This window comes from Heloderma suspectum, chromosome 1, assembly GCF_057233095.1.
Source record: "Heloderma suspectum isolate Gila_16-S chromosome 1, 16-S_ref, whole genome shotgun sequence".
Classification (NCBI taxonomy): domain Eukaryota; kingdom Metazoa; phylum Chordata; class Lepidosauria; order Squamata; family Helodermatidae; genus Heloderma; species Heloderma suspectum.
Window position 1 is genome coordinate 177324561 of NC_139458.1, and position 144179 is coordinate 177468739.

General features: G+C 43.1%; 2 protein-coding genes across 2 annotated transcripts in view; one reads left to right on the top strand and one right to left on the bottom strand.

Annotated features, from left to right (window-relative positions):
* The first annotated feature begins 63951 nt into the window (after nt 1–63951).
* GALNT5 (polypeptide N-acetylgalactosaminyltransferase 5) lies at nt 63952–120612 on the top strand. The gene is made up of 10 exons (XM_084811121.1): nt 63952–66113; nt 88143–88309; nt 90352–90471; nt 94847–94982; nt 95382–95501; nt 98709–98826; nt 99774–100097; nt 107137–107217; nt 109417–109578; nt 118650–120612. Exons 1-10 carry the CDS (start codon nt 64615–64617, stop codon nt 118788–118790), a joined length of 2868 nt encoding a protein of 955 aa, XP_084667247.1. The 5' UTR covers nt 63952–64614; the 3' UTR covers nt 118791–120612.
* Nucleotides 120613–133575: 12963 nt separating this feature from the next.
* ERMN (ermin) overlaps nt 133576–144179 on the bottom strand; it is a 12241-nt gene continuing 1637 nt past the window's right edge. Inside the window, exon 3 of the mRNA XM_084829656.1 lies at nt 133576–134051. Coding sequence (XP_084685782.1) covers nt 133576–134051 — 476 coding nt within the window. The remainder of the gene's footprint in view (nt 134052–144179) is intronic.

Here is a 144179-nt window from a genome sequence, read left to right on the forward strand (position 1 = left end):
TTTCCTGCTGACCACTAACCCCCAATGAAGAAAAGTATATAGAGTTTGAGTGAAGATGTGAATATCTCAGAAAAATTTCCATTTGGTTAACATAAGTAAGCGGAAACCTTTCTAAATGTGATCAGCAGAGATACAATACCACAGAGCTGTCTACCAAATGCCTATGGATAGCTTGACTCCCCTAGAGTACTATTGCTACTGCTGTTGTAGCATATTAACTGTCCAGGATAAATGAAGGATGCATGCATGGAGCTGCCTTGAGTGCCATTTCTTGATAGAAAGGCAGGGTAGAAATCAAATGCTAACTAAATCAATAATGCATGCTCATTTGAAGTGAAACGCAGATATGTAGGACCTCTCTTTACATTGCAGTGCATATGCAAAAAGATGAATGACTCCACTCCCCAAAATACTCTGGAGACCAGAATTTAGGGTTGGGTGAATTGGTTGGCTTTGCTTTCTCCCGCATTCAGATTTTCAAAATCTCAAGTTCTTTCTCTCCTGGATATGAAAAACTTTGCAACTTTTGGTAAATTGTTATCAAAAACTGAAATGAAATTCTCACCAAATTCAACAGGTGCAGATAACATGGTTGAATATACCTGGATTCAAACGCAGACTTTAAGAGCTCTTAGACCTGTGCCTAGATGGATGAATCTGTCAGTTTCTCCCACATTCAATTTTTTTTTTTAATTTCTTTTGTCCTGAGTTTGGAGAACTTTGTGAATTCAGGTTAATTCTGATCAAAACCGAAATGAAATTCTCACCTGGAGTAGTTCTATAAAAGTCAGTAGAATTACTCAAAAGAATATGGTTTCAGGATTGTACTTTGGCTTCAGGGACCTAGGTTTGAACATTTGGACCATCTGTTACAGATGCTACCTATCTGCTCAATTAAGCTGTGGATAAAGACAGCACATATACAAAATGGTTGGTGAAATGTGAGCATGCCGCCCATGAAACCAACAGGATAGAAGAAATTAAAGGGAGTAACTTCCTGATTAGGAATGGGACCAACTGGGGGATCCTGAACAATGATAGAATTCTTGTTTTTTGTTTTAAGTGTGTGTGTATGAGTGAGAGAAAGAGAGAGAGAGAGAGAGAGATCATATAAAATACCAATTATCCTCATGATCTGCATCTGAATTTATTGTGTCTTTTATGTAGGCATTGCTCTCACAACCCTTTATAAATAGACCTCCAATTTATCTTAAATTCTGTTATCCATTATCCATCCTTATGTCTCCAAGGTATGTGGATAGTGGATGGAACTGCAGCCGTCAAAACATCTTACGTTGATGTAAAATAGGCAATGGCAGAGATGACAACTGAAGTTTAAATATTATCATATGGAATATAGTTTGCCACTGTGTGATTTATATTAAACAGGAGTGGTTCAATGCTGCTTCAAATGTTATGAAAGAATGTCTGTCTACAACAAAGCATGAAACCCACATGTAGATCACCGTATGTGAGAATCACACATATATCTCTTTCTACGAGTTCACATGTGATGTGCAAGGTCAGAGATGCTGCAGCCGATGACAGGTTCCCCACAGATACGCTCAAACAGAAACATGTGCAATCAATCCATATGGCATGTGGGTATTGTGTTTTGTCCTCTCCAGAAATGCCTCCTATGTACAAAATATTTAATATTTGAGCCAGCCCACATTCTTTAGCTGTATCTCTGACAAAAGATGTAAATGTTTGGATTTAAACTGTATTAGTCCCATTAGAGCCAATGGAAGCAAGTGGGAGGGGCTGTAGCTCAGTGGAAAGAATCATGCCTGAAACAATGCAGAGCTGCTGCTAGTCAGTGTCAACAATACTGGGATAGATGGACTCATGTTCTGACCCAATATAAGGCAGCTTCCCATGTTCCTAAGCAAAAGAGTTTAAATTACTAGGCTGAGATTGTAGTTGTAGGCAACTAGTTGTTGAAGGCTTTTTAAACAAGAAGGTGGCCAGTTACAATTTTTTTCAGGAAATAAAGTAACAAATAGGCTAGTATCTCTGAACAGGGATACATACCCCAGTGTACACCAAAAGATACATTCAGTCCGTTCAATGAGTCCTGGATAAGCATTGTGATATGAATGGGACATATTCATGTCTTCCGATGCACATCTCATCTGTTTCCACTGTAACTATGTATGTGAGTGTGTGTAAGACCGCTTCTGCATGTAGTTTCGCTACAGTTTGACACAGGGGTAGGCAACCTTTTTGGGCCATGGGCACATTTGTCAATTTGAAAGACTGTCCAGAGCACCACCATAAAATGGCTGCCATTTGCATGGGAAAGGACAAGTAACCCGCCCCAAAGACGTGGGGTCTGAGCCCCAGCATACTAAACAGCCCTTTGAACCTTCAGTTTTCAGTTTTACAGCAATCCCAGCTGCCAGTAAAAAAAAAAAAATGTGGTTTTTTTTAAAAAGTGAGAGAGGCAAGGCATCTTGGTGGGGACCAAGAAAGGTGTCCAGGGTGTGCATTGGTGCCTGTGGTGACCACATTGCCTACCCCTTGTTTAACAGCATAGTTGCTTTCCCTGAGCTTGAGTCTCGAAGATACAAACATCCTGACACTTTTGACAGAAAAGTAATCCAGGTACTTTACTTGGTGAAAACCAGGACTTTTACCTGAGATAAGCTAAAACTGATTTCCAAATTTTCTACTTTTAACTCCGTTTTCCATTAATTGTCTCCATTTTCAACAATACATGTAATATTCCCCCCCCCCTTTTAGTGTTCTGGAGTGTGATTTACTTTACCCTGAATAATGAAATTATTATTTTATTATATTTTAATATTTTGTCCTGTTGGTTTCCCACATTCAGTGATGCCTCCCCCCCTCCTTCCCAGGAAAGCCAGGGGGAGGGGGAGTGCCCCTTCTTATTACAATATACTGATCTCCTGCTTGGATTAATTTACTTCTCCAAAACAGTGACCATTGTCGAGATGCCTCATTATCGCCATGGAAACAGTTGCCTTGGCCATACACAAAGGTCTGCCTGTACTGCAAGGCTCTGAGAGTTTTGGAGGAGGAAGAGGCCTTGTTTAAAATCACAGCAAAAAGGTTTAAGAGTAGGTGCCTTATATATTATTTCAGTCTGGCTGCAGCAGATTGGCCTTTTGACATGCGCACACAGAGAGAGAGAGAGAGAGAGAGAGAGAGAGAGAGAGAGAAAAAACCAAGGGCAATCTATTGCAGCAGACTGAGATAATATATAAGAGACCTAGTCTCTTTTCACTGTGAGATATATACAACGGGAGGGGGGGTAGGCTTTTAGGAACAGCTTTACATGCTTCCACCACTCCACACCTTGTGTTACAGCTCCAAGCACACCAAATCACAAATGCCTGTGCTGCTGCCGTTACCTGACTCAATCAAGTGGAGTGCATTGGATACCCACAGGCTACAAGTGCTGCGGAGAGAGGGAGAGAGATGGCGAGAGGAGGAAAAAAAGAGCTGACTTGTATTTTAATTAATAATGCGATACAGTATCTCAGCAGCCGCTAGGCCGTTGGCAAACTGATTTGCTTTGTTCATTACTTGCTGTATACAGTTTTCAAACAACATGCGGCCAATTCTGTCTCAGAATTTCTCCTGCTAATTCATAGCATTAACAAAAAATGCAGGGGGTACCTTCCCCCACTCCCTAACCCAGGAAAAAAAAACAACCAACAAAGCAAGTGTTTAAATGAGCTTACACAATGCAGGGATATTAGAGGCTTATAAGCAAATGTAAATGGGAGTCTGGACTCACAATAAAGCAGAAGAGGAATGGGTTGGTTTAGCTGCCCGTTCAAAGCCTAGCAGTTACGGAATTGGGGGCTGGTTTATGCTTGATTATTCCACACTTGATAAGTTGTAGTCGAACGTACAAACTCCCCTGAAAATAATCGGGGGGGGGGGGAACCATAGCTCAGTGGTAGACCAGAGCACCTGCTTTGCATGCAGAAGGTCCCAGTTTCACTCCCCGGCATCTCCAATTAAAAGGAACAAGTAGTGTGTGATGGGAAAGACCTCACCTGAGACCCTGGAAAGCTACTGTGAGAGTCCGTGTGACAACACTGGGCTAGATGGAAAGAATGGATTCGCACCACATGCTAACCCACACTCAGTGGCTGAGTGTGGATTGTTGTTGAACCGTGGGTTGTTCGAGGAACTGTGAGTTAGTGTGTTGTCTGAACCTAGGACATTTTCCACAGAGTGGCTTGTTAACCATGTAATCTGGCTTATTTTTCTCAAACAGGCCACCTTGAGAACCCATGGTTTGTTGTTGGGTTGTTCAGGTTGGTTAACAAGCCATACTGCATGGTTAACAAGACACTCCCCAGAAAATTTCCTGGGTTCAGGCAACATGCTAACCCACGGTTCAACAAACAACCCACAGTTCAACAACAACCCACACTCAACCACTGAACGTGGGTTAGCATGTTGTGTGAATAGCTCTTGATTGACCTTGTAGAAGGCAGCTTCCTATGTTCTATTGATGGTGATCATGTTATACATGAAATGTTGATATCTGCAGCATAGTTGGTTTCTTTTTCTGGATTAAGACTAATGTCACTCTTATACAAAAAAAAAAAGACATATAGGCCTGGCTCTGGAGTTCGTGTTAGGGAAACTCTGCTCAGAGGATATCCCACTTTCTGTTGCTTCCCATTTCACCTGTGCGCTCTGAAAATCTGCTCCAGAGGGTCGGAGGACCCTCCAGAACATTGCAGGAAATGGTGGGGGGGCTGCAGGGTGAAGGGAGAATCCACTAAAATCACCTCCCCGCTTCCTCAAGCACAGAGGTGGGCAACACTCAGCCTGCAGGTCAAATGTGGCCCCTACCATGCCTCCGCTGCCGTGTTGAATTTTTTCTGCTGCAGCAGCAGCAAAAAAAAAAAAAAAAAAAATGGCAGAAAACTACTACGAAGGGGTAAAATGGATACAATTAGCTTGGAAATAAGGTGAATTTATCTGGTTTACCCTCCATAGCAGTTTGCTGCCAAAGTTTGGCAGGATTTTGTGTTTTTTTTGCCCCTGCCAAATTCAGCAGTGCAGCAGCGGCGGCAGCAGGAGTAAAGCCTGCACGGGTCAGAAACCGCCATTGGATTGCAGTCCTTTCCACAAACAGAAGGAGCCCTTCTGTTTGGAGAAGGGCAACACTGGATCAAACCTATACATATTTTTCTTGATCAGCTCCCAAAGCTGTAGATAAGCATCCCCTCTTGTAGCTGGGGGATAGGGATGGACAGGCTCACCTCTGTCCACAACGCTGGGTGCTCGCCGAACCCCTGTCAGCTGCCTGCCCCTGTTCGGCTCCCTGGGTGAGCCGCCACGGGGTCCAGGGGCACTTGGAGAGCACCTGACCCCTCACTGAGCCTCCATTTTGATTTTAAAAAGTGGCTCAGGTTTTTCCGTAAAAGTAAGGGTTTGTAAATGATGGCTGTAAAGCGGCCATTTATTCAGCATTACAGGCATAAATGGACCATTTACGCCTGTAATGCTGCGTAAATGGACTCTTTACGTCTGCCATTTATGCAACATTACTTTTACAGAAAAAACTGAGCCGCTATTTTTTTTCACAAAATGGCAATTCAGTGAAGGAATGAGTGGCTGACAGGTGGTCGTGGACCACATAGAGACTCGGCAAATGGGTCTGGTAGGTGCAGTGGCTCAGTGAATGGGGTCTGGGAGGCTGGGGGGGGGAGTCTTCCAGTCCCTACCCCCTTCTTGGATTCCCACAACATGCCTACTGTGGGATAACATTGTCTCCTCTTGTCCTTCCACTGTTCTTTGCCCAATCCATCATGGCTCAAGGATGGCATGGCACACAGTACTTTCTAGGCAGCAGTGTTGCTTCTGGGACTCCCATGCACATGTCAGGGAAACTTGATTTATCCTAATTAGGGAGAGGGACGTCAAAGAAATCCACAATGGGTTCAGTCTTCTATGAATCCAACCTGTGGATTCCTCAGCGGACCAACTTTTTCCAAGTCATGTCAATTCCATGGACTGGCAGACCAGTTTTTCACTTTGCGGGGTGGGGATGGATTGTGCTAATTTGCACTAGCACAAATGTGCATTAGCTCTGATTTGTATTAACTAATGTGCATTTGCTTAAGTGCGCATTGGTGCTAACGCACATTAGCACTAGTGACAATTAGCGTTAAATGTGCATAGGAACGCACCGAAAGACATCCAACTAGGTAGTCAAATATTATCCTTTAGTCTATTATTTTGTCTATTATTATTGTTATATATATCCACACACACACAAACTCACACTCACACGCTTTCTCCTGTTAAGCATCCTATTTTAAAGTCCCTGGGGGAGAGATAGAAATGCAGGGGAAACTGTTTTGCTTCCCTGAATATCCTTAAGTTATGTGATCTTTTAGGATTGTTGTGCATTTAAAAAGACAAAATAACCCCTCACATCACAAATTAACAATGATAATTTATGCCCTAAGAAACCGTGTCACCCGGCAGTGCTGTCAAAAGGTCAACCATTGCCTCAAACAGCGTGGAGCAGACAATGACCTGGAAGTACCATTGATAATGACCCTGTGGTTATGAGTCTTGAAGACTTAGTCATTTGACACACAAGCAGCCCCAAGGCAGCCCCAGTTGGCATTTTGGTGGCTGGAAAATACACAGACAATATGCATTTTAAACATTTGTTTTCTAAAGTGTGCTTGGAATAGCCACTGGCCCACACAATGTCCTTTATTACAACTGACTTCTCACTGCCACCGTTCTCTGAGTGTAAGAATAGATCTGCTTATAATACTAATAATAGTCCTTAGTGTTTGTATAGATTTTTCATTATAGCTCAGAGCACTTCACATATATTAACTCAGTAATCCTAAAAAGACCCTGTAGTCGGGCCCTACTTATTATCCCCATGTTACAGTTGAAAGGACTGAGAGTGAGGCCTCCTTGTGAGTTCATAACTGAGGTGTGATTTGAACCGAAGACTTCCAGCTCATGGCATATGCTCTGACCTTCTGAACCATGTCACTCCACCATTCCTTAACTCCCACATAATACTATATATTTCTCTAGCAAAACATATGTGGAAAATGTAATTCATCTGTAATCCCAAATCAATGGCTACTTCTGTTTTAGACTGTGGGTTGGAGCATGACTAACTTAAGTCCCATTGATTTCAGTGTGTCTGCTCCAATATGACTGAGCCTGGATCCAACCCCTCATTTGTTAAAAAAAAAAGGCTATCATCATCATCTTCATTTCTATACCACCCAGAGAGCTTTGGTTCACAAACACTAAAAAGCAATCTCATTTCAAAAGCTAGTAGTGAATACTGTGAGAGAGCGGACTGCAAGTTGAAGCCTTTGCACCATTGCCATTATTAATGCACGCTGCATATTCATATGGGCTAACCCTTCGTTTCTCTAGAAATCCTCCTGGAGGTAATTGTTGACTGACACTTATTTGCCAAGATGTCCACAACATGCTGCCCCCATAATATGCCCTGTGACAAAAGCATCCTCTAATTATGAGTCTCGATTTTATCACCTAGGGCTTTCAACACTGTTTTGCGCACAGTACAATCTCGATTCAAATATAAATATATGGTTTTAGATTCATTGTGAACAACAACAACAACATGATCAATTTACCACACATCCAGCCCTAGTATAGACTAGAGCACATTCACATGTCACTATGCTAGTTTGGTCTTGAGAACTGGCACTCAAAAGCAGATCTTTCCTTTGCACCCCTTCGTCTGTTCTGGCGCAATGGGGCCTGTCACAGTGTGGGCATAGGCAGTGCTATAGTAGAACCTGGGCTAGCCGTGTCAAAGTGCTGGGATGTTTTGATATCATCTGCCACCTGCTCAGTGGCCCTCTTCCCCCTGAATTTAGCTGCAAATCCAAAAGCCACGGGCAGGCAATACCTTTTATTAGGACCAACCAAAGTGTCCCCTAATAATGAGCAAGCTTCAAGTTCTCCAGAACTCTTCAGGCTACATGTTGAACACAGTAGGGCAGAGGGGGTGGGGGAGTCTGGATTAATGGCTTCAACAACCAACCATGATCTTTCCTTCACCACCCATCTGATTTGCTCCAGCCTGATGAAGAGCTCTGGAGAACCTGAAAGCTTGCTTACTATATTTTTGGACATTTTGATTGGTACTAATAAGAGTATTGCCTGACCATGGACTATAGGTTATGAAGGACTGCAGTATTATTTATTTTCATATTGTCTCATGCTTATTTCTCTCTCTGATGCCCTTTTCCCCTTCAGTTTAATAAAGCCTTTCTATATTGAACCCTGGAGTTGGCTGCCTACTATCAGAACTCATCTCCCACTTCCCTAGTTGTATGGTCTCATGCTACATGCACTACTTTAACAGGAGGTAAGGGAAATACTACAAGTTGAAATTCACACTGTAGTGTCTGTAAAGGTTAGCTGGCAGCAGACCTCTCCTCCCAATTAAACCTCACAGCTTCTGTGTGGTTCCCTCCTTCTCAGAGGTAAGAAAGGTAAGGAAGGTGGTGGCAGAAAGTCAAGAAAGGAAGCTGTGTGGCAAGCATCCCGTCTGGCAGGGTTGGTGTGGGCAATAGTTCCTCCACAATTTAGTTTGTCATCCTCCTTGGTTGTGCTCCTGACCCTTTAAAAACAATGTAGTGGAAAGGAAACTGTACAATTGTAACTATGATGAAGTTTGATGTTAAACATGTGCTTTGCATCAGCGCTTTCCTCTCTTGAGAACTGACAATTTTTATACAGTTTCAAAATGTAAGACAATGAGCCATTACCATATTTTGATGGAATCATGACAGCTACATTTGGAACATTTATTCCATGGTGTGTTATTTTTTTTATTAAAAGGTTTTTAAAAAATGGTTTCCCTGATTCCTTAATGCACTGAGTCACCAGCTGCAGTTTATCAAACTTGGTTTTATCAGAATTCTGTCTCCATTTAAACAATTGTAAATTATTTTAACATGGTGTTTTTATTCTTTATCCTGTCTGCTGTTCATTGTTCCGAGCTCTTTGTATGTGGAGTGGTATACAAATACTGTAAATAAATAAATAAATAAATAAATGTAACACTACATATATACACACATAGAATGATGCTGTTAAGAAAAAGGGATCTCTACCATTATAGATTTCACATTGCTGGGAAAACAAAACCATCTACTTGCCATATTATGTTCCATTTTAATAAACTATATGTTTGTTTCATTCAGCTACTTCAGCCTCTGGGTATCCATTGCCCTGTATATTAGTTTTAAATACGCATTGCTTGCAATAACACTGCTCTGCCTCAAGTTAAGAAGTGGTTAGATTTGCTTTGTATTTGCGGTCCCATTGAAAACATTTATTCAATCCAAGGGAAAAATAAATGTGCTCCCTCAGCTCTGTCAAATATAAACTGTTATTGATCCCCTAAATGAAATTTGTCCATGCTGATCAATCAAACACATTATCCCTTTTCCCCCCCAGTCCATTACCAGCCATTGGAAACTCTGAAGCATCAATAGTAGTTTGATCACACGTGACTATATATTTAGCCTATAAGCTTCCAATATCTGAGTTACTCTGCTTTGTTCTCCCTGTGCCAAACAATTCAAGGTCTGCATATTTTTCCCCTCTGGGAAGGAGGTTAAACAAAATTAAATTCAATAAAACACTGATGATATTTTTGTGTCATATAAAATTCAAACGGCGTAACAATGGCCATGGGTCTAGGAGGCAGGAATCATTGAAAGAGACCATAGCCCTCTTCAGTTCACATAATAATGCTGCATAAAATCAACATGTGAAAGTGAGAGCATGATCAGGCTTGCTAACCCTGCTCCCCAAAGTCCACCTGTTGATTGCTTCTTCTGAAGAGAGATGAGACACACCATGGGTTATATGTGATGTGAGTCGTACTGAATGGAAATGAATGGAAATGAAGTTGGACTACCATTGGATACAAACCATGCTAACTCTTTGTCTCTAGAACTGTCCCTCGCAAAAATGCACAGTACAGACTGAGTGAACAAAGTCTGTATACATACAACATATACATGCATAGGCTCTGTTCAGAAGGACAAGGAAGCTGCCTTATATTGAGTCAGACCCTTGGTCCATCTAACCCAGTATTGCTGACAGTGATGGGCAGTGGCTCTCCAGGGTTTTAGGCATGATCCTTTCCTAGCCCTATCTAGAGACTGTGGCATTTAACCTGGCATGCAAGGCAAGTGCTCTCTACCCCTGAGCTACAGCCCTCCCAAGACATGATCAATGTTCAGAGGTTTGGGAAAAGGCCATTTGGTGCAATTCCGCTTCCACATCCACACATTGATGGGATATGGAACTGTTGTATTAATGGGATTGCTGTCGCATAGAACAAAGGCCCTAAAAAGCCTTGCAGTAAGTTGTGTACATGATGAATTGATTTGATGGGCTTGTTCAACCTCTTTTTTATCATTTTGGTGGCTGCTGTCCCTTTCCTGGTAAAATGGTAAGAACCTATGGTTATGTGCCATAGGCAGTATCCAATCAGACATTGATGTAAGGGGTCTTTAGTGCAATGACAATAGCATTAGCCGACATGATAGGATTCCCTAGAAAACCGATCACACCAGCTAAGACTACTGACATCGCGCTATAAGTCCCTTATGCTAGCACGACATCATTTACGTTACCGCTAGTGTCCGATTGGATACTGCCCCATAAAACTGACTGACTGACATATTTGTTGGTGATAGCACAAACTATCCAAAATATAGGCACATCTGCCAAGGTCAGTTTTATTTATAACTCTCCACCTGCAGCAGTACATGTGGCCAGTGAGATGGTAGGCAGTTCTCAGCCCATGTCCATGCTGGATGACACTGGACTTTCAGCAGTTGTGCACCAGTAAGTTGCTGAGTCCATCCACACCCTACCTCTGCCACCTGGCAATGCCTGCCAGTTAGGGTTTGAGTGGCCTCTCTCCCTCAGTCTCAACTCAGCAAGAGTGGCCAGGTACCACCTCCTCTTTCCATCTCACCAGGTACATCTGCTGCTGCAGCAGGAGAATCAAAGGTAAAACAAATTACCAGTCTGGTAATACTACAGATAACAATGCATTTGTTTTTGAACTGGATTGCCTCTATTTTCTACAGAATAGCTCTGTTTAGATGAGCACAAATATAACTTCTATGATCTTCAGCAGCCTTCCCCAACCTGGTGCCCTCCAGATGTTTTGGACTTTAACTCCCATCAGCCCCAGCTAGCACATCCAATGATCAGGAATGCTAGGAGTTGTAGTCCAGAATATCTGGAGGGCACCAGGTTGGGGATGGTCAATCCATAGTTAACTGATCTATTGCCTGTTACTACACAACCAAGTTTGTTTCCCCCTGTTATTGCAATGTTTGTTGATCATATACAAAATTTTAAAAGGGATTGAGTTGAATGTAGGAAATTACAGGCCAGTTAGCTTAATGCCTGCTCTGGGTAGATTGGTGGAAAGCATTACTAAAGATAAAATTATCAAGCATATAGAAGTAAAGTCCTGGTGAAAAAGACTTAATATGGCTTCTGCAAAGTTAAGTCCTTTCTTGCTAACTTTTTAGAGTTCTTTGAGAGTGTTGTCAAACATGTGGATAGCGGTGATCCAGCAGACATTATTTACTTGGATTTGCAAGAGACTTTTGACCAAGTCCCGCCACCAAAGACTCCTAAGCAAAGTTAGCAGTCATGGGATAAGAGGAGAGCTCCTTTTATAGATCAGTAACTTGAGACATCACCTTGCCGACAAAGGTCCGTCCGTCTAATCAAAGCTATGGTTTTCCCAGTAGTAACGTATGGCTGTGAGAGCTGGACTATAAGGGAGGCTGAGCGACGAAGAATTGATGCTTTCGAACTGTGGTGCTGGAGAAGACTCTTACGAGTCCCCTGGACTGCAAGGAGGTCAAATCAGTCAATCCTAAAGGAAATCAACCCTGAGTGCTCATTGGAAGGACAGATCCTGAAGCTGAAGCTCCAATATTTTGGCCACCTAATGCGAAGAGAAAACTCTCTGGAAAAGACCCTGATGCTGGGAAAGACTGAAGGCCAAAGGAGAAGGGGACGGCAGAGGATGAGATGGCTAGATAGCATCACCGATGCAATGAATATGAACTTGAGCACACTCCGGGAGAGAGCGGAGGACAGGAAGGCCTGGCGTGCTATGGTCCATGGGGTCACGAAGAGTCGGACACGACTGAACAACTGAACAACAACAAAACTTGTTAAAGACCAGAAAGCAGAGAGTAAATAAATAGCCAGTTCTTTTATTTATTTTTTTATTTTATTGCATTTATACCCCGCCTTTTTTTTCCTCTTGCAAGGAACCCAAGGCGGCTTACATTATCCACCTCCTCTCCATTTTATCCTCACAACAACAACCCTGTGAGGTGGGTTGGGCTGAGAGTCTGTGACTGGCCCAAAGTCACCCAGTGAGCTTCCATGGCCGAGTGGGGACTAGAACCCGGATCTCCCAGCTCCTAGTCCAACACTCTTGCCACTACACCACACACTGGTCTACACACAGTTCTTGCAATGGGTTCTTGCACAGTTCTTGCACAGTTCTTGCACAGTTGTTGCAATACACACACACAGTTCTTGCAATGGGGAGATGTAAACAGTGAGGTCCCCAAGGTTCTGTGTTGAGTCTGGTGCTTTTTAACTTCTTCATGAATGATCTGGAGTTAGGGGTGAGCAGCGGCCATGTTTGCTGATGACATCAACATATTTGGGGTGGTTAAAACAAAAAGGGACAGCAAAATGCTCCTAAAGAATCTGTGCAAATGAGAATCAGCATCAAAATACCAAATGCAGTACAATGTAAGCAAGTGTAAAGTGATGCACCTTAGGGCAAAAAAACCCCATCTTCATGTTTATGCTGATCATAGAATAGTAGGGTTGGAAGGGGCCTACAAGGCCATCTGAGTTGATGAAATCTGAGTTGGTGGTGACTGACCAAAAAAGGAGTCTTGAGTCATGGTGGATAGCTCGATGAAAATGTCAACCCAGTGTGCAGCGGCTGTGAAAAGGGTGAATTTCATTTTGGAGGTCATTATGGAATGAATAGAAAATAAAACTGCCAGTATCAGAATGCCTTTATATGAATCTATGGTGTGACCAGGCTTGGAATACTATGTACAGTTCTGGTCACTGCACCTCGAGAGGGATATTGTAGAGCTGGAAAGGGCAACCAAAGTGTTCAAGGGGTTGGAACAACTCCCCTATGAGTAAAGGTTATAAAGTTTGGGGCTCTTTAGCGTAGAGCTTTTCTACATGAGGCATTTGTTATGCGCCCCATGATTCCTTACAGTTGTTTATGGGTTCTTTAGATGATGTTGTGATTCTTTAGTTTCACTTCAATGTCCCATTTTTGTTTTAGAGCCAAGAAAATGGAGTATAATTTCTGAAAGCAAAAGAAAGGTATTTTTCCTACCATATTTTCCTACCAATTGCAATAGTCCACTATAACACAGCACCACCTAGAGGTTATGTAGTGGAAAAGCAGGAAAGGAAAAGCTCTTGTGTAGAGCACAGATCTCAATTCTGTGACAAAACCAAAAGTAGATACAGTGATTAACAGCCTCATGTAGAAAACCTTTTAGAAAAGAAGTGAGTAAACACATGGTGTGGAGGTAGTGGATATAATCTAATATCTTTCATAATAAAAGAACCAGGGTCATCCCATGAAACTAAATGGTGGGAGATTCAGGACAGATTAAAGGATGTACTTCTTCACATTGTGTATAGTTAAACTATGGAATTCACTACCATAAGATGTAGTGATGGCCACCAACATGGACAGCTTTAAAAAGGAATAAGACAAATACATGGATGATAAGGGTATCAATCACTACCAGTCAGGCTATATATTATCTCCAGATTCAGCAGCAGTCTTCCTCTGAATACCAGTTACTGGGGAACATAAGCTATTGTACTCATCATGTCCTATTTGTAGGTTTTGCATCCCATTGGGGAATCTGCCTGGCCACTGTGGGAACTGAATGCTGGACTAGAGAGGCCTTTGGTCTGATCCAGCACAGCTCTTCCTACGTATGTTCATAATGGCCATCTGCAACATGACTAAGCTTTGAGAAAGTGCACAACTCTCCTTGAAAGAGTAATTCCGTGACTTTCCCTTCTTCTGGCGATTTCAAAGTGCAGCTTTAGAGACCCAACTTTTCTTCTGAAGCCCGGTCACCCAAGTAGCACTGCACATACTTGCTCTGTAGCCTCCATATTTCTGTGAAAAAGCCAGGAGATACTTACAGTATGTCTCTCCCCACTATAATGTTTGCTTGCTAAAGAGATCAGCAGTTATTCGCTGAATGGCCCAGCAGCATTACATGATGTGATTGTGGCACATGGCGATGCGGTACCTGCGGTAGAGCTGCTGTGTTTGTGTGGGATGGGACGACAGCTCAGTGATACGGCACGTGTGTAGGGCAGAAGGTGCCAGGTTCAGCCAGGTTCAGCCCCAGATTCTAACACCTCCAGCTAAAAGGATATAAGATAGCAAGGTTGGGAAAGGCTTTTCTCTATCTGGTACCTGTGGGTCAGAACAGACTGTACAACAAGGCTAGGTTAACCTGTGGTCTCACACATTAGAAGGCAGCTCCATATGACCTTTTCTTGTAGCAAGGGTTAACTTCATAATCTTTTGGACTCCAATTCTGTGGGCCACTTCATACCCTAGAATCCTTATATGGGTTCCGGGGGTGGGGGAGAGCCTGATTATTTAGTATGACTCCCCAATTATTGGCGGACACATGCGTTTTACATCCTTGAGACTGCAGTCCATGACTACTATTGTGCTTTATGGGAGAACGAATAATAGTACCTATGAAAATCAACCATGTATTTGGAATTTGGGAGAAGTGGAAGACTTGGTCCACTATTTACTGGGTTGGATCCAGATTTAGTCATACTTAGTGCAGACCTATTAAAATCACAACTAACTTAAATCCCATTGATTTCAATGGTTCTACTGTAAGTATGCCTAAATCTGGATCCAGCCCAATGTTTTGTAAATTATACAAAGTTTAGAAGGGAAGCTATGTTCAAGAAATGTCAGCTTGCTATGGACGAGCCTATTGGCATGTTGATGAGGGTTGTGGCTTTTTTTTAATTAAAAGATTATAAAATATATACGTATATGAGAAGGGGTGTTGCCAATTATGCTCTTCAATTTTGCTGCATGGATACAGAAAAGTGGTGTAAATCAAAAAGTTATTGACTGTGCATGTGGCCATCTTGTCTGATACCTTTTCTTTTTGTTGCTTTTTAACCAGATGAAATATATGATTCTTTAATGAGCCTCCACCATGCATTGAAAAGTTGATTGTTCAGGCAGGCCTTTGGGGTGGGTTAGGGTATTTTTAGGCAATGTTTTAATGAATAATTTTACTGTTTTAAATTGTACTGCTGTACATTGCCCAGCCAGGTAACCAAGCAGATGGGCGATTAAGAAATTTAATTAATAAATGAATAAGTGGTATGCATAATCTTTGACCTCCTTGTACACTGCTGTTTTATATTTTACCCTGAAATTGCAATGGCCCTGGAAACAAGTCAATAAAAACCATTCGTTCCATGCAGATTTTAGCTTGCCAAATGAATACTGGATTGTTGTTGTTTTTTTAAAGGGGGGATTTGTGTAGAAATGCACAATAAGGACCAAACTAGGTGGTAGTAGACCACACTAGATGGTACTAGATGATTGGCCCTTTGTCTGCACAATTGGCTGAATCTAGATTTAGTCATGCTTAGAGTAGAGCCCCCTTGAAATCAATGGGAGTTGTTAGTTGTGCCTAACGGATGTCCCATTGATTTCAGTGGGTCACCTCCAAGTATGACTAAATCTAGATCCAATCCAATAATAATTCAGATCACACACACACACCTGCTATTAGCCACACACAAAATGAGGGTGCCTGCATATTCACCCATCTGTGACTAATAGCAGCTTGGGGAGTTGTGATTTGAGTCAGGGATGTGGTACAGGTGAAATGGTTAGAAACATATGCTGCCACCCCACCTCTCAAGCTGCAGCCTCAGTCCTCTCCCCTGGTGGTGGCTTTTAGGAAAAGAAAATTAGGGAAATTTTCTTTTAGGAAAAGAAATTCTCTGGGGAGAATCAATCATAGATCTCCAACATAATGTCTAATTTGGTCCTTAAGGGTGCAATTCTATGCATGTTTAGACAGCATGTCTGGCTGGGGGATGCTGGGAGTTGTAGGACTACTTTCTGTCTAAACATGCAAAGGATTGCGTCCTAAGAGAGCTCTCACAAATCCTTGGATCAGAACGATCTGCAGAAAAATCCTAATGTCATGATAGGGCTCAGATTTCTTTCCAAGAAAGAAAGAAAGAAAGAAAGAAAGAAAGAAAGAAAGAAAATTCAATTTCAGTTACGCTGCAAAAAAAAGAAAATGTGTTCTCTTGTCTCAATAGCTATCATGAAGAACTTATCCGCTGTTGCTGTCAATAGCTCATGTGTTGGTCTTCCGTCTTGCTGATAGGTAATAATTTTCAAAGCAAGCTTAGGGAGCCGTGACTCTAGATTAAAACTAATAAGGGAGGGAGACACGGGTTTTTAAAAATCTCTCAAGAAATTATTACTGACAACTCTCCCTTGAATTCCTATGCAGAAGAAAAGCAGTGAGACCTTAAAACACTCAGTCTGAAGAAATTAGAGATTTTTCTGCATTCATGCAGGAGGTAGTTGAACTAAAACTATGTATATAATTCAGCAGTGCCTTTGCTACAAATATTATATAGTAGCAGTAATCTATATGATATATTTACAGTATACTCATTAAAATCAGCCTCTCAAACCCCAATATAGGGCATAATCCAGCCACATTTATGTACTGTAACAGTGCAATCTGATGCATGTCTACTCATATGTAAGCCCTATTGAGTTCAAGGTAGGTGTGCATAGGATTGCGGCCTAACGCTGCATTGTGCTGAATGGGCCTACCTTCTGAGGCAGTCCTGCACTGCCCATGCATTACAGTGACAAATGTTGAGGCTCGTGCGTAATTTTTCCATTGAAATCACAAGTGTGTAACTTTGGCTGGATTGTGCCCATTTTTATTTAGAAGCAGGTCCAGGGGGCTTCAGTGGAACTTACCTCTGAGTAAGTGCTGCACCCAAAAGTGCTTATTGCCAAGGGCCAAACTCGATGCGACATTGGTGTGTGTTCGCTTTAAAACTTTACTTCAGCCTCAGAGGGCTATAAACATGATGAGAACAGCAGCACAATTGGGAGGGCAAAGTGGCACACTAGGTAACAGGAATACCTGCTGTGATTTCTGATCCCAGGTCACACCCGGGATTCCAGTCCTGCCTCCTCCTCCACGTCCCCCAGTAGCCAAGGGCAGGGCTTCCAGCAGCAGAGGCTGGTGGCTCCAATTTTGGTGGGGCCGTCAATCCATTCTGGGCTCCAGCCAGAACTCTAAAGGAGCTATCCAAGGTGCTAAAACTGTTTTGGGGGTAGGGTTCAGCCCCTTGGGTACCTCCTGTAGAGTTCTGACTGGTTCTGACTGAAACTCGGGATGCATTTCTAGCCCCTCCAAGAGTCGAGCCACCAGCCGCCACTGGCTTTCAGTAGGAGTGGGGTTAGGCCCTATGGGCTGGGTGAGCCACAGGTTCCCTATCCCTGCCCTAAAGCTAGCCAAGTTTCCTACACCACTGATGCCGCTATGGGCCGCTTCCTACATTACCATTATCCTCATCTTCATCATCAGGTTTGCTTGCTTATATGCTGCATTTCCAAATTATTTTCATAGTGGCTCACAAGAACAGTAAACCAGCCAATAATAGGCACAACAAAAATGTACAGAGTCACAAATATATCAAACCCATGTCAGAATGTAATATTTATATCCACATTAGCAGCTAACAAAAACATTACAATTGACAATTCCTCTAAACGTATGGAAAGCATTCCTTTCAAAAAACTAAGGACACTTATCACAAAAAATCCCATGTTTAGTTAACAAACCTCTCACTAACTAATCCAAATCAATAAGGCATCAGTAGCAGAAAATACATCAATATCAAAATGTTACAATTCAAAATAACTAAATTCAAAGTCGATTTGAAAAGTCTTACAATAATACAGCAGAATATGTTCAGTGGATACTATCAATCCCCATAAGAAAACATGCTCACATTTTCAAGCCCTTCAACTACCCACAAGGCCCATGCAAAGGACATTCAGCAATGCTCACAAACAATGGCTGGGCAGCCTATCTCTCACCTGGGCCACATTTTTGTATGCAGCTTTCCCTAATATACCCATTTTTGTACATTACTTCGCACTTTGGGATGCAGTTTCTGAAAACTGCATCATAAAATTCGGAGAAATGTGCAGTCTGAAGCATAACTGTGTTCTGATCCGTATATTAGTCCGGTAAGTGTGAATTAAGTCAGTTCCCTTGAAAATGCAGACCAAACAAAATTCTCCCATCCCTATTGAGGCAGCAGGATCTGCCTTTGTAGCTGGAGTCAGCCAAGGCCAGGTAGATGTGGGCCAGACACAGAAGGAGGGACCAGGTCTTGCAGGACTTACAGCAGATGTTCTCTACCAAAGTGGCATGGAAGCCATTTGTCCATGGTATGGCACCATATCGCTCCAGTAACTTCAGCAGGAAGCAAAACATGGGTTTGCTATATGATATGGTTCCTCTCCACAGGTGTTACCAGAGCACTGTGGAGCTGGACTACAGGGAAACCAGCGCCCATGATGTTGTAGAATCTATTAATTAGGCCAAATTCAGAGATACATGAGGGTGTCACGCTCACCTGTGTGAATAAGTGTGATATTGTTAGTGAAGGCCTCCTAAGCAGTTGATGTCAAATAAAGGGAGAGATGCAGAAGGGGACAAATCTGCATTTAATCCCCTAAAGCAGGGTGTTGAACGTCTTTAAGCCCAAGGGCCAAATTCAATTTTGGAGATGCTCTTGGGGTCCCTATTCCAGTGGATGACAAGGCTGAAGGCAAAGGGACAGGGCCAAAATACCAAAAATATTGGTACCAAAATACTAGCATATTTTAGCCTAAAGCTCGTGCTGCCAGTAATTAAGCCTGCATCAGGAATCCCAACCTTCTGGGCTCAGTGGGCACATTTGGCATATTGAGAGAGCATCATGGGCACTCTCAGAAAATGACTGTCATGAATGGGGGGTGGCTTGCCCATTCATGAAATGGCTGCAATGGTTGGCATGGCTGGTTGCAAAACACTAATTTTCCAGAAGACAAACTGGTGAGACTAAAAAAAAAATAACTTGCCCAAGAACCTAAATACAAGGCAGAGACGGTGGGTCTGAACTCCAAAACATAAAACCACTCTTTTGAAATACCTTAAGAAAAAAAATAAAAATGAGGAGCAGCAGGGAACTTTTATCTCTTGTTGTTCACCACTCCAGAATCTGTTTAGATGTGGAGTGGTATACAAATGTTGTAAATAAATTAATTAATAAAACTTGGTGGATGCCAAGAGAGGTGCCTGTGGGCCCATCGGTGTTGGAGATCCCAGAATGCTTTGACTGGGCAGGAAACTAAGTCGTCATTTGTTTTTGATGTAGGAAATGGTGCATGTGCGTGGAGGTGGGGGGTGACTTTTTCATTAAGAAACCAGTATGGAGTTGCTGCTCACTTGTTACAAAAGCTGCACATGCCTCCCCTGAAAGTGTTTCACCACATTTAATCAGTGCTCAAGCTGCAGTATATTCCTACTATGGGAAATGGAGTTCTTTTACTAGGAAGTGGGGCGAATATCTGTCATGACCAATACCCCAGACCATGATCCTCAGAGGATTCTGATCCCTCATCCTCAGAAGAGCTCTGGAGTCAGTAGGAGAATAGTCCTCCATGGAAAGGCATCATGAAGCTTCTATCTCCCCAGTACCCAATTCTCCAGAGGAACCCCAGGGGGTGGCTCCCCTGAACCAGAGGAGGCTCCATTACTGTCCTCAAGCTCTGAGGACCTGGTCCATGAAGACACTAGGATGCCACAACCACTCCCATGTCACCACAGCTTGAGGCTGCTAAAACAGAACAGGCCCTTTTAAGGGTCAAAGCTTCACCAGCTCTAAGCTAACCAGCTCAGAGGCCAGTAATTTCCCATTTTGAAATAATGAATGAATGAATGAATGAATGAATGAATGAAACCGCAGTCTTACTCTGACCTTTGTTGGAGCAACATACAGATAACCCTGTCTGGCATCTGGCTCCAGCACCACTTGGAGTTTTCCATGATGCTGATTGCTTTCTGCTTTGCTTTCTCACCCAACCTGAGGCCTGCTCCAGATGATCCAGATCCAGATCCATAGCCAGTCCCTGCAACCCAATAGAGCATCATCAGAGCTAATGGCCTGAACGGTGCAATATCACTGGCAGTGCTGTCTTGATTGTGGATGCTGAAGCATCATGAGCACTTTTGCGACAGGTATGGGGGACATGGGAAAGGCATGATTTGAGGGCATGTGATGCAGGATAATCATAATCATAATAATCATAATTGCTTGTGTGCCTGACAATGCTTTTGTGCCTCTGTGTCTCAACAATCTTCAGACAAACTTGTGCAGCAGAAAACCAGCAGCCAACCAAATGCCACATAAACCCTGCTTGTATATAGAATGTCTAATTGTTTCCCCTACATTCTCTCTCTCTCTCTTTCTCTCTCTCGTACTTTGGACTTCTAAGCAGATAAATGTAGGACTTCAGCTTAAGGAAAATAAGATACTTTTCAAGATAAAAAGGGATATGTGGGTAGTTTGTAAAGTTCCTTTATGGGAAAAATTATCTTCCGATAAACTGGAAGTTCAGGAGTGTCATGTTTGGTTTACCTGACCAAACATCCTCCCACCCATTTTCCCCAGCAACTGGTGTACATAAGCATACGCTTCTGATACTGGAGGAAGCACGTAGCCATCAGGACTAGTAGTATTGACTGATGATAATAAAGAAAAAGCACTCTGTGTGTATGAAAAGTGTCTTTGCTTTAAATAACCACAGGAGGAGGAGGTCGAAGTACTTGTCTGGTGGGGCGATCCTCACCCCCCTGCCCCCAGTACCACCAATTGCACCTGTGAATCTTGCCCTCCTGCTAGCAAAACCTATGTGACAATTTTTGACTTTATGACCTTCCTCGATGGTTCCGGTGCTTCTTGCTGTAAGCAGCTAAATGGATTGAACATTATGCATACCATAAGCACAGATTTCACATTTCTATTTGGCGACTACCAACATTCAGCACCGTAACAGCACTGAAAAGCAGCTTTTCAACCACCCCATAAACTTTTATTGCTTTCAAAGTTCAAGTAACAACATTCCAATTTTTCTAAGAAAAATCTGTCTCCCCACCAGATCCAATATCATCTGAATATCCCACATATAATTTCAGTTCATTGCTCAATGTCTATTTAAACCCTTTATGAAACTGTAATTATATAAACAGAGAACCTCCCACACGCTGACTAGTGGAAAAATACATATTAACTCCTGGCATGCTGTGGGTGGATGTCTTACAAGAAAAAGAGAGGAAGCTTCCAATCAGAATTTTGGCGGCAGCCCCATGTCAGATATAACACACAGTTCTGCCGGAGGAGGAAGATAGCAAATGCATCGTGCTCAGTTAATATGGGATAAGTGAATGTCGTGGCAGAACAGTGGATTGACAGCTTGGATTGTTAGTTTTCAGCATACAGATGCAAAACAAAAAAAGGGAACACATGCAAGTTCATGATAGGTTAGGTTTTTTTAAAAAACATGTTCATTTTATAATGTATCCCCGGGGTGTGGGTGTGGGTGTGCATGCATGTGCGCACACACATACACAGACCCCATTTACACACCACTTATCCTCCCCACACACATTTATATTTTTATTTATACATCCCTCACACAGACATATTTATTTATTCACCACCCCCCTCTCCCATTCCATCTGTCTCATACACTTCAGTCATTCCATTTATTCCACTCATTCTCTGTCACCGACATGTTCTGGTCACCAGTCTCTCTCTCTCCCCCCCCCTCCCTCCCTCTCCCCCCCTCCCTCCCTCCCTCCCTCCCTCTCTCTCTCTCTCTCTCTCTCTCTCTCTCGGTGGTCAGGTGTCTTACTTTAAATAGGACAGCTCTCTATTTGAAGGCGTCTTCTATTTGATGAGCTTTCCAGTTCCAGTTTTGTTCACAGTCAAAGAGCCATAAGGAGGGCACACAGGGGCCTTGAAGGCACCCATCCAGAGTTGTCACTTGGACAGCAGTCTGAGACGGCACACAGATCTCCTGGTCACAGTCTTTCCCATTATGGTGAATGATACTGTATTTCTATTTAAATTATAGTAATTATTTCTCAATTTGCATCTGTACATGTAAATTAGCATATGCAAATATTATGCAAAGCAGTGTCCTCTTTTGTCCTTTTTTGGGGAGTGAGGAGGGGGGATGATGCATTTCCTACTTTTGGGTGACGTGTAAGCAGCCATCCCTACTCTCTTGCCCTTTCTCTTGCCAGGCACATCCCCTAGGCTGAAGTGACTGAGACTGATGGCAGGGCAGGGTTAGGATTTTGTCAGAGGAGCCACGGTGGCATTGAGTGATGTTGCTCCTGCATGCGGATCTTAAAACAACAACAACATTCTCTTAAATTAAATATGATAGTGGCAGACTCTACATGTTTAAATACCAAACTGCCTTAATCATGTTAAAAGCAGGATGTGGCGGGGTTCTTATTTTAATAACAAAAGGAGCACACTGGGGAAGAATACAGAGCCCTCCCCATGACTGTGGCATACAGCTCTCTCCCTGATGGCTTTTTTCTTCAGCCAGGCTCTGATACTGGAAAGGATCCTTGGGCAAGTGGATACTGAAGCAGTGGGTGTGGAAGGGTTCAGTGCCCCTCACCCAGTGGAGGCTGATGGCTCCAATTTCGGGGGGGGGGGATCCATTCTGGTTTTCAGTCAGAACCAGACAGAACTCTAAAGGAGTTATCCAAGGTGCTGAACCCTATCTCCATAATAGGTTCAGCACTGTGGATATCTCATTTAGAGTTCTGGCTAGTTCTGACTGAAAACCAGAATGGATTCACAGACCCACTGAAACTGGACCGCCAGCCTCCACCGCCCTCCCCCATACACCCCATTGCTGATAAAATCAGACCCTACCCCCTCTTTCTATATGATGGATGCAGTTCTTTGAACGCAGTGAACTGGCATCATCACATTTACTCCTATGTAAGAGGGAAGCTCGTACAGTATCCAGTCCCTCTGACAGCAGCTGATAGGAGGAGTACAATATTTTCAGTGGATACTATCAAGCTGTCAACTATGACATTTTTGTTGATGGCTGCTTTATCTAGTACCTGTCATGGCTGGTGATCTGGAGCCACACAGGTGGCCAAGCAGGGATGGCCCATTCCAAGAGCAGCTCAGTCTGTGCTTGAGCAACAAGTTGCTCTAAGTCAGGGGTGGGCAACACGTAGCCCATGAGATGCCTGTGTCCTCCACTAACACGCCCCCCTGCTGCTGCCAAATTTACTGCAATGGCAGCAGTTTGCTGCTGAAACACGTTAGTGCGGCAGTGGCAGCAAAAGGGGCCTATATAGCTTTAAAGCACAGCTAACTATGTAGGTCCTTTTTTGCTGCAGCAGTGCTGAATTTCAGTGGCGAATTTCAGTGGCAAAGTGATTTTTTCTGCTCTGCTGCCATGCTACTGAATTATGTCAGCAAACTTGGTGGCGTGGCAGGGGCCTAGTGTGTCACCTGCAATAGTGGTGCTACAGTGCAACAGAGAGGAAGCCAGCAGCTTCCTCTTCCTATGATGTGCTACTGTGTCCTAGAGAGTAAGGCACCTGGATCTTGCTGCTCGAGGTCCCAGTTCAAGACCCCAAGCAGCACCTATATCACTCCTTCTAATGGTGAACTCAGATAGTGAGTGACGACTGGATTGTAGCCAAAACAGGGCTGCTGGGATACAAGAGGGAGCTATCTGCATGCTTAGGGGAACCCTGAGGTTTCTAGAAGTGCAAACGATTTTTATAAACCCTAAAGGGGCACCTTCCCAAGACAGTCCAATGAGAGCTGAGTGTGCTTGGTAGCCCTAGAATGCTGACTGTTGGGAAAGAAAAATAGAAAGGGGTGGAAAGGTTTGCTGGAGCAAGGCACAGCTGGCTGGCTGGCTGGCTGGCATGCAGGCCGGCGAGAACCTGAACAAGAGTACTCCTATTTGGAAGTGCAGGAACACTACATTTTGTTGAAGGCCCCACTTGTAAAATACTATTATCATACTATTTATTTTTTATCTCATCCTTCTCCAAGGACTGCATGGTGGCATACACAGTCCCTCCCTTTTTTATTCACACAACAATCCTGGCATGTAGGTAAGGCTGAGAGACAGAGAGTGGCTGGAGATCACCAGTAAGGATTGTGGGGATTTAAACCTGCATCACCCTAGTCAAAGTCCCACCCTAGGTGCTGCACCAGTAGTAATCTTTACAACTCGTCATGGTCCTTACAAATATATTGTTCTCCAGTTTCTAACTATTATAAAACAACAACAACATTGGAATGATTTGAAGAGCATACAAAGTGATTAATGAAATCACGGGAAAACCTAGATGATATTTAGGCAATAAAATGAATAATGGGTGTGTCATTTAGACAGGGTTAAACCATTATGGAGTTACAGGAGATGCCCTAGCAGTTCTGAAGTGATTATGGAGATTCTGGTAATGGATTTCTATTGCATAACAAAAGTCCTTTGGAAGTACTAAATGTTTTCTATGTGATGATACAGTTCAGCTCTTACATTGGCTGGAGAAGACCAAACAAACATTTTTTAATAATAGTACATGAATCCTATGCACTAGGTCTATAAAAACTAAAAGAAAAAGCTAACAGGAAGTTTCCAGTGCTCACCCTCATCCAGACAAACAATACATAATTAAAGGTCCCAATCTGTTGTTTTCTTACTAATTATGAAGTTACTTTTAAATATAAAAATAAGTAGGGAAGTCAGGTTCTCTGTGTGATATTCATTCATAGATAATTCAATTATTGTGGGGAAATTATTTTAAAACGTTAAGATGCTCAAAGTTCAGTTTTTCTCTGTTTCTGCTCCTATCACATGAGCTATTGATAAGATGTCTAAATTTATTGCAGAATAATTCTGCAGGAAAAGAGATAAAAGGTTCCTGAATAAAATATGAGGCGAGAGCAGTAAATTGTAGCAATGCATATCATTTCATTCAAATGTAGGAAGCAATTACCATCTGCTATACTCATCAGTTCCCTCCTTTATGACTTAATTATATGTTTAATGCTATCAGATCAAGGAAAGGGCACAATAGATGAATGAGTGAGAGAAATAGAAAAGATTCTGCAACAAGACAAAAGGCAGATGAAAAGTAACCCAAGAACAGAATTGATTTCATTTGTTGGGAGGGAAGTTAATTTAAACAGTATATTCTATCATCTACCGTGCTGGGCTGAGATAATATAAATCATGTGTTTGTGAATTTGCTTCATACAATTTTAACAAAAGCATTCAAGTTTCTGAAAACCCAGGTCTGCAGGTTTTGATTTATTTATGAAATGAGTAACATTTACAAAGAAAGAGCAGAGACTGACAACCAAAGCGTTTAAATGATTATTAACAGTGCGTTGCCGTACAAGTAGAAGATGACAGGAGAAAAGTTGACAAGTTCTCTTTGCTGCTTCCCCCCCCCCCCCCAATCTGGTCTTAAACATCTCTAGAAGATCACGCGGGGCTCTCCTCTAAATAGCCAATCCTGGCTCTGCACAACACTGACAAGCTTTCCCAGGCCAGCTCTTTGGGCTTATTTATGCTGAAAACATATAGTCAGATGGGGCAGAGGAAAAGGTCCCACCATAAAATAGAAGATAGGCTCTCTCTTTGGAAATGAGTGGGAGGATGCCTTTGACTATGGAAAAGAGGTGAACTGACAGGTCTGAAAATAGGCACATGGCTATTATTGCTTCCCTCACAGTGTCCATACCACCCTTCCAATACAGGCCTCTGTCTTGTCCTAAAAAGTCCCATTTCTAATACTGCGGTGTCCCTTCGATAGCAATGCTTCCCAAACTTCCGATGCTACACTAACGAGGCAGTTCTATGTGTGTTCACTTGGCAGTAAGCACCACTGTGTTCAATGGGGCTTGCTCCCAGGAAAGTGTGCATAGGATTGCAGCCTAAGGAATACTCTTCTTGAATTAAACAGGGAGACACATTTCATTCTTAAAACCCCCAAAAGAAGTTGTTTCTTTAATTTTATTGTTTATAAATAAGAACATAAGAAGAGTCATGCTAGACCAAAGGCTGACCTCCGGATTTGTTGGACTGAAACACTCTTCAGTCCTGGCCAGCATAGCCAATGGTGAGGGATCATGGGAGTTGCAGTGCAACAGCATCTGAAGTGCTGCAAGTCACCCACCCCTCCCCTACTTGCTCCAGCCTCCAGCACACTGTTTCTAGCAGTGGTCAACCAGTTGCTTAAATGGGAAGCCCACAAGCAGCAGAGGAGGGTAACAGCCACCTCCCACTGTGTTTTCTCCAGAAACTCATGTCCTGCTTGTGGGTTTCCCATAGGCAGAGGGTTGGCCACTGTGTGAACCACATGCTGGACTAGATGGACCCTTGGTCTGATCCAGCAGGGCTCTTCTTATGTTCTTAACTGGTATTCAGAGCCATGAGTCCTTTGATACAGAGGGAATGTAAAGCCATCCTGATTAGTAGCCACTGATAGTCTTATCCTCCATGAATTTGCCTAAGCCCCTTTTAAAGCCTTCCAAATTGGCAGCCATCATTATATCTGGTAGGAGCGCAGGTGTTATAACAAGTTCTTTTAAAAGTAAATAAATAAAATCCTTTAAATCAGGAATGCACAACTTTTTCATCCCTGAGGGCCACATATGTTAGTGGCTCAGGGCCTGCATGCACACACGTACGCATGCGCACGATGTCTGTGGGAGGGAATATCCCCCCCATACAGATCTAGCTGGATTGGGAAATGAGCGATCTGTATGAGGATCCCTAGGGGAGGGAGTGGAGAGTACAGATGGCAAGGAATTTGGTGGCAGTGGAGGGGTCGGGGCTGCCTTGAGAGGACTGCAGTAAATGCCTTGGGGGCGTGTGTGTGTGATGCTGGGCCGCAGCTTGTGCACCTCTGCTTTAAACTGTTTTCCTTCTCCCCTTTTTAATCCATTTGGAGGAAATATGAATTGCTGTGCCTTATATATCCAAGAGGCAAGTAGAAAAGGAAGATGAAAGAAAAGGGAGGGGAAGAGACCTACAAGAAGAGTGATTTATGTCATAATAAATGTGTTAATCATTAAGATGCTACAACACAATTTTGTTGTTTTTCCTGCAACAGATGAAAATGGTGCCAAATATCCCATGCTGAGTGCATCAGTGGTGATGGATTGGTATGGTAAGGATGGAGCTAGGCAGCAGTGATTGGTGTGCATAGAGAACTAGGAAGTTCCACCAAGTTTTTAAAAACTTTTTAGGGTTTCTCCTTTTGCTAAAGCCATCAGTGAGCAAAGTCTAACAGGTTCTTTACCCACGGATCAATATTCAGTGTGTGTATGTGTGTGTGTATTCCACTATTGCAGTATTATGCATTTTGTGACTATTGTAGTTCTTAGAAATACAATACTGTAGTTTTGTCTACTGACGTCTAGGGATATCTGAGGAATTTGACCTTTCCAAATTCTGATTCAAAATTACATGATCCGCACCTCTGAAGACTAATGTGGAGATCTCAGCTTGGCTATTGACTGGATTTTGCACTCTCTGAATGCTGTGACAGTTCTTGGCAGTTGAGTATCAGTCAGAATATGCATCTAAATACTTTGGGATGAGGGAATACAACTTCTAATACGTATTTTTGGTCTGGCCAGCAAGGAGCAGCACAAGCAAGGGCTACCTGCATGGCTGGACTTCAGGATCTGAAAAATGGAAACAACGTTTCCAATTTCTGCAGTCATAATGACATGGGGAGTGATCCAGTGTTGATCCAGTGTTTGCCGTGCATGGGGCTTCTTTCAGAATAGATACATGTATAGTTATTTTCACATTTTGGGGGAGTCACATGTCTCCAGAGTAACAAGGGTATGGGGCAAACTACACATCACTTTAATAGCGTAATGTGAAGCTGATCCCTCTCTTGCCTTCCTACTCATGAGTAAGTGTGCATGGCCCCTATTCAGATTGGGACCACTGCACACGAGGCAGGAAGGATTAAACCTCTCCCCCATTTGTGTCCTGAAACCCCCCTCCCCGCATTGGAATTTTTAAAAGCAAAAAGTCTCCATTGACTTTTTTCTTTTTTTTACCCCCCCCCCCGGGGGGGGGATTTTTTAACTCCCGGGGGAGTTGGGGATTCCAGAAAACTGCTGCAATGGGGAAGATTTCCTCCTTCTCTCCTAATGCACATAAGTCCTCACCCAAAGCAGGGTTGCACACACTTATTCACGAGTATGAAGGAAGCTACACATTACGTAATAAAAGAAATGTGTAGTTTGACCTTTTATCTGTCTTTTCCAAGTAATACGAGAAGCTGCTTAATTTTCTTTCTGTTGTTGCCATATTTTCGTTGAATCATTCTTCAGCAATGTTTTAAAAGATTTAGAGCTTGTGTGGGCTGTTTCAGCTTTATGCCTCTAGATCCGTCTTCCTCTTGTTTCTCCTGTTTGACACCTTGCACTCTGACTCCTCTTTACTGAATGACTGTATCTGGCCTCTTCTCCCCCCTTCAGGCAGACATTGTGATAACTATTTCGCATGACACCTATTTATGGTCCTGGCTATAGCAGGCATCCTTTATTTATAGGGAGCGGAGGAAGGAGCTTGAGCAAATATTGAGAAATAAAGCATAGTGATAAGTACTGTTTTTTAATTAGCAATAACTTCAGAGGTTTAGAATGTACAAACATGGATTCTCCTTTAACACTTTCCAGGGTGGCAGCTGTGTTAGTCTGTAGCAGGAAAAAAAAGAGAGTCTTGTGGCTCCTTAAAGACTAACAGAAGCTTATGCCACAATCAACTTGTTTGTCTTTAAGGTGCGACAGGACCCTTTGCTCTTTATGAATTCCCCTATAAATCTGGGGAATATCCTAACCAACATTTTCAGTGCTCTCTATTATAACAACCCCACAAGCCAGCAGATGAGAAGGGGAGCCACATATCAAACAATGTAAATCGCATAAGACTTTCCTCTTTTCTCAGCGAGGCAGTACTTTATTGACATTTAGAAAGGATAAATGTTCGATTTAAATTAATCCAGCAGAGCTAGGTCCAGTTTGCAGAACGTTGTTTTGACAAAACGGCATAACACTCTCAAAAAGTCTTGTTGGAAAGACAACGTTGTATTCTCATCTTCCAGGTACACCTGTTTAACAAATGTTGTTCAGTTCAGAGTTTATTGCCAAGAGACCACAAGACATCACAACAACTAAAAATAAAATAACCGTTGTTAATCACATAGCTCCATAAAACCAGACACTGTCTGCAAAAAGCTACCATCCACAGTGTTTAATGGAACCAGGTAAGTTACACTCAGCCCTTAGTATGTTTGTTTAATCTTAGCAGATTATTTAATTTTACTGCCTATTTAGCCTAGCTGTATGACTATTTACATTTTGTTATGAATTGTAATTGTTAGTGACTTTTCTGAAAATGTTGCTGTATTTTATTATGCATTTTTCTGATATTGCTAAAAGCCACTTTGAGCATGGTTTTACCTTGGAAAAATGGCATACAAATAAACTGATGATGATGATAAGTGTGCGAAGCATTACAGCCTCAGTCATCATTATGTCATTCTATTTTCGAGATATTTTGACACAACTTTATTTATTTAACACATTTTTATACTGCCCTTACCAGGGCGGAATACAAAGTGTAACTTAAGAATTCTAGTATGATATACAATAAAGACAATAATATTTAATTTTTAAAAAGGACTTCTGCTGCACCAGAACCTAAAGAAATGGCCTTCATTGTTACATCCGTTTCTAATGGCAAGTAAATCCTTGATCTCATATTGAATAGACAACAACTAGTATCTGGACTAAGTATTTGGTCCTTGCTAGTTGTAGTTAAAGCAGATTGTGGGGGAGATTTTCCATCACTCTATCCTCAGAAAAGCAGTATAATTAATATCAACAGCATGAGATAAGAATTGGGACTTGAATGTCTAAAGGAACAATCCTATGCCTGTTTAGACAGAAAAAAGTCTTACAGTTCCCAGCATGGCTGGCTGGGGCATGCTGGGAATTGTAGGCCTTTTTTCTGTCTAACTGTACAGAGGATTGCACTCTAAAATGCATATCAAAATAGATTAGAGGTGCAATCTTATGCATGTTTAGACAGGAAAAAAGCCCTACAAGTCCCAGCATGCCCCAGCCAGCCATGCTGGCTATGAGATGCTGGGACTTGTAGGACTTTTTTCTGTAACAATCATAACTATCTTATTTTCTGTTTAGAACTTTCCTGAATTAGAGAGCCAGCGTGGTGTAGTGGTGAGGTGCTGGACTGGGAGCCAGGAGATCCAGGTTTTAGTCCCCACTCGGCCATGGAAGCTCACTGGGTGACTTTGGGCCAGTCACAGACTCTCAGCCCAACCTACCTCACAGGGTTGTTGTTGTGAGGATAAAATGGAGAGGAGGAGGAGGAGGAGGAGAATGTAAGCCACCTTGGGTTCCTTGCAAGAGGAAAAAAGGCGGGATATAAATGCAATAAATAAATAACAGGAAAGTGACAGATGCTTTTTAGATTCTGCACAGTTCATCCTAAACCACCATCACAGATGCTCCAGCTGCCCTATTTACTGAGGACAGTTCCTGTCTTCTCATGCCTGTCCTTGGTATGTCAGCATTTCTGATTTTGCCTGTTTAGCTTTAGGGGAGATTTGTAGGATACCTTTATAAACATTTTTGATCCTAGTACACATCCATGCAAAGTGCATGGATTAATATATTCCATACCACCACTGATGCCAAGCTATTCATTTAATAGATTGACTAGATTTTTATTTTTCCATTTAACAAATGGTTTACAAAACTACAAATACACTGCAGACCTGATCCTTTGTGGGAGTGCAACCATATCCAGAACAGGTTGAACATCCACCACAGAACATCCATCTATCATGGTCTAGGGGTCAGACCCTGTGCAATCAGCAGAATGATCTGAGAACACTGAGGAGGAAAACTGGATGTAAGAATTAACCCCAAAACAAACTCTGGAAGACACCACTGTGTCAGAACTCCTCATGTGAGGGAAACTCCAGGAACCTGCCAGCTGATGGCCATACAGCTTGAGATGGTTGCTCTTCCCTTCTCAGATTGGAAGACTCAGCTCCCAAACTCTCAATCAAGCTGAAGGCTCTGTAGCTCCATCAGAGCCAGTGAATCAGGGCCTCTTTAAGAAATGATAACTTCCTCAGTGGAGAGTGGAGCTAGGAACCTTGAGTTGCCTTCAGTGTATTGAAGCAAGACATCAGTTGGCTTCAAAATGTTGCAGTTCTGCTTTTGTGTCTGAACTCTTGCTTTGCCTCCCTGTGGAGTCCACTTGGAACAGGACCCTATTTTGTCAGATATGAGCTTCAGTTTGTTGGCCCTCATACAGCCTGTTACAGATTCTAGGCACTAGTTTAGTACTTCCACTGGCTCACCTGATTCAAATGTCAAGAAGTAATAAGCCCTCTCCAGGTGTTCACCAAAATGGGGTTAAATGCAAGTGTTAGGGAGGCCATGTGTCTTCTTTAACAGAGGACAGTCCTCTATTTTGAAGGTGTCCTCTGTTTGAAAGGCTGTCCAGTCCACATCCAGTATAAAGATAAAGAACCATAAAAAGGGAGAGTTGAGCCAGTTACCCATCAACAGTAACTGGACAGCAGACTGAGCAAGGCACACAGGTCACAGTCTTCCCCACGCTGGTGAGATGTGTTGCATTTCTATTTCAATTATAACAATTATTTCTAAATTTGAACCTATACATCTAAATTAGCATGCGTAAATTCTATGCAAACCTGTGCCCTCTTTCATCCCCTTCTTAGAACATAAGAACGTAAGATGAGCCATGCTGGATCAGACCAAGGGTCCATCTAGTCCAGCATTCTGTTCACACAGTGGCCAACCAACTGTCGAACAGGAACCCACAAGCAGGACATGAGCACAATCACACCCTCCCACCCATGTTCCCCAGCAACTGGTGTACATAGGCTCCTGTGTCTGATACTGGAGGTAGCACATGGCCATCAGGACTAGTAGCCACTGATAGCCTTTTCCTCCAGGAATTTGTCTTGAACTTTTGCATGCCTATTTTTCAAATGAATGTATTTAAGAATGCATTTTTCTTTGGGCCACACAAATCACATACTCAGGAATGTATGGACTTTGACAGCAGATTGCATTCGAGTCCAAAAGGTATGAACTGGGGAAATTCTGGTCTAAAATGAACTGAGATGAATTTCTCATACATCCCTAATCCCAAGTTGTGGACCTTCTTCTCTTGAGAGGTTCAGCTGGCCCCCTCTCTTAAGCTTCAGGAAAGCCAATAATACTTTTTTTATATTGTGGAGCTTTTAGGGTGGCTTAAAGTTCTGTCTCCCTCCTTTTATATTGAATGGTTTTGTCCTGCTCTTAGTTTTAATGTATGAATTTTTAAAAATTGCAGTTTTAACTTTAATTTTGTTTTATGTATTCATATTTTTTGTATGTCGCTTTGAGTATTTTATAAAGAAAGCAGAAGTATTAATTTCTGAAGAAATAAATATTAATAAATATTAATTATACATCAAATGCTTCACTGTAGTTCATGATACATTTACTGTGATACATCACTTGATTCTAAGTTTCAAAATGTACTACAAGTTTAGTACAATCTTAGTACAATTTCAAAATTTCGTATACAAAGTTTCTTGACTCAATTCCCAAACAAAGCAGATAGTATGGATCAAGCAGGTACAGTAGGTGGTAAATTCCAGTGTGAGGTATACCAACACTCTCTACACAGACTGAGAAAATAAGTGTTTATATAGGTAGAGTGTGTTGTATATATAGGTTGATACTGTTCCTAAGATCAACTTTTCTTTGATTAACAGCCACATTTCTGTGGATTCTGTTGCAATTATCTTGCGAATCAAATAGCATTAGATAAGGATGCGTGAGGATGCATTTTTAAGCGAACAAACCTGATTCGCACTTCTTGGACTAATACACAAATCTGAGTGCAGTTATCCTTCAGTTTTCTCCCTTCTCTAGATTTTGCAATACAGTTCCAGAAAAAGTACGAAAATTCACCTTTTAGGTTAAAATGGACACAAAAATGCATGTTGTAAGATAAAATTCATAGGAAAAATGCATTAAAATTCTTATTTTTGTATAAAGTATGTACAAAAATGCATATTTTGTATAAAATGCATACAAGATGCATATTTTTCAATTTTTGTGAACCGCCCAGAGAGCTTCGGCTATTGGGCAGTATAGAAATAAATAAATAATATAAAATTTTTGGTATTAAATGTATACAAAAATGCATATTTTATGAACAAATAGTTCACAAATAATTTGCAATTTTAAATCTGCAAATTGAGGTGGAAACAGGACAGAACATATGAATGAACACATGTGAAACCAATATGTATCTGAAATAGACTCTTCTGACCATCCCTAGCACTAGAGCATGTGGTTTTGTGCAATGGCATGCAAAGCTTTGCACAATATTATGAAACTATAACCAGTATCCAACACTGCCACTCTGCTAACACAATTAATGTAGTGCTAGTGTAAGTGACCTCTAGCGCTACACCAACAGCATAAGTGGCTGTGATGTGTTTCCCCAGTAAACCCATAATGCTAGCTTATGCTACTGCCACAGTGCTAGAGGTCCCTTATGTTAGCACTACAGAAATTGCATAAGCAGAGCAGCAGCATTGGATGCTGCCCATTATTTCTAGATCCATCATTTCTCTCTTTACTGGTGTTTTAGTTTGTTTGTTTGTTTGTTAGATTATGCCATTACCAACCATAGCATATCAATATGTGCCCTTCAGTCCTGTGCACACTGAAGTGTAAGTAGCTCCTTCCATAATCAGTGGGATCTGCCCATGCAGTGGTGTAGCAGAGGCAGGGCTCACAGGGACGCAGCCCCGGCACTTTTTCATCAGCAGGGGCTCTGATGTCATCTGCCACCCCCCTCAGAATTCCCTGTTCTCTCTGAGCTGAGCTGCGAGCCTCAGTGTAGCTGTGGGAGGAATGAATTTTCCAAGCAACAATATATTGTTCCATGTTGAATTGCAAAGTATGTGGGATGACTTGGTCTGGAATGGGCAATGAAGACCTATCCGCTTTACCAAAGATGTGCTCCTGGTGGAGATGAAAACTCCTGGAACTGGTTTGTTGATATGGACTGACACAGCTGCCTGAAATGTTTGGACTGCCCTTGGAGACTGTCACAATTATTTATTTATTTATTTATTTAAAATATTTCTTGGCCGCCTTTCAGAGCAGAAGCCCTCCCAAGGCGGCTTACAACAATAACATACATAAAAATAATTAAAATATTAAAAGTGATCAAAATGTAAAAACAATAAAAAACAATAAAATCCAACAATAAACAATTAAAACCAACAATAAAACCAACAATGATGTTAACAGAAACAACAGTAGCAGTCATACCAGTAGAAGGCCAAGGTAAAATAATATGTTTTCAAGGGCTTCTTAAAAGACTGCAATGAGGGAGCATGGCGGACCTCCAATGGCAGCTTATTCCAAAGATGTGTGGCCACTGCAGAGAAGGCCTTCTCATGTGTGTTCACCCACCTGACTGCTCTCACAGGTGGGCAAATGAGAAGGGCCTCTCTTTCTGATCTTAAAGTGCGGGCGGGCTGATATGGGTGTAGACAGTCCTTCAAGTAACTTGGTCCCAAACCATTTAAAGTTTTAAAGGTCAAAACCAGCGCTTTGAACTGGGCTCGGAAACGCTCTGGTAACCAGTGCAGCTGGCACAGTATAGGCATTATATGATCGAATCAGCTCACCTCCACCAATACTCGGGTGGCCGCATTCTGCACAAGCTGGAGTTTCTGAATCGTCTTTCAAAGGCAGCCCCATGCATAGCACATTACAGTAGTCCAGTCTGGATGAGACTAGTGCATGGATGACTGAGGCAAGGTCCATGCTCTCCAGATAGGGCCGCAGTTGGCGTACCAGCCTAAGCTGGTCAAAAGCACTCCTGGACACTTCAGCCACCTGGGCTTCCCCAGTTAGCTCAGAGTCCAGGAGGACTCCCAGACTGCGCACTTCATCTTTCAGGGGGAGTGCAACCCCATCTAAGACCAGTTGTAAACCTCCATCCAAAGTAGTTGGTTTCCCAACCCACAGTACCTCCATCTTGTCTGGATTAAGTTTGAGCTTGTTTACCCTCATCCATCCCAAAACAGCCTCCAGACACTGGTTCAAGAGTTCCACAGCCTCCCTGAGATGTGCAGCTGGAAACGAGAGGTAGAGCTGAGTATCATCCGCATACTGATGACATTTCAGCCCAAACCCCCTGATGACTTCCCCCAGCGGTTTCATGTAGATGTTAAAAAGCAGACAAGATAGAACCTTGCGGCACCCCACAGGCTAATGACCATGGGGTGGAACCGAAGTCCCCCTGCACCACCTTCTGAGACCACTCCTCCAGAAAGGACCGGAACCACTTTAAAACTGTGCGTCCCAAGCCCAGTCCAGATAAACGATCCAGAAGGATACCATGGTCGATGGTATCGAAAGCTGCTGAGAGGTCCAGAAGAACCAACAGGGTAGCACTCCTCCCATCCATTCCCCGGTGTAAGTCATCAACCAGGGTGACCAAGGCTGTTTCCGTCCCATAACCAGGCCTGAAACCTGAAATTGCAGGTCACAATGAGCTCCTGCATTTCCAAATTTACCACTACACCACTGTAGTGGCACTGAGTGCAAAAATAAAAAACATCCTACCTCAACCTCAACATTGGGCAATGGTGTGTGTGTGTGACATTTGGAAACATTTGGTGGAATTACCATGTCGAAAATACTAAAGAAGGGAAGGAGGAAGACAAACTTTCCTCTGAGGCGAGTGTTACTCACCTGTCCCTAGGCTTTTGAAGAATGTATGTGTGAATTAACATTATCTGGTTTGCAAGCCATCTTGCATCCAGATGGGCATCTTTTCTGGGAGGAAAGAAAAAGAGTTGATAAGTCCCATTGTTCAGTGGTGGTGGAGATGAATGTGTGCTATAATATCTCTCAATAATAGTTTGGTATTCACCATGTTTGAACTTACTGCCAAAGGTGAAACCTTTTCAATCCTTTTGTGTCATCGTGATTGTAATCTGTACATTCAATATGGCAAATACTCACACAATCCTAATTTTGCTCTTGGCATTCAAAAAACTGGCCTTTTATTTTCAGACTTCACCTTGCTTGGGAATCCTTACAACTGACAAAATAATGACCTTAAAAACAAAAGTATTGTTTACTGTGGATAACGAACTCAGAAATAAGAAAATCACAGATAATCCTATCAGCAAATACCCATCACTCTCAGGTTCATTCGTTCACTCTGCCTTCATTTGCTTTGTTTTCACTTCCATTTTTGCACTCTACCTCTCTGTCCATCCAGGAGTGTGAGTTTTTCCAATAATAACTTTATTCTTATGTTATATGACCACTAGTAGTCTCGCCCTCTTTTCCTCAAGTAAAGTCTGCAAAATTTCATAAAATAGTCATGATACTGCATTCACATATGTTCTTATTTTCTTCAGTTTAGTGTATAGACTAGTGTCCAGTGGTACGTTCACTTCCTAGTACATTATTCATAGCCAGGGCCGGTGTCAAAGCTAAGCATGGTTAGGCCCCTGAAAAAGCCCACAGCCCGGCAGGGGCCCACTCTCAAGAGCCCCCTGGACTTGCTCCTCTTCTTGACCATTGCAGCCTGCTTGTTCACCTGCCTCTCCCTCTGGCCCAGACAACAGAGAAGGAAAGCAGTAGATGTCACTTCCTACTTGGTCACTGGCTCTATACCTGTCAAGGAAGCAAGAGGTAGCTATGATGAGAAAGAGGATGAGGAGTAATAGCAGCTGACAGCAATCAGTGGTGAGCCAGGGCTGGAGCACAGGTCCAGAGGACCCCCCAAACAGCCCCCTGAACTCCCTCTCCTTCTAGCTCAGCCCAGCCCCAGTGCTAGCAAAGGAACACCAGAGCAGCCAGCCAGGTGAGCTCGAAGAGCCCAGGGTGTGCCAGTTTAAAAGTAATTTTTTTAACCTAAGTTTTGAGTAGCAGTGATCTGAACCAATCAGATACTGCCTTTTGGAGGCACAGCCAATGAGGACAGAGGAGCAGCATAATGACTGCCTCTTTGCTGCTCCTGTGCCCTCATTGGCTGTGGCATCCCAAAGGCAGCATCTGATTGGTTCGGATTGCTGCTACACAAAATGTAAGGGTGGTTTTTTTGTTGTTTTTTTAGACACTTTACTTTTAAAATGGCAGGCCAGGCTAGGAGGAGGAGGGGGAGGAGGAGTTGCTGCTGTCACCACCAGGTTTTGTTTTGTTTAAAAGGAGGCATAGACGGACGGAAGGAAAGACGGAGGGATGGGTGGCGGCAGCAGCGGTGGGGGGATTCGCAGTGGCAGCAGCAGTGGTGGGGTGGCTGGTGGCAGCAGCAGCAGCCTCCCCCCTGAAAAGCAACTTGCTCAGGCCTGTTAAAGCTAGCTGTGCCCCTGGTAGCAATGGCAGCGAGAAGGTAGACTGGATGAGGGCCAATAAACTGAAACTCAATCCAGACAAGACGGAGGTACTGTTAGTGGGTGGTTCGTCTGCCCGGCTAGGTGATAGTCAACCTCTTCTGGAGGGGGTTGCACTCCCCCTAAAGGATCAGGTTCGTAGTTTGGGGGTGCTCTTGGACCCAGAACTGTCACTTGAGGCACAGGTGAACTCAGTGGCACGGAGCACTTTTTATCAGCTTAGGCTGGTATACCAACTACGCCCTTATCTGGACAGAGATAGCCTAGCTACAGTTATCCATGCTCTGATAACTTCTCATCTGGATTATTGCAATGCATTATATGTGGGGCTGCCTTTGAAAACCGTCCGGAAATTTCAGCTGGTCCAAAATAGGGCAGCAAGAGCTCATATTACGCCAGTACTTTTCCAGCTGCACTGGCTGCCAGTCCATTTCCGGACCCGATTCAAAGTGCTGGTGTTAACATTCAAAGCCCTTAACGGCTTGGGGCCAGGTTACCTGAAGGATCGCCTCCTCCCATATGTGCCTCCCCAGACCTTAAGATCATCCTCAGCGGCCCTTCTCCGTGAGCCCCTGCCAAAGCAAGTGAGGCGGGTGGCTACTAGGAGGAGGGCTTTTTCTGCTGTGGCACCCCGGCTGTGGAATGAGCTCCCTAGTGAGGTTCGCCTGGCACCTACATTGTATTCCTTTCGGCGCCAGGTGAAGACCTTTTTATTTTCCCAGGCATTTTAGCATTTTAGCTTTCTAAATTTTTATCTTTGCTGTTTTAAATCTGTATTTTAAACTCCTGCACTGCTGCTAGGTTTTATTGTGCTTGTATTGTTATATTGTGGTTTTAATGTTCTATATATTTTAAATTGTTTTATTGTGTGCCATTTGGTTTTAATTTTTGTGAACCGCTCAGAGAACTTCGGCTATTGGGCGGTATAGAAATGAAATGAATGTATAAATAGACTCACTGAACAAGGGGGCCCGTTGAGGATGTCTTGCCCAAGGGCCCTCAGAAACCTGGAGCCAACCCTGTTCATAGCATAACAACTCTTACCACTTCATAGGCTCAATGTGTAAAAATGACACCATTACATTGCAATTCCATATGTGTCTATTCAGAAGTAAACCCCTCTGAGCTCAATGGGACTTACTGCCAGGTAACTGGGTATAGGATTGCAGTCCCACAACATATTCCTATGTGTATTTACTCAAAAGTAAGTCCCACTAGTCCCAGGTAAGTGACTATAGTTACAGACTTAGTTACAATGGGCTGGATCAGGGATCTGCTTTCCGGGAGAGGAAGAGACCTTCCGTGAGAAGAAGGGATCTGCTTGAAAAAGGCCCCCCACACCACAGCTTACCCCATTGAGCAGGGTTTCTTGATTCTCTGTGTAGTATTTCTAGGGGGCTGGAGAGGCTGCCATGGGAAGGAGGGAGTGGAGAAGTCCACTTCAATACACGCAGTTGATTGGGATCCAATCCCACATGATGGCTGTACAACGGGATTATTAATCTGCTCTTGATCCTTCCAGGCAGAGTAGAAACTGGGGCATGCAACAATATTCTCTCATTTCTGTATTCACTTCCAGAGTAGTCCATGTGACACAGCCAAACAAATGACAAAGCTGTCCAAGTTGGTGGCCATCAGTACAACTTGTGTTAGTGAATTCAATAGTTTAACTATTGAAATGGTATGAAGAAGTATTTCCTTTTGTCTGCCTTGAATCTCCCACTATTCAGTTTCATGGGATGACCCCCGGATTCTATATTGTATCTGTTATTGCTTTCTCCATGTCATGCATAATTTTATACACCTCTGTCATGCCTCCCCATTTTCACCCGTTTTCTACACCAAACAGCCAGAAACCTTGTAACCTTTTCTCATAGGGGAGTTGCTCCAGCCCATTGAACAGAACTGCACACAGTATTGTGGTCAAACCAGAGATCTGTGTGAATGGTTTTAAAAAAGTAAATTGCAGGCACTGGGTTCCCAGTACAGATAGGGATTCTGGTATGGGGTGAGGTGGGGGCAGTATCTTTGACCTTTTGAGTCCTGCTGCGGTCCTGATCCACATGGAGCCTGCAATTTATTTCCCTAAAGATATTCATTCAGTTGCTCATTGCATGATGGTGTCATGTCTAGTTTGGCCCTAAGGAGAAGGCTTTCTCAGTTGTGATGTCCTGCCTCTGGAACAACTGACTGAAGAAAGCCCACATAACTCCTATTGTTATATCCTTTGGGGACCAGGCAAAGACCTTTTTTCCCCCTCCCCAGGCTTTAAAACCTTTGTTTTTTTGTCTGTTTTTGCTGCTTCTACTTTTTAACTTTGTTGTTTTTATGCTGCTTGATATTTTGCCATTGTATTAATTTTTGACATTATGGTTTTATTGTAATTTGTTGGGTTTCTTCATGTTCTATTTATTCATTTTCCATCTACACAATATAGCCGTTAAGCCCAAATCCTGAAATCTACATTGTATGTTGCCATATTAGTGCAGCCACACAAGCGTAGCACAAACTGGTGGAACATAGTATAAAGCTGGTCCCTTTTTCATCTTTCAGCCAGTTCATTCACACCAAATGTCAGCGTGATGTCACATCGTAATCTGTAATGATTTAAAAACAAATGGCCCCTTGGGCAGGAAAAGAGATGCTGCATCATTTAAAAAATTAATTAAATTTACCTGCAATATAAATAAAAATGAGGCTGTTCCATTGCATTTGTATTACAAAACATATTAGGCAATATGTAAGGGCTCTTTTCAACGCACATCAAAAACAATCACTTAGATCTTCACTCTGAAAAGCAGGAAAGAGGCCATTGGTAGAAGCAAGTGTGTTTCAATTTTCCTGTCTGAACTGACTTCATCTGGACCAGGAATCACTAATGGGATGGGAAATGTTGTTGGACTACAACTTCCATCAGCTCCTCCCAGTATAGCCAATGGAAAGGAATGCTGGGATTTGTAGTCCAAAACACATGGAGGGCACTAGGTTGGGAAGGCTGAGGTGGGGTATCCCCCACACACACACACACACACTCCACTGAGGCCACAGAATGCATTCTGTGCTGGAGAAACCCAGCAAAGAAGGAGGTGAAGCCCGGAGGACCAAGTTGGGGGGACCACAAAGAAAACAGCAGTCTAGCCACGAAAGCAGAGGATGGCTGTAGTTTTCTAGTGGCTGATCCAAGTGGGGATTTCTGTTTGAATTATTTTTTTTATAATGAAAGTAAGATAATGACAACCCTAGTAATATCAGAAATCCTTACATATAAAAATAGTTGAACTGAGGATCACAGTCCTCTAATCACTTACTCCAAAGTAGTCCCTCTGAAAGCAAGAGGAGCCCTGCAAGGATAGTGAAATGGGCAAGGCTAATTCTCTGTCAACAATGAAAACTGGAAAGGAAGAGTTGCTATTCAAAGAGCCCAAGGAATATAGGAGCAAGCGACCCTATGACTTTCCCTTGAAGAAGAACACTTCTTATGCACAGAAGATCTCCAAACAGAAAAGACTTCTGTCAGATTCAACGTCAGCTAGATTTGAATAAAGCAAAATAGGCATGAGTGTTTTCATGTTGTTATAACTCGCTTCTCCAAGCTGATCAAGTTACACAAGGCAAGACACTTCAACCCCAAAGCCCCATCTCCTTAAATTGATACTATCATCAGTGTCAAAGCAATTAATCACACAATGCCATGTCAAAAGCAATGCTTTCAAGGGTGGGGGGGTCTAACCTCCAGTTAACCACTATCTTTAGCTTGGGGGGTGCATATGAAATGGACAGTCATTCTGCTCACACTGGATGATAATGCTGTGCAAATCAGATTGTCCAGTCCTCCATCTCAGTACCACCAACAGTGTTCATTTCAGATCTCTTTTTTACTGTAGTATGGCTCTTTTCTCAAATTTATACTCAAAGGAGTTAACTCTAGTTAAAAAAAAAAAAACCATCATAAAACACAGGCTTCCAAAACAAACCACTAATAAAATCACACAGTTACATTTATGGGGCATGATTGCAATCCTATGCACAGTTACCTGGGAGTGAGATCCATTGAACTTGCTGGTACTTACTTCTGACTACATGGGTTCAATTTGTAAAACAAATTGAGCTTTAACAAGATTTTCATCCAGCTGAAATGAGCCTTTAGCTTTTAATTAGAAATGCAAACAATCTTGCAAAGGAGGGTTACCATTTAAACAGCTAACATGAAGTAGGAACCTGATTAAAGAAAAGGAAAAATGTATCCAGCCTCTGCTTGATTATTTTCCTCTTTGACTTCTTCTATGCTAAAACAACAGTAAAACTACAAAGCCTTGTTATCACTTTGTTCACTTGGCAGAGCAAGGAGAATCACTCAAGTCCCATAGGCACTCTAGCAGATGACATCATTGCTCTGAAAAATGTCCTGGAGCTGAGCTCCTGTGCATTCTGCACTACTGCACATCAGTAATGCAGAGACACAACTGAACTGAAGGAACTAAAAGCTGCAACAAACTGCGTATACACACAGTGCTCTGTACATAACGGAACGGAGGACACCTAAGTCATAATGCATTGGTTCCAATGGCAAACCACCCCGCTATAGTCTGCCATGAAAACGCCACCGTAAGCAGGCATCCCTCTAGGGGTCAGTAATGACCCAGTGCTTGCACAGGAGGAACCTTTCCTTTTCCACTTCAGAAACCAGGCCAGTTAATTCACAACTACAAAATCTATGGAGAAACTGAGATGAGAATTTTGGAAGGATCCCTAGTTCCTAGCTGCTTTATTGGGGTTGCACAAACTACTCAATTTTCAGGTCAACACTAGTCATTTCGGTGGTGTGGAAATCTCTTCTGCAAACTACTGCGATCACATATACAGTAATCTTTTCTGATCCTGTTCATTGCCATTGCAATTCCCTGGTTGCTTCTTCCTCCTCACTGAGTTAAACACACGAGAGTTCACATCTCATCAGGAATATTATAATGCAGCCTTCCTCAAACTAGTGCTTTCTAGATGTTTTGAACTGACCATTGGCCATGCTTGCAGGGGCTGATGTGAGTTGAAGTCCAAAACATCTGGAGGGCACAAGGTTGGTGAATGCTGATCGTTGTGAATGGGATGGCATTACAATGCTATGTGACCTGATTTGGTTGAGGTGGAGAATAAGGCAAATGCTGGAGGATAAGGCAAGTGATGACAATTTAAACGAAAAAACTTGTTCAGTAAGCAGACATGCTTGTAAAGAGTGCTGAATATTTGCAAAAAGAAGAGTAGTTCAGGCTCAGCTCTATTTCAAGTACTACTCTGTTCAAGTACGCTGGCTGGGAACTTTGCTACACCTTTCCTCCCCAATTTGAATGGGAAGCCATGTGTCAGGCAGACATCCAGTCAACTTGCATCCATAGTGAGAAAAGAGACTCCTTTAGAAGGCGTGTTACGAAACCACAGTTCAACTCTCAAGCAGACCTTTTGTTGCTTCCATAAATAATAGTCTTATTTCTATGAAGATGTCCATTAAGAATGATCAGGGCCCGAGGAAACAAAGCAGCTCTATCAACAGTGATATACAAGAGGAGTGTACAAGCTCACAGAGCCTTATCTTGACAAAGAAACCAGGCCTTTTGCTAATACAACATGGCTCCCCAGGGAGAGCATTTCCACAGTGAGAATGCCATTTTGAACACTGACCTTCATGATCCCTTTCTGAAGCCAACCAAATCTGAGGAGGAGAAGAACTAATTTGCTCCATCCTCTCATACTAATACTTTTTTCCAGAGAGCAAACACAGGAGTGTTTTCTTTATGCCTTGACGCAAATATGGTGTTTCATTTATACCGTTTGTGAACAACACTTCCCATTTTTGATGGGGCTGGGAGCAGAACTGTTTTTACAGATTTCCATTTAAAGCATTTTATAGACATTAGATATGGACACAGTTTATGTTCTCACAAGAAATGACTGAGAAATGTACAGTACTGATATAACTCCTTAGTATTTAATATCAATGATAATATCAATACATCTTGAGTATACTGGACAGACCACAAACTATTTAGCAGAAGTGCATGATTTTCTGCCAATGTATTTTTCATTTCATCCTACTTATGGAATGCTTAAGTGATTAGTGGGCTACTACTTTATTTTAATCCTTGTTTATTCTACTTCCTTTTGGGCGCAATCCTATGCATGTTTAGACAGAGAAAAGGCCTACAACACCCAGCATGCCCCAGCCAGCATTGCTGGGCATGCTTGGAGTTGTAGGCCTTTTCTCTGTCTAAACATGCATAGGATTGCGCCCTTAATGAACAGAATGCACCATATTATACAATGCACCTGTGTGTGTACGTATGCACGAGTGTATGCATATATACCTGTGTGTATATATGCACCATATAATACAATGTGTGTATATATACGATGTGTGTATTATATACACGTGTATTATATACATACATATATACCGTGTATATATGCACCATATAATATAATGTGTGTATATATACGATGTGTGTATTATATACACGTGTATTTTATACACACATAATATATACCGTGTATATATGCACCATATAATACAATGCACGTGTGTGTGTGTACATGCATGCATGAGTGTGTGGATATATACCTGTGTGTATATATGCACCATACAATATAATGTGTGTATTATATACACAATGTGTGTGGATATTATTATATATACAATGTGTGTATTATATACACACATATATTTGTTGTTGTTCAGTCGTTAAGTCATGTCCGACTAACCTGTGTGTATATATGCACCATATAATACAATGCACCTGTGTGTGTGTGTGTATGTACGTGTACGCATGCACGAGTGTGTGCATATATATACACACACACTGGTTGGTTGGTTGGTTGTTTCTAACTGAATGGCCCCTGCTCTTCTTCCCTCTATCTGTAAAAAAGGGAGTGCTTACTAGGCAAGGGAAAGGGAATTTGAAACAAAGCCTCCTCTAGCTGATAGTGGCTTAGCCAGCCATTGCCCAACATTCCTGTTACAAATTGCTGGCAGCAATTCAGGTAAAACCAAGGAAAAGAGGTGGGATTAAATGGAAGGATGATCAATATTATGGAGGCTTCCTTCAGAAGGGGTGGAGAATCCTGAGATGGATATGAAGCTGCTGTTGTCAGGCAAGGAGTTTCACCAGAAATCTGTTAGGCATCAAGGCCAGCATGGTGTTGGTGTTTGCCTGTTAACTGGCTGAGAATCAAGACATTCAGAGCTGCCACTGTGGTCGGTATGCGCTACCTCCACCTCAGGTCTGGAGTATGCTCACTCACAGGAAGAAGCGCTCAGGACAACAGTGTGAATAGTTACTCTAAAAGTAATTCTGTTTGTTTTGTTGTATTACCCATAGAGGAAATCTTTGTGTTTACTGCCTGCCTAGTGATGTAACTAGGAAATGTCAAGAAAACCTTTAATTCCTGTAATTCCTTTGTAAATCAGGGGACATTTAAGTTGTCAGCTAGGCCTCAGTGAAGCCATTTAATAAAATTTAGTCTCACTCACCTCTGGTAGTGAGGACTGGGTGAAAAGGACCCTGAGACAACCCTGCCTACAATACCATACACACACAGACACACAAAGTAGTAAATAATAGCACAATTCAATACATGTCTACTCAGAAGTATTCAATAGGACTTATTCTCAGGTAAGTGTGTACAAGATTGCACAGTAAAACTCTCATAACTCATATAGTCCAGAGTAAGCCCTAAACAAAGTCAGTGGGTCTACTACAGAACAACATGATGAACAGTCTGAACAGTTTGATTTTGCATTTTAAGAGAAGTATATATAAACTGAAAATTATAAAAGTATCTGTCCTTATGGTTGCAAACCTGGATATTTTTTCTTGGAAATAGTCTGATTCTAATTGATGGGACTTAGTTCTAAGCAAACAGATTTGGGATTGTTTGGGATTAGAATATGGATTTAGTTTCAACAGCAACATGTTTACTCGAAGCCAACATGGATTGTCAGGAACAAATCCTGTCAGACTAATCTGATCTCATTTTTTGATCAGGTAACCTCCCTTGTGGACTGTGGGAATGCTGTGGACATAATATACCTTGACTTCAGCAAAGCTTTCAACAAAGTGCCCCATGATATCTTAATTAGCAAACTAGCTAAAAGAAGGCTAGATGAAACAATGATCAGGTGGATCCATAGTTGGATACAGAATCGGACTCAAAGAGTGCTTATCAATGGGAACTTCTCAAACTGGGGAGAGGTAATGAGCAGGCTACCGCAGGGCTCAGTCCTGGGCCCAGTGCTCTTCAACATTTTTATTAATGATTTAGATGGGGAGGTGCAGGGAATGCTTATCAGATTTGCAGATCACACAAAATTGGGTGGGATAGCTAATATTCTGGAAGACAGAAACAGAATTCAAAGTGATCTTGATAGGCTGGAGCGCTGGGCAGAAAACAACAGAATGACATTTAATAGGGACAAATGCCAAGTTCTGCACCTAGGAAAAAGAAACCAAATGCACAGTTACAAGATGGGGTAGACTTGGCTCAACAATACTACAAGTGAGAAGGATCTTGGAATTGTTGTTGATCACAAGCTGAATATGAGCCAACAATGTGATGTGGCTGCAAAAAGGCAAATGCTATTTTGGGCTGCATTAATAGAAGTATAGCTTCCAAATCCCGTGAAGTACTAGTTTTCCCTATACTCAACATTGGTTAGGCCTCATCTGGAGTACTGTGTCCAGTTCTGGGCACCACACTTTAAGAAGGATGCAGACAAACTGGAGAGGGTTCAAAAGAGGGCAACAAAGATGATCAGGGGACTCGAAACAAAGCCCTATGAGGACAGACTGAAAGAACTGGGCATGTTTAGCCTTGAGAAAAGAAGACTGAGGGGAGATATGATAGTGCTCTTCAAGTACTTGAAAGGTTGTCACAGAGAGGAAGGCCGGGATCTCTTCTTGATCATCCCTGAGTGCAGGAGACGGAATAATGGGCTCAAGCTGCAGGAAACCAGATTCCATCTGAACATCAGGAGAAAATTCCTGACTGGCAGAGCAATACGACAATGGAACCAATTACCTGGGGAGGTGGTGGGCTGTCCCGCACTGGAGGCATTCAAGATAAGGCTAGACAGCCACCTGTCAGGGATGCTCTGACTTGGATTCCCGCACTGAGCGGTGGGTTTGTCTTGATGGTCTTATAGGCCCCTTCCAACCCTACTATTCTATTATTCTATGTAAAGAAATCAGAATTAGAAATATACACACATACATGTGTTATACCTACAGCATTGTGCACTTGAAAAAATACGTTAAATTCCATAACAAGAAAGACTAAATTCTTCAACCTTTTATTAAGCCACTTTGCCTAACCTCTTAAGGTACTTCCATGCTAGCTTTTCCATCCCCAGTATTGTTGCCATTCATTCATTCATTTATCCCTGAAAACCCAAATGACATTGCATTCCCCAATGCTGACCTGGTGTTCTTTTTCCTTTCAGTTTGTGGCAATTCTTCAGTGGCTCCCATGCAAATGCCATGTGAGCTTTCAGGAGTGAACAGATGTCACGCCTGGTGTGTAGGTGTGTTTTTTGACATGGTGGCTGTTGGTGTGCGATCTCTCCTTCCCACCTAGGGATGGCGGAGAATTCTGCCACGGACCCCAATGAGGCCGGATTCCAAAGAATCTGCCCTCCGGAGTCCGTGACAGAACGTCACTACTCACCTCCGCCTCCCGCCGGACCCGTGCAGAGCCGGATCCTCCTCGCAGTGACTCCGCAGAGCTGCCGGCCGGCTCCACAGTGCCAGCGATACAGCTGCCATTGCCATGCCATATCGCTGGCTGAGTCGGGGCTAACTCTAGACGCAAATGGCGTAGTGGACGCCATTTGCGGCCGTAAAGCTGTTAGATTAACCTAAATGCAGCCAGCAAAGTGGTGCACAGCCCTAGTTCAGTCATTGTAACCCCCTTCTGTATCCCCTAACCCCTTCTGAAGAGGAAGCATTAGTTCCATGTGCAGCAACATTCTAGCAATGGGGCAGGTGTCACTGGGTATGGAATGAGTTGCCTTTCCAAAGAAGTGCCGAAGTTATTGCTTCTTTTCCTGGCTCCTGCACCTACCTGCTCATTTGAGGAGGGCAGGTTAAAAGGCAGGACACAGCAAAGAGGAAGAGCTTGTATGGTCAGGAGGTTCCCCAGTGATTTCTTGGAGAGGCAATAGACAGAGTGAGATCAATGCACTGTGCTGACTTACTCCAGAGTGAAACTGGCCTGATTCAACAGTAGGTGAAGCTATTACCTGTCTTGTTAGCTGGGTAGAGCTTGTTGTTCCTTTCACCTTCTCTCTCTGATCCAAGCAACTTCTTCTCTAACTTCCTGTTCCTGTTTTTCAGCTGAAGTCAAGCTGTGTAATATTACTTGTAATCTTTTGTTGCTGTAAAAAGTTTATAAAATGGAAGACTTCTGTGTGAAGCTGAGGGATTTTTCTCAGTTCTACTGACACTCTGCTAACAGGATTGGCGGTGGACATCCTGCCAGGGTGTCACCCTTGGCAGGTGCTTGACAATACCGACCCCTGTTACCAGACCTGGAGCTGGAATAGCAGGGGTTGGGGGGGGGGAGGTAGCGTTTCCACACCAGTATTGCATGGGGCCTAGATAATACACACTTACACTGACCAGTATACAGTCCTAGTGTAGCACCGGCAAACAGAAGACCACCCACATTTTAAATGTTGTCTGGGAGCACCGTCATTTTGCATAATCTATTATGCAGTTTTACAACTTTGCCTAATTTATTCTCTTTATGTAAGTTATATATAGGAAACGAGGAGCCATAAACATATGGAAGGCCACTGACCTGGCAATTTTATTCAGAAACTCGTCCTGCTTCACCAGGCATTGCTCACAGGTTTTAGTTATATCTCTACAACCAAAAGGGCTAAACAGTTGTCTGTAAAACATACGAACGTTGAAATTCTTGGGAAGTTGCATTCTGTATCAAGATAATATTTGGTGGCTTTGGGGGAGTCCCATAGAATCACAACACGCAACCAGCTCTGACTATTGGGCTTCTCTCCCTGGATATCCCCCTGTAGCTAAAAGCTCTCATGATCCTTCTCTGCTCCCAAAGCAGTGGGCCATGAAGGCTGCCATCTGGTGAAGGAGGAAAAAGACACCGGGTTGGATCCAGCAACTGCCTTCCGCAAGAGGAAGGGACCTTCTGCAACAAGAAGGGCTCTGCTCGGGGAAGGTCCCTCCCCCCTGATTTTTGGGGATCTCCCCCCTTTCCTTCCCCCACACCACAGCTCCCCCCATTCAGCAGGGTCTTCCGCCTCTCTGTGTAGCGTTTTCAGGGAGCTGTAGGGGCTGCCATGGGAAGGGGGAGCCTGGAAAGTCCACTTCTACCAGTGCATCTTAAATCTGCTTAATCCAGTTTAAATCTGGGTCCAGCACACCAATGGTACAGCCCTATAATGCATGTAGGTCCCTCTGTGTTCGACGGGACTTCTCGGTAACTATGCGCAGGATTGCAACTCTGATGTCCCTGTGGAATGGATTATATTTTAAGATTTAATTTTATTTACATCAGCAACTTTCTTATTACATAGAGTAGCAGGAATGGGACATCGCAAGTGCCTTGGACCCTAAGCCTGCTTCTAAAATTAGACATCTTTAATCTACCAGTGCAGAGACGTGTTTGCCTTTCTTCTGAGAAAGAGGGAGAGAAAGAGAGAGCAAAAGCCCCACCTTGTGGTGAATGGATGGTGCATTTTTCATGCGGAATTTTTTCTCTTCACGATACAACTGATCTCTTTTTTAATAGTTAAAGGGGGAACCCTGCCTGCCCCTTTAGTTTGTCTGGTAAATGAAAAGTGGTTAAAGTTAATAAGTTATTATGGCTGAGATCCAAAGAGGCACATTTGCCAACAAAATGCTTCTGCATGGGCAGTTGAGGTTACCTGGTTTCTGTTCTACCGGTAGCCCCACATGGCATGATAGGGGGTCACTCAGGAAGGTCCCCCAGCTCAGGTGACGGGCTTTTCAGGGGCTCTTGTATGAAGTGTGTGTGTGGGGGGGCTTAGAAGCCGTTGAAGGGAACGGGGAGGCTCTGTGAATGGCATTTTAGAGCTCAATTTTTTAAAAAAGCACTATTTGAGTCTTAAAAGGGTAGGAAAGCATTTTAATTAAAAATATTCATTCCTTCGCTCAATTTATGAGTCACCCTATAGCTGACGTTCCCACGGTGACATACATCATAAGAACAAATACAATAAAGTCAATGATAAATCACATTAAAATAATGTTTAATGTTTTAAAAGCAGCAACGATCATAACTATAGAAGAGATAAATATCCAAGCAGCTAAAATATGGGGGGGAAATGGAAGAGGATTTTCATAAAGCTTTATAGCCCCGCACACACGCACATAGAAAAATGGTCATTGGACACTGCTAAGGCATATGTGCTTTTGGCCTTATTTGTTTCAATACGGTCTCAACTTTCTGCCAGCTCGAGAAGTTGCTGTGCTTCTGTGGAAAGTAGACTGAGGGAGATGCTGGATTTGTTTTTGGCTTTCTTCCTGTTCCAATTGACTACTGAAAGAATGGTGAGGGGGGAAATCTTACTGCCATATTAATAATTGATAACTAGAGAAGGGAAAGGTGAACATTTTGAATGGCCTTCATACTTGAAACTGTCCCCCAGCATCTCTGCTTCCTACTGATACAATATAATGTGACCCCCCCGCCACACACACACACAGGTTTCACAGATCATATTATGGGGTGATTTAGAGAAATGTGTTTCAAAAATCACAACATTCTGTTCTCTGTTTCTCCCAGAAGTTAGATTAAAGAGGCAATACTAGGGCCCATTGAACTTGGTGGGACTTACTTCCAAGAACCATGCATAGGGTTAGGATAGAGCTCCGGCTATTGGGCAGTATAGAAATGTAATAAATAAATTAATTCAAAATATTGAATCTGGGATTGCTCTTCTGTATGCTCTACCACAATCCCTTCCTGATGCACAAAGTGCAATCACAACCTTTGCCCAATTCACAATCCTGGAACATGCAAGGGCTTTTTGCCCACTCACTCCAGAGCATCATCGCCACTGCATGCGAGAAGCTTCTTTCCAACGGCGCACTGAATGGGGAAGTCCCTGTTCACTGGATTCTCTTTGTGCATTTTCCCACAGGGCCCTGAACTGTGGTCAGTGGCTGTTTTCATCAGGGCAACGCTTCACTGAAATTTAGTTTGAGCTGTATGAATAACATCAATGTGTTAAGGGGGCGGTGGCGGGCAGGGAACCCAGACGGAATATGTATGTCAAGTTTCTGGAGCTTTCCCACAGTTCTGCACGTCACACAACTGCTAAGAATCTGACATGAATATTCATTGCCGTTTTGTAACTAACTCTTTTTAGTTCTGTTTAAGAACACTTTAGTCTGATGTTCTGCCAAATAAGTTTCTTAACAAAAATGTTGGTTGGGGGAGGGGGGAAACCCATGAATATTTAAATATTTAATCATAACAGATATATTTTGATTTTTACTCATGCCAGATATGATTAAATATGATATATTTAATCATACCAGAAAACTGTTTCTAAGGCTTGTGGATCCAGTGGGTTGGATTCAGAGACTAAGGGCGCAATACTATTCAGATAGGCAGCCGCCTCTGAACTCGGAGGCGACTGCCTATCCAATGCAGGGCAGGAGAAGCACGGAGGGGATCGTTCCTGCCACACTTCTCCTGCCCTGCATTTTCAGCTAGACAGCCGATTGTGGCTGTTTAGCCGCGGGAGGGCAGAGCGGGGCAGAAGGCTGCTGTAGGACTCATTGGATGTGTCATACAGGCATTTTGCCCTCCCCGCCCTGGAACGCCCCCCAGAACACCCCTTTTTGGCCACTCAGCGCGCCTCTTGTGAGCTCGGCGGATGGGGCTGTTCCACGCTGCCTTGGAGGCAGCACGGAAGTGGGAGGAGGTCAGTTCCCGGAAAACCAGATATCTTATGGCTGTCTAGCCGCTGTCTAGCAGCCATAGGATTGCTCCTTCCGTTAGTCATGCTGTGGTCTCATTGAAAGCAATGAGACAACAGCATGTCATCCCACTGGCTAACTTGTCCCATTGATTTAAATGAAAACAAAATCATGACTATCTTTGGATCCAAGCCAATGGATTTTTTAATACCCATCTTTCACTACACTACAGAATTGTAACTCATCCAGATGTTACGGGGATCTGTACAGCCCAAAGAGTTTTATTGCCTGTGCCATATAGCTGACATAGCATATTTATTTAAGAAATATCTGGCCTGCTTTCCCAATCTTATTGCCCAAAGCAACATAAAATTAATATATCAAAACTTCACAATCAGTAAGATAAATATTACAAACCTAAATCAATAACAGAAATAGCAGTACACCTAAAACTACCATACCTTTTAAGGACTATAAAGCAGGGGGTGGGCAGAAGGTAGATTTCCAGATGTTTTGGACGCTAACTCCCAGAGGCTCCTGCAAGCATGCCGAGTGGTTGGGAATGCTCCGAGTTCAAGTCCTAAACAACCATCCACCCCCTGCTATAAAGCAAGAGAGAATTGCCAAGTCTTCACCTGGCAGCTGAATTATATCAGGTAGGCACCAGGTGTCCATCTCTGGGAAAGGTTTCCCATCCGCCTCACCTCTGAAGGCGGAGTAACAAAAACATGGAAGATGCTGTCAGTGAGAATGGGCCCGAGCTTGCAAGAGTATTGCAGGGAATTCTCCTCCACATGGATAATGAATCATTTTCATTCCCCTGAATTATATTATTACTACTATTTTAAATGTACACAGTGCCAACAATATGTAGGATACTATCCAAAACTTAATGGCCTCTGCCCAGAAGGCTGCTGGTATGTCTATGCATTGGATATGGCTAATTAATTTATTCTTTTGAACACTACCTAGGTGATAGAACATTAAGGGCACATCCTATACATGCTTAGACAGAAAAGTGTCCTACAACTCCCAGCATTCCCCAGCCAACAGGTCTAAACATGCATACGATCATGCCCTCATTGATTCATCCAAATGCTAATAGATGGGGAATGCAAAAACTGTAGAGCACCCTGCTCCAGGAATATATTTGGACCTGTAGGATAATTTGACTCTATAATACTATGATGACAGCATTAGAATGCTATTTAGTACACCAGATTATAGTTACAAGAAACATGATCTAGTCATTTTAGCCTCAAGAATCAGATTTCTTTCGGCCCCAATCCAGTAGACATACAGATTTCTTGTTTGTTTGTTTGTTTGTTTTACTTCCTGACCTGTCCATTCCTTTAAGTTGTTGCATTATTTTGCAGATTCCTCAAATCACCAGCTCACTGCCGACAACATGACAAATTTGGTTTAACTGTTTTGATGTAACAATCTAATTAGGTAACGAGTTCAGCAGCAGATCGTGTTTCGTTAATTTCAACCATCTGCTTCGGCATTTGTTTATATGTGTACCAGATTTCAGTGCTTCTCTGCTCTAATAGTAATTAATGGTACTGTTAATAAGCTACATATATCATATTATGCAGCAATAATTCACCAAAGGAAAGGATCATTTTATGAGACAGATTATATTTAGCAGTGATAGAAATTACTTCACATTCCTGAACACTGCATACTGCTAACTTGTTGTTTTACTTTCCTCTTAATGAAATCCCTAATTAATTTAATGCACAGTTTATGCATAACTTGGAATTTTAAAAAACATTGCCAGGTCAGGTTTTGTCATCTTTTATTTAAAACATGCTGTCTGCTTTTACAAGACACATCTTAGCCAAACATGACCCTTATGCACATTTGCAAGAGACCTGATGTTGTTTTAATTCCGAGTCCTTGTGAACATATTCCAAAGCAAACATATTCCCCATCTCTGGTTTTTCAGAGGAACCTTTTACCTCCTGAAAGGAAGAAACCAGCAAATACATCATATTGCATTTCCCTGCAAAATTTGCTTTCAAATCAAGCTGTTATTGAGACTCAAAAACAGGAAAGTTATACAAAAAATATTGCAATAGGATCTAGAGCAGAAACTACATCCATATGGGGAGTCGGGGTTCCAACTTGACCAGCAGACAGTTAAATTCTTCTCTCTGCCTTACAAAGGACCCATGTGTTCCAATTAGTGCTAGAAACAGATCTGACTAACTGCTGGCATTTACATTTTCAAAAGAAGGGCAGTCATTATTTCTTTCTCCCAGTAGCCTTTGGGGTACTTTTGCATCTAGCATGGTTTGTACATAACACTTCCCCCACTCTATCTTACAAGCTGTAGACATCATAGTGGTCAAGAACAACTTTCTTTTCCTCCCTCCTCCTCGCTTGCTTAAAATCCAGCCTGAAGATGCTAGGAAAACAGAAAGCTTACACAATACTTTGTGACATTCTAGTTGGTTGTAATAATAAAAATATTGTTATGGGTTGGGGTTGGTCTGAATGACCTTTGAGCGATCCCTAACATCCCAGTGCCTATGATATGATCACAAAGAGATTCAGGATCCCTTCCAACCATGTAATCTTTGGCTGGTTCTTAAGGAGAACTACCGATGTAGATGTAGATGCCTTAAGACCTGAAAAGGACCATTGATAGGCGATAACATTATGGTGATGTGTTTCAGTGGGAGATGGGATGGCCTAAGAAGGGATAGGTAATAGTGGCTCTTTCTTCCCCATACTTGTCAAGGGGAGGGGGCAACTGAAGTGTGTGTATGTGTAGCAGGAAGTCAGTCTGTGCTGGAATTGGTACTGAAAAGGAGATTTAGAGCTTTTCTACACAAGGTATTTATTGTGCACTCATCATTCCCTACTCACAGTTGCTTACAGGTTCTTTAGACGAAACAATGAGCCTCCACTTTTGCTTCTGTTTATAAACAGCGCTTTTGGCAAGCTTTTTTTTTTAAAAGCAGGGAAAATTGGGTGTTATTTTCGATAGTAAAAGAAAATGCTGTTTCCAAGTGTGTATCTGCACTATTCTGCAATACCTCAGTGCCACCTAGAGGTTATGTAGCAAAAAAGCAGTCACTATGCTGAAATAGATGCAGCAGATTAACAGCTTCACGTATAAAAGTCCATAGAGCTGACTTTACTTTCCGCAGGAAATCATATGGCACTATGGTTTTCCCTAGACCTCTGATGGCGAACAGGAATCTGTTATAATGTTAATGCTGTGAACCCACATCTTATGCTCAGCTTGCATATTTGTGTATGTAAACCTTATATCACAGAAATGCCATAAGTCTCCAATGACCCCCTTCTAAGGAAATGGAATCCTGGGTAAGCACTGGAGCTCTTGAAACTTTTCACCACTCAGAAGTGGGGTGCATACGCATAATAATATTATTATCCAATTACTTTTGCACCTTTGTTTCATATCAATACCTGTTTGTTTCTATTCCAATAGCAAATTGTAGAAATTTGTAAGCATTGGCTAAAGCACTAATTGTTCTCTAACAGACTTTGGAGTTAATATTTAATAATATTTGCTCCTTAAAATTAAACACTACCTAGCATAAATCAGTGATCTGCCACACACTTAAATGTTGTTTTTTTCCTGATAAAGACTGATGCACTGGAAGAAACAATTCTACAATGCTTCACTTGTAGCGCAACCGTAAGCATATTTAGTCACTCAGAAGTAAGTCTCACTGAGTTCAGTGGGACTTACTCACTAGTAAGTGGGCTTATGACTGTAACCTAAATGCAGCTACAGACCAACAATGGAAAATATTTTGGTTCCTGAAATAATAATTTGCTAATTTACTTGGAAAAATGTGCTGTCACAATACAGTTTTCAGAAAGACCCCAATTTCTTAAGTATTATATGATATGGCTATATGAAAAAATTGGTAACTCAAAAACCACATAACTTGTATATGTTATATTCAAAGTATGTATTGTTTGTTTTATTGTTTTGTTTTGAAAATACAATACAAATGTATTTGCAAAGGGGGAAAGGAATATGGAGATGTGTTCATCATGTTGACATGACCTTGCATCTAGAAGCCTACTTCTAGAGACAACATATTGAACAATCTTTCCATGTATGCAACCTTGGATGAGGTAGTCCAAATTGGGTTTAAGACTGAAATTCAAAAAATAGCATAAATATTCAGGCTGAGGTTTGTGCCGTCTACAAAAGCAAACAGTTCCTACTTGCCATTAGGCGATTCATCAGGACGCCTGAAAGACGGGAAAACTATTCTTATAATTAGTTACTCTGTGTCACATAACAAGTCTTTAGGCATGCAAGAACATTAACATCTAATTACCACTTATGTGATTGCTAACAAAACATTAGTAAAGTGGCAAATGTTGGCAAAGCGGTAAAGTGTGAAGTTGCAAAGTGACAAATTTTCCACATGGATGATACAAACCTGAAGCATTGGATTCAAAGTTCAATTATGGAATTGTGAGCATGAAACACTTATTGGAATTTGCATGAATATTCAAAATAAACCTAATATTCACTTATGCATTAGTAGTACATCCTCAGTCCAGAAGACATGTTCCTCCTGCTTATTATTAAAGCAGTTACTTGAGAATTCCACCAAGCACAGAGACAGAACTACATGGAAAAAAGCAGTTTGTGGACTACAAGAGTAGATCCCACTGGTGGCATCTGAATTTATTCTTGAGTATATTTAGAACTAGACTGTCACACCCTGATCCCAGACATTTTTACTTGGAAGTAAAAGATGGATTGGATGTCATGACTTTGTACATAGAAAAATATATACATTGTTCTTAAATCTTTGTAAGCTTCCTTGCAAGGAATTATCCTAATATGTGAGGTATAAATATATAAAATAATAAACTAACATGTGTAATTATGTTGTTTTTTATTGCAGGGAAGGGCAACTTGTGGTCCTCCAGAGGTTTTTGCCTACAACTCCCATCAGCCCTTGCCAGAATAGCCAATGGTGGGGATTAGTGGGAGTTGTAGTCCAAAACCTCTGGAGGACCACAAGTTGCCCATCCCCAGTTTATTGTGTTACAATTCCATTCTACCTTTCTTCCATGGAATTCAGGGGAGCATTCCAGGAGTGCTCTCATCCAGGCACTGGCCAGACCCAGACCTGCTAAGCTTCCAGTGACCATAGCCCAAGTTGCTGAATCCAAAAATAACTTGTAGGTTCCATGATTTTATTTACAGTGTAATTCAATGTGATTTCAGTCAGGGGCAGATAGCAGAAGGTGGTAGATCAGAATCTACAGGTAGATCTCTTGGTGATTTGCAGTAGATCTCCAAGAGTTTCTGACTCACAATACTTTAATGAGAGCAAATAAAATTGCAAGAATAAAAAGTTCTGGATGGCTGGTGTTGTGCTAATTTATTATCTGTCAGCCTCGGTGTTCCTCATCTGTACAATAAGAGTACTAATTGGTTGCTTTTGACCAGGTCCTTTATTCAGCTCTCTGCTGGCTAGTTTTAGAGAGTTGTGTTAAAACCTCTGATCTCTCATAACTCCAAAGTAGATTTATATATATGCCAGTGTATGGTTCATGGAGTGCCGTAGATAATAGACCTCTTTCCTTGAACCACCATTTTGTGTCTGGCTCCAGTTGGTAGATATCAGGCTTCCAGTAAAAAAACAAAATAGATCCCACAAGCCTGAAGTCTGCTCACCTCTGATTACAATGACATGGAAATCGGACTTATTTCTTATAATATGCTGTTAAGAAACTATTTACAATTGGGACATTACATGGCAAACCCACTGGCCCTGGGTGGCCTTACGTTATAACTGCTGAAGACAATAAAAATTGACCCAATCTGTACAGTGGGAACACAACCATCCCATGCATATTACTAGATGGCAACCTTTCTCCGTGACCATGAGAAATAAATCCCACAATATCACAAGCTTTTATTCTAGATTGAAACGCTTTCATATCCATACATATGCCACTCGGGGTTCTATCCTCCAGTGGCACAATCCATGGGGAAGGGTGCTTAGAAAAATTCATGAAAGATACAGCCTGCTAATGGTGGCTAGTCATGACAAGTGAAGTGCCACGACAAGATGTTGCATGTGTGTGCGTGTCTCTGGGCAGGGAAGATTTCAAAGCTCTCCCATCTCCAACAGAAAGCTTCTAAGAGTGAGTGAACAGGTGTGTGCCAGCTGGTGAGACAGTGAGAGAATGAGAGGTTGCCTTTATATCTGTGTGTCTCTTCCTCCCAAACTCACCCTTGAAGATCTTTAAGTAACATCTTAGATTAAGATTAAGTAACATCTTACATCTTAAACATCTTACCTTTAATCTTAGATTAAGATTAAGTAACATCTTACTTTTAAGTAACATCTTAGATGTTTAAGATGTTACTTAAACATCTAATTCTAATTATTCCCTTTAATTGAGCTGATGCAACCAGGGGTTCACTTACTTTTGCACATACCCTGACTCCTAAGTACTCATTGTTTGCCTATATATATTATTTTATTTCACAAGACACGGAATTGGTTAATATAGACCACATTGGATACTTAGAAAAGGACTGGTTTTGATTCACGAAGTCTGTCATGGTACAACTATGGAATTTCCATAATTATCATTAGGGTTCACAAACTTTTTCCCACTACTGCTTACGTGCGCACACACACACACACACACACCAGTTGGTTACCCGCGAACACAGTTCACAGAGAAAAATCAAATGTAATGAAAGGTTTAACTTCACTAACTGCATTAATTGAAACATTCAAAAAATTTTACCTTTACAAAACTTCCTTAAATACAGTGTTCTTGGTATAAATTCCAGGGTATAATGTCCTTGTTCTGATCCATCGATGACTTGAATCTTGAGGTTTTCCAATGAGTGCTCGTGACTCATGGCAACATAGAGTTGTCCATGGCAGAAGACAGGTGTAGGTAGATAGATGCCAACTTGGTCCACAGTCTGTCCCTGTTGATGCTAATGGCAAAGGCCAGATGAATGGAGAACTGGCGATGCTTGAACTGGAAGGGGAGAGATGAGTTGGAAGGTGCAAGGTTGATCCTTGGCAGGAAGATCTGTTTTCCCTTTGCCTGTCCAATGAGGGCTTCCTGATGCAGACAGTTGTTGTGTATGGCAAGCATGATGAACCTTGTGCCAATGATAAGACCCTGAGTCACATCCAGGTTCCTTGACTGATTGGCCAAGGATGGCTGCATGGGCACCATGTGGGATGACGGGCAAGGTCTGCCTAAAGTTTCTACCAAACACAATAGTCTTGCCGCCAAATGGGACGTCATTGCTGATGGGCTCCTTCAGCGGCCTGCCTACACAGTTAGTAGCAAAGTAGTTAGCCATTGACACTTTGTCCCAGATGACAATGTCAGCAGATCTAAAAAGAGATCCAAGAGTGTTGTCAGGCTTGATGGATGAGATCAAAGTCTCATCCAGTTTGAATGGCAGCAGATAGTCTAATTCTTTAAAACAAAACAAAAAAGCTTTATGGACATAAACTCCCGACTTTGAATTATAACGAAAACCATCGTTATTTGTGGAATCTGTGTGTCAAGAGCTTTCCAATAAAGTGTGTTTCATAAGAATTGGTCAGCGGGAAGGTAGTCACAAAGGGATGACCAACTAACTCCCAACTTTGAATTATATAAAAGATAAAATATCTCTCATTATGAAAGCTTATTGTATGAATCTCTGAACAGGTTTAGCTTGGAAATATGATGGACTACTTAAGGGAGGGGTCCCCAGCACAGCACCTGCAGAGACCTCCAATGGTGCCTTCAAAGCTCTCCATTTCCTGCCCTCCCCTCAAATAGCACCATATCATGACACTCAACAAAGTCCTAACTCAGTTCTAGGCCAAAGTAAATGGGTAAGTCTTTAGGACCTGCATGAAGGCTTGTAATGATGGGGGCCTAGTGGACATAAACTGGAACCAAGTTCCACAAATTATCAATCAAATATTTAAAACAGATAAAAGCTGTGGTAACTGCAGGTGCCATATGGAATGTTTGAATGCTCCCTCATGTTAAAAATAAATAAATCTTTCAACACATAAAACTAGCAAGGCAGAGAGAATATTAAGCTAAACGTTTCTCCATGATGAACTAGATAGTTTTGTACGTGAAAGGAAGTGTTTTGGTGTTTGTTTAACATGAGAAGGCAGTATTCAGGCATTCTTCTATGTGCAGCCTGAGGTGGCAGAAGCCAGCAATAGATATATCGTATGAGGCTGCTCATCATGTCCTTTGTCCCTCAGGCAATTCACAGAGTTACCAATTTTGTATTTAAAAAATAGTGATCTCCTGAGATGAGGTGGAGCCAGGGACAGATAAGCCCCAGCATCAAGGCTGAAGCGAGAGTAGAATTTCTGCCAAGGGCAGACCCTGAGAGAATCTATAAAGTTGTAAGCGGAGCCAATGCAGGATCTAATTGAAGTGTGGTCAGAGTCTGATATAATGAGCATTTTTACCAGCTTATCTATCAGTGCTGCTTACCTGATAGAATATGGCTTGACAGGTCAGATCACTCAAATATTGTCTGGTTGGCAATGCTAGCCATTTACCTTCAGATTTAACAATGTTAACCTTCAGATTTTCTCTATTGCGAAGCACCATAAAAAATTTGGTGCTCTAAAAAGCTGAACTTTCAGACTAGGAAAAAAAAAAAAGGTAGCCTCATTTGCCATAAGAAAAATTCCAAAATCCGTGTAGTGTAATACTGTATACAACACACTGTTGTTGTGTAATGAAATTTGTGTATTAAAGGCATTACACTATACAGCTTTGGGAACTTTCAGGCTACTGAGGGTCAAGCTTGCGGACTACTACATACAAAGCAGGTTCTCTGCTGTTGTGTTGTGTAAAAGTAGACTTTGTATACCTATTCTTAGAAAAGTGGGATCCATTCCCTTCTGAACCCCAGAGGCTACTCTGAAGCCTGAGATGGCTTGATTCCTCCTTTTATGATTGAGCATTAAACTTCAGCAGTGCAAAGTCACTTTCTCTTCCCAAGCCCTACATTAAAAAAGAAATAAAATAAAAGCCCTTGTGTTTTACTAAACAGCAGATTTCCTTGCCTGTATAAGACTGACTCTCATTATTATTCTAATATTAGAGTGGTCCAGAGTTAATTAATTAGTTCTTACCCATAAAGGCTGCTGTCTTGTGTTGAGCAGGTTTGTTCAAATAAACCCCACACATTTGTATTTGCCAAACAGGAAAACCAGACTGCAAAGTTTTTCGGCAGGGCTATTTGACAAAGCCATTCCCAGCTGTGAAATGTTTCATGATTCATAATGTGCAAGTGAAGTTTAACGGTGAGGGTATATTCCCTTTCATTTGCTATAAATAATTCATTCATTAGGTGGATAAGAATGCACTAAAAACATCCTATTTTATTGTGGCCACTCGTTGCCAGCAGTGGTTTATCACTAGCTAAGGCTGCAAAGATCCTAAAGTCTGTGTGTAGTAGGGCAGCTTCTGCTCCTCCAATGCAGCACATGCTATGCCTGTTAGGGCCAAAGGTAAGCCCTTCATGCAGGGGGCCCTTTGGCACATATTTGCCTAGAGAGGCTTTGCTGTGGTTGTGAAGCTGGTGATTTGCATGAGGGTGGATAGGAGGGAGTATGCTAACCCTTCTGCCTCTTCCCCACCCCTTCCTGTCATCTGCCATGTAGGCTTTCATTGCTCAGTGGCAAGTGAGAGGAAGGAGGAGAAATCAGGCAGCTCTGCATAAACCCTCCTACCCATCCACACCCCTGTTCACCCATGCACAAAGCCTCCATGCCCTGCTGTCCAAAAGCGGAGGGCAGGGCTGTGCCCTTAAAAGCATCCTTGGAGTTGACAGGTATCCTGTTGCTGGGTGTGGCATGTAGTTGTGGTGGGAGGTGAACTCAAATTGGTCAGATTCAAGGGTTAAATGTAGCACAAACATCACTAAATGTTTTAACTGTACAAATAGTTTAATAAATTAGAGCGAGCTTTCGTGAGTTACATCCCACTTCATCAGATGCTGTAAGTGGAACTGGAGGCTTTGAGTCTGAAAAGACAGTTAAACAGGTAGATCTGCAGCAAGCATTCCACTCTCTTAAAGCAACAGTTACAAACCCCAAAGGTGCACTAAGAGTCTTTATAACTTTCATAGAAACCATAGTCCCTACAGAGTCCCTGATGAACACAATCAAATTTCTTCAGTATCTCTTGTTCTGCAGTCTCTTATTCCAAGCAAGCCCCTGGTTTCAATGTCTTTAGATCTGTCAGCCTGAGGCCCTTGATGGTTCAGGGAGGTTAAAGTGTTCACTGATAGGTTTATTGATGTTCTTATGCTTGATGTTTGATTTGTGCCCATTTAATCTTTATCTTAAAGACAGCCATGTTTGGCTGATGTTAATGTCTTCAGGGTACTTGATGCAAGAGATCAAATACACAACATTCAATGATGCACAGGTACATTTGCCCTGGATGTGGTAGATAGCCCCATTGAGCCCTCTTGCATTATCACTGCTGTTTATTAATGACCACAGTTGGCATTAAATTGGTCAAACATTCCAAAAATGAGTGTCTTCCACACTTTCCCCATTTGCATCCAAATTACAGTAAGTAAACATGCACAGGAGTTTAAGGCTGCAGATTTCCCAGTTCAAGCCTCACACTCTTCACGACTACATTGCACTAGCTCTCATGCACTTGGAACCCATGCAGCATTCTACATGATTCCTCTTCACACAATATCCAGAAGTGTATGGTGCGGAGTTGCTATTCATTCAATTCTATTTCCCAGAATTCCCCAAGTATCTCAAGGAACACCTGCTCCCACATCAACCTGCTCATGTACTGAGGCAATCTTCTGAGGGTCTCATCCTGCTGCCCTGACATCTGAGGTAAAGCAGGTGGCAGTCAGGATGGGGACCTTTTCAGTGGTGATGCCCCATCTGTAGAATTCTTTCCCTAGAGAGGTTTGCCTAGTGCCCACATTCTAATCTTTTCAGTGCTGGGTGATGAGGTATTGGTCTGTTTTTAATTCTCCCAAGATTTTAAAGTTCTGCTCCTTTAGTTGCTGAGGCTTCTTTTATTACTATGTGACTCTCTTTTTGTTCATATATTTTTCATGCTATTGTGTTTTGTTTTTTTCATGCTTATATGAACTGCCCTGGAAACGTATTGGAAGGGTGGGCAGTACATTCGCTCAGCAAACACAAGGCAGCAGGCTACTTTAAGGGGTACAGGGAAGAATGTTTGGTGCACAACACTCTCCTCCAACACCTTGCTGCTTCTGAGGCAACTGACTCACTCTGCCAAATGGTAGGGTGGCAGGGCTCAGGCAGCAATAGAATGTGCAATGTTCTGGAGGGGGGAAAGAGATTGCCTCTGAGCATGTGTAAAAAGCTTTTCCCCCACAGTTCAGAAATCACGGTGTATGTTTCTGATACTAAGTGCAGGAACAAAAGGTGGGTGGGTGCGTTGTATTTATTTTCAAAACATCTATTTGAAAATCTATGATTTGAAAATCTATGATTTGAAAATAAATACAACGCACCCACCCACCTTTTGTTCCTGCACTTAGTATCAGAAACATACACCATGATTTCTGAACTGTGGGGGAAAAGCTTTTTACACATGCTCAGAGACAATCTCTTTCCCCCCCTCCAGAACATTGCACATTCTATTGCTGCCTGAGCCCTGCCACCCTACCATTTGGCAGAGTGAGTCAGTTGCCTCAGAAGCAGCAAGGTGTTGGAGGAGAGAGTTGTGCGCCAAACATTCTTCCCTGTACCCCTTAAAGTAGCCTGCTGCCTTGTGTTTGCTGAGCGACACTGTCCCATTGCCAGTACTGAAGATTCAGTTGCCAGTCCAGTGGCTTTTGGGCATGGGGGGGGCGGGGCGAGGACGGGGAGGGCATCTTATTCTTTGCCTCAGGCAGCAAATTGTCTTGGGCCAGCCCTGCACTGAACACAGCAGAGTGCTGGTTTAAAGTTCTGCCTGAACAAGGAAACAAGATAAAGAAGCGGGGGGGGGGGATCCCTTGCTGTTTCTCAAACTCTCTTTGTGTGTGATTGTTTCCAAAAGGGGAACCACCAGGCGCCCTTCTGAGGAGGCAGGTCTACGGAAGGGCAAATTTCCCTATGCCAACCAGGAAACACCACCAGCCCCAAACTAGAGACGAGCGCCCAATTGTTCCTGTTGGCCTGAGCGTATAACTTCGCCAGGCCAGAGCCTCTGAAAGCAACTGGTCTGACTCGGAAGGTGCTGGGGAGAGCCGCTCTCCCAAGACGTGTGCAGGCTGGAGGTTGTTTTCTTTTGTGAGGTGGTGTTGGGTTACAGAGAAGGAACGAGAGCTGGGCGGGCTGGGGGGGGACGACACACACACACACACACACACACACACACACACCATGTTTTCTCTCTCCAGCTGATCTGCGGCCATCTCTTCCTTCTTTCCGCGCGCCCTAGAATGGAGACGCAGCCCCCGTTCCGAGGGGCGGCGCGAGCAGCCGGGGTCTAGGGCGCACCGGCGAGCTGTCCGCGGGCCGCTCTGGGCCTTCCGGCGTGGCGCGTGGCATGCGGTGGCTGCGCGGCCCACGCGAAGCCGAGGAGACGCGGATGCTCCGCCGCGGCAGACCTGCCACGCAAGCAAAGAGCAACAGGCGGGAGCAGGACTTGAGGCTGCCCCTAGATCGACATGCAGACGTGTTCCAGGGAGAAGCAGGGGCCGCGTGTGCCGCCGCCGCCGCGTTAGGTAAGGAGGCCCAGAGGGGAGGAGGCGGAGGCGGCCGAGGGCGCAGGCTGCGCGGCGAAGGGCGAGACAAACTTTCTCCAAGATGAACAAAATCCGGAAGCTTTTCCGAGGCAGCGGGAGAGCCTTCGCTTTTATCTTCGCAGCCTCCATCATCTGGCTGCTCTTTGACATGGCAGCCCTCAGGTTTTCATTCAGCGAGATCAACACCCGAGTTCTGAAAGAGGAGATGATCAGGAAGGAGAGGGAGAGGCTCAGAGTTTGGAGAGACCCAGAGAGCGGCCCCGGGGGCGGCGGGTGGTCCAGAGAGGAGCCTCAGGCGGCGCCGCCGCCGCCCCCGACAGGCTTGCGAGGGGGTGAGGGAGCCTATGAGAGGAACCGCGGGGAGGAGGCTGCTAGGGCTGAGGATGGAGCGGGCAAAGGCGGGGAAAGGCAGAAGCCATCCACCCAAAGACCCCAAGAAACGATGGCGCTGCGCAGGACAATCCCGGTCAAGCTGGGGGGGAGCCCCCCTCGGCCCTCCTCCGCTGTCCCCATGGAAGAGAAAGCGAGGGGGGCAGTCAGCCCCACTAGCCCACCCAAAACAAAGCCAGCTCTTCCCAGGGGGGTCTTGGAGACCTCCTCAGCTGCTGCCGCCGCCGCCGCAGGGCAGCCCCTGCTCCAGTTGACACACACAGCGGCTCCTGTCAAAAGCAAAGCCACTCAGAAAGTGCCCAAGCTGTTCACGAAGGGATCCAAGGGAAGAAAGGAGGTTTTCTTTAAATTTGGATTGGTGGATAAAGGCTCTTTGGCTGGACTGAAGCAGGAATTGGCAACTGGAAGCAAACCTGCGGAACCTCGGGACGGCCCCGGGCTACTGAGAGCACCAAAGTTTCCAGTAAACAGGACAGGGGATATAATAAGTGTTGGAGGCGTTCGTGATGCCACAAGGGGCATGGATTTACCTGGCGGCAAGCTGGCTACTTCAAAAGCAGCCTCCCTTCAAAAGAGAGGGTCTACAAATGCAACAGGTCCAGGAAAGCTGCCAGAAGAGGAGGATGCAAAAATTGCACTTGCGAAACAGGTTCTTTCTGAAAAGCGAGTGGACATTATAAGCAAGGAGGGAGCGCAGGTGGTCTTTCCAGCATCTCGGAATCCCCCGGCTGATGCCAAAGGAAAGAGACTGATGGAAAAGAATGTGCAACTGATGGACGACAAAAGCAACGATAACCTGAAAGCAATTAATGTGACCAAAGCAGCCAGCCTTATTAAGGAACCGGTTACAAAAGCAATTCTGGCTGAAGGAACAGAACTAGGTAACATTGACAGGGTCAATTTTGTCGATAAGGAGCAATTAAGAAAAATCAATCACAGTGACAGTGCGATCCATTTCACAGAAAATACTAGACTGCACAAAGTGATACCCATTGATAGGACACTTGGCCCAAGGGACCCCACAGCACCGGGTCAGTTTGGGCGCCCTGCTATGGTCCCAGGTGAGAAGCAAGAAGAGGCAAAAAAGAGATGGAATGAGGGAAACTTCAACGTCTATCTCAGTGACCTAATCCCAGTGGACCGAGCCATTGATGACACAAGGCCCATTGGGTAAGATCTGTTTCCTTAGATTACAAAGCACAGATTTTGGCTATTATGAATTGTTTATTGATCAAATGGATTTTCTTCCTGTCAGCTAGAGTTAGCTGTCAATAATCTTGAGTAACAATGAAAACAGTAACATTTATAAAACATATCCATTTGTTTTAATGGGAACTACAAGAGTGGGCCAGGATGCTTTTATTGTACTGGATGAAAACGTTTATGCTGTACGCAATTTTAACTTGATTGTAGAACACCTTTATAATGTCAGACTGCACCTCTGGTATATTGGGGCCAGGGGTGTTCTGTAACCAAGAGGATGGCAGCCTCTAGGATTGTGCCCTTGAACTTATTTTGAAATAAGCATGTATATTTATATTGCTTTATATTTAGTTTTTAATATTTGTATGAAGAAAATATTAATATTACATTTGCATGGAGAAAATATCAAGTTTATTTTTTCAAACAGTTGGTAACAGAATACGTAAAAACAGAATTTTATTCCATAAAATGCTTAGAAGCATAAGAATTTTTCACGTTTCTCTTCCGACCACAAAATAAAACAATATTCAAGATTTAATTCAGCTTCCTGTTGTATGAGAGTTATGAGGATAAGTAGAATATATATGGATAAGGATATAAGGGTAAATGTTGCATTTATACATGCTTGCAAGTCTGAAATAAGGTTCTTGGGGCCCTTGTATCCCTCTCTACCATTGTTCAGTAGTTCAGTCGTGTCCGACTCTTTGTGACCCCATGGACCATAGCACGCCAGGCCTCCCTGTCCTCCGCTCTCTCCTGGAGTGTGCTCAAGTTCATATTCATTGCATCGGTGATGCTATCTAGCCATTCATCTTCTGCCGTCCCCTTCTCCTTTTGCCTTCAGTCTTTCCCAGCATCAGGTCTTTTCCAGGGAGTTTTCTCTTGTGTTATCTTTGTGGCTATGTTTGAAACTTAGGCAACTGTTGTTCTTTATTTATTACATGTTTATCCTATGCCTCCTCCAGGGAGCTCAGGATTGTGTACATTGTCTTTTCTTCCCCTCCTATTTTATCCTTACAACAACCCTGTGAGGTAGGTTGGGCTGAGGGAGAATCCTGACCAAAGTCACCGTATCTAGTTCTTTGGAGATTTAAACCCAAGTCTCCCCACACCTAGCCTGACACCCTAACCCAGGGGAGGGGAACATCTGGCCGTCGAAATGTTGTTGAACTCCAGTTTTCTACTCCGCATGGCCAATGGTAATAGCAATATTGGAAGGGGCACAGATTCCCCACCTGTACTCTACTACAACTGTCTCTACATCCTTGGAGGTGGGTTTTTCAATCCTGGAAAATCACTGTGACCTTTTAAACATTTTTATAGTAACTAGGCTCAACACTTTAACTAGCCCACCTCTTCTGCTTGAAAACAGTAATCCACTGAGCCACTGTGATGGCAAGGAAGCACTTCAAGAAGGAGCTTGTCTCCCTGGATTTCATCCTGGGAATAAGCAGATTAATTGCCTTTCTTGGCTGCAGCACCAGACTGGCAATTGTATCTTACTAGGGCTGTGCACCACTTCAGTACAAATCCCGAAGTGGATCTGGATGATTCTGTCCAGTTCCAGAGCAGGTCAGGATCGGGCCGAAGCAGGTTGGATCAATCCAAAGCGCTTTGGACCTCTTTGGCCCGATCTGGACAGCTGCCCGCCCAGCCGCACAAGCCTCCTGCTCCTCCTTACCTGGACCCATGGGGAGCAGCCATCTTGGAGGGATTCACCATTTTCTTTTAAAATGGCGATTCTTCTTCTTGTGGTAATTAAATGTTGCATAGATTGCTGACTGTAAATGGATCATTTATGCCTGTAATGTTGCATAGGTGGCTCATTTACGGCCACAATCTACGCAACATTTAATTACCACATGAAGAAGAGTCGCCATTTTAAAAGAAAATGGCGACTCCCTCCAAGACGGCAATGGCTGCGGGCACACCCACGGGTCCAGGTAAGGAGGAGTAGGAGGCTTGCGTGGCTGGGCGGGGAATGGGACCACTTCAGCTGCCCATATCTCACTTTGGATCCGAAGGCCTGGCTCCGGATTGGGCCAAAGTGGGTGGAGGCCAATTCAGAGCTTTCGAATCAGCTTCTGAAGTGGGTTGGGGGGTCCCTGCACAGCCCTAAATTTTACCTCAACACTGGTGATACCTGAGGGCAGCAATGAAGCAGCTAGCATAGGGGGGCACAGGGCAGACTGCATGGCACACACGACTGTGTCTGCTCCCCACCCCTCAGTATCTGCTGCTGGGATGGCTGCCTCACTCTGCCTAATGGTAGAGCCAGCCCTGTCAGGCAGACTAAAATCCAAGTAATGAGTGCTTTTGGTTTTTCTCAGTTACTACACAAGTTTATGAGGGCAGAAAATAATGGGAAGATTCTTGAGTTCCAAGAATCATATGTAGCTCTCTGCATTTTCACTCAGAAGTAAACCCCACTGAATTCACTGGGCTTAGTAGGAAGTAACAATATGGTCTTAAGCGTTTTTACTCGAAACTAAATCCCCTTGATTTCAATAGGACTTGCTGCCCAATAATTTTGTTGGTTTATTGTTTTAATGATTGTATTTTGTTCGCTCCTTTGCACTGAATTTTGACAAGATAAAGAGGAGTGTACTTATAGAATAAGTAAATGTGCTTAACATTAGTTCTTTAAGTGTGTGTAGGATTGTGGCCTTAGCTAGTGGGGCAGGTGGGTATACTTAAGTGCATTTCGGTTGCATGTAGGATGATATGTCAGAGTTCAGAGGAGCATGTGGTGAGGAAGTATTCCTCCAGTATTCTTGGTGAAAATGCCCTGGCCAAGTATGGGAGTATTAATTCAGGCTGCAAGGCACATAGAGAAACTGGAAAATTGCCCATCAGATTAGATTACTACTGAAAAGTTAAGAAAATGTTTTGTGGTGCACTAAATTGGGCAAAAGGAAAAAGACTGTTCCTGTAGCCTTGAATGCGGAGCACAAGCATTTCCTCCTTGCTTGGCTTAAAGAACACAGCCTTCAGAAAAGCAACATTCCTGCCAACAGTATCTTGCTTTGGTAGCAGCCACCTCTAAAATAAACGTGGGCTTGAAATCAATCGCAGAAGTGTGTCACTGAGTGCCAGTTGGGAATTATGGACCACAAGCAAACATACACACGCTGACGTGGAACTCTTAACTTCCATCCACATCAGCAAACCAAAGCCCTCGCTGTCCATATGCTGACAAGGAAGTATAAGTGCGTTTCTAGCATTTCTCCTTGCAGTGGCTTTGCTGTAAAGTTTGCCTAGCTACCATACAGACACATTTTTTCTTTAATATCCTCCTAGGTTTTTAAGATTTTGTTATTCCACTCTCTTTTAGATTTTTTTAAATTACATATTGGTGCATTTAAAAAAAAATTTAAAGCCCTGTTATCTTGTTTTACTCTAGTGTAAGGACAAACAAGCTCCCTTATGCACTACAGGTGCTTTAAATTAGCTCACATGGCGATTGTCAGTTGTCTGTGTGCAATGAGCTGGGAACAAATTTAAAGCAGCCATACGTATCTTTGGCCATAAGTTCCTTCATTGTCCCTGGCACAGAACTGCCAGCAATTCTCTAATTAAATGAGTGACAGAGCAGACCTATGCATGATTACTTGGAAGTAATTTCCATTGTGTTCAATGTCTTCAGGGGGATTTATTGTGTTCAATGGGACTCATTCCGTAGCAAGAATGTTACTAGGATTGCAGTCTGAGAGACTTGTTGAAATCTAGAATAATTAAGTCAGGGATGCAGAACCTCTTTATCCAGCTCACAGAGCATCATTGGGTTCCTCCAGGAGGCAGGGCTTGCCCTCCAAGCCCCACAGCCTGGAGGAATCCCCATGGTTATCTCTGATTTGAGATTGGAGGTAACGGTGGGGATGCAGGCGGCAGGGACTCAGATGGCACTGGGAAGATTGGCCACTCCTCTGGGTATCCCCTTGGGGATGACATACTGCACAAAGCTAGGGAATTGGCTGGTGCTGGGAGGAATAGTTGCTCCCCCCAGTGAAACTCAGTGCCTCTCCCAGCATGGAGAAAGGCAAAATGGCCATGAGGTGGAGCAATGATGGTCACACCTGCTGATGTTATCTGGCCAATGGAGGACCTGGTGGGAGCAATTTGGCCACACACCCAAATACATTTCTGCCCCCTGCATTAAATAAATGGAGCATTTGCCATTGACTTCAGTGGGAGGTGTATTGCCCCCTGAATCTATAAGATGACATTTGGTTTGATTGTTCAGCTGGGACCACTGGGTTTACATCTCAGAGATTCTCCTATATTTTGCACTTACATTTTTTAAGCCATTCCATAATCCTTTTACTTGTTTGGAGGCATAGGTGAGTACCCTGTGATTCGTTTGGAATTCACTTGTTTATGTTTATTTACGAGCTTTCTCGGCAAGCATTTGGAGAAAGGTCATCTGTTTTCTGAGAGCTCTTTCATGTAATGTTGGTATATATTTTATTTATTTACTTAAGAAGCTACTTTTTTCAACCAAATCCACCCAAGGTGGTGAACAAAATAGAAGTATATTAATAACATATTATAATAAAATTTAAATTTTACATAATTAAAAAACACAAGGTTGCTTCCCATGGTGTCCTTTCGACAGTGGAACAGGCACTACTCTTCCCTGTGGCCCCAAAGCACCTCTGGTGCGTTGGGAGACCATTCAGAGCCGATTTGGGGGGTGCGCACTTTGCTGCAGGGGACAGGGAGAAGGATGGGAAACTCCCCTTGGGTAATGTTAGATTTAGCCCACAAAACTCCAAAAATCCAACTGATACCCAACATGGCCAATGGTCAGGGATTATGGGAGTTTTAGTCCAAACCATCTGAAGGGCGTGAAGTTGCCTACTTTTGCATTATAACGTAATGGGCAGTCTCCAATACTGCCTGCGTGCGAGTGGAACCTACTGCTAGTACAGTGGGAACCTAGCGATTTTTGAAGCAATCTGAAATGAGTGGAAACGCTCATTTCCAGAAGAGTGCAGATCAGTGGAGTTTGTAGAAGGGAACTCCATTAATTAGATCTGCTCCTTTCAGAAGTGCTAGTTCCCCATTGCGCAAACGGTGGGTTTCAGGAGTGCAACAGAACCAGCGGAGGCAGACTGCCAGTACTAGATACTGCCCAATGCAATTGATATAAAAAACAATTCCAGCAATAAAACATCAGGGAAGCCCTACCAATAAAATGCATCAGCTAAAAGCTGTTAAAAACAGGTAGGTTTTCAATGGCTTTTCAGATGCCGCAAGTGAGAAGGCCTGTTGCACATTCCTTAGGGGAAGTTCCATAAGGTAAAGGCCGCTGCTGAGAAAGCCCTGTCGCAGTGCCCACCAATCTAACTTACCTCAAAGACAAGCACAGCCTCTGACGCCAATGGGCAGACTCATATGGACCCAAGCAGTCCTTCAAATCACCTGGCTCTGATGATGTCAGATATACACATTACCCTGTTGCCCCCAGGAACTATAGTTTGGTTTTACCTTCGCTGCACCTGCTTCAGCCATGAACATAGGAAGCTACATTACACAAGTTCAGAGATTATTGATCTATCCAGACCAGTATTGTCTGCTCTAATTGGCTCTGCAGGGTCTCAGACAGGAATCTTTTCCATCCCTGTTACTTGCATTAAAATATGAGCACACAGTCTCCTTCCTGCAGGGCTGCTTGGAAATTCAACCACTTCCCCAAACAAAACATGGAGCAAGAAAAGGGTTTAGATTTGGATAGGTCAATAACCACATAAAACATTGGCAAGAAACAATCGAGAGAATTGACTCCGTGTGTGAGAAGTTCTTTGGTAAGATGACCTGGCCTTCTCAAGATTTACTTGAAGATATTAGAGCTTTGGGAGCGAAGGTCCCCTTAAGGCGCACATCAGACTCATAGTTGAATTGCAAATAGAAATTGAGAAAAATGCTTTTTCTTCAGCCTTTTGTTCATGCAGGGAAGACTCAGACCTGACCCAGCCCTTTGCCTCTCTCTATTTTCTATTTTCTTTTTTTACTGCCATGATATAAAATGACAAATTCATAGAAATGGGAGAAATTATTATCATGCCCTCAGATCTACACATTTCTGCTGTTCCTTCTTGATAGGTTTAGTGGGCTTCATTCAAACCTTGTTGCTTTGCAGACTGTCAATGAGCATTCAGTATTCACTGGCTTGGGTAGGGAGAAAGAAGAGAGTTTTACTTTGACAAAAATCACAGAAAAATAGTTTTGCTGATAGCTTTTAAAGGATACCAGAGCAGAATCCAATGGGGTGCTTGCGGACCACCAATTCTCTTGTGCGAGCAGGATCCACCAGTGCACAACAGAGATTAGGTGCTCCCCAGAGGAAGCCCTGAAACGAGGGGAAACTCATTTCTCAATTGGGACAGATTGGCATAGCTCTCTTATGCGAGTTCCACCAACCTGCCCCATTACAGCAACTAGCATTTCCACTCATTTCTAGTTGCCCCTGGTAGCTCTAAATCTTGATTCCACAAGCAGTGGGTGCCGCTTGCAGATGGGAATTGGTGGGGCACAAAAGAATCGGCAGGGGCATAAGCACCCCATTGGATTCTGCCCCTCATTTCCAAGCAAACCCATTCTAGTAAGCATATCCAAACAAAATGCTTCAACATTATGGAGGTACTGTACATAGTACTCCTTGACATAAAAGTCTTGTCTGCACTACAAGTGGACTTGGTCTTCTTTGGTACTACTTTATTTTGGTTCTTTGACTTTATCTTTAGTTCTTTGATGAGGAAAATCATATGAAGTTGCCACATTCAAGAAATAATAACCTGCGTTTATACACAGCTGGAGCCCTTTGCAGGCATTCATTCTGTGGACAATGAAGATACATTGGGGAACAGCATCTCAGTAGCAGACTCCACTCCTATTCTGTGCACAGTGATTGGAATGTCTGAAGAGAGCCTATAGCTGGGTGCTACTAGGTAATTTTAGATGCTGGATTTAAAGGTCTTATGCAGGGGTGGGGGGGGTTAGATGGCCATGTGTATAAATTCAGTTGTGACGCACACAAGTAACATATCTCTTCTCCCCACCATTCCACACTTTACAACTGCTTCTACATTCCTGATACGTTAGAGCAACAAATCAAAATAGTTTGCCATCCTAATACTGTAGAAATACTCCAAGCATTTCACATTTTAAACTCACTTAAATCATAGCCCAGTTGTGATGACTACAGGAATAAAATGGAGTTTGCTTCTGATGCTTGGGAATAAGCACCGTTTTGTTTTGTTTGTTTTAAAAGGATAATTTATTTTAAAGTAAAAATAATGAAATGAACATCTGTAACTACATATGTGGCCAGCCACCCCCCATACTAGTAAAATATTATTTGAAAATGAGAAGAAAGAAAGGAGGCTATAGCATGTAGCATTCGTCCCCATGGGCTCCAGCATGCCCATGCTGGCCCAGGTGCATCACCTGCCACTCATTTGCGGGGAGGGGTCTGGGCTGCAGGACCCTGGACTTCAGCCTCGAAGCCCAGCCCTAGCTGCACCGCTGGTGGAGTGGTAGAATACACGCTTTGCATGCTGAAGGCCCCAGATTCAATCCAGGTACAGCTGGGTCTGAAACCCTAGTGTCTAGAGAGCCAGGGCCAGTTAGGGTAGGTTGAGCTAGATGGACCAATGGTCCAACTTGGTATAAGGCAGCTTCCTACGTTCTTCAGACATTTTAATAATAAATGCACATCAGTTTGGGACAAAGTGCCCCCCACCCCCCCACACAGATATTCATTTTCCAAAGATTGAACTACGGAAAAGGACTGGCTCTAGGGCTACATGGCCGTTGCTTCTGTAATCTTTCTAGATCCACACCCCCTTCAAAAACATGTACACATTCCTGCTCCCTTTTCTCTGACCACTGAGAACAGTGTGACTGATACACTGTGGCTCATGAGCAAGTGCTCAGACATTTCTAACTAGTTCAGACATGAACAAAAGAACTTTATTTAACAAACTTCACAGCCCTACTCCTTCACTCGCGTGCATAAAATTGTACAGACCTGGTTCAGCGTAAGACTTTTTGCTGCTCTAGATAGCTGCACTATGCAGTCTGTGTACTGTACTGTATCTGTACAGCACGGATGTACTGTAACATCCTCTGTGGCATTGAAAAGGTTTCTGGGGTGTAGCTCTTGGACCACGCGCTGCTTCGTTGGTGCCCCTAAACATTTTCCACAACAGTCATTTGAACATAAGAAGAGCCCCACTGGATCTGCCCAAGGGCCTGTGTAGTCCAGCATTCTGTTCACACAGTGGCCAACCAGATGCCCCAGTGGGGAGCCCACAAGTGAGTGCAACAACACTCACTGCTTGTGCAGGCCCGGCTAGTCATATTATATATGAGAACTGCAATTTACTTATTTTTTGAGGAATGTACATCCTGCCCTTCAGCGTTTCCACTCACAGGGTGGCTTACAACAGTTTGTTAATAAAATAGATAATAAACCAAGCAATAAAAACAACTTATCATAAAATGATTTAAGCAGCAGAGCAATAAAACATGGTCATAAAAAAATAACAGAGAAATTAACACTAATTCAAGAAATATTTTTAAAAGCTGGGGTGGGGCGGGAGAGTGACTGGCACTGAAACAACACAAGAGTGGGCACCAGGCAAGCCTCCTCTGGGTGAATATTCCAGAGTTGGGCTGCCATCATTGAGAAAGTTGTCCCTCCAGTCCCCAGCTACCTAACATCAGATGGCAAGGACACCATCAAAAGCTCCCCTTTCATCAATAAAAGAATTGTCCCAGTTAAATTGTCCCAGTAACTGGTTCTGCAGTTCTGATTTCCTTCAATCTGTGTGCCACTGATTAAAGGAAAATATTCATCATTAATAATGATTAGCAAGAACACAGAAGATTTGTCGATAGCAGCTACAGAACATTTGTTGATATTAAACAGGTGTTTTGGTTATTTGTCCTAGTTACCAGAGTTTTATGCTTACAAGATTTTAGCTCTGCTCCTTATGTTCCCATGTTCTTTAATAACTTATTCAAAGCACAGACTAATTTCTTCAGGGATTTCACACTTCTAGCCTGCAGCCACTAGAGTGCACTAGAAATCCAGTCTCCCCACCACCACCCCACCCCAATCTGGAATAAAACAAGGATTGTTTGTATCTGTTTCCAAACCAAAAATAACTTGCATTAAAAATGACATTTTATTTTATTTTAAGAAACTTCCAGTGTCCATTCCCTAATTCTAGTGTTTGTTTGACAACACTAATTAGTAGTAGTAGGACACTGAAATTTATAATGGAAGGTTTGGAGAAGTAATTTCAAGGGCTGACCCTACACCCCCCGCACCAAAGCTCATTATAAATCGAGTCCAAACCCCACCAAAGGTCAGGCTCAGTTCTTTCTTTCTTTCTTTATTATATTTCTATACCGCCCCATAGCCAAAGCTCTCTGGGCAGTTTACTAAAGTTAAAACATTAAAATACAACATACAAAGTTTAAAAACCATTTACATAAAAACATATGGACGATATATACAAACATATAACTAAAACAACTGTGAACTAAATACACTTCTTAAAGAATCCAACGATAAAACCCAACGTAAAACAACACTGCTTAAAACAGTATACAAAAATCAGCAAAAGGAACAAGAGTTCTAAAAAGGGAAGGCCTGCCGGAATAATAGCGTCTTTAATGCCTGCTTAAAAACCTTCAATGAGGTCAGCAGGCGCATTTCACTCGGCAGGTCATTCCACAACTGAGAGGCAGCAAAGGAGAAGGTCCTCTTGTGTGTGGCTGCCAATCTCACATTAGGCAGCCGCAGCAGAGAGCCCTCAAAGGACCTTAGGTGGCGGACTGGGACTAGGGGAGAAGGCGCTCCCGAAGGTACCTTGGACCTAGACCATGTAAGGCTCTAAAAGTAAGAACCAGCACTTTATATTTTGCTTGAAAACAACTTGGCAGCCAGTGTAAAGATTTTAAAACCGGTGTAATATGGCCTCCGCTGGATATCCCAGAGACCAACCTGGCTGCCATGTTTTGTACCAGTTGGAGTTTCTGAACTAAATATAAAGGCAGCCCCAAGTACAGTGCATTACAGAAATTAAGCCTAGAGGTTACCAGTGCATGCACCACCATTCCACACGTTCCAGAAAGAGGTGTAGCTGGTGTATCAGCCAAAGTTGATAACAGGCACTTCTCACCGTTGCCTTCACCTGGGGTGCCAGGAGCAGGGTCGGGTCAAGAAGCACCCCCAAGCTACGGACTTGCTCCTTCAGTGGGAGTGCAACCCCATCCAGAACTGGTTGACATACCTCAATACCTGAATTAGGACCCTTCACGATGAGCACCTCTGTCTTGCTTGGATTCAGCTTCAGCTTGTTCTCCCTCATCCAACCCATTACCAACTTCAGGCAGTCATTCAGAGGAGTCATACCTTCCTTGGATAAAGATGTTAAGGAGAAATAGATTTGGGTGTCATCAGCATACTGATAAGAGCCCCAAACCTCCTGATGATCTATCCCAGCGGTTTCATGTAGATATTGGACAGCATCAGGGATAGAATGGAGCCGTGAGGGACTCCACATAATAGTTCGTTTTTCAAGGAACAACTATCCCCGAGTGACACCATCTGGAACCGTCCTGAGAGAAAGGAGTGGAACCACTGCAGAGCAGTGCCCCCAACTCCCTCAGGCAATCCAGAAGGATACCATGGTCGATGGTATCGAATGCTTCTGAGAGATCCAAAAGAATCAACAGGGATGCACTCTCCCTATCGATTCCCAGGCGAAGATCATCCACAAAGGCGGCCATGGCAGTCTCAACTCCGTATCCCTCTCTGAAGCTAGTTTGAAATGGGTCCAGATAATCAGTTTCATCCAGGCAGTCCAGAAACAGCATACACATGGCAATGATAGTAATGTGTAGAACAGACAACACAGTTCACACGCAACAGAAAGAGCTTTTAAATTACTTTAAATGCAGTTCTTTTCAATGGACACAGTCCATATGCCCAGCTCTGAGTCACTTAAGAGTGCAATCCTGAGATCATCTTCACAGTACAATTTGCTCCTTCCCTTTCCCATCCAACCTTACCTTCCAATGGTTGTAGTAGCAATAGGCAGGTTCAGTGAAGGGCTTCCATTAGTCCCTTCATGCTGCTAAGGCAGCATCCTAGTCTCAAGGAACCATAAGTTTCTCATTGCCCCAAGTCATGGTTGGGCAGCTTGTGACCCTCCAGGTGTTTTGGCCTACAACTCCCATCATCACTCACCATTGGTTATGCTGGCTAGAGCTCATGAGAGTTGTAGGCCAAAATATCTGGAGGGACACAAGTTGCCCATCCCCACAGCTCCTGATGGATTATTTAGCTTGTCAAGAGCTATGTTTCCCTTGGTTCATTGAGCACAGACTGTGGGGGTAGCAGTGCTGACATAGGGCCTAATAGAAGTTCCATTTGAAGCTTCCCAGTTGCCACTGCCAGGTAGGTTTGGGAGAAAGGGAAAGTGGCAGGGAGTTCTTCAGGCTGCACACATCCAGCCACCTAATTTGGAATGTGACAGAGCCAAACTTTGGAATGGGTTTCAGGGGGGAAATTATATACTTAAAAAAAAAAAACTTTTATTGTGATTTTTTTACAAAACAAACTGAAAACATTACAAAACATAAAAAAGAGTGAAATAAAAATACAACAACATATTCAAAAATCCTCAGTTTCTAACATTACAATATTCGGGGATGGAGGAAGAAAAAGGAGGAAAAAAGGTTACCCATAAACTTCAGTAAAAGCTGACTAAATATCCGCGTACAAGTCCATTTGCGAGTTACGCCTATATACCACTCTTTCAAACGTTGCTAGTGTTGTTAAGTCTTCAGCCCATTGCATTATAGGCGGTGAGCTTTTATCTTTCCAATATTGTAGTATCAGTCTTTTAGCAACCAAAAGGGCGTGAAAAATCCATTTACACTGACCATGTGTTTACGTTCCAAGAAGCAGGTAAGTAATTTAAGAGAACATTTATATCAGTAAATATTAAAGAGCTTTCCAATACAAAATTTATCCATACAATGACTTCCTCCCAAAAGGAGGTGACCATTGGGCATTTCCAAAACATATCAATAAAACAAGCATTGTCTGCTTTACACCTCCAACAATTAGCCGAATTTAACAAGCTGTATTGACCCCAGGAGTGTAACCAAGTCACCTGTAGTTTTAGGGGGGGCTAGAGAGCCATAATGCTTGCTTAGGTTCATTATTGGTGCAATTTCCTTGCTAGTGGGCCTCTGAGCATGTGAGATGAGCCAAAGGTCGATAATGCGGCCTCAGCACATTCCATGCTAACGAAGGCTAATATCTTACCAGGGCCTAGGAAGTGCCTGAGAAGTGAAGCTATGTTTATGCCGAGCTACAGGTGGCTGTGCTGGGAAAGCTCTGATTGTTTTCCTTCTGAACAAGTCTATGCTGTTAGTCTATGCTGGGAATGAACGCTAATTAATGCTTGCTGCTGTCATGCTGCCTCGCTGCTGACATGTATGGTATAAAACTAAGGATGTTAGAGAAATCCACTGCGGATTCAAATGAGGCTGGATTCTTTGGAATCTGGCCTCCGGAATCCGCGGCGGGACAGCCCCACTTACCTCCGCTCCAGGAGGATTACACGCAGAACGGCTCTCGGCCGCTTGCCTAACCGGAGCCATTCGCCTCCGTGCCGATTGCCATTTAAAAAAAAAATGGCGTCGGCAGGATGTGCCGATAGACTTATACGCCAAATAGAGCCGTGAATCTTGCATATAAGTCTATGGACACATAGACTTATACGCAAGATTCATAGCTCTATTTTGCGTATTAAGTCTATGGGCACATCCTGCCGATCGCCATTTTTTTAAGCAACATGGTGATCGGCGCGGAGGCGAACGGGTCCAGTACGGACCAGGTAAGTGACCCTCAAGCCAGGCGGCTCTGTGGAATCCTTGCAGAGCGGAGCTACTCCGGAGGATTCCGGGGCGGGAGGAACGGATCGCCTCCCCCCCCCCCAGCCGGATTACCCACCGAAACACGGTGGGGAATCCGTACATCCCTATATAAAACCCATTTCACCCCATGGCTCTGGGTTCAGAGAAGCTGTCTGATCCAACCATTGGGTATGCCTGTGTGCTGATTGTACTGAATAAAGTACTCCTTGTAAGGTACCACTATCTTGGCACCTCTAAATTAAGAGCAGTTGCACTCATTTCACATGCCAGCAAGGTTATGCTCAAAATCCTACAACCTAGGCTTCAGCAGCATGTGAACCGAGAACTACCGGAAGTACAAGCTGGGTTTCGAAGAAGCAGAGGAACTAGAGATCAAATCGCCAACATTCGCTGGATCATGGAGAAAGCAAGAGAATTCCAGAAAAAGTCTATTTCTGCTTCATTGACTATGCTAAAGCCCTTGATTGTGTGGATCACAACAAACTGTGGCAAATTCTTAAAGAGATGGGAGTACCAGACCACCTTACCAGTCTCCTGAGAAACCTGTATGAGGGTCAAGAAGCAATAGTAAGAACCGGACATGGAACAACCGAGTGGTTCAAAATTGGGAAAGGAGTACGACAAGGCTGTATATTGTCACCCTGCTTATTTAATTTATATGCAGAGTACATCATGAGAAACGCCGGGTTGGATGAATCAGAGGTCGGAATTAAGATTGCTGGGAGAATTATCAACAACCTCAGATACACAGACGATACCACCCTAATGGCAGAAAGCAAAGAGGATCTCAAGAGCCTTTTGTTGAGGGTGAAAGTGGAGAGTGCAAAAGCTGGTTTGAAACTCAACATTAAAAAAACTAAGATCACGGCATCTGTCCCCATCACTTCCTGGCATATCGAAGGGGAAGAAATGGAAGCAGTGACAGATTTTATTTTCTTGGGCTCCAAGATCACCACAGACGGTGACTGTAGCCATGAAATTAAAAGACGCTTGCTCCTTGGGAGGAAAGCTATGGCAAACCTAGACAGCATAGTAAGAAGCAGAGACATCACCTTGCCGACAAAGATTCGTATAATCAAAGCTATGGTTTTCCCAGTAGCAACGTATGGCTGTGAGAGCTGGACTATAGGGAAGGCTGAGCGTCGAAGAATTGATGCCTTCCAACTGTGGAGCTGGAGAAGACTCTTACGAGTGCCCTGGACTGCAAGGAGGTCCAAACAGTCAATCCTAAAGGAAATCAACCCTGAGTGCTCATTGGAAGGACAGATACTGAAGCTGAAGATGAAATATTTTGGCCACCTAATGCAAAGAGAAAACTCCCTGGAAAAGACCCTGATGCTGGGAAAGATGGAAGGCAAAAGGAGAAGGGGACGACAGAGGATGAGATGGCTAGATAGCATCACCGATGCAATGAATATGAACCTGAGCACACTCCGGGAGAGAGTGGAGGACAGGAAGGCCTGGCGTGCTATGGTCCATGGGGTCACGAAGGGTCAGACAAGACTTAACGACTGAACAACAACAACAACTGCAGGGGCAATATGCAAGCCTTTACTAAAAAGACGTGGCGTCCAATAGATCCAAAACAAGAGCTTTTGTTGAATAAATATACATATTTTAAATATATATCTTGCCTGAGCAGAGCTGTGAGAAACTCATCTATCATTTGTATTTATTTATTACATTTGTATGTCACCCAATAGCCAAAGCTTTCTGCATGGTTCACAAAATAGAGCTTAAAGCCATACCATGTAGGAACATAATAAAATGTAAGTGTAAAAATAAATAAATACAAACGTCTACAGAATAAAACCAGTATAAAAACCACAGCAGTGGAAAGACCTAAAAAGCACAAGCACAACTATTTCAAACTGACGGGCTAAAAAACCTGGGGAAATATTCCCCTGGTGCCAAAGAGATTACAATGTAGATTCCAGGCGAGCCTTTCCACAACTGGGGCACCACCACTGAAAAGGCCCTCTCCTTAGTAACTAGATAAGACTCAACATTTAAGCCTCCAACTTAGGTGGTGATTACTTATTAAAGGCACAATCTTATGCGTGTTTAGACAGAAAAAAGTCCTTCAACTCCCAGCATTCCCCAACCAGCCATGCTGGGATTGCGCCCTAAGTGACTCAGGATTGCATTCTTAAATGATTCAGAGCTGGGCATGTGAACTGTGTCCATTGAAAAGAACTGCATTTGAGGTCATCTAAATGCTCTTTCTGTTGTGTGTGAACCGTGATGCCTGTTTTACACATTACTATCATTGCCATGTGTATGCTGTTCTGGTACAAAGGAATTCAGGGTTCTGTAGATCATGTTATCCCTTTCCCCATCCCATCCCCCAATATCTCTTTGCAGTGCTGGAAGAGACATTTGCTCCTCTTCAGCATCAGTGGTATTTATAATGTGGTTTTACCATACCTTGTCACAGCGCAAGCGATAAAGAGCAGGTGCCTGTTGTAATGCAAATCTGGCAGCGAGATGAATGGCAGACGTGCAGCCAAGCCACAAATACACCTTCTACCAAGTTCTCGAGCAATCTAGTCTCTGCTAAGGAAGCTTCCCCATTAAATAACCACGGCATTGTTTTTTCCCCCGTTTACTCACATTTCAGTCATACTATTGGATTTTTCTCTGCAGGTGGGTTCCAAATACTACAAAATCCACAGGACTTCTGCTCTGTAGTATTTTTCATTTCTTCTGACTTCCAGTTCATTATAGCACATTGCAGTTGCCAAGCCTTGTTTTTAAAAAAACAACATTATTCCTCTGGAAAAATAATTTGTGTGCCTTGGTATTTCAAAACTATGTTGGCCACCCTGCTTGTTCTGAGGAGGCGGTGCTGTTTTATACCCAGAAACTGGCTAAAAGCAATTCAGGCTGTAGCCTGGCTTTTTATTTTTATTTTTATCATCGGCTGGGGAATATTCTTTGCCAGAAATAGGACTGTATGAGTGGTAAGAAACAGGAATTCTAGCAAAGGGTTTGTCTTATGAGGTACTTCCATTAAATGAGATTCAACAATACATTTTTTCCTGTTGATTTTAGTGCCTGTCTGATTCTGGCCCCTGTGCCACCTGCATCCCCACTGTTATCTCCGATCTCAGGTCAGACATAACATTGAGGGTTCCTCCAGAAGTGGAGGGGATTCCTTCAGTGGGAGGAGCTTGGAGGCTAAGCCCTGCGCCCTGAAGGAATCCAAGGAGGCTCTGTGGTCAGAAGTTCCCCTCCCATGACTCACAGGGAAGATGCAAGAACGCTTGTCATACCTCAAACTAGGACTGGCCCTACCATGAGGTAGAGCGAGGCGGTCACCTAAGGCTGCAGATACTGGGAGGCGGGAGCAAAGTGTTGGAGGAGAGAGCTGTGGGCCATGCAGCCTGCCCTCTGTCCCCTAGGCTAGCCTGCTGCCTTCAGAAGTGGTGGAGGATGCTGCTACATTGCCAGTATTTAAGAAAGATTCAGCTACCAGTCCAGTCAGCTTCTGTACATAGAATGGGAGAAGTTGCCATCTTGTCCTTCACCTCAGGCAGCAAAATGTCTTGGGCCAGTCCTCCCTCAAACCAGTGTTCCAATCTTCCAAATGGTACTCTCTCATCTTTCTATTGTGGGGTTACATCTCTTCTCTTCTTCTCTTGCTCACTTTGTATGAATGTTCCTGAGGAAGCAGGACAATATCCTCCCAACTGGGAAAGCATTGCCAAACCATCGTCAAGAACTTGCTCTCCTATATCCAGCAGAAATCATAAACTGGCTAGCTGTAGTTGCCTTTCAAATCAATACAGAGTAACACCACTTTCCCTCCATGTGGAGAGGCTTTCTCCCTTCTTGCAGACTATTAAAAACTGATGGACGCTTGGGTTGCCTCCTTGGCTAGCTGTGGGGGTGGCTTGAGCGGAACCCTTTATGTCCTTTTCTCTAACCCTTTTATCTGACATCCTGCCTAATGACCCAACAAGACTCAGTGGTCCCAACTCCCCAAGTCAGGCTTGAAACTGGACATGGAGTGGGGAAATGTAATATTTTCCAGAATTCATAAAGTAACTTGTTACCGTTTAGTGATGCACCTGAAATTGGCATTTCCTTGTTCAGAATACCAGTTTGGAAGCTCAGAATGCTTGCCGCAAAAATGAGGCACATATTACAGGTCAGAATGCTGGATTTTAATTTGAAATGGAGCAGACCTTAAGTCCTTCCTCCCTGGTCCCTGCCATTCATACAGTTCCCTTCACAACCCCCATGCTTACGCTGCTCTGGTGGCCGGGGAATGGCAGAAGGGAGGGAAATCTCCCCCCACCCCAGGGTTGTGTGAGCTTGGAAGGGATGTGTTTTTGCCAGTGTTTGAGTTGAGCACTTGCAAAAGTTCTTTCAGAAAGAAAGGGGCAGAAAGGGCTTCGCTTAACATACAAACTGCCCCAGTGAACTGTTGCATGAACACTCATGGGCAGGGGCATCATTAGAGAAGAGCACGTTTCTGGGTCTTTTTTGAGCCATGCCCCAGGTCTTTTGAGCTGTCCTAATTGACATTTTTTTACATTTTCCCATTGACTTGCATTGGTAAACAAAAACAGCCATAACTTTTTTAGTTTGTATGATAAGTACATGAAATTTGGAGACCTAGTAGCTCCCATAGATCTTATTGGACCAGTCCAATTTCAGGCAGTTAGGTCCAGTGGCTTTTGTGCTAGTCACAGGTACAATTTGCTATTTTAAAGAAAACCTGTCAAATCAAAGAGCTATAATTTGTTTTGTTCTTCCACATAAGTGCATGGAGTTTAGAGACCTGAGAGCCCCCATGGAGCTGATTGAGCCTGCCAAAGTTCAGACGGTTAGGTCCAGTGGCTTTTGTGATAGCCATGCATAACGTTTCCTTTTCTAAAAGACTAAAACAAAAAGTAAAAACTGTCAAGCCATACAGGGGATTAGAGATCCTAATCAGAAAATGTTTAACGTGATCATTAGGAGGTCACTATCCCTAATCTCTGGTATAGGTTTTTTTTTTAGGTGCAAAAAACTCTCCCCCCCCCCACTTTTCTGCTCTTACATGCCCACTGTGGGGGCTTGCTTGCAATGAAATTTTGAAGAGGGAGAAGGAAGGGAAGAAAGAGCTCCATGTGAAATACTGGTATTTCACACAGCATCTGGTTTTATTATGCCAAACTGAAACCTTTGGCTTCTGCAGAAGTGTAGTAGCTTCAGTACAGCAAAGGATCCAGTCAGCCTCCACACAACTTCTTTCTCCCCCCTCCACTTTAATTTCTCCTAAATAGCTGTAGGACTCCAATTATTCCAAAAGGAGGGTTAGGACTATGTGACATCATGATCAAGAAACTGCTGAGGCTTTTACATAGGTTCTACAGTTTTAAAGAAGCAAGAAAAAGCCCTCAGCCGCCTTACCTTGTAAAGTTAATTTAAGTACGTGCAATCCTTACAAACCCTCCACAGCCTCCTAAATTCCTCTGAAGTACTACCTCTCTGAAAGGAGCCACTTGGCTTAGGGATTCTCTCTAACCCCTACCACCCCTGGCGCATTTCCAGTCACCATTCTTCTTTCCTTCTTCTTTCCCCTATCCTGTTCTTTCTTTCTCTTCTTTATTCCACGCAGAACATATCTTGGGGAATTCTTAAAGAGAATTGTCTTCAGTGGGCAAGAGAAGTTCTGAACTGTATTTGACTTTATACAAACAGACAAGAGGGTTGGTTTTGCTCCTTCTCACGCAAGTTTTTGAGAAAAGTGGTTTCCCATGGTTGCAGAGAAACAAATCTGGGGCTGTTTTGTTTGTCAGTTGCCATTATCCAGCAATAGGAAGGGCTGTAGCTCAGTGTTGGAGCACATGCTTGGCATGCAGAAGGTCCCAGGTTCAATCCCCAGCATCTCCAGGCAGGGCTAGGAAAGAATCTGGCCTGAAACCCTGGAGAGCCGCTGCCAATCAGTGTCAACAATACTGGGCTAGATGGACCCAGGGTCTGGCTCAGTATAAGACAGCTTCCTATGTTGCTCTGAACAGAAAGACTTAATAAAAATAGGAGTTTGGGGTTTGTTTTTTAAGTGGAGGGGAGATAAATACTGCTCATTTATACAAGCCTATGTATGCCTACTCAGAAGCCTCATTATGTTTAATGAGGCTTACCCTCAGGAAAGTGTGCATAGGATTCCAGCACAAGTTACTGTTGCAGGGAGGTTTGCACCTTGATGTTCCACATGTTTACTCAGAAATAAGTCCTGAGTTATTAAGTTATTACCATTAAGCATGGTATCTCAGGCTTAATACAGTGCCTACCCAATTCTGTCTAATGAATTGACTACCATTTCATGTCAGTCCTATGCATGTTTTGTCATGTGTGTATGTGTGTGCTTAATTTTGTGTGAATTCAGTGGTGAGGGAAAGGCACTTAGTACATGCTCAGAGCTTCTCCATACCTTAACCCTAGTTTTGAAAACAGACTCATTGGCTGAATCCTGGTGAAGTCTTGGCACAAATGAAATAATGGGGAGGAAGATACAATGAGAGCTTGTGCATAACAAGGAGGAGGTAGAGAACAGCTGCACAAAACAAGACACCTGTTTTTATGAGGAGTTGCTGGAGGACAGTAGGATGAGGAGGGATGGTATTTAAGGTGACCATTAAGAGGTCATGCATGGAGGGGAATAGAATTGGCAGGGAGAGAATGTAAGTGCTCAGTGGTGAAAGAAAATCGTTCTGCATATGCTCAGAGGAACTCTCTATTTAAGAACATAAGATAAGCCATGCTGCATCAGACCAGGGTCCATCTAGTCCAGCATTCTGTTCACACAGTGGCCAACCATATGCCCACAAAACACCCACAAACAGGACATGAGTGCAATAGCACTTTCCCACCCATGTTCCCCAGCTGCTAACATTGGTGAAATGTAAATAAATTCTTGTAATTCTAAATTTGCATGCATGTATATCCTTCAGGAACTTTGCAGATTTCTTGCCTGGGGGACACCTCTAATGACCTGTGCATTTTCATACAAACTTACCCGAAAACTATTGGGGAAGGGAAGGGAAGGGAAGGGAAGGGAAGGGAAGGGAAGGGAAAGCAAATCACTCTCTCTCTCCCAAACTGGAGAACTCCCCTTCCACATGAACTGCTGCACCTATCCTTCTGAAACTTTGTTGGTTTCTTACTTAGGGACAACTGTAGGCTGTCTGTATTTTCAGAACAGTCCACAAGGAAAACAGGGAGATAAGCATGTCCTCTTTTGGAGACCTCAAAATGTCAAGGCCACCCTTGCACAAACACCCTTGTGGCTATCATTCTGAAATTTGGCAGACATGATCTCCTCTGATGGGGCAATGAATCCTGAATTTTTTATCCAATTCTTTCAAGTAATAAAATGTTATTGGCAGTTCCCTTTAAAAGAAAATCAAAATATAAACCTTGCAGCTATTTTTCTGACATTGGGCAAGTGTAATCCCTTTTAGGAGGCTACTGTGCCTGAAATTATCATCTAGTTCTGACCAAGAGAAAAAAGTTACAGTGTTGTTTTTTTCTAATTTCCCATAGTAGTCAGCAGGAAGCATAAAGACTCATTTTTCCAAACCTTGACTCAGGTTTGGTGCTGAGCTGAAGTGGTTCGACTATAAATTGGCCTGAGCAGAAGCGGGATGTTTTCCAAAACACTGACTCAGGGTGTAAGTTGAAGTGGGGTGGGGGGTCAGTGCACACTTCTTATGTATGTGTGTATGTAATCTATATACACACACACAAGCACACCACACACACACACACACACACACACGTATTAGAGGTTCACTTAGACTTGGATATATGCACAAATCTGTGTTATGGGCCTGTGCCCTGGATCTTTTAAGAACCTAGCAATGCCCCTGCTCATGGGATTGATATTTGCATCCAGTAATGGGAACCAACTTAACCCTACCACTGGCACAGAAGCAGCATTTGGTCATGCTGTTAAAGGGCGGTTACCCTGCTCTCTTGGGGCAGTCTCTCTTCTAGCCCAATTGCATGGTATCCTCTCTCCCTTTTTGGTCCATAAAATATGTGGGCTTTGATAGAAACCTACTCTGTGGGGAGAGGAATAGAGACTTTTCTTGCAAGCTGCAGACAATTTCGCAGCTCACAGAGATCCACCTGTCAGGAACTGGATCACAGTTTGGCTTCAGTAGCACAAGTCACTACTTGTGCTGCTGCAGTTTAGGTCAGTCCACAGAATCAGTGCCAGGTTTTGGGGAGGGGGTGGCTTGGGCAAGACACCCTTTCCTTCTTGCCACTACTGCCCATTTGTTTGCCCTCATTCTCTGGACCCAATCCGCTTGGCCATCCAGGAGAGGGTTGAGTAAAGGCTGCTTCTCTGTCTTGCTTCTGTTATGGTTCACTCATTCAAGGAGGTCAGGTGAGCAGCCAGCAACAGGAAAGGAGGAGGAACAGCAGGGCTGTGGGGCTCCAGGGGTTAAGAGGAAAGCTCCCTATTGAGGAATGGGCATTGACAGATGCCCGACAATGACTGGGATCATACAACATGCTAACCCATACTCAGTGGTTGAGTGTGGATTGTTGCTAACAGTGGGTTAACATGTTGTCTGAACCCAGGACATTTTCCACAGGGTGGCTTGCTAACCATACAGTGCGGCTTATTTTTCTCAGATAAGCCACCTTGAGAACCCATGGCTCATTGTTGGGTTGTTCAGGATGGTTAACAAGCCACACTGAACCACTGAAAGTTGTTGTGTGAACAGCCCCAATGCCTACCACTGATGCTGGCCCTGACAGGATCAGGCTGCCTGATGCCATATGTCCTGACCATGTGCTCAGACTCCTATCTCATGATTTGTAATCACTGGGATTCTATCTTACATTTTTATTAATACTGTTTGACTAGAATTTGCTCCTTGGTGCCCCCCCCCCTCCGCTGAATACATCACTAACATGACATGTTATGGCAAGTTACAGGAGCAAGTGCCAATCCTCTAGTCTCATATACACTTGTTCTGATTACGCCTGTTGTGTCAATGCTATTTATCTCTGTTGCTGTAGATGTTCAGATCTTCTTGTCCACAATGACCTTCCCACCACCAGCATTATTATGTGTTTTGTTGACGAAGTGTGGTCCACCCTCCTGCGCTCTGTTCACAGTGTCCTCAACCGCTCGCCCCCTCAATTTGTGAAAGAGATTATTTTGGTGGATGACTTTAGCACAAAAGGTAGGCCAGTGTTTTCTCTTCAAATGGGTTTTGGAATTGACACGCATTCTGTTTCTCAGGCAGTTTGTTCCAAAAAGATGTTTATTGTTGTTATTATCATGGTACAAATGTTGCTGCAGTATTCTGGTCAATTTCTCCCTGAAATCTCAGAAAAGGTTTGCTACCACTTGAAATGGCAGTGGAACTCCAAAAGTTGTGGGTAGCCATGGGGCGGGGGGCGGGGATGTACCAATCTACTTTTGTACCAGTCTTCTGTCCTGTAGAATGCTACATTATTCTATAGGACAGAAGTGGCTGATGTCTGTCCTGCTGGAGTTCAGCCACCACTTAAAGCAGCAGCAAACCCTTCCTTCTGTTCAAGGGAGAACATAAGGAACCCCTTTGCAACCTCATAGCATAAAAGCAAGCCCCCTCCCCTGAAAATGTTTGAATTCCCCACACACTCCTGAAAGTGGCAGGAAATGCCCCTGCCCCTTCTTGCACGGCGCAAGTTATACTGCAAAGCTGGAGGAAGATTTTCAGCTCAGCTCTAGTTTCATCAGGTGGGCTTCTGTTTATGGTCTACTTCAAAAAGAGGAAGAAGCTCAAGTGGCTGAATTTCCCTGCGGATGATAACGTGTCCGGCCAGCTTGACAGAAGCTGATGTTTCGCTGTCTCACTGTGGATGCCGTTTTAGAGGTGACTGACTGACTTTTTTCAGATTGCAAAAATGTTGTGAAGGAAGGATTATTAAAAGAAAGAAAAGGTGTATAAATACAGAGAAGTGTGTGTGTGCATATAGGTAGGCATTTTGCGGGGGGAGATGTGCATGCATGCGTGTGTGTGTGTGTGTACTTTACTGGAGACAATTCACAGAAAGCAGTCAGCCAGCGCTGATAATAATCCACAGTGCCTGTCTCCTGTCATAGCCATCAGAAGAAAGCTGTGGCTCAGTGGCAGAGCACTTGCTTTGCATGCAGAAGGTCTCACGTTCAGTCCCCAGCTTCTCCAGGTAGGGATGGAAAAACCCCTGCCTGAAACCTTGGGAAGCCGCTGCCAGTCAGTATCAACAATATTTATTCATTCATTTCATTTCATTTCTATACCGTCCAATAGCCAAAGCTCTCTGGGCAGTTCACAATATTACTGAGCTAGACTGACCAATGGTGTGACTCAGTGTAAGGCAGCTTCCTATGTTCCTATGTAAGACAACCGGCTACCATTGTCCAGTAGTCTAAACACGCAGCAGACACAGTAGCTGAGGACTGCTGGCAGTAATGCAGCTAAGGGCGCAACCCTGTGCATGTTTCGACAGAAAAAAGTCCTACAACTCCCAGCATTCCCCAGCCAGTCATACTGGCCAGGGAATGGTGGGAGTTGTAGGACTTGTCCCTGTCGAAACATGCACAGGATTGCTCTCTACGTCATTTTAGACCTCGAATTAAGGGTCTTATGGAACCCTCCCCTTTAGATGGCACTTTAGACTGACATTTCTCATCCTACCTACCCCTTTACAACTGTGTCTACATTCCTGATATGTTTGAGGGGGAAAACTCTTTGCAATCCTGATTTTTAAAAGAAAGACTTTCAGCATCTGCAATTTTGCATTTTAAACTCACTTAAATCATAGCATGACTACAGGAATAAAATGGACTTTGCGTCTGTTGCCCTGATGCTAAACACATCTACTTGGGAAGAAGGACCATTTTGTTGTAGAAAAGAATAGTCTGTATTAAAGTAAAAGTAATTAAATAATTAATAAGCATCTGTTACTATGTACATGCCTGGCTGGCTAGCCCCTAACTATAAAAAGTAGAAAAGAAAAAAAGAAGAAAGGAAGCCCAGGAGCTGATGCTGGGCCTGTTTGCCACTGCCCACATCACCTATTGCCCTCTCCGCGGTCATTTGGGATCCCTCTGGGCTGCCAGGTCTTAGAATTCAGCTCCAAGGTCCAACCCTAGCTGCACCATTGATAAGTGATTCCTCTTCTTCCCTCATTGGTAGATTTTGAAATAGTCACAATCCGCAGTCTATCCACTTGCTTCTCCTCTGTTCTGATTTAGCATACCTTAAGGACAAATTAGACAAGTACATGGCACAATTCCCCAAAGTCCATATCCTCCATCTCAAAGAAAGACATGGTTTAATACGAGCGAGACTGGCTGGAGCAGAGATTGCTAAAGGTAAGCAGAGTTGTGTCTTAATGTCAAAGTGGGGTTGGCTGAAAAGTACAGAAGTCACTGGGAGCAATCTGGTGGAAATTTGGATCATCTAACTTGCTTTGGCAGTGTTAGTTAAGTGGAATTTAGCCTGCAATCCTAAATACACCTACCTAGGAATAGGCCCCATTGAAGTCAGTGGGGCTTACATCTGAGTATACATGTGTAGGATCATGCTGCACAACACATTTAACATTCAGTCGACTGCACCCAGTCTGTACAACAGCCTTCCGCAACCTGGCGTCCTCCAGATGTTTTGAACATGGTTTTTAAGGTGGCTTTTAATGTTTTAATATGTTTTTATTTATCTGTGATTTGTGTCTTCTGAAGTTTTTGTAAACTGCCTTGATTGGTTTTTCCAGAAAGGTAGTATAGAAACGTTTTAAATAAATTAATCAATTAATAAACTACAACTCCCAGCATTCCTGACCATTGCCCATGCAGACTCGGGCTGATGGGAATTGAAGTCCAAAACATCTGGGAGGGCACCAGTTTGGGGAAGGCTGTTCTACACTCAACCAGTGATACAGATTCAGCAGCATATTAATACAATGGCTGCACTAAATATTTTCCTGTTCTGATTTTTGGTCCAAAATAGTGGTTTGAGACATGTGGCAGAATTGTTTCCCAAGAACCCCTTTAATCATGTGACTTCTTATCATTTCATCTTTCTGTGGTATCCATCGCCATTCTTTCCTTCTCGTTTCTACTCCTTTCATGTTCCTGGATCAATCATATACACAGTCCCAGTTTATTGGAAATCACATAGTGAATGGGATAATGTCAACAACAGCAATGAAGCCGCTGAGATCTGGCAATATGATGATACCAGAGGAAACAAACAAAATCAATTGAGAATAGGGATCTGTGAATCAGCAAAATTCGAGCTCGCTGAAGTTTTCCGAATTCCATTTTAAAGCTCATTTCGACTTGAATTTGGATCAGATTGCAAGCTTTTTCTTTTCTTTTTGTGCATATTTCCATGCATATTTTTCCAAATGTATGCATCAATTGTGCACATCTTTGAAATGTACTCATTCTTCTCCCATTGATTAAAGCGTATTTGTGCACATTTTTCAAAAGTACTTGTTTTTTCATGCGTATTTTTTAAATACACATGCTGTCAAACACATTTTTTGAATCACATTGCAAGCTCGGAAATGTACAGACTTCAACCATGGATTGTGTCCAAGTCCATATTTGGTCTGAAAGGTGCAAACTGGGTAAATCAAACAAATTGAAACAAATTTTATACATCCCTAGTTGAGAATGAAGAGAGCGTTTCTTGAATCAATCACAGGATGATTTTAGCCGTTTTAGAGATCATGAGGTTCTTATATTACACAAGCAATAAGATTTGGCTGTATAAATATATCACTGAGGCTAAACACGGTCACTTTGGAGAGAGCCCACATAAAGTAAATGAAGAAGATAATATTTTCACAGGCATTGCCAAAAACCATTAAAAGGAGGAGGAGCCTTCTGACACTGTCAAAAATGTCATTGAAAAATGGTGGGATATTTCAGCTTGGCCCTAGTGAACACCTTCCTGCATCCCGCCTTCTTTCTCCATCCTCCCCCACTCCTCCCTCCATCTCATTTCCTTTAGAGGATGTATCTGCATCCAGTTAGTAACTGACCTTCACATTAGGGGAGTTCAGAGACAGACAACCCCCCTCACGTATTAAAAGCACACATGAAAGGGCTGTGGGCCTGCACACTAGCCCTGCCCCACTACTGTGCACACCAGCCATGCCCCCCACTGGCATTGTGTTGAGTCACCACAGGAAGTAGCCCTACGTGCATACCAACATCCTCCAGGGGAGGGGGATCCTGGCCAATCACGATCCTCCGTCATACGAAGGAACTCTACGCAAGTCCACCAGTATGGATATAGCACTCCTTCTCACTGTCGCCAAATGTGCAGCCACTGAGGTGTGTCCAGGAGGACACCAGCAGGGTCTAGGGCCAACCCATGCAGCTCCACAGTGCCTCCACACGTGCTTTTGACACCACCTGGTTTTGGTTTTGCTTATTTCCCCTGGTCAACAGCAAAGAAGACAGAAAAGTTTATTTTTGTATGAAAGCTACAAAAGTAGAAGAGCAAAACTTTGTCAGGGAAATACCTTGCACTACGCCAACCATTCACAGCACAATCCTATTTACGTGCAGTCACCCACCAGTAGATATATCTCTTTATTGTCCCTTTATCAATGTGAATAAAGCTTAGGGATGTCAGAGAAATCCGCTGCGGATTCAAATGAGGCCGGATTCTTTGGAATCCGGCCTCAGGAATCCTCAGCTGATCGGGACCACTTGCCTCCACTCCAGGAGCACTGGAGGCGGAACGGCACTAGGCTGCTTCTCGCCAGCCAGAGCTGTTCGCCTCCTCCCTGCCGATCACCATGTCTTTTTTTTTTTTTAATGGCCATCGGCAGGATATGCCCATAGACTTATACACAAAATAGAGCCATGAATCTTGCGGATAAGCCCATGGGCACATAGACTTAGATGCAAGATTCACAGCTCTAGTTGCGCCTAAGTCTATGGACACATCCTGCTGATCAGCTTTTTTTTTTTTTTTTAAGACATGGTGATCAGTAGGGAGGAGGCGAACGGATCTGGCCAGCAGGGGGGAAGGTAAGCGGCCCCCAAGCCGGTTCCCCCCCCCCAGAATCCTCACAGAGCGGAGCCGCTTCAGTGGATTCCGGGGGGGAGGAATGGATCCCCCCATGGATTCTCCACCGGAACAGACAGTGGGGAATCCGTACACCCCTAATAAAGCTGAAGCTGAATCCTGGCAAGACAGAAACTCTGTGGATTGGTGGTTCCCAAGTCCAGGAATTGGGTAAGCGAGCTGTCCTGGATGGGGTTGTGCTCCCCCTGAAGGAGCAGATGTATAGCTTGGGAGTACTCCTAGATCCGTCACTGGAGCCCCGGTGGACTTTGTAGCCTGGAGTACTTGGGGCCAGTTTCAGCTGATCCACCAGCTACAGCCTTTCCTGGACAGGGATAACCTAGCCACGGTATTACACATGCTGGTAACTTCCCTATTAAACTACTGCAATGCACTTTGGTGGGGCTGCCCTTGAAGACAACTCAGAAGTTGAAGCTAGTGCAAAATGCAACAGCTAGACTGTTGACTGGAACATCACGTAAAGATCACATAACACTGGTCTTAAAGGAATTGCACTGGCTGCCAATGCACCTCCAGTCAGAATTCAAGGTTTTGGTGATGACACTTACAAGCCCTAAGCAGCTTAGGACCTCTATATTTGAGGGAGCGCCTCTCCCTATATATGCCTGCCTGAGGATTGAGATCTGTTGGAGGAGCCCTCCTCTGCGTCCCACCAGTGTGAGACATACACTATGGTGGGACATGAGAGAAGGCTTTTTTTGTTGTGGAATGCCCTCCCCTTGGAGGCCCGATTGGCGCAAACACTGGTTTCATTTCAATTCCAAATTGAGGGCTAATTGGATTCCCTGAGTTTGCACACTGTTTTAACTGTTTTATTGTTTAAGATTTAAAATAAGTATTAGCTAGCTTAATGATTTAATATGTTTTTAGCTATTTAAATTATTTATTGTTTTACAATAAATTGTATAAATTTAAACTGTATAAATTGATTTTATCCGTACGCTGCCCTGAGATCCTAATGATATAGGGTAGGACACAAATGTTTTAAATAAATCAATAAAAATATTGTATTGCTATGTCGGTCTGTTGCAGTGTTTGAAAAATATATTAATAAAATGGAAAACGGCACTGCAGTGTTTTCCAACTCAGCTAATTCTTACTGTCATGTGTATGATTGATGGCTTGAAATAGCTGTCACAATTCAACTGCTATAGAGAGTTTTTTGATTACATGAATGGGGTCCCGATCTATGAAGGTATTCTTATCACTTGGTGTAAATGTCGGGAACGCTAACATTTAAGCTGGCCTGGGAGGGTTATATAAATTTTTGGTGAGTTGTCAAAAAGGGCGACTCCCCCCCCCCCCCCCAGTGCAGTTAATAATTAGCATTTCCATAGCACTTCTTGGTATGAAAAGTATTTCTCAATTCTGAGCTTCTTTAACCATAAAAAACAGCACTGTGAATTAGTTAAGCTGAGAAACTATAACTTGGACGCTGTTTCCCATGAGCGTACTGGCTATGTATGGATTTTTATCCTAGATCTCTCACCACAATAGGACACAGGTAGAATTCTACTGCTGTTGTCATCCCCCTGCCCCCACCCAGCAACATTCTCACAAGAGGCCATCAAGCAAGATTTTCAGAGTTGTTCCATTTCCCCTGTTGTAATGGAAATAATTAGTTTTTACTTTCTTCTTTAGGTGACGTACTGACCTTTTTAGATTCTCATGTGGAATGCAATATAGGGTGGCTGGAGCCACTACTGGACAGAATCCATTTAAACAGAAAGAAAGTGGCTTGTCCTGTGATTGAAGTAATCAGTGACAAAGACATGAGGTGATTTTGATCCCTTCCATATTTGCCCTGATCCTACCGTGGTGATTTTGGCACAGAAAGAGAGTTCTGCGTAGCCCTCTTCAAACGTCATGCCTGAACAGGGTACATCAGCATGTGTAAGGGCATGGGGTCACACTGACCCCAGCACTCAATGTGATCAAACACATCAGCCCCGTCTGCACAGCCCCCAGTCTTTCTATGTTGAGGAGGGAAGGTCTGAAAGGAAATTCTGTATACAATCGCTTGAATGAGTGTAAAAGCCACCACGCGACTGGGGACCCTGCTAAAGCGATGGAGTCTGTTACCCACCCAAAAATCTATCATCCAGTTTATAGCCACCCTTTTCTAACGTGGCCTCTTCTTCAGAAATTAATTCCTGCTATGACTTTCTTTCTTTAGCTACATGACCGTGGACAGCTTTCAACGTGGTATTTTTACATGGCCAATGAATTTTGGGTGGAAGCCAATTCCTCCAGATGTCATTGAGAAAAAGAAGATTAAGGAAACAGATATAATTAGGTAAGTATATGAAGTTAAGCTATTGTTGTACAGAATTGCTTCTTAAGCACTAAACCCTCAGAAAGGGAGAAGGACATATATTACTCAGGTTTACAAAGCATATGTAATATTTATATCATGTGAAAACCTGTTCTTTCTTGGGTGCAAACTAGCATCATATTAAACACAGCAACTATAGCTATCGGGATCCTAATATAATAGAAGATGTTCCCTTAAAGCAGCCTTCCCCAGCTTGGTGCCCTCTAGATATTTTGGCCTACAGCTCCCACCACTCCAGATCATTGGCCATGCTAGCTAGGGATGATGGGAGTTGAAGTCCAAAACATCTGGAGGGCACTAGGCTGGGCAATATGCTATACTTTACTTTATTCATACTTTAAAGAAGTATGCTATTCATACTTCTTTAAAGTATGAATAGCATAAATAGAGACCAATTTATACGACCTTTAAGAACTACTGTATGTTCAAGGTGTAGGGTTAGATACCTTGAACATACAGTAGTTCATATTTCGCTAGAGGCAACTGCTCCCAGCCTGTATATTTCTCATGTTTTGAACTGGCAACACAACCGATCCTCACCATATTTCTGACTTCCTCAATATACAGCAACTTGCTTTGTTGTTGTTCATTCGTTAAGTCGTGTCCGACTCTTCGTGACCCCATGGACCACAGTACGCCAGGTCTCCCTGTCCTCCGCTCTCTCCCGGAGCATGCTCAAGTTCATATTCATTGCATCGGTGATGCTATCTAGCCATCTCATCCACTGCCGTCCCCTTCTCCTTTTGCCTTCAATCTTTCCCAGCATCAGGGTCTTTTCCAGGGAGTTTTCTCTTCGCATTAGGTGACCAAAATATTTCATCTTCAGCTTCAGTATCTGTCCTTCCAATGAGCAGTCAGGGTTGATTTCCTTTAGGATGGACTGATTTGACCTTCTTGCAGTCCAGGGGACTCATAAGAGTCTTCTTCAGCTCCACAGTTCGAAGGCATCAATTCTTCGACGCTCAGCCTTCCTTATAGTCCAGCTCTCACAGCCATACGTTGCTACAGGGAAAACCATCGCTTTGATTAGACGGACCTTTGTCGGCAAGGTGATGTCTCTGCTTCTTACTATGCTGTCTAGGTTTGCCATAGCTTTCCTCCCAAGGAGCAAGCGTCTTTTAATTTCATGGCTACAGTCACCGTCTGTGGTGATCTTGGAGCCCAAGGAAATAAAATCTGTCACTGCTTCCATTTCTTCCCCTTCTATATGCCAGGAAGTGATGGGGCCAAATGCCATGATCTTCGTTTTTGTAATGTTGAGTTTCAAACCAGCTTTTGCACTCTCCACTTTCACCCTCAACAAGAGGCTCTTGAGATCCTCTTCGCTTTCTGCCATTAGGGTGGTATCATCTGCGTATCTGAGGTTGTTGATCATTCTCCCGGCAGTCTTAATTCCGACCTGTGATTCATCCAACCCGGCGTTTCTCATTATGTACTCTGCATAAAAGTTAAATAAGCAGGGTGACAATATGCAGCCTTGTCGTACTCCTTTCCCAGTTTGGAACCAATCGGTTGTTCCATGTCCAGTTCTTACTGTTGCTTCTTGTCCCTTGTACAGGTTTCTCAGGAGACAGGTAAGGTGGTCTGGTACTCCCATCTCTTTAAGAATTTGCCACAGTTTGTTGTGATCCACACAATCACAGGCTTTAGTGTAGTCAATGAAGCAGAAATAGGCATTTTTCTGGAATTCTCTTGCTTTCTCCATGATGCAGCGAATGTTGGCGATTTGATCTCTAGTTCCTCTGCTACTTCGAAACCCAGCTTGTACTTCCAGTAGTTCTCGGTTCACATACTGCTGAAGCCTAGCTTGTAGGATTTTGAGCATAACCTTACTGGCATGTGAAATGAGCGCAATTGTACGGTAGTTTGAACAGCACTTTAACAGCATAATCTTTTAGGATTTTAAATAGCTCCGCTGGAATACTGTCATCTCCGCTAGCTTTGTTGTTATTAATGTTTCCTAAGGCCCACTTGACTTCACTCTCGAGGATATCCGGCTCAAGTTCAGTGACCGCACTATCATGGCTATCAGGGACATTCAGATCTTTCCTGTATAGTTCTTCTGTGTATTCTTTCCACCTCTTCTTAATCTCATCTGCTTCTGTTAGGTCCCTGCCTTCTTTGTCCTTTATCATGCCCGTCTTTGCACAAAACGTTCCCTTGAGATCTCCAATTTTCTTGAAGAGATCTCTAGTCTTTCCCATTCTATTGTTTTCTTCGATTTCTTTGCATTGTTCATTTAAGAAGGCCATCTGGTCTCTCCTTGCTGTTCTCTGGAACTCTGCGTTCAGTTGGATATATCTTCCCCTTTCTCCCTTGCTTTTCGCTTCCCTTCTTTCCTCAGCTACTTGTAAAGCCTCATCAGACAGCCACTTGGCTTTCTTGCATTTCTTTTTCTTTGGGATGGTGCCTCCTGAACAATGTTAAGGACCTCCGTCAATAGTTCTTCAGGCACTCTGTCTACCAGGTCTAATCCCTTAAATCTATTCCTCACTTCCACTGTATATTCATATGATTTAGGTCATACCTGAATGATTTAGTGGTTTTCCCTACGTTCTTCAATTTAAGCCGAAATTTTGCAAGAAGCAGCTCATGATCTGAGCCACAGTCAGCTCCAGGTCTTGTTTTTACTGACTGTATGGAGCTTCTCCATCTTTGACTGCAAAGTACATAATCAATCTGATTTCAATATTGACCATTTAAAAAACATATCTTTACCCATGAGTGAGTGTGCTGCCCAGTTTGTTTGTTAATTGTGATATTGTGAGAATTGGTTTTAATGTTTTTATAAAAGTTCTATATAAATATGTTAGCAATTACTATGCATTTTAAGCTATATCACAATATATTTCAATTATTTTAATCTCCCTGTAAACCACTTAGAGATATTCTTTAAATATGGTAAGCAGTATATAAATCTATTAAATATTAATAACATGATTATATTTCACAGTTTATAATAGCGGAAGAGTCCGCTGCTGTGGGTGTGGGGGGTGGGCAGGGCACAGTATAATCTGATTCATCTTGGCTGTTTGTAAAGGGACATCAATATAAGAACATGGAATGTTGTTACATTCAAGGTATTTTGGGTAGGAGCTCTATAATATAAACATCTATAATTAATCAAAATGCACAGTGTACTTGCCTAATTTCTGGTTCAATTATTAGGTGTCCTGTGATGGCAGGTGGGTTATTTTCTATCGATAAGAAATATTTTTTTGAACTTGGAACGTATGATCCTGGCCTTGATGTTTGGGGAGGTGAAAACATGGAGCTTTCATTCAAGGTATCTTGTATCCCTACAACAGTATGTTTACTTATTTTTGCCCTCTTGTTTGACACCTTAATGATCAGCAAGTTACTGGTCATAATCCAGCAGCTGTGAAGCAGATGCAGAGTCCTACATATGTAGTTGCTTCCCATTCTCTTCAGTAGAGATAAATGGTCAGAAATAACTACATCAGAGCAAGCAGCATATTGTATCTGTGATAATTATATATATATATAATTTTAAAAATATTTTTATAGTTATAAAATATGTTAACATTTTAGACTTGCGGTCCATTGTAAAATGTATGTCTTTAACAAAGTATAGCATTTATGCAAAATAATTTCCCAAACTCCCCCATCAACCCAGAAGGGAAGTATTACATGGTTACAGACCACAGAATGGCACACCTCAAGTTCAAATATCACATGTAACTATGATTAAAGAACCTTTACCATGTGTTCATGTGTTTAAAGATTAAAGAACCTTTACCATGTGTTCATGTGTTGTCTGAATTGACAAACCATGGACTGCAATTCTGTGGCAGACTGGAATCAGAAAGTGTGGTTTAAAATGGGTTTCTGAACCAGCATTTGTGCTAACTATGGTTAGTGTGAGGTCTGAATTGATAGACTATAGTTACAGCCATTGTTCTGCTTCTGGGGGTTCTGCAATAAGAAATTGGAATGCTAAAAAGATGGAAAATGAAAGCAGAAAAACAGCTTTAAACCAAGAGCTGGCTGTATATTTTGGAGCTCCGATCATGGTCCTAAACCATTGTTACTCTAAACCATAGGTTGGCATGGTCTTTGAACTGCGTTGATGTGGCATGGAATCTCCTCACACAATTATCAGTTGCAAATTATGCTAAACTGTACCTAACCAGATGCATTCTAAGCTGTATTACATAACAGAATACATTTGCCGGTAGTTACATCCAATGTTACCCTGCCTCTTTTTACAAGGTTTGGATGTGCGGAGGGGAAATTGAAATCATCCCGTGTTCCAGAGTGGGCCACATTTTCAGGAATGATAATCCCTATTCCTTCCCTAAAGACCGCCTCACCACAGTGGAGCAGAATTTGGCCCGTGTTGCAGAGGTCTGGCTGGATGAATACAAAGATCTGTTTTATGGACATGGTTACCACCTTATCCAAAAAAACCTGGATGTTGGAAACTTGACTCAACAGAAGGAATTGAGGAAGCAGCTTCAGTGCAAAAGCTTCAAGTGGTATCTGGAGAATGTCTACCCCGATTTGGAGGCTCCCCTTGTTAAAGCTAGTGGACTGGTATGTACGTTTTACCAACGCCAATATCCCCCTTGCACTTATATCAACTGTGTCCCTTCATCATCTAAACTTAATTTAGTTTCTGACAGTGTATTATGGAACCTTCTCCCATCATTATTAGTAGCAAATTATGCTAAACCGTACTATCTGGATGTGATAGCATCGATGTCATCTGTGTCGAATTTTGCCCAGTGCTTCCTAAGTGAAGTTCTAAAGAGATGAGATCATGTGTACCTGCTATACAATTAGGGATTGGGGAGAAATTTGTTTGGTTTGCATTTGTAGTTCACACTTTCCAAGCAATACACAAAACAAAACTCAGTTATCTTTTAAAATTTTCACTTCTCCAAATTTTGCAATGGTGCACTTCAATTAAATAAAAAAAGCACACAAAATGAATATATTAGGGGAAAGTGGTCACAAAAATGCACTTAAGGAGAAATCCTATGGCTGGTAGACAGTGTTTGCAGGGCCATAGATTGTTCAGGGTCCCCCCTCCAAGGTCGGAGACAGTGCTCTGACCTTGGAAGGGTGAGTCAGAGATCCCATCCCCCTCTTCCTCCCTCTCGCAACAAGTACAGAAACAACTGTACCAGCTGGCCTCCAACGTTGGGAACTCAATCTCAAAGAAGGGGGAAAGGGGGCATTTCAGTGGGTGGAGAAGGGAGGAGGTTAGACAGACCAGGATATGAGCTATCCTGAGCCTCTGATGGCTTCCTTCCCCCCACCCCAAAATGCCTTCACTAAATGGGCACAAAAGCGTATCTAGCAAAAAATGAAGTGGTGGGGGGAGACAGGGAGGTTAAGATCAAGTCTGCCGCACCTCCTGCCCTGCATAGGGTGATCGTAAGCCTGTGCATTCAGGGGCTTACAATCATCAAGGGCGCAATCAGCTGTAAGGATTGCACCCTTAGTGAAAATAATGTTTTTAAAAGTTAGGAAAATTGCTTGCCAAAAAGTGTATATTAAGCAAAGTTGCATACAAAAATGTATGGATTAGGAGAAATACACAGAATAATGTATACAAATTTTCATGTAAACTTAAACAAAAAAATTCAAATTTGGGATGAACTGAATTTAGGATTGAAAAAATGAGAAATGGAGAGAAAACGAAATAGGAAGATTTGTCCATCCATATGTACTATACAATCTTGTCCTTGCTATGTGTGGATGAGGTTTCCATCGTGGTGTCCGTGGGTACCAATGCATGGACACCATCCAGATGTTTATTTTATTTCTTAAGATTTTCCAAAATTATTTTTCTTAACTAGGACACAGGTATGGTGCAAAGTGAAGTGCTGCTTTCTAGTGTCCAACCATATTTAGGTTGAAAAGAATAGTTCCGTTTTTGGAACTCAGATCCCACCCTCTGCCTTGTAATTAGGTTCAGTTACTTTTCTTTTAGTCTGATCAGCTTGTACTGTGGGAAATTAGTGTTTTGTGACTGGCCATGGCAGCCATTTTATAAGGGGGAAGCCCTTGTATTTATGGCTGCCATTTGTGAGAGCACTCACAACTCCCTCTCAAAGCTCCAGATGTGCCCACCCACTTGAAAAGATTGGGGACCCCCAGTTTATGGTAATCTGGAGGCTTTAGTATGGCCTCCAATGTACACAGTGCACTGAACCACCACTTGAGGGAAAAATCCAGAGTAATAAAAATCATTGTGCGTTGTAATTTTTTTCCCTCACGTTGGTGGTCAGGACCTTAGGCTCCACTGCCTCTGTGCTGGCACAGAACAGATCATGAAAAGAGTCTGCAGGGTTTGCCCTTAGCTGCTCCTATGAAAGCACCTGAATTGTGGCAAGGTGGAGAAAGGGTGGTGATGGAATCAGGCTGACTCTGGGCACTGGGTGGCTGCTAATTGGACAGGAGCTGCCCCTCCGGTCTTCTTTGCTTGAGGCCTTCCTCTTTCATCCAGTGGGCAAGGAGAAATGGACCGCACTGGTTGAGCAGGAGGTAAGAAGAAAACGGGAAATGAATATTTGGGGGTAAAATTATTGAAGGTGTCTCTGCGGGAAATTAATGTTGTGGTGTCTTGGTGGGAAGTTTGGGGGTAAATTAATTGAAGGCAAACAAATTTGAGGGGATCTACATGGGATCTGAATGATTCAGGGGAAATTGGTGGAGGGGGGGTTGGTTTGGGGAGGCCTGAGTGCTAAATTAATGTTGGGGTATTGGGGCTGCTCAGGGGGCAACTGGTGCAATTTGCCCTGAGCCCCCACAAAGCAACCCACTCACCCCACCTTGCCCTGCCATTGGCCCTGCCCTGGCCCTGGCCCTGCCACGTTGTTCAGCTGGGTCCCAAACATGCATATGTCCTTGTAGGGGGCAGCAGAAACATCATACTTGCCCCATAAATTGTCTGGGTGGCCCAGGGAATGGATCTGTATGGGATTTGGATATCTGGAGCCGAAGTGACTTCTTGAAAAATAGTGATTATCACTGCTATATAGTATATAGAAACTATGTTCCATACCATTGCCTCTTAAATAATGATGCCCTGCTAAAAGAGCAGGTATTTTTGATATTTGCTCATGTTAACAAAGCTTCCGCTCTTCTCCTTACATTCTTAATTCTTTAATGACTTATTCAAAGTGCAGAGACCAACTTCCTTTAGGATATCGTATTTCCAGCTTGCAACCACTAGAGTGCACTAGAAATCCACTCTTTTTTTTCCTTTCTGAGTTTCTGGTCTGGAATAAAATCAGAATTCTTTGTATCTTCTTCTGAAACCAAAACTAACTTCTATAGAACACTGATAGGGTGTATCCTAATGAACCTTCAGGGCCCTCCCTCCAATTCTGCTGTTAATTTGACAACTGTAACAAGTAATAATGGCACAACATTTGCAGTGGGGTATCTTGGGAAGAGAAACTCATGGATACCCCACCCCAAATGCATTATGAATCAAGTGCAAGTCAGAATAAGTTCAGGCCTGATTCATTCATACTGGACATTCCCAACTCTGAGGTCTCCCTGCCACAACTTACCCCTTTCCCTTTCACCCCTAAACATACTTTTCAGGGGCTGTGGAAGCCATAGAGAGACCTCTTGGTGCAGGCTTCACTTGTAGCCCTCCAGATGTTGCTGAACTGTAACCACCAGCCCTAGCCAGCATAGCCAATGGGGAAGGATGATGGAAGTTGTAATCCAACAACATCTGGAGGGCCACAAATTGCCCACCCCTGTATTAGATGCAAAGAACCATGGGACATGCCATGTCATTTCATTCATTGCATTTCTATACCAGCCAGTAGCCAACGCTCTCTGGGCAGTTTACAAAGATTAAAAACCTTAAAAAATATGATATTGTGCATAATATATAGCTACAAACATATAAACAGACAGCACGCGCACAAACAATATCCCATGACCTGATTAAAAACCTATCATATGCTGCCAAAAGTAGAGGAAGGTCTTAACCTGGCTCCAAAAGGATAACAAGTAGGCCTCACTGGGGGATTCATTCCATAATTGGGGGACTGCCATCAAGAAAGCCCTCTCCCTTGTTGCCATCCTCCAAACCACCGTCAGAGGAGGCATCTGGAGAAGAGCCTTAGATGATGAGCATAGTGTACAGGTAGGTTCATGCTAGGAGAGGCATTCTGTCAGGCATTGTGGCCCTAAGCCGTGTAAGGCTTTATAGTTCAAAACCAGCACGTTCTATGGGACATCCGGATCCATGAGAACTACATTTTCCATTATTCCTGACACCTGGGACCCTGCTGTACATGCCTGCAACAGCATCCCAAGCATCAGGAGATGAGATTGCAGCAGCAACTACACCTAGCGGAAGCCCTGTCAAGAGGCCTTCCTATTGCAAAACTTCCCCATTGCCACTGCTGCTGCAGCCACCAAGTAGAGAAAGGGAAGTACACAGTGGCGAGACCTTCAAGCTCTGCTGGACTCCCTAGTCATTACAGGGAGCACAATGGGACTTTGGAATGTGCTCAGAGAAAAAAAGTTTTTCTTTTCTAATATTCCTGAAAAAGCCAATTTGGAATAATGCCAGGAGGAGTTTTCCCATCACTAGATAGGACAGAACTTAGGGATGAAACTTAAGACTCCAACTTAGGTAGTAAAGAATTAGAATGAGATTTGTCACTGGATATGTAACTGTCCTTCACTGAAGACTGTTACTTTTGAGGTGTGCACAATGTCCATTTTGTAAGGATTGCTTGTGTGGTTGTTTGTGTGGTTACATACTGGGCCACTAGATACCACTCATCCTGGCATGGAAAATACCCATGTAATTTCAGCTGTCCATGTGAACCAAAAGTTTCTATGTTGTTTCCATGTATTTATTTGTGTGATTAATAATGTAATAGCTTAAACATGAAACATGATGATGTTATTGATGCAACATGGGAGCCACAAATTGAGAACTATAAAATTTTAGAGTTGGACTACTCCAATGGGGCAGTAACTTTCCAGCAACAAAGCCTGGAAAAGAAGCATAGAAAGAAAGAAAGAAAGAAAGAAAGAAAGAAAGAAAGAAAGAAAGAAAGAAAGGAAGGAAGGAAGACTGACTGACTGACTGACTGACTGACTGACTTGATAGGTGATTTAGCACATGACTGGAAAAATGCAATATACAATCAGTCACTCATCTTCCAAATCCATTAGCAAACTGAGATCTAATGACAGCAGGAGGGCTTAGCCACTTATTTATATTTATTTTTTTGACCTTTGTGTTAACAAATTATAGCTCACTTCATTAATCCAGAAGAGTTTGTTTAAAACTCTGAATTAGTCTTGGTTAGGCAAGCTAATCTTAAGGTAGAAGATTGCTGTTATGATGAGTTGGGCAACCAAATTGACTGCATAAGGTCAGCTGTGAAGAATTGCTCTTCTACCTATCCCCTGCTTACATTTTTATATGGTGCAGCAGCAAAGAGAGATAACTCTTCCCCATTCCACCCCCAATCCAATCACAGCATTTGAAGCAGGAAAAGGAAAGTTTGCACTACCAAGGGTTAATTTTAGTGCTGTTGACAGACTCAAGAATATTAGTTGATTTATGTTGACTGATTAAATTTAAATTCATTTATGTATCACCTAAACTTCCTTAAAGGTACTTCTCCTTTAAGAGTGAGGCTACTAACAATTTAAGAGTGCAAACCTATGCTGTCTACTCAGAAATAAGCCCCAATCAGTTCAGTGAAACATACTCTTGGGTAAGGGTTTGCAGCCTTAATACAGCCTTAATGCAGCCTAGCAATGTGCCATCACATTGTTAGAAGAAAAGGCCATCTTTAACTCATCTTTTAATTTGCTGTTACCGTCACATGCCTGTCAAAATAGCCTCAAACTCTCAGCCCAAATACTTAAAATTAAACCCAGCCAATTAATCATCTAAATTTGGGGTGGGGAACCTGTGGCCCAAGGATCATGTGTGGCCCTCAACCTAACCTTGACCTAATTTCATGCAGCTCTCGGCATCACCTGGCTCTCCAGATGTTGCAGGACACTCATGCCCTCTGGATGTTCCTCTGGAAATCACTTCCTCTTCCACTGTGTGCGAGCACTAGTGATAGAGAGTTCGAGAAGGGATGAGGTGGTACAGAGAGAGAGAAAGCTGCAGACTCCACCTACTTTTGGTTCTGGCTCCACCCACAGTTAGCTCTGGCTCTGCCCACCATAGGATTTGGCATTCCTCACCATTCACAATGGACCCCAATTGATGTTTCCCATGGGTCGACAGCCCTTCATTGGAAAAAGGTTCCCCACCCATGATCTAAATCTTTTGTTGATTTATCTACCAATGAACACTTGCAGCCTTGGCTAAGACTGGCAATTGTACCTCTGTTGGGCTCTTATTTACGGGACTGGATATACTATTTTGATGCAACCAATCCCCGGAAGCACTTGTGCTAGTTGGTTCAATCGACAATAGCCAAATTGCCAAAGATTTTAGTGATTGTAGATTTTACATCAGATGCCCATCAATGGATACTATCAGTTAATATGCTTCAATTCATGAAATACCCATCAAGTGGTGGGAATATGTATGGAGTAGGTACAGTGATTATTGCTCGCCTCTGAATTCCCATAGTGGCTATTGCTCCCCTCTGAATGCCCGCTGTGGTTATTGATCACCTCTGAATGCCTACATTCATTCATGACCCTTGATTTCCAGGTCTGTTAAGCACGTCAGACTTTGCTCCTTTCCTTAGGATAAGGTGTGCTGGACTGTAGGCCTGAAAATAGGTGTGAGATCATAGTGTGGACTTGTGTCATGGTTACTTATGTCACAAGAGGAAGAACAGCGATATTCCCATATGCTTTTTCAGGGGGCGGAAAGGGGCAATGCAGGGAGGTGTAGACTTCCCGTGTATAGACTTGGATCAGATATTTTTGCTCCATTCACAGAATGGGCCCTTCTATGAGCACAGTTCTCCTTCTGTTCACTGAGTGAACATTTAGGTTCCCACCATTGTCTGTATCTCCCCTCACTTCAGCTTTCTGATGGTACCATTCTGGTCCTGGCAAAAGCAGCATAGGAGGAGAAGGCAAGTGAGCAGAGAGAGACTCATAGATGGGTAGACCAGCCATGCTGGTTTGGGTATGCTGGAAGTTGTAATCCAGCAAATCAGGAGGGCACCAGGTTGAGGAAGGCTGCTGTAGACATAATTTGACTTTGCATAGCTTGGGCAGAATCCAACAATGTCATTCTGCTAACGCAAATTATGTTGCGCTCGCGTAAGGCACACTAGCACAGTGCCGACAGGGTTAGCTTGTGCAATGGATTTTGGGAGGGAATCCCATCACGAAAGCTTACACTGTTGGTGTTGCACGAAAGGTTGCTTACACTAGCATAACATCATTTACATTAACGGAATAACACCATTGGATACTGTCCAAAGGTATTACAGTTCCATAATTATCTCTTATTGGGAAAACAGCCAATGCTAACCAGTGACCAAAAAATCTCATTGTTTCAAAATTTTCATTGCCACATCCTGTCTTCTGGACTTATATGTCTACTTAGAAACAACTTTTCTAAACTTTACCTTCAATTGCTTGTTTGTTTTAGATAATTAACATAGCGTTGGCTAAATGCATCACCGTGAATCAATCTAGTCTGACCTTTGAGACATGTGACATCAATAACAAGGTAAGACTGTAATTGGGTTTCCTTTGCATTTTTCATATTAGAAACCAAATATGATTGCTTTAGTGCTTGTTTTCAAATATCCATTTGGAAGACTAATAGTGGACACAATCCAGCCTGGCACACACTGGATAGGGTTCACTGCTATTGGGATACTGTGGAGGTGCAAGGAGGCCTTTTATGTATTTTTTTAACCCTTAAGGCAAAGGTTGTGGAGAGAGATTGCTGGTCCAGCATCCAGTGAAGTCACAAACCAGTGAGATTGGGCAGTGCTATGTGTGCAGCCTCTGCCGGCTGAACAACCTCACCCTCTCCATTACCTGCAGATTCCAAACAGCATGAAAGGACTCTCATCGCAATAGTCCACTGATGATGGTAGTCTGACACTAGCACTCTTCTGTGCATGGACCAGAGCCGCTATAGTTCTTGCACTCCCTTTACATTCAGATGCACTGGTAAAATATTTAACTTCATAAGGACTACAGCTTGTTTATACCAGAAATTGTTCAGGATGTCAATTAGCAGGGAAGAGTTAGCATTCTTTTGGTGTGTTTACATGTGGTCAGCGAAATAGTGATTAATATCCAGCAAATATATGATAGTAGCACTTTTAAATGAATGTCTTTACATTTTCTGCATGCAGATAATCCCTATATGTATCGCTGACTATTTGCTTTGTCTTCCAGATGGCAAGACCTATTTCAAAGCAATGGCAACATTTCATTATAACTTCTATAAATTACTATTGCACCATTTGGTTGATAGATATCTAGAGGCTTTTGCTTTTGTTTTTTTAAACTTCTGAATAGAGATCCCCCATTTCTGCAGGCTATAAAGAAAGGCTTCAGACAACTAGTTTTTAGGGAAAGACAAACATGATTTGCAAGAATGCTATAATTATATGCACGTGGGTAGATCTAATTACCCAGCTGTGGGTATTGTATCTTTTTCCATTTTAAGTGAGCAACAGCTTTCCACTAACCCACCAAGCCTAATGCAGCCCACCAGTATATATTGCTCCTGCCAGGTGTAATGTGCCCCTGTATTTCCAGTCCCAGGCAGGCAGTTAAAATGAGGACCTTGTCAGGTTCCTAGCGGCTCACCATACATTGGTGATGGGCTGCCTTTGGTTCCTTGGATCATAAGTACTGAAGCCGTGTCTCACCTGTAGCACTTCACATGGGTACGACCAGGAAAGGGAATTAGGTTATATGTAACAACCACGTTAGAGCAACAACTCTAGTAACCAACCAGCCCTTGAAAAGATTCTCTCAGAATGGTCCGGTGTGTATTCCAGAATCATAGAGAACAGCCTCACCCCTTCTGAGTGATTGCTAGGAGGTCTTGAGCTAGGGCGTATGGCTTAGAAAAATATGTCTGTTTTAATATACTTGCCAGCACTGGTTACTACAAGATAGAAGGGAAATCGACAAACATTGTGGATATTTTTTGGATTGATATAAAGCCATGATATTCGCTGAGCTTATAAAGAGCTACAGAAACTATTCTAGAGCCAGGCTTCATGGGGCTCATGGGCTAAGCCAGGGGTGGAGAACACGAGGCAGTATCCTATACTGCAGCTATGCCTCTGCTAGTTCAGTTGCACAAGTGGAACTGACCAGTAGTGCAACAGAAACTAGTGGTTCCTGACATAACCTCAGAAATTAGTGGAAATGCTCATTTCCAGTATGGGACCTGTTCCAAAAATGACCATTGTCATTTGTGGTTGTTTCTGGAACCGCTAATTCCTGTTGCACCAGCGACCTGTTCTGCTAGAACAGAGGCAGTATAGGATACTGCCCATGTGGCCCTCTAGATGTCAGACTGCAACTCCCATCAGCTCCAGCCAGCATGGCCAGTGGTGAGGGATAATGGGAGTTGTAGTCCAGCAACATCTGGAGGGCCACACATTCCCCACCCCGGTTTAAACAATGAGATGCCCTGATTCAAATTAGTAATTCCAAACAGACACCATGCTTGCGCCTAACACCTAAAAGCACTCTGCAATCCTGTGCACTCTTATGGGAGAGGAAGCCCCATTGAATTCAGTGCGGTTTATTTCTGAATAGAAAGGTAAAGGATTGCACTGTTGTTTGACTATATAGCATTTACCCTTTAAGAATGAAGGTGGGGGGAGAGGAAATTAACTGTGATAGCCAACTATCAAAGCTTAGTCTGTTACTAATTCTTTCCCATGTGCAGAACCAAAAGTTCAACTACACATGGCTGAGACTGATCCAGCATGGAGAATCCTGCGTGGCACCAATGGATGCTAAAGGGTCCCTGGGCCTGCACCCTTGCGATAAAAGAAACAATAGCCTGAAATGGTTGCATAAATCACTGGTAGCTTTTCATCCAGAACTCGTAAGTGCAGCATTTGCAAATGACTATTTCCCCTTCACTGTGGCTAAACTGGAAATAGTGCGAAACAAAGGGAGCCTTTTAGATCATTTCCATTTGTATGGCAATGACAGACATGCAGACACTCATCATTCAAGCAAAGAAAGGGCTTGTGCAAGCATTACTTTTAGCTATATTTTATGGGTAGAGGGTAAAGTCTGTAAATATTTATTCTTAAATTATTCCGCCCTTCTTCTAGAGAGCCCAGGGTGGTATACATGATTCTTACCCTACCCATTTTTCCCACACAACAGCCCTGTGAAGTAGGTTAGGCTGAGAGAGAATGACTATCCCAAGGTTACCTTGTCACCTTTATGGCTGAATGGCAATTTGAACCTGGACCTTCCTAGTCCAGCACTCTAACCACTCCACCACACTGGCTCTCAAGTACCTCCAGGCTGGAATCAGTGTAGACAAGGGTCACACTACTTTAGAAAAAGATGAGGACTGAGGGAGTAATTAGAGCTGTTTCCAGCAGGCATGGATCTTAAGCCCTCTAAATCCTATTTTTCTGGTGAGATGCACATGTGGGCCAATCAATTTATGGAACTTTCCCCAAATAGGTAAAATAAGCAGTACCTATTCTCCATCATTCTCAAGTGACAAAGAACTGAAAAGTGGCAATGATGTTTTATGGTCTTCCCATAATTCATAATTATGGTCTTCCCGTAATATTGTTAGCATGCACCACTATCCATTCATTTCACTGGGTTGTGAGGTTGTTTTTGTTCCTATTCTGGTTTATTTTTATGCTGGGTCCCTGCCTTAGGGCACCCATAGTGACATATAGCAATTATGGAACAAAAAATTCATTCAAAACAAGTTAACAAACAGTCAAAAGCTAAAAAGCAGCGATCAAGAACAGACCCAAATCAAATGCAGACACAGCTCAAATGCAAATAAGAGTTTAAATCAGAGGCAAACAGAAGAGGCCCATAGGGATTTTGAGAAACAATGTAATTATTAAAAGCCAAATGGAATAAAGTTAGTTTTGTTTCCTGGCGGAAAACAATGAAGGAGAAAGGAAGATGTACTTCTCAAGTGATGTCTTTGGGCAGCATTCAAAATTTGGATCCGTCCAGTAGGGATTGTAAGTCCACAGTCTGGGCTCATGGAAAGTGTTCCAGTTCAATCCCTGGGTCTCCAGTTAAACATCTCAAGGTAAAGGCATGAGACACTGGCATGAGAACCACTCCAGTCAAGATAGACAATACTGGGTTAGATGGATAGTTGGACTGATTTGGTATAGGGCAGCTCCTTATATCATAGAACAACTCCATTCATCCTCAGCCAGCATGGCCATTGAGAGTTGTAGTCCAACATGTATCAAGGGCACCAGGTTGGGAAACTCTGTCAAAGAGTTAGGTACGTTAAACTCATTGGTTGCAGTAAAGTTATTCATGCCTAACTCTGTGCTGGATTGTGGCCATGGGATTGAAAAGTTTTGGGGGGCACAACCCTATGCATGTTTCGACAGAAAAAGGTCCTGCAACTCCCAGCATACTGAGAGTTGTGGGACTTTTTTCTGTCTAACCATGTATAGGATTGGGCCCTTAAAGGCCCCGTTTTGTAAAACTTACTGATAACCAACCTCATTTCACTAGTGGTAGTGGTTTTCCCATTTAAGATCTAAACCATGCCTTGCCAAGCAGTGTGCGTTCAGTTTCTCAGAGAACTTTATCTTTCAGGACAGCTAGCCATACATCCCCTTCATGGATCACTGCCTTGTTGTGGCGAAGGGGCTTGCGTAACTCAGTGAAGCCATAAGCTATGCCGTGCAGGGCCACCCAAGACGGACAGGTCATGGCAGAGAGTTCTGACAAAATGTGGTCCACTGGAGAAGGAAATGGCAACCCACTCCAGTATTCTTGCCAAGAAAACCCCATGGAACGTATCACAAGGCTAAAAGAGATGACGCCGGAAGATGAGCCCCTCAGGTCGGAAGGTGTCCAATATGCTACTGGGGAAGAGCAGAGGGTATTTCCAAGTAGCACCAGAAAGAGTGAAGCGGCTGGGCCAAACCCGAAAGGACACTCAGCTGTGGATGTGTCTGGCGGTGAAAAGAAAATCCGATGCTGTAAAGAACAATATTGTTTAGGAACCTGGAATGTCAGATCAATGAATCAAGGTAAGCTGGAGGTGGTCAAACATGAGATGGCAAGATTGAACATCGACATCTTGGGAATCAGCGAACTCAAATGGACAGGCATGGGCGAATTTAATTCAGGTGACCATCATATCTACTATTGTGGGCAAGAATCCCTTAGAAGAAATGGAGTAGCATTCATAGTCAACAAAAGGGTGGGAAAAGCAGTACTGGGGTACAATCTTAAAAATGATAGAATGATCTCAGTACGAATCCAAGGCAAACCATTCAACATCACAGTCATTCAAGTCTATACCCCAACCACTGAGGCCGAAGAAGCTGAGGTTGATCGGTTCTATGAAGACCTACAACACCTTCTAGAACTAACACCAAAAAAAGATGTCCTCTTCATCATAGGGGATTGGAATGCTAAAGTAGGAAGTCAAGAAATCACCGGGATAACAGGCAGGCATGGCCTTGGTGTACAAAATGAAGCAGGACAAAAGCTAATAGAGTTTTGCCAAGAGAACATGCTGATCATAGCAAACACTCTTTTCCAACAGCACAAGAGGCGACTCTACACATGGACGTCACCAGATGGTCAATATCGAAATCAGATTGATTATGTCCTTTGCAGCCAAAGATGGAGAAGCTCCATACAGTCAGTAAAAACAAGACCTGGAGCTGACTGTGGCTCAGATCATGAGCTGCTTCTTGCAAAATTTCGGCTTAAATTGAAGAACGTAGGGAAAGCCACTAAACCTTTCAGGTATGACCTAAATCATATCCCTGATGAATATACAGTGGAGGTGAGGAATAGATTTCAGGGATTAGACCTGATAAACAGAGTGCCTGAGGAACTATGGACGGAGGTCCGTAACATTGTTCAGGAGGCAGCAACGAAATCCGTCCCAAAGAAAAAGAAATGCAAGAAAGCCAAGTGGCTGTCTGATGAGGCTTTACAAGTAGCTCACGAAAGAAGGGAAGCGAAAAGCAAAGGAGAAAGGGGAAGATATACCCAACTGAATGCAGAGTTCCAGAGAATAGCAAGAAGAGACAAGAAGGCCTTCTTAAATGAACAATGCAAAGAAATTGAGGAAAACAACAGAATGGGAAAGACTAGAGATCTCTTCAAGAAAATTGGAGATCTCAAGGGAACGTTTTGTGCAAAGACGGGCATGATAAAGGACAAAGAAGGCAGGGACCTCACAGAAGCAGATGAGATTAAGAAGAGGTGGAAAGAATACACAGAAGAACTATACAGGAAAGATCTGAATGTCCCTGATAGCCATGATAGCGCGGTCACTGAACTTGAGCCGGACATCCTCGAGAGTGAAGTCAAGTGGGCCTTAGGAAGCATTAGTAACAACAAAGCTAGCGGAGATGACAGTATTCCAGCCGAGCTATTTAAAATCCTAAAAGATGATGCTGTTAAAGTGCTGCATTCAATATGCCAACAAATCTGGAACACTCAACAGTGGCCACAATTCTGGAAAAGGTCAGTTTACATTCCAATTCCAAAGAAGGGCAACGCCAAAGAGTGTTCAAACTACCGCACAATTGCGCTCATTTCACATGCCAGCAAGGTGATGCTCAAAATCCTACAAGCTAGGCTTCAGCAGTATGCGAACCGAGAACTACCGGAAGTACAAGCTGGGTTTCGAAGAGGCAGAGGAACTAGAGATCAAATCGCCAACATTCGCTGCATCATGGAGAAAGCAAGAGAATTCCAGAAAAACGTCTATTTCTGCTTCATTGACTACGCCAAAGCCTTTGATTGTGTGGATCACAACAAACTGTGGCAAATTCTGAAAGTGATGGGAGTACCAGACCACCTTACCTGTCTCCTGAGAAACCTGTACGAGGGTCAAGAAGCAACAGTAAGAACCAGAGATGGAACAACCGAGTGGTTCAAAATTGGGAAAGGAGTACGACAAGGCTGCATATTGTCACCCTGCTTATTTAACTTATATGCAGAGTACATCATGAGAAATGCCGGGTTGGATGAATCAGAGGTCGGAATTAAGATTGCCGGGAGAATTATCAACAACCTCCGATATGCAGACGATACCACCCTAATGGCAGAAAGCGAAGAGGATCTCAAGAGCCTCTTGTTGAGGGTGAAAGAGGAGAGTGCAAAACTGGTTTGAAACTCAACATTAAAAAAATGTCATCTGGCCCTATCACTTCCTGGCATATAGAAGGGGAAGAAATGGAAGCAGTGACAGATTTTACTTTCTTGGGCTCCAAGATCACCGCAGACGGTGACTGTAGCCATGAAATAAAAAGACGCTTGCTCCTTGGGAGGAAAGCTATGGCAAACCTAGACAGCATAGTAAGAAGCAGAGACATCACCTTGCCGACAAAGGTCCGTCTAATCAAAGCTATGGTTTTCCCAGTAGTAATGTATGGCTGTGAGAGCTGGACTATAAGGAAGGCTGAGCGCCGAAGAATTGATGCTTTCGAACTGTGGTGCTGGAGAAGACTCTTACGAGTGCCCTGGACTGCAAGGAGGTCAAATCAGTCCATCCTAAAGGAAATCAACCCTGAGTGCTCATTGGAAGGACAGATAATGAAGCTGAAGCTCCAATATTTTGGCCACCTAATGCGAAGAGAAAACTCCCTGGAAAAGACCCTGATGCTGGGAAAGACTGAAGGCAAAAGGAGAAGGGGACGGCAGAGGATGAGATGGCTAGATAGCATCACCGATGCAATGAATATGAACTTGAGCATGCTCCGGGAGAGAGCGCAGGACAGGAAGGCCTGGCGTGCTATGGTCCATGGGGTCACGAAGAGTCGGACACGACTGAACGACTGAACAACAACAACAACAACAGCCATACATCATAATATACATCATTTATAACACTGCAACAATCAAATATAGTTTCTCTATACTGTCCTGGTCCAAAAATCAATCTAAAAAAATCTTTCCCAGTCTTCACAGCAGTAGATCCTAGAAATGATTCTGAACTCTAAGAAAGTGTGAAGGTCAATTAGGGTGCTCCCCCCTGCCCTGACCCATCTGAAAGGATGTGTTTTTTAGCAGAGCCTTTCAGTTCTGGGCGGGGATATAATAGCAGTTATTGTATCTGATCAATAATCTTGTACAAAATCCTGATAATTGAGATTCCTTCCATTTGTCCCTCCTTCACCAATCTTAGTGCAAAACCTCCTAAAAAAAGAAAATGTCTTTTGAACTAAGAGGTTTTGTGAATGTATATGGGGAAAAAAATCGGCAATTCAAGTTACCGGATAGCTTGTCAGGTCACATTGACGTTCTTTGAACTAGTGCTGAACTTTGGGCCTTAAGACAGATTGGTCCCTGCCACAATAAAGAAAGTTGTGTTTTCTTCTTTTACAAAACCCTAATACCCAGTTCAACACAATTGGACGCAGATGATTGCACCTGTATGAGATTGAGCTAGCGGCAAGCTTGAGCTATACAATTTTATCCACTGAGGTAAGAGATCAGATTAGTTTTTATGAAAGCTTCGGGTGCTGGAGGAACAGAGTACCAGCCCTGTGGGAGAAACACAGCCTAAAGTTATCGCTGTCATAGGAAACCAAAAGATGGATTCATTTTCTAGAAGGGTAATGGCTGTCCTCTACAGGCCCATCTTGTATCTGCACTGTTGAAAATGAAGAAAAATCAGCCACAGAGCAGACTATTCTTTGGGGTAATCGGGAAGCTAACTTTACACTGGAAGCTTTTTGTATTTTATTTTGTACCTTTCAGTTTGTGTAGGAGGGCAAAGAGGAGGATTTGAGCATCAAGCCTACCGCACCCAGGTACTCTGTAGTTGCACACGCATAGGCCCGACACATCACCGTCAGAGCCCCTAATGGTACAGGGGTGCCAGTCACATGGAGCATCTCTCTGCATCCCACTTTACACACACAGGTGGCATTTTGCAGACATTCCACACGATACCTGGATGTCATGGCCAGGGCCAGCAAGGCATGGTGATGTTGGAGCAGAGCCCGCAGGATATGTTCCTGCCCCCTTCACATGTTTAGCATGGAGGAATGCATAAAGGGGGCTTTAGTGAATTGTCTTCGTTTTGCTGTTGTTGCCGTTACTATCAGTACAATGCACCAGGATATTCTTCTGCACAAGCCCCAGTGAAACGAGTGGAGGCTGTTCAAGAGCACCCCGTGATCGTCTCATACGGCTCAAATTAATTTCATTTGGACTTGAACTTGGGAGCTTCTCAATTGATTGTGCTCTGTGGTCTCAGACTTACCTATGAGTAGACATGCATGGGATTGCACTGTTTGCCTCACAACCACCCTGTGGCATAGGTTTGGCTGTGAGAGTGACCTACTCAGGGTCATCCAGTGAGCTTCCCATCTGAACTTGCAATTCCCACTTCCATGCCCACCATTCTAGCCCCTGCAACCATGGCTTCTAAATGTAGTGGGGGTCAAGCTGAATTTAAGTATCAAAATTCAGGTTAAGTTATTCATATGTACCTTTAATTTCAGCCATATTATCTCTTCAGACCTAAATCCCAATATGAATTTGTTGGCACCATTACTATGGAGCCTCTTCTAAATGATGAAGTAGTCTTGAGTTTTTCCTAGATAGGCAGGGCCGGCCCTACCATTAGATAGAGTGAGGCAGCTGGCATGGAGCAGTGGCAAGGTGTTGTAGAACGGTGCTGTGTATGCCATGCAGTGTACACTACACCACATGAACTAGGCTATGACGCTGAGTTGCAGTGGAGGACATCGCCAGAGTTGAAGTAAGAGTCTGGTCAGCTTCCTGTCTTTTGTCTCAGGCATCAACATGTCTTGGGCCTTCCCTATATATAAATAGACTGCTACTTAACATTTTATATTTGCTTGAGTACAGTTAGGGAATATTGGAAACTGTAAACATTTTGGAATCTTAAGGGCATTTTCAGAAAATAGAAATCATCTTGAGAAAGAGAGAGAGCGCGCGCAAGTCCAGAGATTATAATGTTGGGAAGGTTTTACGGGTCTTTCTAGCAAATCTCAACTAATCAAAAATATTCTGAAGATGGTTACGAATTAAGGATGGCATATTGACATAATATAATCTCTCTCCAAATTGACTGTGGACATCACTCGGTAGCAAGCAAATAGAAAAGAACATTTCAGCTAAACCCATACTAGGGCACATATCTATTGTACTATATGTTCTTTTTTCTGAAAGAGTACTTGTCACTAATTACCAAGGTTAGCATGTTATGATGAGTTACTATGTACCAAAGCAGCATGAAAAAACTGTGCTTTGGGCAAATCCAGCTTGCAGGTTATGTTGCCACTGGCTACTCAGTGTGGAGTTTGTTCTCTGCTGTCAGGAGATGGCCTTAGCTTACTGTGGACCAAAACACAGCGCTCTATAGCTGCAAGCAGAATGAATTATGAAAGGAATTTATATAAGGAAAATGTTGCTTGGTACAATAAAATCAACCAAATTTGATTTGTTTTTAGACACAAACTATATACCTATCAGTATAAGGTCCAAACTACATATTACAAGGAATGCACGACTGCTGCTTACTTTTGTCTCCTCCTGCATTTCCCCAGTAATGTTTAGTTAAATCGTTACATTGTCACATGTAACATTTCCCTGTCCCTTGCAAGTGGCAGCCAGTAAAGTGGATCAGGGGTAGGGAAACACCGAGCATAATGACATTGTATCATAATGAACCTTTATGTGCAAACTAGTGGAGCATGGTACACTTTTTTTTTCAATTTTTAATTGTGAGTTTTAACAAAACAAATAAAAAACATAACACACCCCACCCCACCCAAAATATAATGACATATTCTAAAATCCTCACTGGGGTCAGTTCGCACATTCAGCTGCCAGCCATCAAGTGGAGTATGATACGCTTGATGGCTGGCAAATGAATGTGTGAAGTGACCCCAGTGAAAAGCATTGTCTCTGAAGTGATTAAGAGCTCTGTTTGTGATGTCAGATGTCTGATGTCTGGTTCACACATGCAAATCATCACTAGATATTACAGTCATCAAATTATAAAAATAGATGTTTGAACCAGCAGCAGTGTTAGGTAGGATACTGGAAATGCTACAGTAGTACAAGAAAAAGAGTACATTGTGTGGCAGTCACTTAAATGTTATTGTCAACACTCACTCGTGTATGTCTGAAGAACTGGGAAATTTACATCTAATTTCAGGTATTAATACAATACAGCTGGGATTTTCAGCATTATGAACATTCATTGTAACATATATTTCAAGATGCTATTATTTTCCCCGTATCAGCATGAGCCTTAATTTTTTAAGACTTGCTATTTGGATCAAGTGATGTTCCAAAATATTAACTCAGGTTTCTCAGAGTAAGCTTGCTCTTTCCCTTGGGAATAATAGTAGTATTGTCTACTACATAATGAAACTCTGTCTAATTAGAAAAAAAATAGTTGTGTCTAAATGCAAAATAATCATAATGCAATCCCTGCTCATTCAAAACTTCTCATGATTTCATAATCCAATTTTGCATCTCGGCATTTGGTCTTAATTAACAAATTACCCAGCCCACTTTTCATCATGGTAAGTGTCCTACTCCTTCTACTTCATCAGCTGAGAAATAATGCAGTATGAAAGCCAAAATCTCCTGCCATAAGTTATCCTACACTGCAAATGCCATCTGGGATTATTTCCTGTGCATGATAATTACCATTCAGACAGCCAGAGTCCTGCTCTTTGCATTTTCAAAGAATTAACAAGCCATGCAGCACAGAAGGTATAACAAAGTTCAGGTTCGAGAACAGGTGGATGTGTTGGATACTGTCCAACTTCTCCATTCAGCTTATAAATGAGCCGTGCATATTGAATAGAGGAGGCGAGAGAGGATTTAATTTGCAAGCCCGTTCTCTAGACCCAAGTCAATGGCAATTTTTCAGCCCTGTACATGCAGTTCAGTGCACAATGTTTTGTCTCTTTCTCTTTTTAGATGGATCACATTGTTTTAGAACACCTTCCGCGGGCCACATGTTTGGAAGTGGATTCATCTCAGAAAGCCCTGAGGGCGAACATTTGTTCCTCCTCCAGCCTTTATCAGAAGTGGCAGTTTGGAAATTATTATGCCGACTGAAGAGAAAGATGAGCAAACGAGACACGAGGGCTGCTTTGTAATCTGGCGAATTTAAGAATGACAGCTGTGAAACGTCTGACAGTAGCAAGTACAAAACTGGCAACTCATTTCCAAGCTGCAATTGAAAACCCATGAATGTTAAAAACAGAAGCATATGGAAAGATCAGAAGATGGAGTAAGAGCACAGCTGGCTTAATGCAAGGCAGGCGTGTCACCTCCAGGGGTGCATGGCAGGAATCTGGCCGGGAAAAAATTGTTGAGGGGAAAAGGAAGTGCTTCCAAAGTTCTTCTGTACTAGGTCTATGGTGGTTTACCTACCAAAGAGTAAAGCAATCAACAGGACTCATCACAGCTATATTTGTGGCTTTTGTTTCTTTTTAAGAAAACTTGCGAAGATTTCAGTTTACTATTTTGTTTTCTCTGTGTCTCTCTCTGTCTCTCTCTCTCTGAAAATGTTAACCTCTGGGGAACCTTGTAGACTTGCATATCTAAAACCTCCATCCCAAAATGCATGGCCTGAGCACAGGAACTGACAGCTGTCAAGTTGGATTGATTGTGGGCTGCCTGGTGAATCTCCAGCCTATACTTCAAGGTCATGGCAAAAATCTGGCTTTATTATAGAAAACAAAGGGGTTGAAAATGTCTTACAAGGCAAGCAAGCAAGGCCCTCTTGCCAACACCTCTAAGACACTGGACATGCTTGAGCTGAAGCATCCAGGCTGTAGGGGACAGAAATGCTGTCTCTGTGTGCCAGATGCCTGAAATTAGAGCCACCTAAATAACACCCTTAAAATTTTCCATGCATAGGGATAGAGAGCAGAATGAACAGATCCCTGGAAGAATGGGAAACAGGACTGCAGGCCTTAAAATTTTGGATCTTGTATTTCCATTGACAACTCTTTCATTATAGTCCTATTTAGGCATTCAGTACCAGTCAGATCAATGAATCAAGGTAAACTGGAGGTGGTCAAACATGAGATGGCAAGATTGAACATCGACATCTTGGGAATCAGCGAACTAAAATGGACAGGCATGGGCGAATTTAATTCAGGTGACCATCATATCTACTATTGTGGGCAAGAATCCCTTAGAAGAAATGGAGTAGCACTCATAGTCAACAAAAGGGTGGGAAAAGCAGTACTGGGGTACAATCTTAAAAATGATAGAATGATCTCAGTACGAATCCAAGGCAAACCATTCAACATCACAGTAATTCAAGTCTATGCCCCAACCACTGATGCCGAAGAAGCTGAGGTTGATCGGTTCTATGAAGACCTCAAACACCTTCTAGAACTAACACCAAAAAAAATGTCCTCTTCATCATAGGGGATTGGAATGCTAAAGTAGGAAGTCAAGAAATCACCGGGATAACAGGCAGGCATGGCCTTGGTGTACAAAATGAAGCAGGACAAAAGCTAATAGAGTTTTGCCAAGAGAACACGCTGATCATAGCAAACACTATTTTCCAACAGCACAAGAGACGACTCTACAGATGGACATCACCAGATGGTCAATATCGAAATCAGATTGATTATGTCCTTTGCAGCCAAAGATGGAGAAGCTCCATACAGTCAGTAAAAACAAGACCTGGAGCTGACTGTGGCTCAGATCATGAGCTGCTTCTTGCAAAATTTTGGCTTAAATTGAAGAACGTAAGGAAAACCACTAAACCATTCAGGTATGACCTAAATCATATCCCTTATGAATATACAGTGGAGGTGAGGAATAGATTTCAGGGATTAGACCTGATAGACAGAGTGCCTGAGGAACTATGGACAGCGGTCCGTAACATTGTTCAGGAGGCAGCAACGAAATCCATCCCAAAGAAAAAGAAATGCAAGAAAGCCAAGTGTCTGTCTGATGAGGCTTTACAAGTAGCTGAGGAAAGAAGGGAAGCGAAAAGCAAGGGAGAAAGGGGAAGATATATCCAACTGAATGCAGAGTTCCAGAGAATAGCAAGGAGAGACAAGAAGGCCTTCTTAAATGAACAATGCAAAGAAATCGAGGAAAACAACAGAATGGGAAAGACTAGAGATTTCTTCAAGAAAATTGGAGATCTCAAGGGAACGTTTTGTGCAAAGACGGGCATGATAAAGGACAAAGAAGGCAGGGACCTCACAGAAGCAGATGAGATTAAGAAGAGGTGGAAAGAATACACAGAAGAACTATACAGGAAAGATCTGAATGTCCCTGATAGTCATGATAGTGCGGTCACTGAACTTGAGCCAGACATCCTCGAGAGTGAAGTCAAGTGGGCCTTAGGAAGCATTAGTAACAACAAAGCTAGCGGAGATGACAGTCTTCTAGCTGAGCTATTTAAAATCCTAAAAGATGATGCTGTTAAAGTGCTGCATTCAGTATGCCAACAAATTTGGAACACTCAACAATGGCCGCAAGACTGGAAAAGGTCAGTTTACATTCCAATTCCAAAGAAGGGCAACACCAAAGAGTGTTCAAACTACCGCACAATTGCGCTCATTTCACATGCCAGCAAGGTGATGCTCAAAATCCTACAAGCTAGGCTTCAGCAGTATGCGAACCGAGAACTACCAGAAGTACAAGCGGGGTTTCGAAGAGGCAGAGGAACTAGAGATCAAATTGCCAACATTCGCTGCATCATGGAGAAAGCAAGAGAATTCCAGAAAAACGTCTATTTCTGCTTCATTGACTACGCTAAAGCCTTTGATTGTGTGGATCACAACAAACTGTGGCAAATTCTGAAAGTGATGGGAGTACCAGACCACCTTACCTGTCTCCTGAGAAACCTGTACGAGGGTCAAGAAGCAACAGTAAGAACCAGAGATGGAACAACCGAGTGGTTCAAAATTGGGAAAGGAGTACAACAAGGCTGCATATTGTCACCCTGCCTATTTAACTTATATGCTGAGTACATCATGAGAAATGCCGGGTTGGATGAATCAGAGGTCGGAATTAAGATTGCTGGGAGAATTATCAACAACCTCAGGTACGCAGACGATACCACCCTAATGGCAGAAAGCGAAGAGGATCTCAAGAGCCTCTTGTTGAGGGTGAAAGAGGAGAGTGCAAAAGCTGGTTTGAAACTCAACATTACAAAAACGAAGATCATGGCATCTGGCCCCATCACTTCCTGGCATATAGAAGGGGAAGAAATGGAAGCAGTGACGGATTTTACTTTCTTGGGCTCCAAGATCACCACAGACGGTGACTGTAGCCATGAAATTAAAAGACGCTTGCTCCTTGGGAGGAAAGCTATGGCAAACTTAGACAGCATAGTAAGAAGCAGAGACATCACGTTGCCGACAAAGGTCCGTCTAATCAAAGCGATGGTTTTCCCAGTAGTAATGTATGGCTGTGAGAGCTGGACTATAAGGAAGGCTGAGCGCCGAAGAATGGATGCTTTCGAACTGTGGTGCTGGAGAAGACTCTTACGAGTCCCCTGGACTGCAAGAAGGTCAAATCAGTCCATCCTAAAGGAAATCAACTCTGAGTGCTCATTGGAAGGACAGATACTGAAGCTGAAGCTGAAATATTTTGGCCACCTAATGCGAAGAGAAAACTCTCTGGAAAAGACCCTGATGCTGGGAAAGACTGAAGGCAAAAGGAGAAGGGGACGGCAGAGGATGAGATGGCTAGATAGCATCACCGATGCAATGAATATGGACTTGAGCACACTCCGGGAGAGAGCGCAGGACAGGAAGGCCTGGCGTGCTATGGTCCATGGGGTCACGAAGAGTCGGACACGACTGAACGACTGAACAACAACAACCAGTAAGTTTCCCCCTCAGGAATCCTCTCCCTGTGTTAGAGACCCTTCAGATAAACACTGATCATATGTTGCCTGCGGGGCATGGCCACGTGCTCATTGCCACTGAGGGGCTGAGGCTAGCCCCACTCATTCCCCTTTGCACATTTGGAACCACGTACCTGAATAGTACCATAATACCTGAATAGTACCTGCCATAAAGTGATGGCATTGGAGTCTAGCAATATGTGAACAGTGGCACTTCAGCAGTGAGAATGCAGAGGGTGTTATACATACTGTTGAGCCTATTATAGCCAGTGCCAACTTTTGGACCTGAAAAAATAAAAGGAGCCTTTTAAACCCATGTGGGCAGTAGCAACAACTTTTCTTGTCACTGTCTTAAACCACTCTTTGTGTGGAAAAATTGCCTAGCCACTCACCACATGGTGGCTACTTTAGAACTTCTCACGTAGTGCCCCCCACTACATGAAAAGACAGTTACCTGTAGCCTCCAACCACACAGGGATCCTAGCATTACCATGCACATGAAACTGCTTGGAACCACAGGAATGCGAGGGATAGAATTCAACTTCCAATTACCACATGGCTATAGATGGTTGGTTCACACCAAGCAGCTGGTCACCTCACATGAAGTTCTTTAAGCAGCCACTGGGCACAGGGGGTAATGGCAGCCATGGAGCCACACTGCGGAGAGGGTTAGGGAAACCATGGGCCGCCCGCACACACGACCACACAACCACACTGTGCAGCACGGTTTACCTACCCTCCCCAAGGCACACCCCCTCCAGAGTTCTCCTGGCCCAGCAGCTGAGCATCCCAGCAGCCACTGTGGCAGAAAAAGGATCCTGGCAGCTGCACCATCAGTTGTGAGGCCGATCTTGACCATAGAGATCTGCCAAGCAGAGCAGTGGTGGCATTTTCAGCTGCTCTGAGCGCCCATCTCTGTGGTTGACCCCGTTACCCTCGCATACTCCCCACATGACACGGAACCTTTACCCCTACTGCAGAGCATGGGTTATGAGGGTGGGTAATTAACCCCTCATGGGTGGCACAAATGCCTGCCCCCACAGCATATTAACCCCTCAAGGGTTGCTCCCGGAACTTACCCACCATGGTTTGGTGTGTTGTGTGAACCCAGCCACTGTGATATGTGGTTGTCTGATTCCACCCTTTAATCTGACACAATGGTTTCTCAAAAGCACAAATATGCAAACTTACTACAGAGCAGTAAACTGGAGCTGCTCCAGAGTAAAAGATAAAGCACACATTCAGCAGCCCCCCCTGCTATATCTGCTGTTGGGTTTCACTAATTCCAGCTGCAGCTGCAGGACCACAGGGTTGCTCTCTTATGTAATACCAAACAAAATGCTATTTAAGATTGGGTGTCACTTTGCCCCTCCCCAGCCTCTTTCACATCATGTGATTATTCCCCAGGAGAACACACATATATCTGGCATTTAGAAGTAATCCTAACTAATGCTCTTAAAAACACACTTTTTTAACAAATTAACCTTGAATTTATCGAAGAGCAAACCTTTGAATCTTGAAATAGTTTCCCCTCCTAAGATGATTGGAAGAGGTTTCTTTATGCCCAGAATATGGAAAATGTGCATGTCTTCCTATATATGAAGAGGTATGTGTGTGGGGGGGAGTTGTTGTTGGGGCAATCATCTAGTTCATCTGCAGTTTGAAGTGGCACTGGCCAGCAACGGATTCCGTATGTGAAGCAGTTGACTGTGTACAGTAAGGATTTACAGATGTGTACTGTACTGTGTATGGCAGGGATTTAGACATAGACCAGACATTTGTACAGGGGCGAGTGAGATTGAACCTTGGCCTGTAATGTGTATGTGCTCAGTGGGACACTGCAAATTCCCTATGGCCTTTTTCCTCCATGGGTTTAGCCTACATGAAGAGGGGAGCTGTTGGACTGCAGCCCTCATAATTCCCAGTCAGCCTGGCCATTGCAGTCCAACACATCTGGAGGCCAGCACTCCTACACACAAGCACAGCCATTCCCACCCTGCTGCCCACTGGATGTGTTGGACTGCAACTCCCGTAACTCCCCACTAGCATGCCAGTGTTGATTGGGAATTATGAGAGTTGCAATTCCACACCCCCGATGGGCACCAGGGTGGGGAATGCTGCACAAACAGCTGTATATGTGTAGACAACCCATGCAACTTGGAACTGAAGCCCGGTTGGGATTCCCAAGCATGTAGGCAGCCTAGGTGTGTATAACTGTATGCATGTGGGTATCCTTTTTTAGATGTTCTACTAAATGTGCAAAAGTTGGAAGTGGGGCTAGCAGGTCACAGTCCCACTTCTTCCTCCACACATAAACTAAACCCATAGAGAAAAATGTGCAAAATCCTCTTGGCTCATTGTTGTTTGAGAATGGTAGCCACCATGAAATAGCTTTTGTCATTTTGCAGGACTGAGACCTTGAGCTACAGTCCTCAGTCCATTTATTTCAAAGCGGTTGGCACAGGACAACTGCACTGTTGATTTGCTGAAGGAGCGCATCAGCTTTCATGCAGTCATTGCCTTCCAAATCTGCAAAGGCAGCATGGCCGTTCTGGAGCAAGAAGCTTAAGGAATAGCATCCTCTATCTCAGAGCATTGTGCTGAATTTGTACCTCACTATACAAGCTTAGATGACAGCCAAGCTTTCATCGTCCATAATGTTTACAGCCTGTTACAAGTCTGTTTTATGTCCAAGAGTGCCTCTGTATAATGTTACCATCACATCACCTATCAACACGGACAATGTTTGACAAGCTGAACCTGCCAAAATATTGATTTGCCTAACAGACTTCACAGTCCGCTTCATTCCCAACTGTCTTCCTGATTTCCTCCCCACCTCCTTTGCCATCCTTCAGTATAGCTACCCTGCAGTCACCATCAGAAAAATTACACAGATGTTGTCTGCGAACTCATGTTTTATCAAGGGCATGAATTTCATTACTCTCCGTGTGCTGACATTCCATCATTTGTCATTTAGCAGGCACAGAGTGGCCATATGTCATGGTCGCATTGCATTCCCCATCATGCCAGTTGCATTCTTGTTCTATACTTGAGCAAAATCTTTGCTTCTGTATTGGTTTAGCTTATGCTTTAAAAAGCATCTTGCATGTTCCCTGTGGACTCTTGGCACGAAAAGCATTGCTGTATTGGGAAGCACACGGAAAGATTGTACCCATCAGCCTTTTCTAGCAAAAACAAGAACCGCCTTGGCTAAGTATACGGAAAAGTTCACAATTGCATTCTGATCAAGATGACATCTTCTGAGACTCAGAACATACAAAGGGGTACCTGGGTCATTCCTCCACCCTGATATTCCCAGGCGAAATCTCTGATTGGGAGTTGCAATCTGATTTTTTTCTAGTTCAAAGATGCAAATGGAAATGACTTCAAATAAAGTGTGTCCACCATTTACAGTGAATCTTATATCCTAGCTTCGGCAACTGTTTTAGAAGCAGGCATAAGTTACCATCTATTTTGTTGTCATGCATAGGTTTGCAATGAAAGGTACATAAAAATAATCTGTAGACTTTCAAACAATAAAAAACTCAACAGCACAGAAAATCGTGGACATATTTGGAATTGATACATGAAAGTTTTGCTAACACATGCAAAAATCCAGGCACCCAGTAGTTACTGGCTACTAGGTTGCAGAAAAGGGAAGGAAGGCGTTCCCCACCCCTCTGCCCCCCCACACACTATTTTGCAATATAGTTCTCACCTTAATAAATGTATCAAATTGCTTAAACGTGTATATTTTAGGTAAACAAAATGCAACACCGTGTCCTTTGTAAATTAGAAACATTCTGTTACATTAAAGGTTAGTACTTAACGAAGATGATGGTGAGCAGGACATAGCACTGTAGTTGTGCTGACATGATCTTCAAGGGAATCACTACCTAGCCCCTTAAGGAAACTTGGATGCCTGGAACAGCACAAAACAGGTGCATTAGTGACCAAAAATTGACCCTTTGTCATTATTATCTTATGTACTGTCCAGTTTGTAACACAAATTCATCCAGATGTAATTTAATGAAGAGTCTTGTGTATGTTTTGTTCATGAAGTTAAAATTCATTCATTTGATTTTAATACCCATGGTTTATTTGTTTGGTTTTAATCTGAATTAGCACCCAGTAAAATAACTTATGCAATGGCTTTTTGAATGGACTTATCCACTGTGAATTTTAAATATATACTATGCAGTGAGTTAGATCTAGACTTAGTCATGCTCAGAGTAGACCGCTGAAATCAGTGGGACTAAAATTAGTCATAACAAAATTAAATCTCATTAATTTCAACGGATCTGCTTTAAGCATGACTAAGTCTAGATCCAGCCCAATGTAAACAGCTCAGAGATTAACCCACATCTATATACAACTGAGATGGTGTGCCTTAGGCTTCAGTCCCATGTAGATTTACCTGGAAATATGTCTCATTGAGACTTATTTCTGAGTAGATATGTATGACTATTAATTCCTAATTTTTGAACAAGGATGTACATAATTATAAAAGTGAGCAGATATCTTTTATATAATGTGGTTTGTGTATATGCCTTTTTATAGACATGTTTCTTCCTCCCTGGTGTTCGCATTGTACCTCTAGTCTGAAGGTTAAAAAATATTAATTTTTGTGTATTTGAAACCAAAAAGGTTATTAAACGTCATGGAAATGAACCTTTTCTTAAAAATCAGATTCTTTTTCTTCTTTTTACAAAAGTGGTTTCACTTGTATCTGTCACTTGCAGCTGTCCTATAATTTTAGGGTTGCTAGGGTCTCTCTACATGATTATATCACAAAACAGTCAATGTACTGCTGTTACTTAGTTGAATCAACTTGCGGTATTCTGTCACTAGAATTTTTCTTTATTTCATACCAGCTATTACATATGAAGCACTTTGGAACTACTGTGGGGAATGTGGTTTCATGAATGCCATAAGCATCTATTAGCTAGGGTTTCAAGGCAGGGGGAAATGTTTCATGAAAATGTTGCTTACCTTTTTGGCATGCTGTTTGCAGCTGCTTCTTTTCACATAAGTGAATATCCAAGTCAGTCCGCTTGTGGGAAGAAATGCCACAAGCGTGACAAACTTAACCACTGTGCATCCAAGTGTCTATCAAAACAGAAAAAGCCAAAACTGGCGAGCACACTGGGCATATGGAGAGTGACAGTGAATGTGAAGGCCTTCTGTGGGTAACAGATCAAGTAGTAAACACACCACAGGAAAAGCCAACAGGACAACATAAACAATTGTATGCAACCATGTGCCTGGAGCATAAAGCATTTCCATTTCAATTAGACTGTGAGGCCAGTTGCAGCATTATCCTCATCTACCTAGTGCACCCCAATATTCCATTTGAAGAGACTAATCAGCTGTTAAGTATGTATAATCACACTACATCAAAACCAGTGGGTGTTGCCCTTAACTACTTCCTGGTTCCTCCCAGGAAGCACAACCCACTCAAGCTGAATCCAGCACTTCTTTCATATTGCTACATGCAAGACAACAGTAATAATAACTATGATACTATAACTTGAGAAGAAATATCCTCTGTGCTTATACAAACCAGAGGGCAAATAAACAACTTGCATTGGTACAATGAGGTTAGTGTTTAGTTAGTACAATACAGAACTGTCTTTTTTTATTGAGACAATAAAGAATTGCCTTCTATGATGAACAACAACAAAAAAACAATATTTGACCCTGCCAGAAATGTGAAACTCATCAAATAACCCTTTAGTAGTATAGTAACATAAGCCTCTTCTGACTGACTAGTGATTGACATAGGCCTCTGTAAATCCAACTTCCAGTTCCAACCCTACATTCATTTCACTCTTTTTTTCACGACACTTGACTTTCCCTGCATTTATTTTCTGTGGAGTTTATCAAGCATAGAAGGGCCTTGCCACACATAGGTTTGTAATGACTCCAGTGTGCTTATTCAGTATACATGGGACCTGAAAGTTTCATGGGCAACTGCACAATCTGCAATGGATTCCTGCCCGGTCATATGGCAGAAATGGGGCAGTAACCCCAGCTTTTCTCCAGCAGCGAGTGGGAGACTGGCAGGGAAAGCATTAAACACTGTTACTGAACCCATCCTTTATCCACTTCCAATTGCAGCTTCCACAGGTTGCTTTTAGCTAATTAAAAAAAACAGTATATAGAACTCCATAAAATGTGTAGTTGATATTTGCAAATACAAAGGCATAGCCAAGAGTAACTAGGATGCCACAATTTCACCAGATGTATTAATAAAAAAATAAAACAATAATTATATTTTTATGCTCAAAACTTTATAAATGACGAACGGGACTAGGAATTTCAACACAAGCCTTTTGTTGCACGCTTGTGATTGGTCACTGATGGACATTTGCAGGCCCTTTACATGGTGTCCTCTACCTTTAGGGAGTCTCCCTCACGTTCTGACCTTTATCCCTCTTTTTAAAAGATCAGAGATAACCTGATAAGGAACATTAATCCACTATTTCAGCAGTGTGTAATACAGAGTTGTGCTATAACCACAGCCCCATCTAGTGGCTGTAAAATGAAACATATAGAACTTGCCAAGAAAGACAGCCCCCCCCCCCCAACAGCCTATGTCAACCCACGTAAGGAGACTATCTTAATCCCGCAACAAATCTGGAAGCAGAAGCCCTGGTAAGTTGCAGGATAGAAAGCCTGGTGTGATGAAACCCTAGGAATTCAGCAAAGGAACTTTAGTTAAACTGGGCAACTCTTACAATGACATCTAAAATGGCTTCTGCTCTAGGGCTCTATTCCCTGCTTGGTGTTCTCCCAGACAACTACCCATGGAATACTTTCATTCCTGCTATCAGTTCACCTCACCAAAACATGATGCTTTTACCTGGCTACTACCATACCAGAATAGTTGGATGTATCTTAAAAGAGAATCTGCTAAAGACTTTCAGAAACTTGACATGGAAACTAAAATTCATAACTCTACTTATGGATTGCAAACTTATGAATCTAAACTGTTCCCCTTTCTTATTCTTGCTTGGATGGTTATCCTTAGTCCTCAGAGTCAGACAATACTGGAGAACATCCAATATAACCCAATGGAAAAGAGAGAACAAGTCCCAGGACATAAGAAAATAAAGGTTTTTTTCTACCTTGGGCTACTTTGAAGAATAAAACTTTATTTTCTTACATCCTGAGACTTGTTCTCTCATTTCCATTGCATCTTCAGTCCCCACCAAGGCAACTGATTCAATAAATAGTATCATCCAATTTGTTAATGCAATTTCTCCATGTTTTACTTCCTGGAAATAATCTTCAATGGGATTTTGAAGAGTTTTCAGTTGCAGTTCATTCTATTAGCTAAACTATAGGGGTGGGAGGAAGAAGAAGCACCTATTCTTATTTGGGTCATAGAAAACTCAGTTTATAACTTTTTTTTTAAAGGGTCCAATTGAGTCCATCCGCCAGCAAAATAGAAACTGCCGGTGGAACGGACTCCTCCTTAAGGTGGCCAGATGAAAAAGAGGACCTGGCTCCTGCACCTTTAACAGTTATGTAGAAGAAGGATTTAGAGCCGGTGTAGCTTGCATGCTGAAATTCTTTTGTCGACACAGCTGTTAAAGGTGCAGGAGTCCTGTCCTTTTTTGTACCTGGTAACCTTCCCCCATCCCTCTTAAGGGACCCTCTCATATAGATTGGGGGGGCACATGGGGTTGCAGGGGTCAGAGAGGAAAGGGAAGTCCAATTGTGCAAGTGGAACTCCACTTACGTGTCTCTGGATGGAGCCCAAAATCTTTAACACTTAGTAATATGCAACCCTGCATTTTCAAAATATTCTTAGTGTACCCACTATGGTAACAGCTGAAGTGCATATATTTTAGCAGCAGATGTACAAATGTTATACATGATGTCATCATTCAGATTATATGTGAATTGATATCAGTTTGCAGTGCTGATGGTATCAGATGCTGATTTAAATGTGATAAAACAGTATTCACCAGATTAAAGTACAGAATGCAGTTGGTTTTGTGGGAATAGTGGCCATATAATAATTTACAAGATGAACTCATCTGAATTGCAATTTTCTGTGACATCCTTAAGATTAATTTTATTAATGGTGCATAACTAGTAGGGCCAGAAGCAAAAGAGGACAAAGAGTCGTGCACTTACAGGTAGTTGTGCAGAAGGGGAGTTTTCAGCAGGTGTAACTTGCATGGCAAGCTACACCTGCTGAAATGCTCTTATGAACACCGCTAGTAAAGGTTCAGGAGAGCTGCCCTCTGTTTCATCTGGCCACCCTAGATTGTAACCTAATAACAGTTACTATTAATAAAATTAGACACAGCTCAGTCCTAACTAACATTTACCCCAAAGATGGTTGAACCCAATGGAACTTACTCCCTAGTAAGTGTACTTAGGAGTGTACCCCAATCCTAAGCATGTTACTCTGAAATAAAACCCACAGTACTCAACAGAACTAACTCTCGGGTATCTGTGCGTAGGATTGCAGTCTACTGACCCAGTGCTATGCATATTCTCAGTTGTTGTTCAATCGTTCAATCGTGTCCAACTCTTCGTGACCCCATGGACCATAGCACGCCAGGCCTTCCTGTCCTGCGCTCTCCTGGAGCGTGCTCAAGTCCATATTCATTGCATCAGTGATGCTATCTAGGCATCTCATCCTCTGCCGTCCCCTTCTCCTTTTGCCTTCAGTCTTTCCCAGCATCAGGGTCTTTTCCAGAGAGTTTTCTCTTCGCATTAGGTGGCCAAAATATTTCAGCTTCAGCTTCAGTATCTGCCCTTCCAATGAACACTCAGGATTGATTTCCTTTAGGATTGACTGATTTGACTTCCTTGCAGTCCAGGGGACTCGTAAGAGTCTTCTCCAGCACCACAGTTCGAAAGCATCAATTCTTCGGCGCTCAGCCTTGCTTATGGTCCAGCTCTCACAGCCATACGTTACTACTGGGAAAACCATAGCTTTCATTATGCGAACCTTTGTCGGCAAGGTGATGTCTCTGCTTCTCACTATGCTGTCTAGGTTTGCCATAGCTTTCCTCCCAAGGAGCAAGTGTCTTTTAATTTCATGGCTACAGTCACCGTCTGTGGTGATCTTGGAGCCCAAGGAAATAAAATCTGCCACTGCTTCCATTTCTTCCCCTTCCATATGCCAGGAAGTGATGGGGCCAGATGCCATGATCTTCGTTTTTTTAATGTTGAGTTTCAAACCAGCTTTTGCACTCTCCTTTGTCACCCTCAACAAGAGGCTCTTTAGATCCTCTTCGCTTTCTGCCATTAGGGTGGTATCATCTGCGTATCTGAGGTTGTTGATAATTCTCCCGGCAATCTTAATTCCGACCTCTGATTCATCCAACCCGGCATTTCTAATGATGTACTCTGTATATAAGTTAAATAAGCAGGGCGACAATATGCAGCCTTGTACATCCAATACGGCTTACCCCCAAGTAAGTGTGAATAGGATTGCCATCTTACCCTCAAAAGGCTTATTCACATGGAGCTTTTATCCTGCTATTGAGATTGCTCACTCATAGAAGTTTGCAGGCCCTTTAGACGATGCCCTGAATCTCCAGGGTGTCTCCTGCACTAAATAACCTTTATTCCATTTTTAAATAGATTGGACATAATGAACTATCAAATTACCACGCTTGTGTTCCCCTTGACTTCCCTCTGTGAAAAAGGAAAAGCAGCAAGAAGAGGAGCTGGACCAGTGAAACATATGGAAGACTCAGATAAGGGGGAGAAGAAGGGGGGGGGGAGAAGCTCATGTAAAGGAAGTCCATTGTGATCCTGCATTTAAAATGGAAGCAGAAAGCCCCCTTTTGAATGCAGGATTATAGGCTGGTGTAGGGATGCTCACAGATGCTGCTGGACTCAGTTTGTCAATTCCTGTCATCTGAGAGTAACACTACTAGCTAGTGCAGATGCATGCAGTTATTTTATCTCCAGAGCAGCCTGCCAGGGGTAAAAGAGGACAGGGCTTCTGCACCTTTAATAGCTGTGTAGACAAGGCAATTTCAGCAGGTGTAGCTTGTCATGCAAGCTACATTTGCTGAAAATCCCTCTTCTGCACAGATATTAAAGGTGCAGGAGCCCTGTCCTCTTTTACACCTGGCAGGCTGCTCTGGAGATAAAATAACTGCATGCATTTGCATGCTCTCCTCTTTTTCACCTGGCCACCCTAAGAATAGCACTATAGGAAAACTGACAAGTGTGTGTCAGGGGTGATATATTTCATGGTAATAAAATCCATTAGAACAGAGAACAGAGCAATTGCATCATTATCATTTTATTATTGTAACTCTTCTCAAGGCTAGTCTATTTGTCAGGAAATCACCAGAATGGACAACCGTCTTGATTATTTTGTATGCTTTTCAAAGATTACCAGTTACTCTCAGACTATTTCCTCAATTGCAGTACCAAACTGGACAGAAACATACATCTTTCACATAAATCTTTCTTTAGAAGTTCTTTAAAATAAAGCTATGTTAAATTTATCAGACTGTGGATTTAGATCCTACATTTGTTATTTCATAAAGAAACACAAGTGGTTATATTTTCAAGCATATAGTCAAATGACACAAGTTGGACCCAATCCAGCTAAAGTTAGTTGTGACTAAGTCCCACCGAAAGCAACAGGGCTGAAGTTAGTCGTGACTAACTTGTTCTATTAGTTTCAATGAGTCTTACATCCCAGATGTATAAATGGGCACTCAAAGGCAAGTCCCATTATATGCAGTTGGACCTCTGCCCAAATAAGTGTGCGTAAGATTGCAGTCATGCAGCCCGAACCTGTGCGTATTTACTTGAAAGTAAATCTCAGCGTTGTCAGTGGAGCTTACTCCCAAGTACTAAAGGTGCCTAAGATTACATCTTTAGTCATTACTAAGTTTAGTTGAATCAAAGCCACAAAAGACATTTTGATAACGTGCTATTACAGGAGGAGAAATGTCTGGCAATGGGGGGGATGTGTGGGGAGAGGAACTGCAACATGCTGATCAAATTCTCTGCCTCCGTTTATGAATGCATCATGGACTCAAATTCATCAATTCTCTGTTTAGTGTTTCCTTTCCGGATCTTCCGATAAGATATTGTATTGTATTGAGAATAACTGTGCCTGGAGATATCATTTTTTTTCACTGAGCCTGCCTGCTCATTGGGTTTCTCAGTCTGAGAGTTACAGCTGGGGCTGTTTGGAAGGAATTCTTTGCTGTTGTCCTCCTGCCTTTGGTTTTGTGAATCCTCATTATCTTCCTTCTCCATTCCCTCTTCTGTGCCATCTGAATCTTGCTCTGTTGCGTTCTCATTTGCTTCTAATTGTGTTTCATCTTTTATTTGCTCCTTGGGTTCACTCAGCTGCACAACCTCCTGATCCCCCTCCGCCTCATTAGCGCTGCAGACCTTTTCATCCTGAGGTTGCTGTAGGCCCCGTTCTTCCTGCTGAATTACCTCACGTTCTTTGGTGCTGACGCGATGACCCTCTCCACAGAGCCCTATAACAAATAACAGCGGTCACAATATAGCAGAGACAGTGTAAGAGTAATGCCTAGGAGGCTAATAGTGCCTCACTCATGCTTACTCATGAGTGCAGTGGGTCTTAGTCTACACTCCACTAGAATGGGTGTAGTGGGGTCAGGGCTCACAGGGATGAAGTGCCAGCACCGTTTTATCAACAAGGATGGTGACGGCATGGGACACCCCACCCCAATTCCCTAGTCCCTTTGAGCTTAGCTGAAATCTTCACAGTAGTTGGGGGGAAATGAATTTTCTGAGAAACAATATATTGTGCCCTGATGCAATGCAAAGTATTTTGGAGTGACTTAATCTTGAATGGTCAATTAAGACCCATTAAGACCTATTCCTGGTGGAGATGAAAACTGCTAGAATTGGTTTGTTGATATGGTTCAGCACAGTTGCCTGCATTTTGGGGACGTGGCTATGGGCAGGGTCATGATGGCCACCTGCGCTTCCAAATGTACCACCATACTACTTGCTTACTCTCGGGCAAGTGAGTTTAGGATTGCAGCCTGACTTGTGAACCTGGAAATCTCTGCTTCAAATTTTGCCTCAGCCATACATTCGCTAGGCAAGACGCTGTCTCTCAGCCATACCCCCACCCCACATCTGCTATTTGGGAATAGTAAAACTGACAAGTTTGGTGTGGCAAGTATTGAGATAATTTATGTGGATCTCTTTGAACACCTTAAAGCAGCCTTTCCAATGTGGCACCATCCAGAAGTTATAGACTCACATCAGCCCCAACCAGCATGACCAATGGTCAGGGATTATGTGAGTTGTAGTCTACAACATGTGGAGCACACCATCTTGGAGGAAGCTTCTTTAAACCACTATACAAATGCTAAATGATAATATAATATTGTGTGGATAATGACTATAGTTTAGCTACTGGATTTAATTGTATCTGGGTAGAGTCAGGAATTTCCTGTGTCTGTGCTGCTCTTGCTGGGAGAGAGACACGGTTCTTGTCTAGCGTCCTGACTGGTGTGTCCTCTAAGCTTTCCATGATTATATTTTTATTATTATTACTTATTTTCTTTATAGTACAGGGACATTTTATCTCTTGGGTTACTGTTGCATGACTTGTGTTTTAGCTTGGAGGGTCATAGTTCACACAGAACAACAACACCCCAGAGTTTATAATAGTGTGATATCTTAATGATATAGGGCGGGACACAGATTTTTTTAAATAAATAAAAATAAATAAATAATCAAGGCCTAAGGATCAATTCAGACATTTACAGGGGTGGGGAATACAAGGAAGCCAACCCTTCACCATCTTGCTTTTCTTGCTTCTGCTACAAAATGTAAAGTGACTATGGCTCTGAGATACACACACACACACACACACACACACACCTTGGGTTTTTGTTTTGTCCATTGCATTCTGATGATTTCACAGAAGAGAAGAGGGACATGTTTATATCAGAGACATGCTGCTCTCCTTCTAAATCTCTCTCCCTCTATGCAAACAATCCTATGTAGGTTTAGACAGAAAAAAGTCCTACAACTCCCAGCATTCCCAAACCAACCATGCTGGCTGGGGCATGCTAGGAACTGTAGGACTCTTTATGTCTAACCGTGCATAGGATTGTGCCCTAAGTCACTTTTTTGAATTGAGGAAGGCTCTATTCCACCTGCTATTACGTATGCTGCACTCATCTGGAACAGTCTGCCCTGCACTGTTTTGAAGAGCTAAGACAGTTGTGTCTGGGATGTTTTGTTTGTTAAATATGTGTGGTGTGTGTGTGTCCTCAATAGCAGGATAAAACACATAATTGGCCTATAGCAACCTTTCCCACCTTTGGTGCCCTCCAGATGTGTTGGGACTACATTGAGGTGATGGGGTTATGCCTGGGAAAGCACCAGGTTGGAGAAGACTGGGCTGTGGTCTACTATCAACTGCTCCTCACTGATGCATAAAATGGAAGTCTGTATATTGCTTTGATGCCTTAGGCCAGAACCATACCTTGTGTCCTATCATTACGATCGCATCATGGTGACGCTATATCCCCCTTGCACATTTATACCTCGTAGGTCACACAATGACATTTGTTGCAGTATTTTGGATAATGTGGAATAAAGAGCAGGACATAACACTACAAAAGCAGTATATCGAATGTGGAATGTGCCCCAACAGTTATCAGTGCACTTCAGTACCGCTACAAAGCAGTAGTGTAGATCTAGCCTTAGTGTTCATGTTCTTGCAACATGCACCCTCTACCAGCACCACTCCATTCAGAAATGAAGAATGGCATCTCTAGCAACTTGCACTAATACATTTTTAACAAGGCATCCTGAAAAGACAAACCAAATGAGGACAGCGATTCACCAGGAACAGATTAAAAAAAAAAAAAATAGGGACAGCCCCTGGAGTGGATGGTCTTATCCTTAGTATTTTGAAAAATGGAGAACAGTCTAATTTTCTCAGTATGCCCACAAATAAATTAATAAAATTGCTGAGGCAAAACATACAATGGTTTATATGTTAAATATAAAACCTTTAACAGTGCACTCATATACATGTCTACTGTGAAGGAAGCCCTACTGACTTCAGTAGAACTTACTCTCAGGTACGTGTGTATAGGATTGCAGCCTAAATAAATGCATCTTTACTGAAAGCTGTATAGACTGCCATCTTGCATCAAAAGACACAGGAGTTCATCCACAGCCATGTGAGCCATTTGTCACTACCCTCTCAATAGGGCTGCCTCTCTATTATTATTGTTGTTTTAATGTCGGATCAGTGGGTGGAGCCTAGTAAGGTTTTGGCAGGTCAGGAGAAGGTTAGCTGACATGTTTTATCTGGGAGTGGGGCAGAGGGAGAAGCCAAGTTTGATGCTGGTTTGTTCAGCAAAGTACCTGAACAAACCAGCATCTGAACCTGATAACAACAGCAGCAACAAGAAAAAATAGTGAATGAGGAGGTAGAATATCCAGCTCTTGGTAACTCTTCTCTTCTTTATGCATTCCATTCCATCTATGATCTCTGTGCCGTATATCAACCATTTCATCCTGGAGATGCAGTGTGGCTTGCTAGACAGAACAATGGCTCAGGAACCAATGACAATGTCTATTCCGTTGTCTAGATCAGCCAATCAGCCCCAATCTGGAATATTTTGGAAAGCCTGGAGCTGTAATATTTTGCCCAAAGCCATTTGATAAAAATGCAATGCACATCTGTAAGCTCTGAAAAGCTGATAAAACAGCATCTCCTTTGTGCTCCTCTGTGGCACTGGATAATGATGGCTTTTGACAAAGAGTTAAAGTGGGTCTAAATGTATGGAATGATTTGCCAGGTCTCGTTAAGCAAAATGCAAATGACTGGCATTAATGCAATGTGAAGGTTGTGAAATCACACTAGCAAACACGATGAAAGCAAAAACCTTCAATTCAGCCTAAACTCCAGGGTCACATTTCTATAAGCTTTCTGCACTGATGCTCAGGGTGAAGAGGAGGTATCAAAAGCCTTGTTTCAATCTCTTCCTGATACATACACTAGGACAGGGGTAGGCAACCAAGTGCCCTCCAGTTGTTTTGTACTACAGCTCCCACAATTCCTGACCACTGGCCATGCTGGCTGGGGCTTATGGGAGTTGTAGTCCAAAACATCTAGAGGACACCAGGTTGGTTACCTTCTGCACATGAATCTGCCTGATGCTCCTAGAGAAGAAAACCAACTCTATGGGTGGAAAGAGTCATACCCTACTTTGGGAAGGGCAGAGCACAGATGGTTCAGCACCATCATCTATTCATTTGTTGTTTCAACTGGTCAGACATCTCTTTAATTTAATAGCAGCACCCATGGTGGTTTCAATCATGGGACTAAGGTTGCAACCCTATGCACACTTATTAGGGAGTAAGTCTTAACGGGACATTAATTTTAGCCGCATGAGTGGGAAAAATCTGTGGGGATCCACACACATTTTTTGCTTAGCAACATTCACCAGATTCTTCTCTACATGAGGAACAGCTATGTAGGTCAGAGCAGAAGCTTATTATGATGTTCTTAATCCTACTACACAGAGCTCCACACAAACAAGGCACATGACCTGCAGACATTTTCCCTGTAGAACACAGGTGCAGAACCTCAGGCCAAATATGGCTCTCCTGGGCTTCCAGGCCAGCCCTCTGGGATTCCCAAGATGGCCACACACCCTTCTCCTGGCCACACCTCCTTTCCTTGGTCACCAATCGTTGGGTGGTATCTGATTTTTTATTACCATTCCAAAATCTTGATAATGCCACTCCTAAGGCTGAATTACCGGCAGTAAGAGCTTTGAGCTAAAATATGCTGGCATTTTTGGTATTTTGGCCCCGCCCTTTTTGCCTTTGGACACACCCCCTTTGCCTTCAGCACCACCCACCACTGGAATGCGGCCCCCAAGAGCATCTCTGAAATGGAATTTGGCCCTCAGGCTGAAAGAGTCCATCACCCCTGCTGTACAGCATATACTAAAGAGGTGTCTGGAGCATGCAAGTTTTGTAAAGATCTCAGAACAAGATTCCAAGTATGCAGTTATGTGCATTTTTAAGGCTATCATCTTAGACCCAGTTCCCTGGGAATTCAGTGGGACTGACTTCTGAGTATATCAGAATGGAACTTACTATCTGGTATAGCGTTGCTTTTAGCCAGTAATTTCATAGTTGCTGTTTGTTTGTTTGTTTGTTTGTTTTAAGTACTTTTCAACCACGTAAAGTATTTTATTTCAAATCTCTATAAATTTAAACAAGCAGAGAAGTTGCCTGTATCCACAGGCTCTATCAGGTCTTCGTGAAATGATACTAGCAAGTCATCCATCTGCCTCCTTAACTATTCTTTGTTGCTTGCCGTCCATAGAGGTAGTGATGAAGCCGTCTACTGGGCCAAGACCCCTTCCTGCCCCCATATGTCACATTGGGAATGGAAACAAGTACTATTAATGTACCAGTTCCAGGACTGGAGTTAGATGTGAGCACAGACTGCATGAAGATCACATGTTCTGGCAGTCTTGCCAGAACTGTGATCCTTAACATTGTGCTCACAAACATGATAAAACAAAGGTCCTGATGATGCTTAAACATTTTCTTACTCCTGTTTGGTGTTTCCAACTACTATCAAAGTTTACCTTTCTCCCTCAAATAAGACATTGGTCTATAAGGATCAGCACAGCGGTGTTGTCATCCTTGCTTAAATTATTACACAAACCACCACTGGGAAATCCAAAAGAAGGGAAAGGTATATGGCAAATGTACCTTATATACATATGCATGAGCTGTCCAAACATTTACTTCCCTCTGCATAAAAATTTCTTGAGACTTTAGTGCCACGCTCAGGAGAGTTGAAAAAGAAATCCTTTGGCACCCTTAAGTAGAAGATAATGTTCATACCAAGGTCATGAGCAGTACTTACAATACTGTGTTGTTTTTCAAAATAATTAATAATTCTATGTAAAATTTTCTAGAAGTTTATAGCTAACAGTCAAGTTTAATTATGGTTATTCATAATTGTGCTGATAATCAGGCAGTTCTTTCAGGCAGATCTGCATGCACCAACCCATCAAACAGATGTGCACCCTTTACAAGTAGCTACTTAGAGATGTGCCTGGCCCACCCCGCAAAATTATCAGCACTGTCCAAGCTGATGTCACAGTCCATATGTTAGGACAGGGGTAGGCAATCTGGTGCCCTACAGATATTTTGGACTACAACCCCATAAGCCCCAGGCAACATGGCAAATGATCAGGAGTTCTGGTCACTGTAGTCTGAAACGCCTGGAGGTCACCCAGTTGCCTATCCCTATGAATTGTGCATATAAAACCAATCCAGGATCTATACACAATGCCCCAGAAGCTGGATGCCCCATTTCTGCAAAGGGAACCACATATGCACCACATGTCGGGCCTCGTGGTGTTTAATCCATCATAGATATCTATGCGCAGTAGTCTGCTTCCAGACACAATCCTTACTGGATGAGGCAGTCCCTTGTTTGATGAGAGTGATGATGTTTGCTCAGCTGAGCATACGCTCATGGCCAGTCAGACCACGAACAAGATGTTTAATGCCTAAACCAGGCCTAAACATTATGCACTGGAGAAGAACATTTAACAATGCAAGGCAGAGACTTTGTGGCCAAGCATGAGATTTTGGCCAGATCAAATCCTGAAAGGACATGGTCCAGCAGAAAAACTGAATTGTCACTTTGGAACGACTTTACTCTCCTTTTTTTCTTTTTTAACTGGCTGGATGTCCAATCTGGCAAAAGAGATGATACAGGGAGTTTGGGCATTGTAATTCCAGGATATCCAGCTATCTTGACTCATTTTCCTAGTCTAAGGGAGGACAAGGGAGGGATGACTCTGGATGCTAAGTGTACTTAAAAGGGAAGGGCACCATTAATTCACCGTGCCTAATCAGTCCCTTGGAGGGGAGATCACCGGATACCACATGTAAATGCAGGAAATACACACACACACGCACACACCATCTAGCCTGAAGAAGTAAACAAGAAGCACATAGATAAATAAAGCAAGGCCAGGAAAGCCCAAGACATTTTGTCTCCTGAGGCAAAGAACAAGAAGGTCCCCCCGCCCCATCCCATGTACTGGACTGGCAGTTGAATCTTTCTTCAGTATTGACAATGGGACAATGTCCTCCACTGCACCTGAAGGCAGCTGGCTAGCTTCAGGAGTCCACGAAATGCCATGTGGCATACAGCTCTCAATTCCAACACTGTGCTGCTGTCTCCCAGCATCCGCCACCTGAGGCGACTGCCTCACTCTACCTAATGGTAAGGCCGGCCCTGAAATAGAGCTACCCCCTAACCCCAACCTAGTACTCCCCCCAGATGTTTTAGACTTCAACTCCCATCAATCCTAGCCAGTAAGGCCAATGATCAGGAATGCTGGGAGTTGTAGTCCAAAAAAACTGGAAAGTACCAAGTTGGGGAGGGCTGCCCTAGAGTGATTCCTGAGAGTAGTGATTGGCAAAAGCTGGGGGCAAGTCCAGAATAGTTGCAGACCTGTAAGGCAACTTCTGCTGGAATTCCAAGTTCTCCTAAATGCTTTTTGGCTATACTGCTCCTGATGCTTTTCCCTCTCGATATAGCAAGTCATCTCCAGTAGTGTAGTGGCAAATTCACATTCAGAAGTGCAGGGTCCCTTGGTGACAGTCACAGCCACGCCCCCTCACAGCCACGCCCTCTTCTAAGATTGGACAACCTTGTCAGATATACAGCCTTCAACTGGGATCCAAAAACAGTGCAGCTGAGAGTAAGGCAGTGGTATTTCAACTGGACATCTGAGAAAAAATGCAGGGGTGTTAAAATATTTTTCACCCACCCATCCACCGACTCATTCACTCACTCACTCAAACACAAACATTTTAGGTTTTCAAAATATGATACTCTATGGAAGCTTCACCCTCTTGACGCAGCCCTCATGGACAGATCCCTTCTCATTTAAACAGCCCCCTTGCACACTCCCTTAGCACCCCAACATTACCCATTAGCCTTCCCTAAGCGCCTTCATTATATCCCCCCCTTCCCCTCCAACAGAAACGTCCACACACCCAGCTGGATTGAACTAGACACACACACACACACACACACACACACACAGTGGTGCAGTGGTAAATTTGGAAATGCAGGAGCTCATCGTGATAGTCTCCAAGGGCAGTCCAAAAATTTCAGGCAGCTGTGTCGATCCACATCAACAAAGCAGTTCTAGGAGTTTTCATCTCCACCAGGAGCACATCTTTGGTAAAGCGGATAGGTCTTCATTGCCCATTCCAGACCAAGTCATCCCAAATACTTTGCATTCCAACATGGAACAATATATTGTTGCTTGGAAAATTCATTCCCCCCACAGCTACACTGAGGCTCACAGCTCAGCTCAGAGAGAACAGGGAATTCTGAGAGGGGTGGCTGATGACATCAGTGTCCCTGCTGATGAAAAAGTGCCAGGGCTGCGTCCCTGCGAGCCCTGCCTCTGCTACACCACTGGTCATCTCAGAAGCTGTGCCGCACATTAGTTGCTAGTATCCAGTCATGTTAATGGATTTGAACAGTTTTAGATCTTATCATTCTCGGCTGTTTGCAAGTCATCCAGTGGGTGCATTTTTGGCAGGACAGAGTTCGTTAAAATATATACATGTCTCCAGTTTGCTTCTCACCTCACTAGCAGCGTATTCAGTGGTTGAGTATGTGAATTAAAGAGGCCCCAAGGAGTATGTGAGCCAGTGAGGCCCCAAGTTAATGGCATGAAAGCAATTGCCAACGGGCATGCACTTTAAAACCCCACACCCCATAAACAGCTATTGTGTAGAGGGTCCTAGCAGGACTGGAAAGGTTAATCTTTTCCTCCCCCACCACAGTGATGATCATCCTTCCCTCCCCTCCCCTCACCCCCAAGCTACTGTTAGTCCGAGGAGGGAAGCTTCTATTATCGCCAGTGGGAGTTTCCCTCCCAGAGGTAGTAGCACCTTTGTGGGGGGGAGCAATTTTAGTCGGGACTGTGATGGGCAGGAGGGGTAACCGTTCACCACACATCACAGTCCTGATCCTGCACATTCTCTCTCTCTTTCACACACTCTCTCTCTCACACACAGCAGCTATTTACATTTTTAAAAAAACATGCACATTAATTATTTTCCTGTGATTAGTGCCATGTCTGCTTTGATCCTGAGGAACTAAGACTTCACTCTGCTGCCCTCACCGAGCCCCTCTCAGAAAGCTGACAGTGGACCTTTCATCTGCTGAACTGGAAAAACGTGTCCAGTTTTTCCAAGCTAGACACATTAGATCTTTTACAGCCAGCATGGCGCAGTGGCTAGAGTGTTGGACTGGGAGTCGGGAGATCCGGGTTCTAGTCCCCACTCGGTCATGAAGCTCACTGGGTGACTTTGGGCCAGTCACTGACTCTCAGCCTAACCCACTTCACAGGGTTGTTGTAAGGCTAAAATGGAAAGGAGGAGGATCATACGTACACCACCTTGGGCTCCTTGGAGGAAAGGCAGGATACAAATGTAACAAAGAAAATAAATTTAGTACAGCCTTCCTCAACCTGGTAGCTGGGGGATGCTGGGAGTTGTAGTCCAACATATCTGGAGGGCATCAGGTTGGGGGAGACTGATTTAAAATATTACCAAGGCCCATTTAGTGCCTAACACAGAGAGAGTTTGCATCAGGGCAGCTGTCCCTGTTATTCTTCCCTACTTTTTTCCTGCGAATGCAGTGCTGCCCATGAGCCTGCATACTGAGCCGGGTTGCAGGCTGCTGCTTCAGAGGTACTGACCTGTTTCACATCAGCTGCTGTCTTGAAGAGATGAGCCAAACACCCACCCACCCCATCATTCCCTGCAGTATTGGAGGGGGGGGGGGGCTGTGTAGTGACAGCATTCAGTCACTACCTGGGTTAATAATCACACAAGCCATCTGCATTTGTGTTTGTGTGCATTTCCTACAGGCCATGTTGCACCTACAGGCTCTTCTTTCCTTACACGCAAACATGGCAGGCCACATCATTTAGACGGGTGTCACACACATCTCCAGCTACTCTCTGGCTTAATTGGTGCTTTAATGTTACAACAAAATGCTCCATTCAACTTTTGCCTGTGGTGTCTTAAGTATTAATTAGGTTAAATTGGATAGGTAGTAAAAAGCTGCCTGCAATTTAGAGATAAAGTGCCTGAGCCTAGGAGTTTGTGTGTGAAATATTATTTAATTGGTTTTATTGTGTGCTTGTACGGTGCAGTGTGAATGTGGGAAAATTCATTTTTCAGTAGCTGGGTTCTCCAAAGGGCTGAGAACAAAGCGAGCCACTGATAGATGTTAGATTTCCCTAACACTTTCCTCAATCCAAGGCAGCTGTAAAATGAGTACACCATACTTTCCTACCCATCCCACTGTTTGTAGGCTGCAATCCTAAACACAATTGGAATGTACTTCAGAGTAAACATACATTGATTTATGCTCATTAGCTTTTCTTTCTCTTTTTTTGCTATTAATTTGCATCTGTTTTGACAGTACCTCGGCTAATTGTCTGCTCAAATTATTTTAGCCTTGTTTAACTCCTGAAATTGAGTTTCGATACAAACAGCAGTTCTCCTGTTACAACCATTTTGGA

Bases quoted from the DNA above. Each gene is read 5' to 3' on its own strand.
- GALNT5 (XM_084811121.1), top strand. From the start codon at position 64,615: ATGAACAAAATCCGGAAGCTTTTCCGAGGCAGCGGGAGAGCCTTCGCT. The intron at 95,502-98,708 runs GTAAGTATATGA...TTCAATTATTAG, and splicing joins AAGGAAACAGATATAATTAG to GTGTCCTGTGATGGCAGGTG. The intron at 107,218-109,416 runs GTAAGACTGTAA...TCCCATGTGCAG, and splicing joins CATGTGACATCAATAACAAG to AACCAAAAGTTCAACTACAC.